Source organism: Hypanus sabinus, chromosome 30, assembly GCF_030144855.1.
Source record: "Hypanus sabinus isolate sHypSab1 chromosome 30, sHypSab1.hap1, whole genome shotgun sequence".
NCBI classification, from domain to species: Eukaryota; Metazoa; Chordata; class Chondrichthyes; order Myliobatiformes; family Dasyatidae; genus Hypanus; species Hypanus sabinus.
In genome coordinates this window covers 8,791,411-8,935,589 of record NC_082735.1, presented here as the reverse complement: position 1 = coordinate 8,935,589, position 144,179 = coordinate 8,791,411, and the positions used below count along the sequence as shown (strand labels likewise).

Genomic DNA, 144,179 nt, shown 5'->3' with positions numbered 1-144,179 from the left:
ACTGTGGGAGGCGAGGGAGGAAATTGCTGAGCCTCTGGCGATGATCTTTGCATCATAAATGGGGACGGGGAGGTTCTGGAGGATTGGAGGGTTGCGGATGTTGTTCCCTTATTCAAGAAAGGGAGTAGAGATAGCCCAGGAAATTATAGACCAGTGAGTCTTACATCAGTAAGTTGATAGAGACAATCCTGAAAGTCAGGATTTATGAACATTTGGAGAGGCATAATATGATTTGGAATAGTCAGCGTGGGTTTGTCAAAGGCAGATCATGCCTTATGAGCCTGATTGAATTTCTTTCTTTCTTTTTCAATTTTTTTATTGATTTTCATATATACATATAAAAAAAACATAACATGAGTAAATTATGAATACAATAGACTTGAAATCACGTTGATAATAAGATAACAATATCCTATTAAACATCAGCAGAGAAAAAAAAATACCTTAATCAATCAAGTCCATATGATTATATATGAAAAAAAAACAAAAGTAACCATTAAAAGAGAAAAAAAAATTGAAAATATGTGAAAAAAAAGTATATATTAAGAAAAATAAAACACTAAACTAAACTAACATGGGCAATAATAATAGTTTACAAGTATATGATAGTGTCAAAAAACTCCAGAACTCCAGACCTGAACATGAATAAGCAGAAAGAAGGTCTGGAAAGGCCAAATTAATTCATATGAAAATGTCGAATAAACGGTCTCCAAGTTTCTTCAAATTTAATTGATGAGTCAAAAATAGTGCTTCTAATTTTTTCCAGGCTCAGATAAGAAATAGTTTGAGAAAGCCATTGAAACGTGGTAGGAGGATTTACTTCTTTCCAATTTTGTAATATAGACCTTCTGGCCATTAATGTTACAAAAGCAATCATTCGTCTGATTGAAGGGGAAAACTGATTACCATCTTTATTTGGTATGCCAAAAATTGCAGTAATAAAATGAGGTTGTAAATCTATATTCCAAATTGAGGAAATAGTAGTAAATATGTCCTTCCAGTAATTATGTAAAGTGGGACATGACCAAAACATATGGGTCAATGAGGCCACTTCTGAATGACATCTGTCACATTGAGGGTTAATATGAGAATAGAATCGAGCAAGTTTATCTTTAGACATATGAGCTCTATGTACAATTTTAAATTGTATTAAAGCATGTTTAGCACATATAGAAGAAGAATTAACCATTTGCAAAATTTTTTCCCATTTATCTGTTGATTTAGAGCCTGATTGAATTTCTTGAGGATGTGACTAAACACATTGATGAAGATAGAGCAGTAGATGTAGTGTAATGGATTTCAGCAAGATATTTGACAAGGTACCCTGTGCAAGGCTTGAGAAATTAGGAGACATGGGATCCAAGGGGACATTACTTTGTGAATCCAGAACTGGCTTGCCCACAGAAGGTTGTAGACGGGTCATATTCTGCATTAAGGTCAGTCACCAGTGGTGTGCCTCAGGGATCTGTTCTGGGACCCCTGCCCTTTGTGAGTTTTATAAATGTCCTGGATGAAGAAGTGGAGGGATGGGTTAGTAAACTTGCTGATGACACAAAGGTTGGGAGTAGTGTGGAGGGCTGTCAGAGCAGGACATTGATGGGATGCAAAACTGGGCTGAGAAGTGGCAGATGGAGTTCAACCCAGGTAAGTCTGAGGTTGTACATTCTGGTAGGTCAAATATGATGGCAGAATGTAGTATTAATGGTAAGACTCGTAGCAGTGTGGAGGATCAGAGGGATCTTGGGTTCCGAGTCCATAGGACACTCAAAGCTGCTGTGCAGGTTGAATCTGTGGTTAAGAAATCATCTGGAGCATTGGCCTTCATCAATTATACAACTGAGTTTAGGAGCCGAGAGGTAATGTTGCAGCTATATAGGACCCTGGTCAGACCCCACTTGGAGTACTGTGCTCAGTTCTGGATGGTCAAACCATAGAGAGGGTGCAGAGGAGATTTACAAGAATGTTGCTTGGATTGGGGAGCATGCCTTATGAGAATAGGTTGAGTGAAATTGGCCTTTTTTCCTTGGAGCGACAGAGAATGAGAAGTGACCTGACAGAGGTGTAAAAGATGATGAGAGGTATTGATTGTATGGATAGTCAGAGGATTTTTCCGAGGCTGGAATGGCTAACATGAGAGGGCACATTTTTAATGTGCTTGTAAGTAGGTACAGAGGAGATGGTCAGGGGTAAGTTTTTTATGCAGAGAGTGGCGAGTGCGTTAGGTGGGCTGCCGGCGATGGTGGTGGGGGGCAGATACAATAGGGTCTTTTAAGAGACTCCTGGACAGGTATGTGGAGTTCAGAAAAATAGAGGGCTATGGGTAACCCTAGGTAATTTATAAGGTTGGAACATGTTCAGCACAAGAGGTACAAAGGAATATAAGAACCCTTGTGAGACGGGTAATGGGTGGACTGACTAATGTGGTCTGTCCATTAACAGCTGAGATCCATTTTAAATCTTGATTTTCAGTTTTTAATAATGAATCGGATATTGCTAATTTGGTCCCTCATGTTCCTTAGTCTAACCACAATGAACTTAAATAATATTAGCAAATTTTAGAGTTTAGATCTCTCAAGAGATTTAAAATGCTGGCAGCTGCTAGCCCAGATAAACAGGTTTGAAATGATATTATTAAGATGATCATTGATGTCTTAACACACCTCTATTCACCTTGGGTCCAGTCTGGCAAGGTACCTGCTATTATTAAGAACTGCTGCACAGCCTTTGTTCTCAAGCTGAACAACCCAATTAAGTTGAAAGCATTGATAATTGGGTTCAATGACAAAGCATCCTGATGGGTTGTATCACTTTGAGACTGACACAGATGATCTCATCCAGTTCTGTCATGGATACAACACACATCGAGCACACCGACAAAAAGCGAAGTCTTAAGGAATGCGACGTCCATCATCAAGGGCCCCCAACCATTCAGACTGTGCTGGAACCAGTGAGAATGCATCAGGAACCTGAAGACCCACACTTCAAAGTTCAACAGCAACTTCTTCCCCACTGCCATCAGATTCTTGAACAGACCTGAAAAATCCTAATTCTACTTCAGGCTTTAACTTCCACTGTCATTGTAGCATTTTTATTGTGTCATTAACAGCATTTAGTAATTAGGCAAAACTAATCACATCTACAATTCAGCAATACTGCGACCGCTCTGATCAGTTTTCACTAAAATGGACACTTTTTTGTTCTTTATTGATGTATAAATTGTGTGTAATTTATGTGTTTTATGAATGCTTTTTATATGATGCTATATGCTCTGATGCTGCATCAAAATATTTTCCTTTCATTCTATCTACGTATACGTGGCCTTTTGTGTCAAACAAAAACTCCACTTTAACTTTGAGATTCAGGGATGGAGGCCTTGGAACATTCTGAACTGTTCAGACTGTTATTAAGAATCACGTGTGTATTTTATAGACTAGAGATGACCATATTTGCTATTCTGTCCGATTTGCAGGTGTCAGCTCGGAGGCTCATTTTGCCAGGTCTATGAACCCTATCTTGCTACATTGCCTGTCAGAGAAATTCCTTCTACAGTGGATCCATTGGTAAGGGGACCAATGTTACTCCCCCACCCCCAATACCTGGTGAAGCAGGGTGCTTGACAAGTTGCCCCTTCAAACTCTGGTGAGTTTTGCACAACTTGTAGTTAGATTCAGTATATTATGTTCTTTAAACTGTCTAATTTTAATCAATGCTAAGATAAACATACCACAATATGAATAATATACCTGATCACACCTGGTCTGAACAAGACTGAACAATTTTGAAAGATTCGAATACACAATTTTGTTCAAAATAAGAATTCATGCACTTTAAGACCTTATCTATATTAGAAGATTCTGTGAAACATTATTCGGCATTATCTCAATGTAAATGTAATAGTTAATAAGACTCAGAATACAAAGACGTCCCTTTAGAAAAGGGATAACAGGGGTGAATTCACCTCCACAGAAGACTGTGAAGGCCAGTCACTGGGTATATTAAAAGCAAATGTTGATGGGATCTTGATTAGGAAGGGTGTCAAAGGGGAGAAGGTGAGAAAGATCATGGAGTTGAGAGTGAAAATAAATCATCCATGATGAAATGGAAGAGCCGACTTGATTGGCCAAATGGCCTAATTCTGCTCCTATGTCTTATGGTTTAGTCACCCCACATTTGTGAAGTTACTGAGTTTTAACAGGTCACATCAATAACCTCTCACAGAAATCAAAAACCAGAAACTGCAGATACTGCGAACTTGAAATAAAGACACAAGGCTGGATCTACTTGTTCTTCCAAATACAGTATTCTGGTTTTATTTCAGATTCACTGCATCTGCATAGTTTTATACTTTGGGAACATTTTGGGATAATTCTCGTAATGTTGAAATATTCTTCTTTTATTTCCATTTATTTCATTTTGGGGAGAGTTCTTCCTTCTGTTCCTCTTTTCTAACTAAGTCTACGATCTCAAAATGTCCAATACTGAAGAAAGAAATTTTTCACCCACCCGTGAGGAAACGCAGTCCAATCAGGCTGATTGACCTGATCAAGAGAGGTCTCCGGTTGGAGAGTGCTGCAAATGGCTTCAGATCCTGGAGATTGGCTTCATTTCCACCAGAACACAAAGAATTCTAAGACCCTGGAAAATGGAGAAACATTGGATCCATACATATCTTTGAATATAATCAGTCTGTGGATCAGGCAGGCAGGGTAAATAGCAGACCATAACCTGGAGAGGAACAATCGGTTCTGTGTTGCTCAGACTTAACTGCAAGGTAGGAAAATCAGTATGGAATGAGTTTTCAGTGAGTGGACCGAGGTCGAGTATGGGAGTGCTGTATTGGGATTGGAAGGATATCATCAGTGATAATTTGCCTGGAGCAGAGGCGATAAGTCTGTGTCACACGGGTTTGCCTATAACGGTGGGCAAATCTCCACAGAGACTATGGAAACCTCTGGAGGAAGTTGCTACTAAATACTATGTTAAAGTTGGGGGTGGGGGGTAAAAGGTAAAATGATCAGACTAAAAAATGATCAGGATGCATAGTGGAGCTAGTCTCTTGGCGACTGTTCCACGTGCTGTCCCTAGTTCAGGCTTGTAGCATTAAAAAGCCCAAGTAGAAACAAAGGTGTAAAATCCCCAGACAAAAGTAACGTAACAAGAATGTACGGCAAGACACTGAGGAGGAGTGGTTTGAATTACTGGAAGAGTTGTTTAAGATACAAAGGAATATGAATGATGAGAAAAACACGAATGACGGTCTGCCGGTTAAGGATGAAAAGCACTGTATATTTTTGGCTGTGGTGGCCAATTAAGGGAGGAAAATGGATCGATGGGGAAACGACACAGATGAGGAGATGGAGCAGGACATAGCCTGGATCTTAATCCCCAGGTATCAAAGAACCAAAAACGTTGTATCCAAGTCTTGAGAACACTCTTGTAGTCAGCTTTACTTACAACAACCCTCTACTACCTGAGGAACCCATAGATATTCAGTGTGAGACCTAAAGCTCTGACACAGTTCCGTAGATGTGTAGAGGAGTGTGTATTGACAGGCTGCATGATGGCCTGGTATGGAAATATGGAACGGGAATGTGGAATTTGAATGGAATATCCTACAAACAGTAGCGGATTCGATCCAGTACATCATAGCTAAAGCGCTCCCTACCATTGAGCTCGTATATGGCCTCGTAGAAAAGCAGCATCATCAGAGGTACCAACCAACCAGGTCATGCTCTCGTCTCACTGCTGCCATCAGGTATAAGAGCCTCAGGACTCACACCACCAGCTTCAAGAACAGTTCCTACCCATCAATCATCAGACTCTTGAACACGAGGGAAAAAAGAAACACTCAATTTCCCCGTCATTGAAATGTTCCTACAACCAATGATCTTACTTCAAGGACTCTTGATCTCATCATCTCACATTCTTCCTATTTATTGCTGAGTGTATGAAATAAATCTGAAAGGGCAAAGTGGTGTTCATTTAAGAAGCTGAGTGAATCAGACAGCAGAAGAGAGGGAGAAAGGGGAGGGAGGGAGTGAGGGGAGAGGAGAGAGAGAGAGAACGAGAGAGTGTAAGAGGGATTCTCTTCAAAGGTTAAAACATGTTCATATTTTCTACATACAGATTTGGAGTTGTAGATTTACTTTGAAAGAGCTCTTTCATTTCAAATGTAATCTATATGTCTCATAAAATGTAAAAGGGGCTTCAGTTTAAATCATGCTTTGGGCCATTGATAATTACTATTTTACTTATAACATCAGCCCTGATCCCCTCACACAGAGCATACAGCCATGCAGCTGATTTCCATGGTCAAAATAAAATGATTGCTCAGTCAGCCCCATTGTTGAGTGATGTTGCAGCAACAACCTTCCACTCAATGTCAGTAAGACCAAAGAACTGATTGTGGACTGCAGAAAGGGTAGGATGAGGGAACACACACCAGTCCTCAAAGAGAGATCATGTGGAAACAGTGAGGAATTTCAAGTTCCTGGATGTCTGCATCCCTGAGGATCTTCCCTGGAACTGTCAGATCATTGCAACTACAAAGAAGGCTTGACATTCTCTATTATTACATATTGCATTGTCCTGCTGCTGCAAAGACTACAAATTTCTTGACATATGCCGGTGATATTAAACCTGATTCTGCTGAATGCACTGATCAGATAGAGTTGGACTACTGGGGTGAGTCAGAGTAGAGTCCATTGCAAAACTGTACATGGAACAGCATGGGAAGAGGCCTAGGAGATATTCCGATAGTACTTCCAATACAGGGTGGGTGTTAGTCCATGTGAGAGGCTGTATCCTAGATAGGGAAGCTTTCCCCTGAATTGACTCCTCACAGGTGGCTGAGTTAGTAGCCCTGATACAAGCTTTGGAATTGAGACCAGACTAAAGAGTAAATATCTACACAAGTAGTCACTTTGTTTCTGGGACAGTACCATCTACATGCTGGTGTGGGCTGGAAGGATATTCATGACTAACAGTAGAGCAGAGGTGAAGAACGGAGACAAGATACAGCAACTTATCCAGGCAACGTTTTTACCGTCATATAAACCCTGTTTGTGATAAATGTAATTCTGAAGAAGCTTCTTTGACACATATGTTCTGGTCGTGCCCTCTGTTAAGAAAATATTGGAAAGATATTTTTGATATTATTTCAGCATTTCTGTGTGTTGATTTACAACCTCATCCTATCACTGCAATCTTTGGACTACCAGTGATAGACTCCAGTCATTTATCCTCATCAGCTTGTCATTTAATTGCTTTCGTGACAATAATAGCCAGAAGATCGATTTTATTTCAATGCATTTTCATACATTTCCCACACTGTATTCCATCTGTTAATTTTTTTGCCCATTCTTCCAATTTCTCTTTATCCTATTGCAATATTATTGCTTCCTCAGCATTACTTATGCCTCCACCTGTCTTCATATTGTCTGCAAACTTTGCCACAAAACCATCAATTCCATTATCCAAATCATTGACAAACAATGTGAAAAGTAGAGGTCCCAAAACTAACCCCTGAAGACAACCACAAGCCACTGGCAGCCAACCAGAAAAGTCTCCTTTTATTTCCACTCACTGACAGCTCTTCCTCTGTCCATGCCAGTGTCTTTCCTGTACCGCCATAGGATTTTATCTTGTTAAGCAGCCTCATGTGAGGCAACTTATCAAATGCCTTCTGAAAATCCAATTAAATGACATCCACTGCCTCTCCTTTGTCCACCCTCCCTATTACTTCTAACAGATTAGTTAGACAAGAATTCCCTTGACAGAAACCACACTAACCTTGACGTATTTTATCATTAGTGTCCAAGTACGCCAAAATGTCATCATTAAGAATAGACGACAATGTTTTCTCAACCACTGAGATTAGGCTAAGTGGCCCATAATTTCCTTTATTTGGCCATTCTCCATTCCTAAAGTGCGGAGTGAAATTTGCAATCTTCCTGTCCTCCAGGACCATGCCAAAATCAAGTGATTCTTGAAAGATCACGACTAATGCATCCGTTATCTCTTCAGTAACATTTCTGAGATCTCTGGGATATAATCCATCAGGTCCAGGTGACTTATCCATCTCAAGACCTTTGCATTTTCCTTGCCCTTTTTCCTTTGTGATAGCAAAGGCACTCGAGACTCATGGACCTCTGGGACACTGCTAGATCTTTCACAGGGAAGACTGATGCAAAGTACCCATTAAGTTCATCTGTCACTTCTCTGTCCACCATTACTACCTCAACAACATCATTTTCCAGTAGTCCAGTATCAGCTCTCACCTCCCTTTTACACTTTATATAACTGAAAAAATTTAGTATCCTGCTTTATATTATGGACAAGCTTGCCCTCATAATTCATCTTTTCCCTTATAGATTTTTGACTTGCCTTTTGTTGGATTTTAAAAGTTTCCCAATCATTCAACTTCCCCCTCACTCTTCCTTCCTTATATGCCCCTTCTTTGGCTTTTATGATGTCCATAACTTCCCTGTCAGCCTTGGTGGCTTAACCCTGCTATTTGAGAACTACCTCTGTGGAAATATCGATCCTGCGCTTTGTGAATTATTCTCAGGAACTTCAGCCAACTCTGCTCTGCCATCATCCCTGCCAGTATCCTCCTCCAATCCACCTGGGAAGCTCCTCTCATGCCTCTGTAATTCCACTTATTCCATTCTGATACCGATACATGTGACTTGTGCTTCTCCCTCTCCAATTGCAAAATAAATTCAGTCATATTATGACCACTGTTTCCTCAGGGTTTCTTTACATTAAGTTCCGGAATAGGATCTGGTTATTACACAACACCCAATCTAAGGTAGCTTTTCCCGGAGTAGATTCAAGCACAAGCTACACTAAAAAGCCATCTTGTAGGCATTGAACAAATTCTCTCATTTACATGCTTGAAGTCCCCCATTGGAATTGTGACTTTTCCCTCATTACATGTCTTATCCAGTTCTCTTTCCAGTCTCGACCCCACATCTTGGCTACTATTTGGAGGCCTGTATATGATTTCCATAATGTTAGTTTTTACCCTTGCAGTTTCTTAACTTCACCAACAAAGATTCAATATTCTCTGACCCTATACCACCTCTTTCTAAAGATGTAGTTCTATTTCTTACCAACAGAGCCACATTACTGCCTATGCCTTCCTGCTTGTCCTTTCACTACAAAGTAGATCTTTTGATGTTAAGCCCTCAACTATGTCCTTCCTTTCTTTGAGTCATGACTCAGTGATGTCCACAGTGTCATACTGACCAAACTATAATTGCACCACAGGTTCGTCCACTTTATTCTGAACGCGCACACATTTAAATACAGCAACTCCAGTCCTGCATGCTTTGCCTTTTGAATTTTGTCTCTGGGGTACAATTTAACTCTTTGCTCTGTCTGCATCTGTACTTAATCATTGGCTTGTCCTTCCTTACATTCATATTACTATTTACTACATCTACTTGTACAGCTGTAGTAAACCTACCCACAAGAATATTGATCCCCTCGGATTCAAGTGCAACCCATCCCTTTTGTGCAGGTCACACCTGACAGAGAAGAGGACCCAATTATCCTGAAATCTGAATTCCTGACCCTTGCTCTAATCTGTCAGCCACCTCTTTTGCCCTTATTAGGGAGAGAGAGGGTCTGTGGTATGTTGAATTTGCGGGTGAGCGAGTAGTTTTTGGGGTACTACAAGTCTGTGCCCTTTATGATGCTTTCCTGCACACTTGTGTTCTCAGTGGAGGGTGCTGATGTTTTTGCTGCGGTGGGGGTGGGTGGAAGGGTCGTTGCTTTGCGTGTGCTTTGTGTGTGGGAGGGACTTTGAGGTTCTAACGTTTTAATTGTCACTCATTCTGTGGGGGAACTCCTGTATTTCGTAGATGTTTGTGAAGTAAAAGAATTTGAGGATGCATATTGTATACATTTTCCTGACATTAAATGTGGCCATTGAATATACTTATTGATACCCATTGAAGAAGGATGAGACTTTTGTAACTCCAAACTGTGTTTATTTAAAGGAGCCAACTGGGACAAGATAAAGACACTGCTCACAGGTTAAGGTGTACAAAAGTAAAACCGCCTTTGCGCCCTCTCTACAGGACAGACAGCCTCAGATGTTTGACTTCATGATTGGAAGGAGTGACAACGATGAGGATCTCAGACAACTTGTGGCTTCAGAAACATCTTCCATTGCATCCCCTCCATACTGACTGAAAAATGCTGGTAAAGAGTGGACATAAGAGAACAAACATATCAGCAACATTGCAAGGGAAGATGAGATATTATTAAAGAACTGAAAATTGAAAAGGCTTGGAATTGGGGATTGAATGATAACATTCACCCTTGTGTTAGAATTACATCTCTGTGTTAGTGCTAGTACGCTTAGTGGTATTGGCAGCTCCTTTAGTTATGTTTTGCTGTTACAATATAGAATCAATCGGTTCGGGTCATTCTTATTGAAAAGGAGTGACAATGGTGGTTGAACTAAACATGAGTTTGGGACAATGAAGGGGAAGATCTATGTGATGTAAACCATACTAGAGGTTGCATAAATTGAGGGTAAACTAGACATTCACACCAAGACATTCCATGTTAGAACCGTACATCTGTCTCTATTTAGTCCAGTGGTGCAATTGTCACCCATTTGTCGTGCTGCTGTTGGCTTTTGAAGTTACTTTACTTTATTGTCACCAAACAATTGATACTAGAGCATTCAATCATCACAGTGATATTTGATTCTGCGCTTCGCGCTCCCTGAAGTACAAATCAAGGTAAATATAATAAAAATTTAAATTATAAATCATAATTAGAAAATAGAAAATGGAAAGTAAGGTAATACAAGTCAGGTCCGGATACTTGGAAGGTACGGCCCAGATCCGGGTCAGGATCCGTTCAGCAGTCTTATCACAGTTGGAAAGAAGCCGTTCCCAAATCTGGCCGTACGAATCTTCATGCTCCTGAACCTTCTCCCGGAGGGAAGAGGGACAAAAAGTGTGTTGGCTGAGTGGGTCGTGTCCTTGATTATCCTGGCAGCACTGCTCCGACAGCGTGCGGTGTAAAGTGAGTCTGAGGATGGAAGATTGGTTTGTGTGATGTGCTGGGCTATGTTCATGATCTTCTGCAGCTTCCTCCGGTCTTGGACAGGACAACTTCCATACCAGGTTGTGATGCACCCTAGAAGAATGCTTTCTACGGTGCATCTATAAAAATTAGCGAGGGTTTTGGGGGACAGGCCAAATTTCTTCAGCTTTCTCAGGATGTTTTCACCATTTTGATGATGTGATGAAACTGATCTCCACCAAATAAACACCAGTAACATCTCCTGGTTCTGCACTGGTACATAATGATATCACCTCGGTACTATAATCCAAGACAATGATATTTATGATATATTCCTCTCCTATCAGTTTCATTTTTCTGCAGCCCTTAATCTTTCCCACCCTGCTGGCTTCATCTTTCACAATCCAGCTAGCCTCTTTCTCCTCCCCCAACATATTTATTCTGGCATCTTCCGCCTTCTTTTTCAGTCCTGAAAAAGAGTCTTGGCCTGAAACAACAACTGTTAATTCGTTTCCATAGACGCTGCCTGACCTGCTGAGTTCCTCCCGATATTTTGTGTGTGTTTAATGATATTCTTGTGTTGGTTTATGTTGAAGAAGAGCCGTGGGGGATCCAGCATCATGAAAACCTTGCCTGGGCTGCTGTTGTTGGCCATCATCGGGCAGAATGCAGTGCAAATGTTCATTTTATTATCAAAGAACGTACAGAGAGTACAACTCTGAGATTTGTCTTCTCCAGATAGCCATGAAATACAGAAAAACCATAAAAAACATCCAAACCCCCCCCACACGAAAAAGAGAAACAAGAATACTCACAAGCCCCAAACCCCCAAATCCTCCGTCACACAGAAACTATTGCCACACAGATAAGAATATTTTCTGAATGAATGAAGTTAGGACTTAACTCCCCAATTTAAAAGCTGCATCACAAATAGCAATTAGTCCCTTGGATCACAGAGAAAAGTATATCAGAAATTAGGTAAAAAACACATCTTTTGAAACGTCACTCAACAATATGGAAAAGGCTCAACCTGAGAAGGCGCATTAATATTTAAAATATATTGCTACAGCGTAGAACTAACACTGACAATAGAAGCAGGAGACCTCACTGCTCAGGAGGGGGACAAAATGATAGCTTGGAGGAATTGGAAGAGACAGTTTTAAGAATCCTGTATCTCAAACTATGTTATGTCTAAATTTAGAAAAAATTAGAAGTGGTGTTTTTGATATTTCTATTAAATTTGAAAAGATATGGAAACCATTTATTCAATATTTTCATATGATGTAATATGACCCTGTTCCAGGCCTATTTGTTTTTCCAGTTTTGATTTTATATATGTTGAGAGGATCGGAGTTGACGACACTGATGACTTCGTATTTTTGTGAGATATTATAAACAGCCCTTTTTTTTCTTTTCCCATTTTTTCTTTTTTGTTCTTTTTCCTTATTAGTTACTAGATTATTAGATTCGTTTTTTTGCATAATTTTTTCTCTTTTTTTCTTTTTTCTGTTTTTTTTATATATTATGATATACCTAGGTTTGCCTTGTTTATTTGTATACTGTATTGTCTATGATTTGGGAATACCCATTTATACTGTAATCATTGCTTATATATTCTTTCATGTTCAGTTGAAATGTGTATGTTTGTAATCCCATTATCTATGTACCAATTTTATTTTGTTGATATTAATAATAATAATAGAGATTGATAAAGAATCCTGTAAATGCATCAACAGTTAGTGAGATTAGTGGCATTGATCACAATTCTTCATTTTAATCATCTTCACTGACTGGAAGTTCTAGCTCAGAGTATCCTCTAAGGAAGGCTGAAATGTTTCATCTACACACACTGATCAATGAAGAAAGGAAAGGTGGAGAGAAGTCTCTAGTTGGTTGCAGCACCTGGAGAACTGGCTTCATTTCTATCACATCACGTAAGATTGAAAGGAAGTGGTAAACGGAGAACTTGATGGGGCTAAGTATTAACATAAAAGCAACTCTTTTGAAATATTTTGTGTAGGGAAGGGAGTTCTTTTGCTTAATAACAAAAGTATATTATTATTTTCAGTTGTGATCTCTTTACATCGACTCACTGAATCAGTGAACCCAGTGTTTCATGCAGCCTCACTGTCAGGGAGATAGACTTCCATCAATATTGTAGAGTCCCAGGACCTGAGTCGTGCCAGACCTATACTGATGATACCATGGCATCAGTGTCAGATTTACAAGTTTGTTATTGAAATTCATTAAATCATTCACTATCCAGTTGAATGGGACAGCACTTTGAGGTTTCCAATATTACTTTGAAATAAGGGAGTCATAGCATCAGTGTAATGATATCACAGCATTTGTGACCCAGGTTCAGTCCGCCACTGTCTGTTTGGAGTTTGTATATTCTCTCCATGACCGTGTGGGTTTCTTCACACAGTCCTAAGTAGTATGGGTTAGTTGGTTAATTGGGCAGTGAGGGGCTTTGGAACAAAAGGGCGTGTTATCTCTAAATAACTAGAAATAAAAATTAAGTCTTTTCTCTCAAATTCAACAACTATTCTCTATACCAGCTGTCCAACGTGATCACTGAGTATCAGAAGGATAAGAAATACTTTTACACAAATTTATTATGTTAAAAAATTGGGCACATACACGGTCATCAAAAATACAGCAGTGCTAAGTATGAACACGATGATGATGGAAGGCAGGGACGGCTATTGTTGATGTTTTGTAAAGATAGTAAGTAAAGTGAGAAAGCGTTGAGGTTCAATTTTGTGGAATGAAGGAAAGTAACACCAAGAAATTATTCTGCACAGCAGTGGCTTTGGAGAGTAATCACTGGAGTTCTTGAGATATACCTGTGGAACAAGTTCAAACAAATATTTGGCAGCGGAAAAGTTGTGGATGTTAAATATTTGAAAGAGTTTTGTGATGGAGTAAGAACAGATAACTTATCGATATTGATTAAATTTGATACAAAAATGTTGCTGGATAGTGTTAATTTAGGTTACTTGAGTTATATGGTTTGAGTCTTTGTGCTGCCCCTTCTGAGATGTTTTCAGTGTCAGAAGTTTAGTCATGTAGCAGCCGTCTGTAACAGTAAAAAGTGGTTTACTAGATATGGTGGAGAACATGATTATGGTAATTGTGGAGATGGCATTATGCTAAGATCTAGCAACTGCAGAGGAGAAGATAGCTCTGCTTGTGCAGTGTGTCCTGTATATAAGAAAGCTGTGGAAGTGTAGTATTTTCAGGTGGAATTGGGCATGCCAGACTCAGTAGTTCTGTCTGCAGAAAGTACAGAAGACATGTCAATGGGACCTATCAATATCCATTAAATAGATGGATTAAAGACAGTGTAAACTGCATGATGGGATTTGCTGATTAATAACTGTGATGTATCTGCTGATTTATGTGAAACTAGATTTCCTGGTCATTTGGTTTTGGAGGATATCAAGCTGAGTAATAATACCTTCTGCTCTGTATTCAACTCAGTAGTTAAGGAATCAATTCCCAGATCGTTGGGAAATTATAAAAGGAGAGATGCCCCCGGTCGATGGATAAATGTAAAAGAGTTGGGGAGGAATGGAATAAACCCTTTAGGAAATTTAGGCAGTGTTACTCCTATTCATCTTGCATACAATGTAAAACAGCTGAAGCTACAGTTAGAAAAGTAATGCAAAGGGCAAAGAAAATATATCACAGAATGTATTGTCATAGCGTTACGAAAGAGAATCCAGGTAGGGGAAGTTTGTGGTAAGATACAGAAAACTGAGGCGAGTTAGAAGACTTGATGCAATACCAGTTTTGTGCGGTGGGGAGAAGTTTGCAGTTACTTACTCTGAAAAAGCAGAGTTATTAGAAAAACATATGTCAGTGTACATAGTTCAGTCAATTTTAAAAAAGAAGAAAGGTCCTAGAAGAAATCATTTTGGCAAACACCCTAATCATGTACTTCTGTGTTCGGCTTCATTGTCGATCTTGACATCTATTAAAACAGACAGTGCAAATTGTAGCCCAGATGTTCTTCGTGAGATTGGATAACACCTGTTGGGCTTCAGGGTCTAGACCTGTGTATACATTTCATATGTTTCATGCCCATATTGTGGTTGAAGGAAATGAATTGGCAGACATTCTTGCCAAGCAATCACTTAAAATTAAGGATATAAAATTCAATGGTGCCTTTGCATCAGGGGAGATAAAACCATAATTAAAAAGTCTGTTCAACGACTGTGACAACAAAGTTGCGATAAGGCAAAGAAAGGAAGGTATTTATATAAAATTCAGAACATGGTGAAAACCTAACTTGTAAAATGTGAAAATGCATTTTGATAAGTTGTAGACTATTATGTAAATAGGGAGAAGGTTCAAACATCAGAGGTGCAGAGGGACTTGGGAGTCCTCGTGAAAGATTCCCAGAAAGTTAATTTACAGGTTGAGTCTGTGGTAAAGAAGGCAAATGCAATGTTCACATTTATTTCAAGGGGAATAGAATATAATTCTGAGAAAATGCTGAGGCTTTATAAGACGCTAGTCAGGCTGCACTTTAACTTAAATAAAATCTGAGTAATGTTCTGCTACAAATTGCGGTGGAGGCCAAGTCTGTGGATGTATTTAAGGCGGAAATTGATAGTTTCTTGAATAATCAGCACATCAAAGGATATGGTAAGAAGACAGGTGCATGGGGTTGAGAGGGATCCAGGATCAACCATGATGGAATGGTGGAGCAGACTCGATGGGCGAATTGGCCTAATTCTGCTCCTATGTCTAATGGTCTTATTTTCCTCATCTCCTTTGATTCAGAATTCTTCCACTTGGTGTTGCGAATTCCATCCCTGACTCACCTCAGTTATTGGGTCTCCTGGCAATCTCGTGGAGCGATTCATCATTAGCTCAAATGGTGTCAATCCAGTTTCATCTCTCAGCATTGCCGTTAAACACATTGATATCAGCAGTAATAAAAGCCACTGTCCCTACTAGATTCCTACACGGCTCTTGCAAGCACCCCTGCTAGGGTTTGGTTTATGCTCCACCAATCTCAAGCTCTGTAGGTGACAGGAAATGTAGGACTTTCATTTGACTCCCATTTCCAGTAAAATGTGTTCCGTTGTCAAAGACAATCTGTACTGCCATACTCCACATGGGGATAATCTCATTCACTGATATTTCTGCAAGTCCTGGGTAACTCATTTACCTGGATAAGTTGCTGTATCTTGTCTCCGTTCTTCACCTTTGCCCCACTGTTAGTCACGAATATCCTTCCAGCCCACACCAGCATGTAGATGGTACTGTCCCAGAAACAAAGTGACTACCTGTGTAGATATTTAGTCTTTAGTCTGGTCTCAATTCCAAAGCTTGTATCAGGGCTACTAATTCAGCCACCTGTGAGGAGTCAATTCAGGGGAAAGCTTCCTTATCTAGGATACAGCCTCTCACATGGACTAACACCCACCCTGTATTGGAAGTACTATCGGAATATCTCCTAGGCCTCTTCCCATGCTGTTCCATGTACAGTTTTGCAATGGACTCTACTCTGACTCACCCCAGTAGTCCAACTCTATCTGATCAGTGCATTCAGCAGAATCAGGTTTAATATCACTGGCATATGTCAAGAAATTTGGAGTCTTTGCAGCAGCAGGACAATGCAATATGTAATAATAGCAGATAACATGAATTCGAGTAAGTATATATACAAAATAGATAAATTAAAATAGTACTGCAAAAATAAAAATTAACCAAGGTAGTGATGCAGTGTTCACGGGTTCAACGTCCATTCAGAAATGGAATGGCAGAGGGGAAGACGCTGTTCCTGAATCACTGAGTGAATGCCTTTCGGTCCCTGTACCTCCATGCTGACGGTAGCAATGAGAACAGTGCGTGTCCTGGGTGATGGGTCCTTTTTAAGACACTGCTGTTTGATGGTGCCCTGGTTACTACAGAGGCTGGTGTGCATGATGGAGTTGACTGTTTACAAATCTCTACAGTACCACCGTCCCACCTCATACTAGAAGGTGATGCAGCCAGTTAGAATGCCCCCCGTGACACATCTGTAGAAATTTCCAAGTGTCTTTCAAGATATACCAACTCTCCTTAAATTTCTAATGAAATATAGCCACTGGCATGCCTTCTTTGTAGTTGCTTTGTAATGATGGGTCCAGGAGAAGATGTTGACATGCAGCAACTTGAAATTGCTCTCTCTTTCCACATGATCTCTCTTTGAGGACTGGTGTGTGTTCCCTCATCCTACCCTTTCTGCAGTCCACAATCAGTTCTTTGGTCTTACTGACATTGAGTGGAAGGTTGTTGCTGCAACATCACTCAACAATGGGGCTGACTGAGCAATCATTTTACTTTGACCATGGAAATCAGCTGCATGGCTGTGCGCTCTGTGTGAGGGGATCAGGGCTGATGTTATAAGTAAAATAGTAATTATCAATGGACCGAACCATGATTTAAACTGAAGCCCCTTTTACATTTTATGAGACATACAAATTACATTTGAAAAAAACAAGTCTTTAAAAACAGATCTAAAATTCCGAATCTGTATGTAGAAAATCTGAATAACTTGTTTTAAACTTTTATGTGAATATCTCTCTATCCTGCTCTCTCTCCCCTCTCTCCCTCCTCCCTTCTCTCTCTCTCTCACTCTTCCACTAACACTATCTCTCTCTATCTCCCTTGCACGCTCCCCCTTTGGTTTCCACGCGCTCCCAGATTCACTCAGCTTCTTAAAGGAAGACTACTTTTCCCTTTCAGATTTATTTCATATACAGAGGCTCTTATACCTTCCACCTGATGGCAGCATCGAGAAGAGAGCATGACCCAGGTGGCTGGTATCTCTGATGATGCTTTTCTTTGAGGCTATGTAGATGAGATCAGTGATAGGGAGGACTTTACTATGATGTAGTGGAGAAAATCTGCTACTCATTGTAGGACAATTGTTCAATGGCCATGTTCCAGTTTCGTGTTTCCACACCAGGCCATGATGCAGTCAGTCATGGATAGCAGTAGAAGGATCAGTCCGAGTCAGCATGGATTTATGAAGGGAAAATCATGCTTGACCGATCTTCTGGAGTTTTTTGAGGATGTAGCTACGGAAATGGACAAGGGAGAGCCAGTGGATGTAGTGTACCTGGACTTCCAGAAAGCTTTTGATAAAGCCCCGCATAGGAGATTAGTGGACAAAATTAGGGCACATGGTATTGGGGGCAAAGTACTGACATGGATTGAAAATTAGCTGGCTGACAGGAAACAAAGAGTAGCGATTAACGGGTCCATTTTGGAATGGCAGGCTGTGACCAGTGGGGTACCGCAAGGTTTGGTGCTGGGACAGCAGCTGTTTACAATATACATTAATGATTTAGATGAAGGGATTAAAAGTAACATTAGCAAATTTGCAGATGGCACAAAGCTGGATGGCAGTGTGAAATGTCAGGAGGATGTTATGAGAATGCAGGGTGACTTGGACAGGTTGGATGAATGGGCAAATGTATGGCAGATGCAGTTTAATGTGGATAAATGTGAGGTTATCCACTTTGGTGGCAAGAACAGGAAGGCAGATTACTATCTAAATGGAGTCAAGTTAGGAAAAGGGGAAGTACAACGAGATCTAGGTGTTCTTGTACATCAGTCAATGAAAGCAAGCATGCAGGTACAGCAGGCAGTGAAGAAAGCTAATGGCATGCTGGCCTTTATAACAAGAGGAATTGAGTATAGGAGTAAAGAGGTCCTTCTGCAGCTGTACAGGGCCCTGGTGAGACCCCACCTGGAGTACTGTATGCAGTTTTTGTCTCCAAATTTGAGGAAGGACATTCTTGCTATTGAGGGAGTGCAGCGTAGGTTCACAAGATTAATTCCCGGAATGGCGGGACTGTCATATGTTGAAAGATTGGAGCGACTGGGCTTGTATACACTGGAATTTAGAAGGATGAGAGGGGATCTGATTGAAACATATAAGATTATTAAGGGATTGGACACACTGGAGGCAGGAACCATGTTCCCACTGATGGGTGAGTCCAGAACTAGAGGCCACAGTTTAAGAATAAGGGGTAGGCCATTTAGAACAGAGTTGAGGAAAAACTTTTTCACCCAGAGAGTAGTGGATATGTGGAATGCTCTGCCCCAGAAGGCAGTGGAGGCCAAGTCTCTGGATGCATTCAAGAGATAGTTAGATAGAGCTCTTATAGATAGCGGGCTCAAGGGATATGGGGAGAGGGCAGGAACGGGATACTGATTGTGGATTAGCCATGATCACAGTGAATGGCGGTGCTGGCATGAAGGGCCGAATGGCCTACTCCTGCACCTATTGTCTATTGTCAGTCAATACACACTCCGCCACACGTCTATAGAGCTGTGTCAGAGTTTTCGATGTCATTCCAATATCCACAGGTGGGAGAGGGTTGCTGGAAGTAAAGCTGATTGGCAGAGTGTTCTGCAGAAGTTTGTCTCATCAAACCTCGGATATAATTTGGTTTTGGTTCTTTGATGTTTGGGGATTAAAGTCTAGGTTACGTCCTACTCCATCTCCTCATTTTGTCATCGATCCCTCTTCTTCCCTTAATGTGGCCACCACAACGAAAAATGTACAGTGTTTTTGATCGTGAATCTGCAGACCTTCATTCACGTTCCTTTAACAGTTCACAACCCTTTGTATCTTAAACAACTCTTCCAGTAATTCAAACCACTCCTCCTCAGTGACTTGCCGTACATACTTACCGGGTTACATTTTACATCTCTCTTCCTATTACGGCTTTTTAATCCTATAAGCCCTGCCTCGGGACAGAACAGACGCCAAGAGACTATCTCCACGGTGCATCCTGATCTCTTCCAAGTCTGCTCATTTCACTTCCTAAACCTTCCCCACCAACTTCATCATTGTATTTACTGGCAAATTCCTCCGGAGATTTCCACAATGTCTGACATCTCTGTGGAGATTTGCCTACCCTGAAAGGTAAATCCGTGCAACGCAGATTTATCGCCTCTTCTCCAGGCAAATTCTCAATGACGACATCCTTCCAATCCCGATACGGCCACCCCTCCCCGACGCCTCACACATGTTGTACCGACTTTCCTACCGTGAAGGTAAGTCTGTGTAACGCAGAAGTGCTGGTTCCTCTCCGGGTTACGGCCTGCCATTTGCTGCAGCTTCCCAGATCTACCGACTGGCCGTCTTTCGGAGGAACTCGGCAGGTCAGACAGACCCTATAGAGGGGATGCTGATGAAAGGTCTCGGCCCGAAACGACGACTGTTTATTCCACTCCCTATTTGCTGCCTGCCCTGCAGAGGCCCTCTACCATTTTGTGTGTGTCCCACTGGATTTCCAGCATCTGCGCAATTTCTTGTGTCGCTTGCGGGCCACGGCGCGACTCCTTCGGCTTTGCGTCTCGGAGAGCGCCTCAGCCGAGTAAACTTTCTCTTTATTACAAGCTGACGTTCACAGGGCTGACAATGCTCCCGGGTCGGTAATTTTCATTATTCTTATATTGTTGCATATCTACTCACCCCGCCCCCTTCCCGCACGCAGCACAATCCCTGCGCCGAAAGCGCTTGTTGTAGATGGAGAGAGTCGCGTCCTTCACTCCAGCATCTGATTCTATGTCAGCAGTATGGCTTTCACAATATGTACAAACAAGGTGGCGAGCTTCCTGATGTTTTATAAAGGCTAATTCACTTCAGCTCACAGTTTATGAATCGAGCCGTCACAGACTGTTTCGCTGCCTGCTCCCAGGTCCTGTACCTCACCCCTCCAATCTCTGTCTCTGCTGGGCCAGCAACCAGAAGTTCACTATTCCCAACATGAATTCACTGTCCACCCATACAATAGGCAACTAAATCTGACATTGAAAGCATAACTGGCGGTGGCGAACTCGGAAACGGCAGCTCGATCTCCAGACAGTGAGGCCGCATAAACACTGGGTTCATAGTGGCGTAAGGAAACAGATTACAACAATAGTGGTATGATGCTTCTATTATTAAACAGTAACATTTTATTGGAACCACTAAAACTCATAAAATACTAATAACTAGTTATAATATTGAAAAATTTGCATGCGTCCACTGTTTCTCCATTTCCCAGGTTCTGGGGATTTTATGAATTCTGGTGGAAATGAAGCCGGCTTTCCAGGTGCTGAACCCGTACACAGCGCACTCCAGCCGGAGGCTTCTGTTGGTCATACCGTTCCTGATCGGTGTGCGTTTCTTCACGGGTGGGTGAAATATTTCTCTCTTCCGTTTTCCGAAACTAGCTTCACTGACAGTTGATGTTGAACTGAATCCTATTTCTTCCCTCCGGCCTTCATTTTTCTCCGAGCTGAACATGGTTTCCAGAATATAGGAGCCTGTTTCTGATGTTGAGGAGTCTTCGTCAGACCAGCCCTCTGCCAGTTCTTCAGCTTGTATGGCCACACGCAAAGGCGTTCTTATTTCGTCTCCAGCTGGTGGAGCGGTGAGATGTGGTGTGCTACTAGGACCAGGTTGCTCTGAATCTTCGCTCAGAGAGCTGGATTCCTCACGGTGGCCATTTGTTGCGCTGGTTCTTTCAGCAGCTTGAAAGCCGTTTCTCAGACGCCGGATTCCCGCAGGAGTCACCAAGAAAGTCACCCAAAGTCTTGAAAACATGGTCTTGATCGTTCGAGCTCAATGTTAATAATGCTGTCTGAGCGCGGAAACTGGATTTGTTGCTGCCAGGTATTGCGTGTCATTGTGATGAAGTTCAGATCAGCAATGGTTACCATGGTGAAACCTGCAAAACAACTGGTCGAACCAAATGACTAAGTACGTTCCGGTATTCTGTTCAATCCCAACATGGCGCTGCCGGTATGACGACGACCATATTTGAGCACAGTGATTAATGGGGTCATTTTGTGTGTGCGCTGGTGATGCAAAGCTGCAATCCCTGAACTGGAAATAAAAGAAGAGTGTTTCAAAGTTTCCTGGATCACCCCAAAGTGTGTACAACGTATAAAACTATGCAGATGCAGTGAATCTGAAATAAAATCAGAATATCTGAAACAGCCAGCAGCTCTCCTCATGTATTTTCATTTCAGATTTGCAGCATCTGCAGTTTTTGGTGTTTGATTTCTTAGAGAGATTACTGATGTCACCTGGTTAGTTTGGCCTAATTATGAAATAATGTTAATGCACAATTAAAATGTGACAATGGCAGCAGAAGTTGAGGGAAGCCCAGCCTGAGGTTAAATTAAGGATTTTTCATCTGTTCAAACATCTGATGGCAGTGGGCAAGTAGCTGATGTTGCACTTTGAAGTGTGGGTCTTCAGGTTCCTGTACACCCTGCCTGATGGTTGCAGCACAGTCTGAATGGTTGGGGGTCCTTAATGACAGATGTCACTTTCCTCAAGACATTGCTGAGTGTTGTACCCATGACAGAAGTGGCTGAGATCATCTCTGTCAGTCTCAAAGTGTTCCTGTGCATTGGAGTTACAACAGACCATGATACAACCTTTTAGTTTGTAATGTAAATGATCATCTGAATAATATTTTATCTGGGCTGGTGACTGTCATCATTTTAAACCTGTTAAGAGATCTAAACTGGAAAATTTGCTGATATTATTCAAGTTAATTGTTGTTAGAGTATTGTCAGGTGTACAGGGTACAGACACAAACTTAGTTTTGCATGCAATGCATACAGATCATTTCATCACTTCAGTGCAGTGGAAAACAATAGCAGAAAGCAGAGTAAGTGCTCTGTTATGTTGCTTCCTACTGCCAATATCCATATTATTGAGTAGTGTCAGAAAATCAGTCAATACTGCTTGAGACAACAAGCAAAAACCGTCAATAAAATCATCATTCAAATTACGTTCATTCACCCCAGCCACCTTTTTGAGCTGAGGTTACACATGGTAGCCTCAACTACATCAATGTTGTTGAGGGCACCAGTGTCATTGATAATAACTAGCCCATCTTGTCTGCCCTGATCTTGTTGAGAAAACAACAATTTCCCCAGTATGTACTGATTCATCAGCACCTTTGATTCGACCTACGATATTGGTGTAATCAATAAAGCTGAATATGGCATTAGAGCTGTGCATAGCCAGTCATAGGGATAAAACGAGTAGAAGCAGGGGACGAAACACAGACTTGTGGTACAGTTGTGCTGATGGAGATCATGGGACAGACATTGTTGCCAATCTGAACTGACCTTGGGTCTGCAAGTGAGAGAATCCAGGATCCAATCGCATAAGGAGGTACAGAGGCTAAAGTAAGCTTATTGGTTAGTTTAGTGAGGGTGATGGCATTGAATACCGAACTATCATCGATAAAGTGGATTTTTGCTGTCCATTTGTTCCAAAGGTGAGTGAAGAGCAGGTTCCCACTCTCTTCTTTGGCACAGGGATAATTGAAGCCTGTTTGAAGCAGGTGGGTACCATACACTGCCAAAGTAAGAGGTTAAAGATCTCAGAGAACACACTAGCCAGTTGATCAACACAGGTCTTTAGCATTTGACCACCTTCAAAGCATGTGCCTTTCAACCCTGGGAAACAGTTACCCCCTGTCCACATTAACAATGCTTCTCGTAATCTTGTAAATCCCTATCAGATCTCTCCTCAGCCGCTGATGCTGCAGAGAAACCACCCAGGTTCATCCAGCCTCATGTGATAGAACATGCCCTTTAAAGCAGGCAGCCACCAGGTAAATCTGTTCAGCACCCTCTCCAAAGCCTCACATCCTTCCAATTAGCGATTTCTGCACCAAGGTGCAAACTGCACTCTGTCTATACCTCTCAACAAGTTCATTTTCTGGTGTTATTATCATTTAACCATACATGAATGCAGCTACATGACCCAGAGTTAAGGTGTAAACGACATTACCAACAGCACACTGCACGTAACATGTAGCAAATGTGACACATACTGATGATTTCAGAAAAAAGAACAGTCACAATGGGAAATCATGTCACCCAAGAAGCTGAGTGTCCAGCTTGTTCTTCCATTGGGCAAACACTGGAGGGCAGCACCGAGCAAACTCTGGAGGCAGTGTCTTGCACACTTCTATCATGTCACCTCTGTACCTCCTTTGCTCCAAGGACAAAAACCACAGTTCGTTCAATATATTCTGGCTAGCAATCAGTGCTAAAGGTGCAGCAAGCTCTTCCCTTAATTCCTGTAGTAACATGTGTTATCTCCTATTTTACACGAGTGATTAATCTATCCAAATGTTTTTCAAAAGCTCCAACACATCCTCATTTCTGACCTCAACTTATTTCAGCACGTTAGCCTGTTCCACAGATTCATCAAAGTCTCTCCCACTGGTCAATACTGAAATAAAGTATCTAGAACCCATTGGAAATGCTCTCTAAACAACCTCCATATTTCTGTTGCACTTTTCCAAGGTAATCTTTGAGGAAATAACAGATAGGATAGACAAAGGAGAGTCAATGTGTGTTGTTTACATGGATTTTCAGAAGGCCTTTAACAAGGTAGCACACATGAGGCAGCTTTACAAGATAAGAACCCATGGTATTACAGAAAATATACTAGATGGGTAGAAGATATGTCTTTTAATTGCAAAGAATCCTTTATTTATAAACAATCTAATATTTATCAATGCAGAATATTCCAAACATTTTCAGAGCACAAATTTAAACCGATTTCCCTTCCCAGAGTGAATGTACTTTTTGAAACCATAACACTTGGCCTACCAAAAAATTATTCTTGTTTGAAATGCAACCCTTGTTAACGAGGAACAGGGACAGGCAGTCAGCTGACAAATGGTGACACATCTTACAGGTGTCAAAATGGTTGTTGTGACGTGTCTAGTGCGGTAGTGTAGTGGGTAGTGCTTGTCGCTCTCACTTTCAGCTGCCACCACTGGCTTGCTGTTTTGCCAAAAGGAGAGCTGAATGTATAAGTCTCTCCCTGACAGTACACAGCCTCTCCAACAGTAAGCCTCACATAGTACCTCCTCACTGGCAACACACAGAATCTGAGTTCCTTTCCGATTTAGGCTGAACTACAGAGGGCGGGGAGAAGGTCTGGTTCCCTCACACATAGCATGCAGGCCCACTGGAGTGTGGACGTACCTTGCTGCTCATGAACCAGATCTCCACCTGTGGGTAAATAGCCCCAATACCTTGTGGGCAGCCACGGGAGAGACAAAGGCTATTGGAGTAAACCCAGATAGAAAAACCAGAGTGGAGCCCCTAAGGCAGATGGACGTACTACCGGCAGCACCTGCAGTCAAGCTGGTGCGAAGCGTATTGCTTCATAAGCTTTTCTGGTGAGGCCGAGAGGGGGATCTTGACGACTGGGCAATTCAGAATCTCCATACCTTCCACCCAGGCTTGTAATCCTGATCATCGTCACCCATTGTCCTTCGAGACAGATGGATGCCAACACTTAGAGAACATAACGTTGGTCATCCAGTACTGACAACATTAGTTGAGTGGTGGGAGCATTGTATTTGTATTTGTAAACTCTTCAGTTTGGAAATGACTGGGCACAAAACTTTGGGTTGTTTAATGTGGATCAAAGTCCAAGTGTAGCCCTTTCTGTCACTTCTCCAGAGTTTTTCCATTCCCAGTTTTACTTTTGTTTTTCCATCAGGCTTGACATCCATTGAAATAGACATTTCAAATTGTAGGCCAGGCGTTCTTCTTGAGATTGGATAACATCTGGTGTGGCTGCAGGATCTAGACCCATGTATACATTTCATACGGTTTCTTGCCCATATTGTGGTTGAAGGAAATGAGTTGGCAGATATTCTTGCTAAGGAATCATTTGAAATTAAGGATAATAATGGAGTGGTGCCTTTGCATAAGGGGGAGATGAAAGCCATAATTAAAAATTCTGTTCAATGACTTTGGCAACAAAGTTGGGAAGGCAGATATTTATATAAAATCTAGAGGATGGTGGAAACTCAACTTGTAAATGTGTATAAAAGGAGAGAAGACATTATATTTACATGTTTACATATTGGATATTGTTACGTACCCTATAACTGGGTCACTTACCAGCAAAGATAGAGAGATCTGTTGAAGTCTGATGGTACTATTTTTAACAGTATTTATTGATAAAAATACACAAAATAATATCAATGCAAACATACAGATAATATACGTCATCAATACTAAATCTAAAAGCGCGGGTCTAATAATAATCAATAAGAAATAGCTCTATCGTTGTCTAGGGGATAATATATTGTCCAATGGAAATATAAAAGTCACTTTAGTTCATTCAAGTTGCAGCTTTCTGGTTTGAGAGAAAGACAGGTTAAAACTTGCCCAGTCCTTTTATGATGTCAATCCTCCGAGAGTCGTTGGGAGTTGATTTCCCCATTGTTAGCTTAAAAACCGTTCTTCCGTGGTCAAGGCACACCGATTCCGGGGCAAATGGAAACGGACGCACGTGGTCTTCCCACCGGCTTTTGCTATTACGGGATCACTAGCGCTTCTTCTGGTGCGTCTGAGGGGCTGTTCCCACAGACCCTCTTTTACACACAGGGTCTCAATCAGGTAGGGATGATGCAATCCCTCCACCAACCAGCCCACTTTGCTTGAGGGCTTCCACGTAGCACAGTATTTTAATACACAATTCCATTGTCTCCAAGAGACAATGGCCGTTTCCTGTAGCTTTATATCGCCGGAGGGGTCAAAACATTCCAAACGTCTCTCTCTCATTTCCTGGGTCTCCTGAACTGACTCAATAGTGATCTTGTGATTCTCACAAAGGAGGGGGCTACCCCGCACCTTTCGGCCCCTCAGATCTGTGGTACATTCATAACAATATACTCAGTAGGATAATTCCCTGTTCAGAATTAACATGCATGATACTGGCATCTGTGCAGAGTATACTCATACAAAGGAAACATCTTACTGCTAAATTGAGACTGACAGAATTTAACATGGAAAGTTTGTTCAGATTTACTGCCGTCGTAATGTATATAAATACGTACTTGACTTTCTGAAACGTAGTAGACTTTTTGATGTTGTTTGAGTTTTATTGGTGGGGGGAATTTAGTGGGTAAACTTCCTGTCTCTGCTCCACACTCCAACTCATTAGTTGGCAGTTATGCACCATATGTTGGTCCACCAAGTGTCACTAAATGTTACAAGATGAAGAAGAAGCAAAAGAAGAGAATTTATCAGAGCATGACAGGTTGTGGGCTCTTTGAGGGGGGGAATTCTGACCCACAGTTGCCTGGCAACAGTGATCATTGCAGTTTTCAGAGAGTGCTGCCAACTGGGCACAAAGTTTGTTCTTTCAATTCTCCCAGTACACTGGAAGGAGAAGTGAAGAATTGTCAATGTCTCCAGTGTTCAGCCTGCTCACACCCATTCATTGTGGTCGCACACCTTTTCCTTTTGTGGTTATTACCTGTACTGGATTCCCAAAGTGATGTTCTGTTAATGATCTGGGAGCAGAGCGTCAGGCAGAGAGATTCAAGATTCAAGATCGTTTAGTCATTCTTCAGTACACAAATGTAAAGGAGAACGAAATGATTGTTACTCTGGATCTGATGTTTTATAAAGCATGAGGAACACAATAAAAATAAAATAAAGATAAAAACAAACCCATAAAAGACAATATACTAGTAACTGTTATATACATAGACATATATGTATGTACCTAAAGTGCCACTGGGTTTTCTCATTGGGTTGGGTGGGTTAATGTGTGGAGGTGTTTATTAGGAGAGTAACTGTTTTTGAATCCAGTGGTCCTGGCATAAGTGCTGCGTAGCCTTTTTCCTGATGGTGGTTGGACAAACGGTTCATAAGAAGGGTGTGTGGGATCCTTCATGATATTGCTGGTCTTCTTGCAGCACCTTTCTGTGTATAAGTTTGTCCTTCATGGCAGGTACACCTTCTCTCTCATGACCATTAGGGGCCTCATACAGTCTTTCCAGGTGAGGCTCCAGTGTGCCTCCAGTACATCAGTGAGATCCAACATAGATTGGGAGACTGCTTTGCCAAACACTAATGCTCCATCTGCCAGAAAAAGCTAGAGTTCCCAGTGGCCACCATTTCAATTCTACATCCTATTCCCATATGTCAGTCGATAGACTCCACACCTCTCACAATGAGGCCACACTCAGGCTGAAGGAGCGACACTTCATTTTCCACCTGGGTAGCCTCCAGCCTGATGGTAACAACATTGATGTCTTCAAATTGACTGCCTTCGCCATTCTGCATTTGGGTTTTCCTCTCTCACCTTATCTCCTGACCTGCCAGTCACCTCCCTCTACCTTTCTTCCATGGCCTTCTACCATCTCCAATCAGATTCCCCCTTCTCCAGCCCTTTATCTTTCACCCAAACACTTCCCAGCTCTTTGCTTCACTCTTCCCTCTCCCCAGTTTCATTATTGAATCTTTTTATTGATTTTCAGTAAAAAAATATACAAATCACAGAAGTTCAGCAAACATAATGCAAAGGGCATATAAACAGCAATAAATAAAAGTACATATTGTCAAAATCAAATAGGTATAATGTTACGCTGTTATACAGTATAATCAGAAAACAGAGCCACAACTCCTCTTAACAGATAGTAAAAAAAATTGGAAAATTTTATTTATATAAGGGAAAAAACCCTGCTAAACTAAATAAGAACAAAAAAAAGAGAAATAAAAAAAGGAAGGAAAAGAAAGATTGGGCAGTCCATGTGAGGAAAAAAAATTTTAAAAAAAGGAAGAAGAAAGAACATCCTTCCAGTCACCTCCGAACCTTCACGGATAAGGGAGGGAGGGAGGGAAGGAAGGAAGGAAGGAAGGAAGGAAGGAAGGAAGGAAGGAAGGAGGGAAGGAGGGAAGGAGGGAAGGAAGGAAGGAAGGAAGGAAGGAAGGAAGGAAGGAAGGAAGGAAGGAAGGAAGGAAGGAAGGAAGGAAGGAAAGAAAAAAAGAAAGAAAAATAAATAAAATCATATGAAAATATTGAATAAAGGGTCGCCAAACTTGCTCAGAATTAAAAGATGTCCCCTCCCCAGTTTCACCTATCATCTGCTACCTTGTACTTCTCTCATCCCTGCTTCTTACTCTGACTTCTCATCTTTCTCCCCAGTCCTGCTGAAGGGTATCGGCCTGAAACATTGACTGTTTATTCTTTTGCATAGACGCTGCCTGGCCTGCTGAGTTCCTCCAGCATTTTTACGTGTGGCTTGGATTTCCAGCATCTACAGATTTTCTCGACCAAGCTCTCCAAAGCACTTGTAATAACCTACCAGCCCATTTTTGTATAAAACTGAAGCAGAAGAGTATACCCTAAGAGAATTGATGCACATTTAAAGGCAAAGGTTGGTCCCGCCAAATATTGATTTAATTTGGTGTTTAACTGTTTACTGCCCTTTATAGTATTTTTTGATGTTGAAGTATTTTTCATTTAATTATTTTTGATTTACATATTTTTTTCATTTACATATTTTTACAAGTCTACTGGAAAAAAGAGATCTCATATCTGAGGGTGAGCACAGAGGCACGAAAAATGGGAGCCTTGAAGACTTTAAGGAAATTGTATTTTTAGGCAGTTAACTGATATATGGTAAGCAGGCTCAATTATAACGGTTTATGCATAGCAGTTTTTATAAGTTCAAACAGTGTATATTATAGATATGTGTGTCTATAAGAATGCATACTATGTCCCATGCATTTTGTTACACTGTAGTATCAGACACTGATTACTGTCTTCAGTTGGTAACTTGCAGATTAACGATCACTCAGGAGTTCAGATGTACAGGTGTACAAGCCTTTATTCAGTTGATACAGGTGGGTAGAGAGGGCTTTGAGGGTCTCTCTGTATCCCGGTAAACACTGATGTAAACATACAAATAAAGGCAAAGATGATGATTGTCTGTGTAGATGCCAGTGTGAACAAACAATGTCACTGAAGGGCAGGTAAACAGCTTGGCCGACTCCACTTGTCCTTCATGATCAACATGGAAATCATCATAACTCAACATACCATGTCACCAAAACTGATGTGCATGTTGAAACCTATCCATAGGTATCAAAGCTATCTCAGTTTTATTGCCGCCTTTACCGAGTATAACCTAAACACACACCCTTTCAGTGCCAGTCCAAACTTGCCATCAAATGTACTGGCAAGGACAATGCTGCTGCTATCTGGGAATATCAGCTCTCAGGCATCTCCCATTGGACCCTGACCCACTACCAAACACTGGTTTGCATCTTACAGTCATTAATCTTGCATTGACAGTGTAGCCATGCAGTTCCCCAAACCTGCACAGGCCAATTCTAACTGTTTCCCAAGATCCCCAAATAGGATTGTCCTATTCACAATCTGTCCTTCACCCTCAGAACTTATTTTTCCCTTATCATCCCAAACAGCATCTCCCACAGCCATCTGAAATGCACTCCCACCCACCTTGTCAGTCTGTTTGCTCTAATGACTCAATTCTGTTTCTAATTCCATTGTATCTTTTCTGATATCCAAAAGTAGTTCCTCCGAGATGCCCTTTTTTGCTGAATGGTGGGTATTGCTTCACATCCTCCACACTCCCCAAGATTAGGTGGTCACTTTGCAGAACTCTTCTGTTTATTCTCTAGGGGAAACTTGAGCTTCAGATGGTCATGGTCATTCTCCATACCACTCCTTCCCTGATCTTTCTCTTTGACTGTCTAACCTATCCAGCGACGGCCTATCTGGAGATGAGAAACAGGATCTCATCTTCCAACTGGACACACTGCAGTCTTCATGAATCAATACTGAATCCAACGGTATCAGATAACTGCCTTTTAGTTGCATTAGAGCCATCCAGTTCTGATACAAGCTGAAACATTACCTGTTTCTCTCTCCACAGCACCGCCAGACATTCTGGCTATTTCCAATATTCACTTTTGTTTCAGATTTCCAGTAACTCCTGTGTGTGGCATCACACAGTTCCAGCATGTTCTTTTTCTCTCTGTACCCATTCATCGATTACCCAGACATAACTGAAAAGAATTTTGTTCCCCAGAGAACCTAGGTCTCTACCCAGTCATAGACATTCTCTTTCCATGCATCACTACAGCTTAAACCAACATGTTTTCTCACTTTTCCCAGTTCTGATGTCCAGAATTACCAAAAACACAATTTCTCTTTTCACAGATGCTGCTGGGTTTTTCCAGTGTTTTATGTCATTTAGATTTCCATTATTTGAAGATTTTTCTTCAATTTCATCCATCTATCTCACCTTCCTTTATCATTTCATTCAGTTTTCTGGTTTTCAATGTTTTAACAGAGTTGACATTCAGCTATATCTGGAGTGTAAATACTGAACTATTTGAGTTTGGTCAGATGTTACATTATGCCTTGTGGTTAGGCTACATGAATCACTCCAGTGAGGTGGTTAAGAGTGAACTGTGAGTGTGTTTGGACTGTCACTCTAGTAAAAGGAGGGAGGTTTTCAAATCTGTGGCTAGAACAAGATTTGCAAGGTGTAAGGGTTGATATTTTTTGATGAAGATTCAGCTAATATGCTTGAATAATGTCTGCCCCAAAAGATAGCCATGCTGGTTGCATATAACGTTCATGATTTTATTGATGGTGTTTTGACCTTAGGCCTAGGCAGTAGTGACAGAATTTAAACCCAGGGTTTAAATGAAATTGATATTTTATTGAACAATAAAGATATTGGCATAGGGAAGCAATGTAAGGTAACACTTGCTCTGCATCCTGCTGTTCCTTTCACTTGCAGTGCCTCAATACACTGATGTGATTAAATGATTGTATATAGGCAGCTACACGTCCCACCTCCCCAAGATAGATGACCCATTTAAACTGAAAGCATTGATAACTGGGGCAATGACCATTCCTAGTTCTTCCCCTTTGCCATGAGTTTCTTTAACCAATCTCAAAATTGCTAATTCTACTTTAGACTATATTTTGCACAACATGCACTGTCATTTTAATATCTTAGTTGTGTGATGAACAGTTTAACAAGTTCATGACCATGATTATGTGTTCTGCCTGAATGGTTTTTGTCTTGTAAAAATTATATGTAACTTACCTTTTGTTTTTTTTCTTGCTCGAGTGCTGCCTATCTGATACCATGTGCTGTGATGCTGGTGCAAGTATTTTTCCCATTTTATCTGAGCACCATGTACTTGTGCATATGACAATAAACTCCACTTTGGCCTTGAGATTCCGGATGCCAGACCTAGAAGTTTCTGAACTGGAAACACACATTCCTCTTCTGTTTTGAAGAAATACAAGTGGTTTTAGGGACATTATTCTTCTTTCGGTCAGATTTGCTGGAGTCATTTCTGAGGAGTCTCCAGCCGAGCGTGTGAGGCATGTCTGTCAGAGATGATGCTTCTACTCTGTCTCCATTTAGGAAGGGTCACAATGTTAACCCTGATGCCTGGTGAAGCAGGGATTTCGACAAGCTGCCTTTTTCTTTAAGCTTTAATTTTATTGCTGTGTCTCTTGTTGTTATACTGTGTTGTCTCACTTCAGGCACAAGGGCAGCTTCTACCCTGCTGTTATAAGACTATTAAAAAGCTCCCTAGGATGATAAGATGGAATCTTCACCTCGCACTCTACTTTATTATAACCTTGCATCTTGTTTATTTATCTGTACTGCATTTTCTCTATAGCTGTTACATTTTATTCTGCATTTTGTTATTGTTTTACCTTGTACTACTGCAAAGCATAGTGCAATGATTTGATCTTTATTACAGTTGGTAAGACAGACTTTTCATGGAACTTTGACATACAATTAATCAGTACCAGTACCAAATATATACAGAAGATATCAGCTCAGATGGCATGAGTTTAGATCGAGTCATGAAAATTTAATACTGTTCTATTCCTCCTGGGTTAAACACAACAAAGTCCCAGATGACATAATTTGCAGCTCTGTTCTTATGAGAATTTCATAATCCAACTGATTTACAAGACATTGATAACTGAAGGCCAGTAACAGAGTTGCATTTTGTTCATAGCTTTTGAAAACTTTTTGCTAGATTGATAGATATAGCCAGAACAATACTATTTTAAATATTCATTAATGTCAGCTAGATTTGTTGTTGTTTTGAAAATCAATCTCACTTAACTTCGTGGGTCATAAGTCTATAATTAAAATTTAAGATTACATGGATTGTTTACAAACATTTTAATGACCAACACAGACATGTCTTTCAAGCTGAGCAATACAACTGAAAGTGAAAGAAGAATGGGCAACATTCAGATTAATCAGCATGACTCACTTTACGTTTATTCAAAAGAGTGAAGAATATTTTATTATTTTCCTTGCATAAGGGTGGATGGCCCACAAGGGCAACACCAAACTTTTTCAGGTGAAAAATATTTTAATTGCAGATTATTGCCTGAAAATTAGAGGTTCAAAGAATAACTTTCTTTGTAACACCACAAACTGGTATCACTAACTACTTTAGCTAGGTTAGCTTTATTAGGAACTGTAAAGTTTTACATGTTCCAAATTGTTATTTGAAGGCACGGGTTAACGATACCCAAGTAAGAAGTCCAGATTCCCATTCTGATAAATCTAGTTTAAAAATACCCCCACCCCTTTGAGGAAAGTGATGGACTACATGCAACTGTAGGCTTCGTAAATTAGTAAAGAGGAGACTTTTTTTTAAAAGCTAGATTTGTTTCAGGACAAATTTTAGTTGTGGCCCCAAGCAATTGAGGTAATGATTTTTTTTAAAATGATTTTAGTATCTAATACTTTGTGTGTAAAATGTCACCTTGCCCTAACATGGAAAAGGCTTGTAGCCAATAGGACCTTGTGCCATAGTGGCAGGTAATGTGCAGGTCAAAAGGTGCTCTTGCTTCTGTGACATAAAGCCTCTCAATAGGAATCAACAGATTTTAAGGAGTCCAGAGATCAGCAGAAGGCTATTTGACTTAAACTTTGTTTCTACCTCCACAGATGCTGCCTGACCTGCAGAGTATTCTCAGCATTTTCTGTTTCTAATTCACACCACGAAGCAGTCCTGACATGCTATGCGTGGGCACAGCAGCCACGACTCCTTGTAACTCAGTGCATGAGGATAAGATACAGGACAGGAGCTCACCAATTGCTGGAATAGTTCTGTGTTATGTTTAGTGAGAACAGGAAATGGTCTGTGATAACACTCGTTTGAATGTCAACTATACCAGTAAGAAATAAAACCATTCAAATGATTGGAGAAGCAGCAGAGACCTGCAACTTCCAGTAATTCCCTCCCTCTCCTTTCCCCCATCCTAGTTTCACTCTGCCTCCTCCTCCAGCTATCACCTCTCATGATTCTGCCTTCTTCTACTACACATAGTGCTTTCCCCTTACATTCCTTCTTCACCTTTCCTGCCTATCCCCTCCCCCACCCCTTGATATTTCCCCATTTTGTAGCATATGGAGTAAGTCGCATTTCTAGCAGCTCTCTCTTTTAATATATTTTATATCCCACTGACAGATCCCTTTTAGCTTTGATGATTTATTACTTCTACTGAAGGATTTATGACTTAATTACAATGGCCGAGAAAAGTCATTCTGGTATTGAACTGAGACGCAGCAAGACTTTTTCTGAAACGGAGCAAATGGAACAAACCAAGAAAACGGAGGAATCTGTTACATTAGCAGGAATATTTTCTTCAATATAAGACATGAAATCGGAATTCAGTTCGCTTAATATTAAAATTGATAAGCTGGCCGGTTCAAACGGGAAGCTTGAAAAAGCTATTTCTACGATTCAAGACTCTTTGAAAAACTTGGACTCTCAACTTCAAACATGTCAGCAGACTACAATTCGAATTGAGAATGAGCATGATCTATTCAAGCAAACTATTAAAGATCAAGGAATGAAGATATCTTCGATGGAAAAGAAAATCAATGAAATTACCTCGGAACTATCTAAAACAAAGAAAAGAATGGTTGATTTAGATAATAGAGGGCATCAGAGGAATCTGCGTATTCTGGGACTGCCTGAAAATACTGAAGCTGGTGATCTGGTAAAATTCTTCTCAGATATGTTGTACTCACCTTTCAATGAGACCCTCAAAGCTAGACCCTTAATTGACAAAGCCCACAGAATTCCATTTTCTCAGCGTTCATCCAAATTACGTCCTCAACTTTCTTTGAATCATTATACAATTAAAGAAGCTATTCTTCAAGAAGCCAGAAAGAAGCAGAAATTAATCCTGAATTCAACACAGATTCGTATAGTCGAAGACTATCCTCCTGAAATCTTTGCGGAAAGAAAGAAATATCGAGAAGTTATGAGTGAAATGTATAAATTAGATTTAAACCCCTCCCTTTGCTTTCCAGCAAAGCTGATAATTTTTCCTGAAAAATCTCAGTCACGGAGAATCTACTCTCCTTAGGAGGGATGGGAATATATAAGAAATCTTAGAAGTTAAGGCTACTGAATAAAATATTAAGTTATTCCGATTACTCAATAGGCAATTTTGAAGTATTTGCTATATGAGTTGTTTATGGATCTTCTGAGTTAAGTACATTCTATACCTTTTCATTCTTCGGTATGGGATGTGGCTGATTTAATTTTTTTTACCTTATTAATAATTAGTGCATATATAACTGTTTTGTAGGGATCCTTTATAGTATTGTATTTTGATGGTCCGTGTAGGACATGTTGCATATTAATCTTTAAAATTTTTTTTATTTGTTTCAATACTTATAGTTTTAGGTCTGTTAAATATATACTCATTTATTTTTATTTTTCGAGAGAAAGAATATTGTTTGTAATATTATTTGCTCTGATTTATTCTTTTTTTGAATATGTGTTAAAGCTACTTTAGCTGATTCTAAGATGGCCATTGCTGATTATGTTTTTATTAATGTTAGACATAACATTATAGTAGTTGAATTCTGTTTGTGCCTTTTATTATGGCTAATTTCCATGGGAATTTTGCTTTATTTTTATTATACAGAGCTGCAAGATGGAGAACAAGGTTAAAGGTTATTAGTTAGCATGGGACCAGCCTATCGGTTCCTTAATTCTTACCTTTTGGGAGGCGAGAGGGGGGAGGGGTCTATTAGAGTAGTTTCTTTTCTTGATTGGGCAGTTCTTTTGATGGATTTCTCTTTCGTAAATGCGTCACTCCTTCTGGTTGTACCTGCACCTTTAGGTTTAATCTGTAGTTGCGTAACATTTCTTTTATATAATATTAAATTCAATATTAAACATGGATGTTAATAAAATCAATATAATATCTTGGAATTGGAACGGTGTCAATCACCCCAATAAGCATAAAAAGATATTTAAATTAAAAACACTTAATGCATATTATTTTTCCGCAAGAAAATCATATACGAAAACAGGATGAGGACAGGTTTTTCCGCTTCTGGAAAGGGGTTCTGTTCCTTGCTCAGCCTCTTGTCAAACAAGTGAACAATGGAGTTCAGGTTGGCCCATGATTTAATCCAGAGAACAAGGGGCCCACTTTGGTTTAATTAAACTCAGCATTCACCTGGCCTCATAGACGTAAATGAAAATCATCACGTGCGGCTAATGTCAATTAGAGGTAAAAGTGACTGACAGACGGCTATGGAGCTCTTCTGTTAAACCTGGAAGGATATGATGCTGCCAAGTAGCTACAGGCCTTTTGCTCTCACTTCTTTGCTATTTAAAATGGAGAAAGTGATAGTAATTAGGCTGATGTTCATTTTTGAAGAGAGACAATTACTTAGTCGCCATCAATGTGGGCTTCGGAAAGGGAGGTGTACACATTTCCCTTCTACTACTGGGAAATGACTCGGATAGAGAGGCTTTTGATTAAACTCAGTAACCTTGGTATTGGTGGATATTTGGATTTTTTTGTTTGCCAGTCATTCAGATTGAGGGTGGAGGAGGATGTGTCATATTTTCTGTTCTTTTGCAGTTTTCTTTCTGGGCCACTTGATCTGAAACTTCATCACAGTGACACTGATGTGCACGCAATACCTGGCAGCAACAATTCCCGTTTCCACACTGAGACGCAGCAGTATCACGACTGAGATCTAGCGATCAAGACCATGTTTTGATTACCTTGGTTCACATTCATGACAACTCGTGCGGGAATCTGGCGCCTGAGAAACCGCTGTCAAGCTGCTGAGAAAACCAGCGCAGCAAATGGCCACCGTGAGCAATCCTCTGAGCTCCTCCAACGGCAATTCATCCTTCAGAGAATGAAGAAAATGAAGCTGCAGATGAAATAACAATGCCTTTGGGTGTGGCCGTACCAGCCAAAGAACTGGTAGAGGGCGAGAACATCTTGGGAGCTGGTCTGAAAAAGACTCATCAATATCACACAGACTCCTATCCTCTGGGAACCATGTTCAGCTGGGAGAAAAATGAAAGCTGGAGGGAAGTAACAGGGTTCAGTACGTCAGCAGTAACTGTCAGTGACACTAGTTTGAGGGATCCACCATTTGACAGTGAGAAAAGTGGTTTTGGGGACAGTTCTTCCCACAGCTCCTCTTCACTGACTGAGTCTTTGGTCCCATAACGTCTAATACGGAAAAGAGACATTTTTTGCCCACTTGTGCTGAAACAAAAACCAATCAGGGAAGGAATGGTCAACAGAAGTCTCTATTTGGAATGTGCTGCATATGGGTTCGACACCTGGAGAACTGGCTTCACTTCAAACAGAGCACACAGAAGTCCAAGCAACTGGGTAATGGAGAAACTGTGGCTGCATACACATTTTTGATGTAAAAATTTTTGTAGTATCTTTTGTTATTAAAAGGAAATGGTATTTTTAATAATAAAAGCATATTAACTTTTACTTTGCTGCAATCTCATTCAATACACCCCTTTACACCAATGGACCCAGAGTTTAATGCAGCTGCACAGTAGACGGAGATCGAATTCCATGCGGTTGGTGGAGCGCAAACCATACCCTAGCAGGGGATCTGGCAAGTCATACAAGAAACTGGTAGGGAGAGTGGATTTGGATTTTATTATTGTTGATATCGATGTGTTTAAGGGCAATGCTGAGAGATAAAACTGGATTGATGCCACTTGAGTTAACGATGGGTTGCAGTATGTAATTGCCAGGAGACCCAGTTACTGAGCTGAGTCAGGGTTGCAATTGGAACAGCAGGGGAAAGAATATTTAGTTAAGTGAGGTGAGAAAAATGTCAAACAGGAAACTACCAATCTAAAACCAATGTAAGATGAAGACACTGCTCACAGATTCAGGTGTACAAAACGGAATGCTCCAGAACTGGGCAAATTGGACCAGGTCAGACCCTAGCTATTCTAGAGCACAAAGATGATACAGTATTAAACATTCCTGGTCAGGATTCAGTTGGATACACAGCAGGAATATCAACGTTGAAGGATTAACTGAGCATATCATGACTCTCAGGTAAAGTTAGGCAAGTGATAGCGCAGGGTAAGAGATATTGTGAGATGAGCAGGACAGGAGAAAAGACAACACATGTACTCTCTAAGGAGGTATGGTTTCTGATAGCTTATGAGGAAATGACCAGCTAGCCAACACATCCTCCAAACAAAAAAGGAACATGTGCACTTGTTGTGATGGAAAATAACTGGTTCTTTGAGTCTCAACAGTAGAGGCCTGGACACACACAGTTTTAATAATAAGGAATTTATTTACAACGGGAAGTTGGGTCAACACAAGCAACTACAATACACAGGAAGCGATGTGGGGACAGGGTACAGTTACACATACAAAGAAGGGAAAAGCACTACAACAGCTATTCCTCTTGACCTTGGATAGCTGCGGCTCCCTTACCAGGACAAACGATAGACCTTCCCAAACATAAATCAATGCACTTACCTTCAATGAGGTGGTCTGTAAGAGAGACCGATCCAGGGACAAGTCTCACCTTTTATAGCATGGGGCTGGGCGAGATAATCCAGTTGAGGTGACCAATAATTTAGGTGTGCATTGATTAGTTGGGAGGGACCAAATGTTGATTGGCATGTCGTGTGTCCTCCGACCAGCCAGGTGGCAGTGCGTCTGTCACGTGGCCGGTATCTCTGGATACAGTGCTCTGTTTTCTCTCCATGGCGACTTTCCTATGTACATGGTACTTTGTTATGGTTAAATGGGCATCGAACCCCAAGTTTCTCATGGTTCCTAAGGGGAATACATCATTGGAATAATACTGCAAATCCCTCAATAGCTTTGAAAGAAGATTGTTGCTGTATACCAAGTTCACAATATCAGGCAATAAAAGCATTGACATGGACTGCAGTGCATGATGCTCCAAACCACACAGTAATAATTGAGGCTGTAGCAGACCAGGCTATTAACTTGCTGATCGAAGGACTTCGCACACCAATTTCAATCAGACCGAGGACACTGGCAGTTCCACGGATAGGAACATCTCAGATGCTTGACTTCATGACTGGAAGGAGTGACAATGTTGATCCATTGGTGCAACCTTCACCCAGTTGTCGTGCAGTTTGATTTTCCAGTTTTCGCCCTAATGTTGCTATGATGAAACTGATGTCCATCCAGTAAATAGCAGCAACATCTCTGGTTCTTGCACTTGGACACAGTAACATCACTTCTCAGTATGACAAACCAAGACAATAATATTCGTAAGTTGGTTAACGTTGCTGATGGCTTTTGGGGGAATCCAGAATGTGTTTTTTTTTATTTAAATACAGCATGATAATAGGCTCTTCCTGCTCAGAGAACCTTTGCTATCCATGTGACCACTTAACGTACTAAGCTGTCCATCTTTCATATGTGGAAGGAAACCCATGCTGTCACAGGGAAACATGCAAACTCCTTACAGACAGTGGTGGAACTTAACTCGGGTTGCTGGGACTGCAATGACATAAGACTAACTACTATGCTACGGTGTTGTGCTCTGAAACCTTTCTCAATCTGCTGCAAGGACCAATTCATTATGAGGCAGAATGGAGCTCAATGAATGAAGATAGGGCAGAATATTGTCTCCAAGTCCTGCACCACTCCACCAAATGTAAATAATCCCTGGCAGAGCAGAGAACACAACATTGGAGATGAGGTGAAAACACCTCCTGAAGTGGCAGTACCACCCGGGACATGGCAGAAGGCCAGTCGGAGAAAGACTGGACATTTAAATATATTGCCACAGTGCAGAATTCTGGCAAATGGGAGAAGCAGGAGACCAGTCTGACCAGGAATAGTGTGCATCCGCAAGCAAAGTGGCAGCTTGGAGGTACTGGAAGGGACAGGTTTCAGTTCAGTGCTTCTATTCTCACAACAGTCAGTGAGATTAGTGGCACTGAGGCAGTTTTCACTTTACTCATCTCCACTCACTCAAAAGTACCAGGTCACCGAGTTTTCCTGTATGGCAGTCTGAACGATTGCAGATATTAGATTACAGGATTTGAAGAAATGAATCAACAAAGTTAAAGAAGATGGTGCCAGTGAGTAACACTACCAAAGGCAACATTCTCAAGACAAAGCAATTACTTTCACTTTTTTTACTTCAACTTTTAATTTCAAATATGGTTCTTCTACTGTAACCTACATTCTGATGGTGTGACTTGGGGCCAATGTGGCACTTCACTGTGTCAGTGTTCCATGAGACTGCAACCAAAGTGTATGGCATGGAGGCCAGGAAATGGGGCGTGAGCCCATGATCAACCCCATCTCTGATTAAAGCATCAAGGAAGATTGAAATTATCAAGGTGGGTGTGGAATGAGAGCGAGTGCTCACCTCCGTCTACCAGCCACTTGCTCGCAGCTGCCAGAGGAGGTGTCTGTGTGTGGCAGTCTCTTGGTCGTTGCTCCTGAGGGAAGGTCCTTGTATTTGAGTGATCTCTCTCCCTTGATGCTGTCAGTGGATAGTGCTGGAGAAATTTGTATCACGGCAGATTGTAGATTCAGGTTTATGATGTGTTCCAGTTTCTAGTTCTGGTTCTGTTGCCAACAAACGATTCCCCGGGTGACATCATCCAGATAGTCAATTATTTCACTTTTTCTATGCCTTCTACTTATTCTTTTTATCCTAATTGTGTATTGGAAACATTTGCAGCTTTTGACTTACAGTTTGCAGTTCAATCGAGTGTTCCAGCATGCTGCTCTCACCAAGAAAATTCCACAAGAGGACCACGAGCACGATCTGCCTCGAGCAGAAGACTGGAGCCAGGGCACAAGGCTATGTTTGATTCCATTTCGCGCTGATCAAAGAGTTGAAGATTGAAACATCAAGGTGCATGTGGAGGAGGTAGGGTCAGTGGTCATGCTTCACAGAAGGATTGAGTTCGATCTGTCATTCTGCCTGATGCTAACAGAGGATGTTTTTGAAATTCTGGGACTGATGTGATTATTGGTGTAGACCGTAGTTCATAGGGTCTCAAGTTTTTAGTGGTTGCTTTTTTGTTGCCATTTTCCAACTGTTAGTTTTAGTGCGAGGGAGGAGTTGCGTGGTTTGGGGTTTGCAAGATTTGTTTCTCTTTTTCATTTGGTAGGGGGTTAGTGGTAGAATGTCTTTTCTATCAACAACCTTCATGGTGTCTCTGTATTTCATTGCTTTCTGTATTTTTATGGCTGTTTGGAGAAGACAAATCTCAAGAATTGTATTTGGCAAACTTAGTTTGATTTTAAAATGAAACTTTGAACCATTAAAAAGATTTTCTGAAGAGAAGGAAATTCTGTTTCTTAATAATAAAAACATTTAATTCCTTTGTTTACTCTTTACATATACTCCTTTAAACTAATTAACTCACTGCCTAATGTAGCCTCACTGCATGTGGAGATTGAGATCTGTCAATATTGCAGTCTGTGGACCATGTCCTGCCAGACTTGATCTGTTCTGACACACACCATTGCTGATGATATTATGCTACTGCTGTCAAATTTGCATGCCTGTTATCAAGGTTAGTCATGGTATTCTCATGGTGGGACAGCTTTGAGGTTTTCAATATTACTTTGAAATATTAGTCATTGCTTACAAGTTCAACAATCACTGCATCTGGTGATCATTGAAAAGTTAAAGAATAAAGAATAATTTATCCTTAAATTACAACATTAAACATCTTGCTGTTGCAAGGACATGGCGGTGGAACAAACCCAAGTGCTGAACACGGGCGCGGAGGCCGAGGAGGGAGACGCTGCCATCATAGCAAGTGTGGGAAGGGTTCCAAGGGGGGTTGTACCCAGCGTCTTGGTCTTGGTCGATAATTCAGGAACAAGGACAGACTTAGAACTGATAGTCCTAAACACCATGGAGTGAGGTTACTCATACACGAATCGACCAACGAACTGGCACTTTCTAGTAGTGGTCACAGGACTCTTATACTGTGCTGTTTGATGGAATTATTGGAACCTGGGAATAGACTGGGAACTGATGAGGTGTTAAAGGCCCAATTCCTGAGTAAGACAGCCAGGTGCCAGAAGAGACCCTGACACTTGCTGAAATCTGGTCATTGTAATGTTAGAATCTCTATTCTAGAACAATACTTCTGATGCTATTTAGTCCACTGGTGCAATCTTCATCCACTTGTCATACTGTTATTTGCTTTTGCAGTTTTTACCATATTGATGACGTGGTGAAAGTGACATCTGCCCAATAAAAAGCAGCAACATCTCCGGTTTCTGCACTTGGACACAATGACATCCTTCTGAGTATTACAAACCAAGCAGCATAACCCGGCTTTGCATCCACTCATCACCAGATCGTTGTTTCAGCCAGTGTGGTAATTCACATTCCCTGCCGCTTAGGACTGTGTACTTCGGTACCGAGTTTTTCCTGAGTAACTCTGTCTCTCAGTGTTAAGATATGTTTTGCCTGCTGCCTGCCTTTCCGTTCATTCCCTGGTTTGCCATTCAGCTCCAGCAACACTCCATGTCAAGTTCCGCCTGCCTTTCTGTTCATTCCACAGCTTGTCGTTCAACTCCAGCAACGCTCCGTGTCAAGATAAGTTTTGCCTGCCTCCTGCCTTTCCGTTCATTCCCTGGTTTGCCATTCAGCTCCAGCAACGCTCCGTGTCAAGATAAGTTTTGCCTGCCTCCTGCCTTTCCGTTCATTCCCTGGTTTGCCATTCAGCTCCAGCAACGCTCCGTGTCAAGTTCCGCCTGCCTTTCTGTTCATTCCACAGCTTGTCGTTCAGCTCCAGCAACGCTCCGTGTCAAGATAAGTTTTGCCTGCCTCCTGCCTTTCCGTTCACCCTCCTATTTGCCGTACAGCTCCAGCCACGCTTACGCCCTCGTCTGCATCCTAACTCTCTCTGTGCCAGTGTCTTTTGCGTTTGGGTTCACCTGTTGTTTGTAACAGTACGATCTGTTATTTCTTGCTGATTGATAATTGAGTTCGCTCAGATCGGGGTTCCATTAATCAGAACATCACAACTTTCCTGTTTGGTTGAACTCCAAATCATACCGATCCTAGATGTATGTTGTTTATGAAAGGTGACATTCTCATCACTGAGTCACAAGGCTGCTAGCAGCACTAGCTAAGGAACCAAGTTTGTATAAGAACCGTGTGGTGGCTTTGAGTAGAGATTTCATATGCTGTTTTAGAATTAAGCGGATTGTGTGTTTAATCCTGTGTTTAGTGTTGGGGACAGTAATTAAGGTACTTCATTATGTACAACACAAATAATTCTTGTGTTCTACACAGGGTGGATATCCAAAGCTCTGATGAACTTATAAGAGTGCTGAGTTCTGTAAAAGTATTGGGGAAAGTTATGCTGGTGGTTTGATCAATCAGCAGGTAAGGGTGTCACATCAGTCCAGATTAGCAGTGACATAACTGAAGTCGTGCTGCCTGTTAGGACAGGGACACCTGGAGAGGCGGAGTCATGGGCAGTCCACTTTTTGGAGAAGTGGGGCATGTAGCTGAGAGTGAAGATGTTAAAGACAAATTGTATGTAGCTGAGAGTGAAAACTTTAAAGTTGTTCTCGCTTCAGCAAAATGAGGTGAAGAATTTGATGTGTAAAGTCCAATGGATCCTTCACCTGATGGAAATTCCGAGCTGGTTTCAGCAATTACATCACATGGCCCATTCGAACCAGCACCTCTCCAAAGCAGACGACCACACACAGAAGTGATGTCGGAGACCTCAAGATACCCCAGAAGCTTCCCCGGAGCGACCACCGTAGAACCTCGTTGGTGGCTATCCATAGCTGCCAGAAGTGAGGTCTCCACCGCTGAGCTCAGAAATTGAGCCCGGGGCTTGGCTGGAGCAGAGGCCTTCGCAATGGTGACTCAGTTCACGGACTTGTTTCAGCCGGCAGCCCGGCCCTCTGGGATTAAGTGCCGGCTTCGGGGCCCAACCCAACTGACAGCCTGGGCCCCCGACAGTTGGAAGTGGCAGCGGAGTTTCCCCCATCACTCGGCCCGACGACGCGACCTGCCGATCGATCCCCACATGATGCGTCCACCAACCTCAGAGCTGCCAACAACACACTGCATCGATGGAAATCTGGAAAGATGCACAAGTTACCGAGGGACCATGGGAAAAGAGCTGGGCCGCTGTCAGATTGAAGCGGAGGGGCTTTAGGATCCCTCTGCCCACCATCCTACTAGTTAATGTGCAAGCCATAGAGAACAAGGTGGATGATCTGAAAGAGACTCACCTGCTGCAGGGAGATGCAGAACTGCTGTGTATTGTTTCAGAGACCTGGCTTTTCCCTTCCACCCCCAACTGTGCCATCCGACCTGAGGGATTTTTGATCCATCAGATGGACCGCACAGCGTCTTCGGGCAAGATGAAGGAAGATGGAGTCTGCCTACTGATCAACACTGTGTGGTGCTCGGACACAGTGTCACTGACAAGCTCCTGCACTCCGGACCTGGAACATCCGTCGGTGAAGTTACATCCCTATTATCTGCCAGGGGAATTCACCTCGGTAATACTGACAGTGGTCTACATTCCCCCCAAGGACATGGAGTGTGCTGTGAATACACTGTATGCCAACATCAGAGAACTTGAGACCAGGTATCCGGAGGCTTTGCTCATTACAGCCGGGGACTTTAACCAGGCCAACCTCAGAACAGTGCTGCCAAAGTTATACCAACATGTCTCCTGCTCCACTAGAGGCTCGAATATACTTGACCACTGCAACACAGCAGTCAAGGATGCCTACCATTCCGTCCAATGACCTTACTTCGGAAAATCGGACCATCAGGCCGTACTCCTCCTCCCGGCTGACAAACAGAAACTGAAGCGGGAGGTCACAGTGTCAAAAGTGGTGTCGCGTTGGACAGAGGAAACGGATGAGGTCCTCCGTGACCGCTTTGAATCGGTGGACTGGTTAGTATTTAAGAACTCGGCAGCTAACCTCGATGAGTATGCCTCAGCTGTCACGGACTTTATCTGGAAATGCACAGAGGACTCTGTGTCTCGCAAGACGATCCAAGTATTCCCTAACTGGAAACCTTGGATGAATTATGAGGTCCAGTCTCTTTTGAAGGTTAGAGCTGCGGCTTTTAGGTCTAGTGATACCAGTCGCTACATGGAATCCAGGCGTGAACTCTGGAAAGCCATTAAGGGCGCCAAGAGGCAATATCGAGCCAAGTTGGAAGCCCAGGCTAACCAGAGGGATGCCAGTAGACTATGGCAGGGTCTAAATGAGATCACTGGGTGCAAAGAAAAGGCTGGGAATATCAATAACTGTAGTGCTTCTCTTCCTGACAAACTTAACATATTCTACACAAGATTCGAACAGAAGAGGAGCGTCCTGCCCGCTCTGGATGAGCCGGACCTGGTGACATCAAGATTCATCGTCACAGAGGATGACGTTAGAAGAGCCTTCCTGAAGATAAATCCAAGGAAGGCGACAGGCTAAGATGGCATCCCAGGACTGGTTCTCTGGGCCTGTGCAAGTGAGCTAGCTGGAGTGTTTGCTGACATCTTCAACTGCTCCCTGCTTCAGTCTAAGATCCCCTCATGTTTTAAGAAGGCAACGATAATCCCGGTGCCGAAGAAAAGCAAGGTGGCATGCCTGAATGACTACTGACCTGTAGCTCTAACATCAATTGCTATGAAGTGCTTCGAGCAATTGGTTATGGCACATATCAACCATAACCTACCGGTCAACCTCAACACTTTGCAATTCGCCTACCGGAGCAACAGGTCAACGGCAGATGCCATCTCTCTGGCACTACATTCCTCCTTAGAACACCTGGAGAATAAAGACACATATGTAAGGCTCCTCTTCATCGACTACAGCTCTGCCTTTAATACCATCATTCCAAATAAACTGATCCTAAACTCTGGAACCTGGGTCTTAGCATTCAGATCTGCAGCTGGATCTTCAACTTCCTCACAGACAGGACCCAGGCTGTAAAGATAGGGGACAAGCTCTCCTCTACAATCACTCTGAGCACTGGTGCCCCACGAGGCTGTGTACTCAGCCCCCTGCTGTACTCACTGTACACCCATGATTGTGTAGCCAAGTTTCCATCAAACTCAATATATTGTAGGCCGCATCTTGGGTAATGATGAGTCTGAGTACAGAGAGGAAATTAAGAACCTGGTGGCATGGTGTGAAGACAATAACCTATCCCTCAACATCAGCAAGACGAAGGAATTGGATGTTGACTTCAGAAGGAGTAGCGGACCGCATGACCCCATCTACATCGGTGGTGTGCGGGTGGAACAGGTCAAAATCTTTAAGTTCCTCGGTGTGAATATCACAATATCACCTGACTTGGTCTAACCAAGCAGAGTCCACTGCCAAGAAGGCCCACCAGCACCTTTACTTCCTGAGAAAGCTGAAGAAATTTAGCCTGTCCCCTAAAACCCTCACTAATTTTTATAGGTGCACTGTAGAAACCATTCTTCTAGGGTGCATCACAACCCGGTATGGAAGTTGTCCTGTCCAAGACTGGAAGAAGCTGCAGAAGATCGTGAACACAGCCCAGCACATCACACAAACCAATTTTCCATCCTTGGACTCACTTTACACCACACGCTGTCGGAGCAGTGCTGCCAGGATAATCAAGGATAAGTCACACCCAGCTAACACACTTTTTGTCCCACTTCTCATGAGTTTCAACATCATGTGCACATTTAGACTGGTTTAACTGTAGTGGGCCCTTTTGCTTTTTTCTTTCTCTTAATAACTGTTTGATGAAGCTGAAATTAGTAAATATACTTTCATTATAATTTTATGTTGTGTACAATCTGTTGCTGACCGCTAACAGTATTTACACAATATTCACTCAAATTGGGGTTCATTTATCAGAACATCTCAACTTTCCTCTTTGGTTCAACCACAAATCATACCGACCCTGTTTATATGCTTATACCTTGTTTATGGGAGATGGCTTCTACCCGGGTTGCAAGGCTGTTAGTGAAGCTAGCTAACAAGCCAAATTTGCATAAGAACTCGCTGAGAGGTTACAATGTCCCTTCTGATATGGTTTGCTATTTTATTTCTAGCCACTAGATGTCACTGCTTACTTTTAAGTTTGTTGTTTTCTACTTACTACTGCGTTGCTAAGAGATTGACCTTTAACATGAGGTCAGCCATTTTGTTTGATAATTACTCATGTATTTTATTCGCTATTAGTCAGAAGTACATTGTAGAGTCAAAGATATTTTAATCAATAATTGAATCCATCTCTCATGAGGATACCTAGAAGCATTGACTTATTGCTCAGCTCCTTGCATGCTGTCACGTGTCTGAATAAAACCACCTTCAAACTGTGCCAGGACAGTTTACCTATAAGAAAACGAGGGAAACTTGTGCAAGGGCAGTATAGTAAAAAGACTCTCTCTATGGTGATCCATCCACGGTAGATAAGATACTGATTCTGCAAGCTCCTGCATGACAGAAAGTTAACATGTCAGCAAAGGAGAAGAAAAGCTTTGAAACCACGCCAGTGTGTTCATTAGGGTCATCTAGATTATCTAGACAGTCTAGTAGATAAGCAGCAAACATGGTGGCACTGGAAACCTGTGCAAGGGCAGAAGCTGCACTAGTCAGGGCAAGAATTGCAGAGAAATTGATGCTTAAGTAAGACAGGCTGAATTAAAAGTAGAGGAGACTCACCTGCAAGCTACCTTTGCGGCCCTGCAGCATGAAAGCGGCAGATTCGGATTTAGCTGAGGCCAAAGTCATTGAGGTGGGCATGAAGCAGCTAGCTGAGAATGATGTCTGAGCAAACCTACCATGTCACCTGAAGGGACTAAAAAGCATGTTCAAGATCAGTCTGCTAATGCCCACCCATTCAAGACTGAAGGGGGGTGGCTCCTTTTCCTCACAATGACACCCCACAACTTGATACCTCTAACCCAAATGGGACAGCTCAGACTTCAGGACAGAGATTTCCTCCCTCACATGCTTGTACCCACACTGAACAGGCAGCAATGACCAGCCACCGACTTCCCATAGATGTGAAAGAGATGTGCAGCCAAGGTAGACTCCAAGGCTCACATGCACCATGGCATAACACAGATGGAGATACTGCTTAAGAGGCACCACACACCCACTGGGTCCTGCGACAGCTAGCTAGACTTGGCAAATTTGACAATAAGCCATATTCTCCAATGCCACCGAATACCTCTATTTCAAGCCTAGTGAAAAACTCAGTCGGCTGGTGAAGTGGTTTAGACCTGAGTCGCTGAGCATACAATAAGGAGGTCAGTTCACATCAATCACCCCAGTGCTGCTCTTAGTTGAGTCTGGCAAAGACTGGAAATCTGCCATGGATCCGCTGAGGCAATAGACACTGCTCTCTTCAACAAACTAGAGAACCGCCCCAAGATTTTTAGCAGGGATCCCCAACAGCTCTGAGAACTAGGAGACCTGTTATTGGAATTGGAGGCAGCCAAATCAAAAGCTACTTCCCTAGACAGTGCACGAGGCATTAATCCCATCTTGGAGAAACTTCCCCTTTAGGCTACGGGGGAAATTGATACCACAGGGAAACGGATACCAATGGGAAAATTGAGTCAGCTTCCCACCCTTCTCCTTCTTTTCTAGTTTCATCTGGGCTGAAGCAAAAGTGAGGAATGACCCCAGCTTCATCATGACCACCTCTATCTAACACAACCTAAATCAGAGAAATTTTCTAAGAAACCTATTACTGAGGTAGACAAATCTGTCCAAAAAGAATGATTCTATAATGTCAGAAGATCCTAACAAATAGTGCCTTCTCCATCGAAAACCATACCACACTCTCCCTCAAAGTGCAGAGGCTTCAGGGTCATGGAAACCTCATCTCAGCTGCTGCAGTTGACTGTTGTGAGGTAGAATGGAGCTCTCTGAATGAAGATAGGACAGGTCTACCTGGTTTAAGAACTGCGCCACTCATGAGAATTAACCCCTGGAGCACAGTGAAAATGAAATCGGAGACGAGGTAAAAACACATCTTTTCAAGCACAACTCAAGGATATGGAGGAGGCTCAACCTGAGAAGTCATTAATATTTAAAATATATTGCTACAGTACAGAACTAACACAAATGGGAGAAGCAGGAGACCTTTCTGCCCAGGAGGGAGACAAAGCGATAGCTCGGATGAACTGAAAGAACCAGGTACCTAATCAACAGTCAGTGAGGTCAGTGGCATTGAGGACAATTCTCCATTTTATTCATCCTCACTGACAGTCGGAAATTTTTCATCCACACATACTGAAACATGGCCCACTGACGAAAGGAAAGGTATACAGAGGTCTCCATTTTGTTTCAGCACCTGGAGAATTGACGTCATTTCTACCAGCTCACAGAAGAGTGAAAGAAACTGGGAAATGGAGTAACTGATGGTGCTTGACTGTTAACTTAAAAACAGCTGTTCTGTAGTAGATTGTGAAAGTTTTCTGAAGAAGTAAATTCTGTTGCTTAGTAATAAAAGCATATAACATTGTGTTCTGTTGTAATCTCCTTACATACACTCCTTAAAACCAATGAACCCAGTATTTAATGTAGACTGACTGTATATGGAAATTCTGTTCCATCAATATTGCAGAGTCTGAGGATCAGTGTCTTGCCAGACCTATTCTGATATGACACACACACACCATTGCCGACTACATCATGGTATCGGTATCAGATTTATATGTGAATTATATATTCACCATCCAGTCAAATGGGACCATCCTTTCAGGTTTTCCATTCAGCTTTGAAATCAGGGAGTCAGCAGTTATTACAGCGTCTGCAACCCAGCTTCAATTGCGTCACTGTAAGGGAGTTTGTATGTTCTCCCTGTGACCACGTGGGTGCTCCAGTTTCCTCTCATGTTCCAAAGAGGCAAGGTCCAGTAGTTTAGTTGATCACGAGTGTTAGTTGTTTACATGAGTATGGGGGGCTTTGGGCCAGCTGTACATGGTGATCATTGAGTATCGGAAAGATAAGGTATACTTTTACACACAATTAAAATATTAAAAAATTGTACTCACAGATGGTCCTCAAATTCATGGCAGTGCTGCATATGACATGAACAAAACATCGATACAATGTTCATCCAGTTGTTGTGCTTTTGTATTTTTCTTTGCAGGTTTCACCATGGTAACCACCTTTGATGTTAAACTACATCACATTATGAAAATGATGCCCATCCAGTAAATAGCAGCAACTACTGTGGTTTCTGCATTCAGACACAGTAGTACCAGTTCAGAGTATTATCAACCAGGGCAATGATATTCTGAAGTTGGTTTCCATTCACGAAGGTGCTGGGGGCAGTAATTCAAGTTCAGATCCTCTCTCAATATGTCAGGAAGAAGACCTGTAGAGCAGATGGCTGTTGTGAGTGGGAATCAAGCACTCTGAATGAAAACTGGACAAAAGAAAGTGGTACAAGTACTGCACCGTACCACGCCACTCCAAATATCATATCCACTCCACGAGACAAAACAGGTGCAGGCAACGATGGAGTAAGTGCCTATCTACTATGCAGAAGATACACAGCAGCAAATAAAGCATGGCACACAAATCAATTCTCCAGAATTACATCTGACAAAATCAATAGAAATTTGAGACAAAAGCTGAGAATTAAGACTTCCCCAGAGGCCTCATTGAGGACTTTCCCTGGTACTGTGAAAATTGAAATATCTGGTGTTATTTAAGCAATCAAAATTGAGATTGAAACTAAGATTCTTTTCTTGTCTAAAACAGCAAACAGAGAGAAAAAAAACTGTAAGGAGAGCAGTGAAGAGTCATCACTGTGATAGATATTAACTCTCCAGGACCCAACAGCGTTTTGCTGACATCAGCCTTCCAGCACAGCAGCCTGGCCTTCCCACTGATCAAACAGTTGCTTTTGACTAGATTAAACCAATGTTCCTTGCTCAGCCTCTTGTCAAACAAGTGAACAATGGAGTTCAGGTTGGCCCATGATTTAATCCAGAGAACAAGGGGCCCACTTTGGTTTAATTAAACTCAGCATTCACCTGGCCTCATAGACGTAAATGAAAATCATCACGTGCGGCTAATGTCAATTAGAGGCAAAAGTGACTGACAGACGGCTATGGAGCTCTTCTGTTAAACCTGGAAGGATATGATGCTGCCAAGTAGCTACAGGCCTACTGCTCTCACTTCTTTGCTATTTAAAATGGAGAAAATGATAGTAATTAGGCTGATGTTCATTTTTGAAGAGAGACAATTACTTAGTCGCCATCAATGTGGGCTTCGGAAAGGGAGGTGTACACATTTCCCTTCTACTACTGGGAAATGACTCGGATAGAGAGGCTTTTGATTAAACTCAGTAACCGTGGTATTGGTGGATATTTGGATTTTTTTGTTTGCCAGTCATTCAGATTGAGGGTGGAGGAGGATGTGTCATATTTTCTGTTCTTTTGCAGTTTTCTTTCTGGGCCACTTGATCTGAAACTTCATCACAGTGACACTGATGTGCACGTAATACCTGGCAGCAACAATTCCCGTTTCCACACTGAGACGCAGCAGTATCACGACTGAGATCTAGCGATCAAGACCATGTTTTGATTACCTTGGTTCACATTCATGACAACTCGTGCGGGAATCTGGCGCCTGAGAAACCGCTGTCAAGCTGCTGAGAAAACCAGCGCAGCAAATGGCCACCGTGAGCAATCCTCTGAGCTCCTCCAACGGCAATTCATCCTTCAGAGAATGAAGAAAATGAAGCTGCAGATGAAATAACAATGCCGTACCAGCCAAAGAACTGGTAGAGGGCGAGAACATCTTGGGAGCTGTTCTGAAAAAGACTCATCAATATCACAGACTCCTATCCTCTGGGAACCATGTTCAGCTGGGAGAAAAATGAAAGCTGGAGGGAAGTAACAGGGTTCAGTACGTCAGCAGTAACTGTCAGTGACACTAGTTTGAGGGATCCACCATCTGACAGTGAGAAAAGTGGTTTTGGGGACAGTTCTTCCCACAGCTCCTCTTCACTGACTGAGTCTTTGGTCCCATAACGTCTAATACGGAAAAGAGACATTTTTTGCCCACTTGTGCTGAAACAAAAACCAATCAGGGAAGGAATGGTCAACAGAAGTCTCTATTTGGAATGTGCTGCATATGGGTTCGACACCTGGAGAACTGGCTTCACTTCAAACAGAGCACACAGAAGTCCAAGCAACTGGGTAATGGAGAAACTGTGGCTGCATACACATTTTTGATGTAAAAATTTTTGTAGTATCTTTTGTTATTAAAAGGAAATGGTATTTTTAATAATAAAAGCATATTAACTTTTACTTTGCTGCAATCTCATTCAATACACCCCTTTACACCAATGGACCCAGAGTTTAATGCAGCTGCACAGTAGACGGAGATCGAATTCCATGCGGTTGGTGGAGCGCAAACCATACCCTAGCAGGGGATCTGGCAAGTCATACAAGAAACTGGTAGGGAGAGTGGATTTGGATTTTATTATTGTTGATATCGATGTGTTTAAGGGCAATGCTGAGAGATAAAACTGGATTGATGCCACTTGAGTTAACGATAGGTTGCAGTATGTAATTGCCAGGAGACCCAGTTACTGAGCTGAGTCAGGGTTGCAATTGGAACAGCAGGAGAAAGAATATTTAGTTAAGTGAGGTGAGAAAAATGTCAAACAGGAAACTACCAATCTAAAACCAATGTAAGATGAAGACACTGCTCACAGATTCAGGTGTACAAAATGGAATGCTCCAGAACTGGGCAAATTAGACCAGGTCAGACCCTATCTATTCTAGAGCACAAAGATGATACAGTATTAAACATTCCTGGTCAGGATTCAGTTGGATACACAGCAGGAATATCAACATTGAAGGATTAACTGAGCATATCAAGACTCTCAGGTAAAGTTAGGCAAGTGATAGCGCAGGGTAAGAGATATTGTGAGATGAGCAGGACAGGAGAAAAGACAACACATGTACTCTCTAAGGAGGTATGGTTTCTGATAGCTTATGAGGAAATGACCAGCTAGCCAACACATCCTCCAAACAAAAAAGGAACATGTGTGCTCTGTGTTTTCTGCATGGCGACTTTCCTATGTGCATGGTACTTTGTTATGGTTAAATGGGCATCGAACCCCAAGTTTCTCATGGTTCCTAAGGGGAATACATCATTGGAATAATACTGCAAATCCCTCAACAGCTTTGAAAGAAGATAACAATCTTCTACACCAAGTTCACAATATCAGGCAATAAAAGCATTGACATGGACTGCAGTGCATGATAGACAATAGGTGCAGAAGTAGACCACTCGGCCCTTCAAGCCTGCACCGCCATTTTGAGATCATGGCTGATCATCTACTATCAATACCCGGTTCCTGCCTTGTCCCCATATCCCTTGATTCCCCTATCCATAAGATAACTATCTAGCTCCTTCTTGAAAGCATCCAGAGAACTGGCCTCCACTACCTTCCGAGGCAGGCCCACACAACTCTCTGGGAGAAGAAGTCTTTCCTTAACTCTGTCCTAAATGACCTACCCCTTATTCTCAAACCTTGCCCTCTGGTACTGGACTCTCCCAGCATCTGGAATGTATTTCCTGCCTCTATCTCGTCCAATCCCTTAATAATCTTATGTGTTTCAATCAGATCCCCTCTCAATGCTCCAAACCACACAGTAATAATTGATGGGAAACACAAAGCAGTGAGAGCTCACTTGTGTCATCAACACGGAGCCCTCTGGACTTGTCGGGAGGAGGAATGGACACAGTAGAATCCAGCTGTAGATTTACCCATTACAATGACTGGCTTCTTATAGTTGATGTTAACCCTAATGACTCTTTCATTGTGTTGTATGCCCAGGGAAAAAAAATAATGTAACAACACTGCCTACGTCCTACACCAGAGGCGGATTGAGGCTGTAGCAGACCAGGCTATAACTTGCTGATCGACGGACTTCGCAAACCAATTTCAATCAGACCGAGGACACTGGCAGTTCCACATTTAGGAACACCTTAGATGCTTGACTTCATGACTGGAAGGAGTGACAATGTTGATCCATTGGTGCAACCTTCACCAAGTTGTCGCGCTGCTTTTTGATTTTCCAGTTTTCCCCCTATTGTTGCTATGATGAAACTGATGTCCACCCAGTAAATAGCAGCAACATCTCTGGTTCTTGCACTTGGACACAGTAACATCACTTCTCAGTATGACAAACCAAGACAATGATATTCGTAAGTTGGTTAATGTTGCTGATGGCATTTGGGAGAATCCAGAATGTTTTTTTTTTATTTAAATACAGCACGATAACAGGCTCTTCCTGCTCAAAGAACCTTTGCTATCCATGTGACCACTTAACGTACGAAGCTGTCCATCTTTCATACGTGGAAGGAAACCCATGCTGTCACAGGGAAACATGCAAACTCCTTACAGACAGTGGTGGAACTGAACTCGGGTTGCTGGGACTGCAATGATATAAGACTAACTACTATGCTACGGTGTTGTGCTCTGAAACCTTTCTCAATCTGCTGCAAGGACCAATTCATTATGAGGCAGAATGGAGCTCTCTGAATGAAGATAGGGCAGAATATTGTCTCCAAGTCCTGCACCACTCCACCAAATGTAAATAATCCCTGGCAGAGCAGAGAACACAATATTGGAGATGAGGTGAAAACATCTCCTGAAGTGGCAGTACCACCCGGGACATGGCAGAAGGCCAGTCGGAGAAAGACTTGACATTTAAATATATTGCCACAGTGCAGAATTCTGGCAAATGGGAGAAGCAGGAGACCAGTCTGACCAGGAATAGTAGACAATTTGATTTTTTGTTCTTTTGCAGATTTTTCCTGTTTTGGAATTGGACGCCCTTGGAGTGTGATTAGTCCAATATTGTTTAATCTGATGATTAATGATATTTTTGGTGTTGCGCCTGGCTTTGATTTAGCTTTATATGCTGATGTTTGGACTCTGTGGAAAAGGGGTCATAATATTGCCTATGTGGTAAGGTTTTGTGCAAATAACATTATCAGCAGTGGAAGAATGGTCTTTGGACAGGTTTAAAATTTTGTTTCAAAGTCAAAATATATGTTTTTTTCTCAAAAGCATAGTGTGGATTATATTCACCTTACTCTGTATGGGTGCTTGCTGTCTAGGGTTCCAGTGTTTAAATATTTGTGGCTATGCCTGGATGCGAGATGACTTAGAGAACACATATGAAGTTTTCTTGATGATAAATGTACACAGGTCATTAACATCATGCTCTGTGTGGCTGGCTTCTAAGGGTGTTTTATTGACCATTCATCGCACTTTAATATGCTCTTGTTTGTATTATGGTTGTGATTTATAGGGAGGCAGCTCATTCTGTTTTCTATAGATTGTATGTTCTACGGACCAGCGCACTTAGAATCTGTACAGCAGCATTCCAGATGGCAGCTAGAGATGTACTGCAGGATTAACTAGGTGGGGTGTCTCTTGACCCATGGAGAGAAAATTTGAGCCTTACATCCTAAGTTGGGGAGGGGGTGTCCCATTTTGATGTATTCTGTTTTAATAGATTGTGGGGAAAATACTAGCAGACTTGGTAAATGTTTTGGGTAGATAATTAGGGAATACATGCCACAGTACGGACTTGAGTATTTCAGGATTATCCCAACTGTGACCTGGCCAGGAGTTCCACTGTGGAAATAGATTTGATGCTACTGGAGGATAGACTGGGTCCTGTGGGAGGTGAGAGGATGTCTAGTCAGTTACCACAGTATTGTATTTCCTTTTTACCTATCTTTATAGATGGCTCTAAGAATCCAGTTAGTAACTGGTTGGGCTCCAAGATATTTATCCTCTGGTTTAACGCTGAGGAGGGGAAAAGGCTGACAGATGGACTGTCTGCCTATACAGCAGAATTTGTGGGCATTATCATTAGTCTAAAATGGGTTGAACAAGTTAAGCCAAATAGAAACAGACTCTGCCTCATTACTGCAGAATTTGGAACCGAAGTGTTGAAGGAAACCTGATCTGTTGATGGAAGTGTATTATCTATGTTCTGGAGAGTGCGCAAATAGTACTATAGTTTTGTGAGTTACCTGCACATGTGGGTGCATTGGGTAAAGAAAGTGCAGATGTTATAGCAAAACATGCATTTATTAAGTCTGAAATAGCTATTATAGTTAATATGGGGAAAGTATGCAACCAAATCTTGCATTAGGTTGGGGGACATTGGGAAATGATCATGGTGCGCCACAGATATTCATTGGAACCTAAACAATTAGGAATTGGTTGTTGACTTCAGAAGGAGTAGCGGACCGCACAACCCCATCTACATTGGTGGTGCACAGGTGGAACAGGTCAAAAGCTTTAAGTTCCTTGTGGTGGATATCACAAATGACCTGACTTGGTCTAACCAAGCAGAATCCACTGCCAAGAAGGCCTTTACTTCCTGAGAAAGCTGAAGAGATTTGGACGTACAAAAAAGCTGGATGAACTCAGCAGGTTGGGCAGCATCTGTTGAAAGAAGCAGTCAACGTTTTGGGTCGAAACCCTTCATCAGGACTAAAGAAAGGGGGCAGGGGCCCTATAAAGAAGGTGGGGAGAGGGTGTAAAACCAATCAGAGGAAAGATCAAGGGGTGGGGGAGGGGAAGCAGGGAGGTGATAGGCAGGAGAGGTGAAGAGGGAAAGCACTATGGGTAGTACAAGAAGGCAGAGTCATGAGAGGTGATAGGCAGCTAGAAGAGGAGACAGAGTAGAGGTTGGATGGGGAAGGGAGAGGGAGGGAATTACCGGAAGTTGGAGAATTCGATGTTCATATCAAGGGGCTGGAGACTACCCAGATGGTAAATGAGATGTTGTTCCTCCAACCGAAGTTTGGCCTCAAAATGGCAGTAGAGGAGGCCATGTATGGACATATCTGAATGGGAATGAGAGGGAGAGTTGAAGTGAGTGGCAACTGGGAGATCCTGTCTGTTGTGGCGGACGGAGCAGAGGTGCTCGATGAAGCGGTCCCCCAATCTGCGTCAGGTCTTGCCGATGTAGAGGAGGCCGCACCGGGAGCACTGGATGCAATAGGTTACCCCAACAAAAGAGATTTGGCCTATCCCCTAAAACCCTCACTAATTTTTATAGATGCAGTGTAGAAACCATTCTTCTAGGGTGCATCACAACCTGGTATGGAAGTTGTCCTGTCCAAGACTGGAAGAAGCTGCAGAAGATAGTGAACATAGCCCAGCACATCACTCAAAACCAATCTTCCATCCTTGGACTCACTTTACACCGCACGCTGTCGGAGCAGTGCTGCCAGGATAATCAAGGACATGACCCACCCAGCCAACACATTTTTTTGTCCCTCTTCCCTCCAGGAGAAGGTTCAGGAGCTTGAAAATTCGTATGGCCAGATTTGGGAACAACTTCTTTCCAACTGTGATAAGACTGCTGAACGGATCCTGACCTGGATCTGGGCCGTACCTTCCAAATATCCGGACCTGACTTGCACTACCTTACTTTCCCTTTTCTAATTATGATTTATTATTTAAATTTTTATTATACTTACTTCGATTTGTACTTCAGGGAGCGCGAAGCACAGAATCAAATATCGCTGTGATGATTGTACGCTCTAGTATAAATTGTTTGATGACAATAAGGTCAAGTAAATTATTCGGTAGATCTGGGGCGCCTAGTTTGCAGGATATTCTGGAACCTGAGTTAAGTCATGTAGGGCCCTGGTGAACATTTTAATTAAAACAGAATTGGGATGCAAACAGGATTTGATCCTTGTCATGCCTTCATTCTCCATTACAGTAGGTGGCAGTAATGCACCTCCCCATTAGCACAAAAGATGACTGTTCAGATTTAGGCCGTCTCTGGACTCTGTCTGGAATCTGATATAAGAAAGGAACAGGTTGATATTGGAGTGGATTATGATATGCTGTGGAAGGAGAGACTGTTGATTACTGTTGTTACATACCCTGTGGGTGTCTTGTGAACATGATGTAATGGTCTTGTGATGGTGGGGTGAGGTAATTTTCCTGCCAGTGTGAGGTCACGTGATGTAATTTTCCTGCAGGTGAGAGGTCACGTGATGGCATGTTCCAACAGGTATGTAAGGGAAAACACCTGTTGTCATGCGGTTTGTTCGTTAGTTAGTTTTGCTGAGTATTCATCTCATGACATCTCATTGTAAAGTGGGGTTTTACTTTCTATTTTAAGATGCCAAGGTTGTTGCTGGCAGTTTCGCCAATCGCTGCCTGTTTTTGTTTGTTGCACCTTTCTTTTACCTTTACAGTCTAGTATTGGAGAGTGAAGACCTTACCAAAGTACAGGAACCAGAAGGATTGAGTAAAGTTGTTATCATTCGGTGATTTTATAAAGGATAGACCTTATTGAACCTCCGTTCAGGAATCTGAGATAACCCCTGCAAGATCAGGAAGTGTTCACCTTCCAGCAAAAAGGTCAGTTCCTTTAAGCTGTTTTATTAAAGATGAAATAGTGGCATATCTAGATAGCAGTGATAGGATTGGGCAGAGCCAGCATGGATTTACCAAGGGCAAATCATGCTTGACTAATCTATTGGAGTTTTTCGAGGATGTAACCAGGAAGTTAGACGGGGGAGATCCAGTGGATGTAGTGTACCTCAGAAGGCATTTGATAAGGTCCCACATAGGAGATTGGTGGGTAAAATCAGAGCTCATGGCATTGGGGGGAAGATATTGACATGGAAAGAAAACTGGTTGGCAGATAGAAAGCAAAGGGTAACGGTGAATGGGTGTTTCTCGGAATGGCAGGTGGTGACTAGTGGGGTGCCGCAAGGCTTGGTATTGGGAGCTGTTTACGATTTACATCAACGATTCAGATGAAGGCATTGAGAATAACATCAGCAAGTTTGCTCATGATACTAAGCTGAGTGGCAGTGTGACATGATGAGGATGTTAGGAGAATTCAGGGTGACTTGGATAGGTTGAGTGAGTGGGCAGATACTTGGCAGATGACGTTTAATGTGAATAAGTGTGAGGTTATCCACTTTGGGAGTAAGAACAGGAAGGCAGATTATTATCTGAATGGTGTAGAGTTAGGTAAGGGAGAAATACAAAGAGATCTAGGAGTCCTTGTTCATCAGTCACTGAAGGCGCAGCAGGCATTGAAGAAGGCTAATGGAATGTTGGCCTTTATTACAAAGGGAATCCTTTTGCATTTGTACAGGGCCCTGGTGAGACCACACCTGGAGTATTGTGTACAGTTTTCGTCTCCAGGGTTAAGTAAGGACATCCTGGCTATAGAGGAAGTGCAGCGTAGATTCACGAGGTTAATTCCTGGGATGTCCGGACTGTCTTACGCAGAGAGGTTAGAGAGACTGGGCTTGTACACATTGGAATTAAGAAGATTGAGAGGGGATCTGATTGCAACATATAAGATTATTAAGGGATTGGACAAGATAGAAGCAGGAAATATGTTCCAGATGCTGGGAGAGTCCAGTACCAGAGGGCATGGTTTGAGAATAAGGGGTAGGTCATTTAGGACAGAGTTAAGGAAAAACTTCTTCTCCCAGAGAGTTGTGGGGGTCTGGAATGCACTGCCTCGGAAGAGGCCAATTCTCTGGATGCTTTCAAGAAGGAGCTAGATAGTTATCTTATGGATAGGGGAATCAAAGGATATGGGGACAAGGCAGGAACCGGGTATCGATAGTAGATGATCAGCCATGATCTCAGAATGGCGGTGCAGGCTCAAAGGGCCGAATGGTCTACTTCTGCAACTATTGTCTTATTTCCTTTGTTGTGAATCTTTTGGACAAGGCATCTTTTGGCTGGGATCAACAGTAACGTCACGTCTTCGAAGAAATCAGTTTTCAGGGAAGTCTCTCCTTACTGACTATATAAATCACTTGGACTTTCGAATTTACCACTATAAGAACTATTCCAGAGTTTGGCTGTTTGTTAAATTGCCATATAGTAGTTAACTTCCGGTTAGGTTAGTCATTTCACTTTTGTTGAACAGAGTTTAATAAATGTCATGTTTGTTTATAAAACCTGACTCAATTCTATATTCATTGTTGCCCATCACTTAACACTGTGAAGTCTTGGGATTGGTGGACAAATATATAATAAGTTTAAAGATTTTTTTGTTTCGGAGGACCATACTGGCCAGGATGGGTAAGGAGCATTCTAAGGTTTATTCTAGATAATGGTACTCCAGAACGACATGTTTGTAGCCCTGTCCTGATCAATTACACTAAGTTATATTTTTTCTGAAGTTGATCCTGACATTTCTAAGTCCTTGTATGCTGATGATAGAGCTGTTTGAAAAAGAGGCAGGAATCTAAAATATGTAATTAATAAGCTTCAGGCTGCTGCACAGAGAGTAATGGGGCGAGCAGGGAGGTTTACATTTTCAGTAACAAAAGCTCAGGTTATTTGCTTTAGTAAATGGATCAACAGGCCAACTGTTGACCTTCGACTGTAAGGACAGATATTGGAACAGGTGTCAGTGATTAGGTTTCTTGGTATGTGAATGGTTGTGAAACGTGCATGGCCACATCATGTCAATAAAATACTTGGCAGATGTAAGGCTGTCCTTCAGTGTTTGGTGGAATACGGTTGGGGGGCTAACAGGGTATTAAAGATTACTTTGTAATATGCAGTGATTAGAGCAGACAGATTATGGCTGTGTTTCATATGGGTCTACTGCCCCGACTTCTCAAATCACTGGATGTTATTCAAGCCCAGGTTTTATGTCTGTGTTGTGGTGCAGTTGGGGCTTCAGTTTCTGCTCTGCAGACAGAAATGGGTCAGATGCCACCTGCATTTGTGAAGATTGCAGATGGCTAGGAATTACTGGGTGCCACTCAGTGGTCATGAGAATGATCATCCAATTAAGAATGTACTGCAAGATTGTTGGGAACATCAAGATTGCAAGATTTGCAACTTCTGGATGGGAAGGAAATGATCGGGCAGAGAACGTGGATCTGTCTAATATGACCTATCATCCCAGTGTGGCTTTATCCATTATTCCTCCCTGGCTATCTCCTTTACCTGGAGTAGATTTGCTTTTGGGAGAAAGCTGATTCACCAGGTCTCATTGCTACATAGAAATCAAACACCCATCAGAGCCAGACACTAAGGAATGGAATGAAGCAAATGACAAATTAATGGTTTTTGGCAGAAGATATGTCCTGAAGCAGAGAATAATATCAGAGGCTTCTCCTGACGTAGGCAGCATCAAGAATGACACTGTTGTCCTGGTGGTGAGGCAGGCATTATAATGGGTGTTGTGGAGCTTCTCACCTCACATGCTGAGGAACCTACAACTGAAGACATTTCATTTAAGTGGTAATGGACAATTTAAACCATTAATCTCTGCACCAGTTCAGTGCTTAGTACATCAACAAAAATTGAAGAAATATAGATTCTGGAAACCTATTATAAATGGAAAACACTGGTGGGAAAATAGTAGGCCAGGTGACATCTGTAGAAAGAGAAACAAAGTTAATGTTTCAGATCAGAGACAAAACCTCTCCAACCTGAAAAGCTAGCATTTATAAAACAGATGCAGGCTGATCTATCACACCTACATCAGCTGACCAACAGCAATACAGCCACCTTCCTTATCTGACTCATACACTTAAAATGTAGACCCTTTGCTTTCCAAGATATAGTATCTTACGCATTTAAACCAACATTTTGGTGCCATTTTGTTTTTACATTAGGTTAATAACAATCTTACTGTCAGGTACAAAGCAATTTTTCTACATAAAAGAATTGAAAGCAATATCCCATTATATGAAGTTTTGCCTAGAAGATGCTGAAGGGAGAAAAGCACATCTAACTTGTGTTCAGACATTTCTATTGAATATGATTCTGCCTTATTGTACATTAGTGCACCCCAGATCACAGAACTCTCTATGCAAGTAGGTCCCTTATTTGCTGCTGGTACTTGGCCAACTTTGTAAATTCAAAACTTCAAGTTAATGGCTATATACAAGAGAAAACAGGATTTTTTTTTTGCTGGGCTTGGTCCATCTAATTCTACTGTCTCTCCATAATGCCCCATTTCCTCCATCATCTCTAATTTCAATATTCTACCATAATTGGATTCACCCAACCATGGCAAAGTTATTGTATTTATACGCTCTCCAAAGCACTGCAATTTCTCTACACCAGCCCTAACTTTATAGGACGATTTCCATGTCTGATGTTGGAGTTGCAAATACACTTTATCACTTTTTCAATCCTACTCCAAAGACGAAAAATCTAAATCTGCAGATGCTGCAAATCTGATAACTGCAGAAAATGCTGGGAAAACTCAAGGCAGGCAGCAATTCTGATAAAAGAAACAGTTAACATAATGAACGGAAAGTCTAACAATTTCTATCTCCACAGATCCTGCACGAACTGCCACATTTTTCCAACATTTTCTTCAAATTTGTAACTTCAGATTCCACCCACCCACCAGCCAGCTAAAGAGTAGATGCAAATTGCAGTATCTATCCACGTTCCATCACCCCTCTCCAGTGCATAATTTTACAGAGGTCCTACTGAACACCCATTTTATGTATTGCCTGTGTACAAGCAAGTGTTTGGGAGGCTAGTGGGATGGATTAACTGGCTGTTGTGGAGCTGCAGGAATCTTCTGCCACGTGGGAACTCTTTACCCAGCTGCATTTCTGAATTGTGAACAGCTTGGGTTATGAACAGTACAGTTATATCCTCCAGTGTCACGTTCCTCCTGAAGTCCTGTGCAACATCTACACACTATCTTAACCACTGGATCACTAAATGGTGGTGAATCTGTGGAATTCTCTGCCACAGGTAACAGTTGAGGCAGGTTCATTGGCTATATTTAAGAGGAAGTTAGATATGGCCCTTGTGGCTAAAGGGATCGGGGGTATGGAGAGAAAGTAGGTACAGGTTTTTGAGTTGGATGATCAGCCATGATCATACTGAATGGCGGTGCAGGCTTGAAGGGCCGAATGGCCTACTCCTGCACCTATTTTCTAGGTTTCAATGTTTCTAAAGATCCACCATTTTCTTCAGACATGATTAATTTTTCAAAAGTTTTGTTCTGGCCTTGTTTCTGACTGAGATATAACTTTGTTCTGAAAGGTCAATGGCATTGGGCTAAATGCTGTTACCAATCTCATGCACTGATGGCTCTATCTCTGCATCAGCTTTAAAGGTGTCCCTGTCTCTTTCCACCTATAAAACTGTATTTGACAAGAGGATGTCAGTGATTAAAAACAAGGGATAAATCTGAAGTAACGCCACTTTGAGGCTGTACAATACAGAGTTCAGGAGCTCACTTCACGTAATGTATCAGTTGAGACAGCTCTAAATCCAGGCAGGCGATGGATAGTGCCAGATCCAGCTCAGGGAATTCCTCTGGCTCTGTTTGCAAACCTGAAAGATAAATGAGACAGTTACAAGCACTTTCACATTATTAACTCTTGATCAACAAAATAATTTTGCTGTAAAGCAGCTGGAAGTGAGTTTGTTCTAGATCTAATGTCTACATTAATCCTTTCCCAGAATTCAACTTTCAAATACCCAATGCAGATCAGCATTTACATTGAAAGATCAGCCTGCACAGCTGGTGGTCTAGATTATCATCTAACATTTATGTTAATAACTTAGATTTTGGGAATGCAGCACAATTTCAAAATTTGAGGATTGTGATTTGAATTAATATCAGGATATAATGGGGAACATAAAAAAATGTTTGTTAAGTGCACAAAAATAAATCAATTTCAAATAATTTTGATCAGAAGAACACTGAACAATAATACTTCATGCTACTGAGTCTGATGCACCAATGACTTATTGTTTCCAACTTCTAGCACCATTTGCTTGCAAAATGTTTCTTCACTTTCCAAAAATTCTGGCTCCAAGTTCTAAACTTATCTTCCAAATTCCTGGGAAATCAGCCTAGATTTTGTAGCATTTTTATTCAACTCAACCGATGGAACCGAGACATTATCCTGTCCATGGCCAAATATCCTTCTCTCAGTGAGCTATCCAGAACTACTCACAGTACTCCAGGTGCAGTCTGAGCAGAGGCAAGTATAGCTGTATTTTAACCACTCTTGAAAAAATTCTTAACTATAATATATTCTCTGCAGGGTAGCTAGAAATGAATGAATGGCTCAAGCTTCAATGAGCCTAGGAAGCCACATGGCCCACATACTGCTGGCTAACCATTAATGTTTAACGCTAATGGAAGATTTATTACACCAGGGCAACACAGCCGAAGGATTCAATCATACAATCCAATACCCTTACTCCTATGGCTACAAAGGTCAGTTGTCAGCTTAAGGTGCATTAACACAAATATTAGTGAAAAAGGGTGGTACTATAGTGTAGCAGTTAGCTCAACTGCTTTGAATCACCAGCAAACACCACTTGAGATTCCATTCCCAATGCTGACTATAAGGAATGTGCATGTTTTCCTCCTGGTGGACCCATTCCCTCCCGCATTGCAAAGACACATAGTTATCGGGTTAGTAGGTTGTCAGCATGCTTTGTTGACACTGGAACCACACCCTCGATGATTTTTTTTTGACGCAAATGATGTATTTCACTGTATGTTTCGATGCCTTTGTTACAAATATGTGAACCTAATACATAAAGCTAACTAAGATGATTTTAAGAGCCAATCAAAAAGACCTAAAAGGTCCTCCTGTGAGAGAACAGAACTACCAAGGCAATTACAGTCGGCCCTCCTTATCCGCAAGGGATTGGTTCCGGGACCCCTCGCGGATACCAAAATTCGTGGATGCTCAAGTCTCTTATTCAACCTGTCTCGATGCGGTGGACCTTAAGACCCAGCGGAGCCCAAGACCTTATTTAACCTGGCTCAGTGAGGTGGACGTTAGGACCCAGCGGCAGAGATTGGAATCCACAGTGTTTCTGTTCACGATAATGATTGAAAATAAAGTGGAAATAATAAAGCGATTGGAAAGAGGTGAAACGCCATCAGTCATTGGAAAAGCGTTAGGCTATGTCGGTCAATGATCGGAACAATTTTAAAGGATAAAGTGAGAAAGGCTGAGCCCCGATGAAAGCTACAATTGTTACTAAGCAACACAGTGAATTTTGGGTTGTTGATCCTCCACATCAACCCGGCACAGCAGAGAGCGCACTCGATAGCGATCTGTCACTAGATCGAACTTGGGAACTTCCCAAGCCCAGCGCTGAAACATACATTCTTAAGTGTTTTATATGCAGAGAAAGGTAAAATATGTACTATATACGAATGCAAATGTTTGACTGACGCTAAATAATACCAGATGTACCTGTTAGTAAGAGAACTTCCAATCTTTTTCGATACCGATCCGCGATAACCCACGCACATCTTCCCATATACTTTAAATCATCTCTAGATTACTTATAATACCTAATACAATGTAAATGCAATGTAAGCTAGTTGTTATACTGCATTGTTTAGGGAATAATGAAAAGAAAAAAAGTCTGTACATGCTCAAACAACAAGTGCTGGAACAGCACTTCCGGGTTTTTGCGATTCGTGGATAAGGAGGGCTGACTGTATATTAATTTCCATGCTCTCCTGTAAGCAGATCCAAAGCCCTGGGCAGTTGAAGATGTCTTTGTAATAAGAGGAAGAATATTAGTGTCCCACAGTGATTGGTCTAAACATAAGTTCATCAGCACATTACATTGAGATCGCAGCTATTATTCACAAGGTTTAATAAAGTGTCGCTTACACCAAAGTCAACACTGAGAAAATAAACCAGATTTTTTATTTTGAAAGAAAGTACTTTTTCTGATTCTTGACGTGGTTTCAAACAAATTCTCTCAATTCCGCATTCATTGTAGAATCCATTTTTTTTGATGTAATTATAACCAATGTCTTGCAGTTTCAAAAAAGGGAGTCCAATTAACATTCACAGGATTTGTTCATGAAATCAGACTTAGCAAGCTGGGGCTCATCAACTGCAGAGAATACTCATTAAGCACACATATATATTTAGAGAACTGGACAGGTGGATACAGAGCAAAAGTCTTCACCGGTTGAAGAGACTAGAACATGCGATCAGTTTAAAGATGTGGTACAAGTCATTGAGGACTCAATGAGAAGTTTCTTCACTCAGTGAGTCTTGGCAAGTCTCCATCTGGTGGATAAATTCCTGAATATTAGAGGAATCAAGGATATGACAGGAAAATGTTGTTGAAGTAGGAAAATGTTGTTGAAGTAGGAAAAAAAACAGCCACGTGGATGTGACTGGATCTATCCTGCTCCCATTTCTATATTATGGCATTACTTAGAGGAGCAGCTGCAAAGTTTGACAATATTCAGCTATTTCATATTCAAATTAAAGATTGAAAAGTACATATGCAGTATACATTATTCAGATTTATCTTCCCACAGCCATAAAAAAGCAAACCATGGAGAGAAAAAACCCTCCACGCAAGTTGAGCAAATGGAAAGGTGGGAAAACACAAGCGAAAAACACAGAAAACATCAAACCAGAAAGTCAATGAAACAGTCCAGAAATGTGCAGCTTCAGATTCATTCAGTTCAATCTAGCGCTGTGTGTGTGTGTGTGTGTGTGTGTGTGTGTGTGAGAGAGAGAGAGCGCGCGCGCTCTGAACACACTCTCTCCTGCTCTCATCCTCGTTGATTTCAATCTTGATGCTTTATTGGGCAAGAAATGGAGTCAATCATGGACCCATGATTGGTCTCTAGGATTCCAGGCCTCGAGTCTGCAAACATCGCTTGAAACCTCACTAATTTCCCTCAGAGACAGCAAAGTTGCTGATCGCTCATCAGCCCGAAAACACACCACTAAACTGTAGATCCCAGGCTCCAATAGTAGCTGAATCACTTAATAGCCAGCATTACTAAAATGTGTAACAATGATCACTGTTACAAGTTAACTACTAAATGAACAAAAAAAATTGTCAAAAGCACAAGCAACCATTGCAAAATAGTTGAGAGATCCACGGGGAAATAGTATTGGGGAGAGTAAGTGGATGAGAGAGAGGGACTGAATGATTGAAAAGATAAAGATTACATTGGTTTTATTTGCCACATACACATCAAAACATAGTGAAATGTATTGTTTGCATCAAATCAAATCAGTGAGGATTGTGCAGGGCAGCCTGCAAATATCAGCATGCTTCCAGCACCAACATACTGTATCTCTAAATAATAGTATGCTCACAATTCACTATCCCTTATTGTCTGTGGGAGATATCTGAGATCCAAACAAGCTCCTTACAGACAACAGTGGAAACAGCTGGCATTCCAACTGCTATGCTGCTTTGCTGCCTCTTGCTTACACTCCTTGGTTCAAGCAATAGATTGGATGATTGCATTCACTTCCTTAGTATCATGGCTATTCTATGACTAACTTCAGAATCAAAGTGTTGTGTGGGGTACGGAAAGGAAGAGATAATTAGCAACTTAGGAAAAATAAGTTGTTTGAATGAATAATTACTTAGTTACAAAGGGTTAAATTAAAATGAAGTAGAAACACCACAGAATAAAGGGAAGGAGCTAAAGATTGTATTTGTTTCATCCACCTGAGGCCAATGTTCTCAGTGGCAAAGATTATTGGGTTTCCGAAGTGCTGTCAAGATGCCTGAGCTAATGCAAGTGGTAGTAAAGAACAGGAGAATAGGACTTCAGTCATATGTACAAGTGAAGAGGATGAACATTTTGGAGTTGGATGGAGTGCTAAGTACGCCACTGTATCTTGGGAGATTCTAGAGCCATAACAGCTGAGTGCTTCCTGGTTAATGTGGGCTGATGGGCTTGGTTCTGTATCTCTATCATTGAATGACAGATGGAGAGAAATTCCCTTACACCTTTGACTTCTGCTTTGTGGCAAGTCAAGAAGTGGTCCACCTGCAGGATACCTAGTTTCTGAACCATATTCATAGACAGAATATTTATATGGATTTTCAACTTGAGTTTATAGTCAATGCTGACTAGCCAGATGAGAGAATGTGACGCAAATGCCCTAAAATGTAAAAGGAATATGATTATATTTTTGTTGATGCCCATTGCCAGGTAACTGTGTGGAATGTATGTTGCTTGTCACATTATCAGTCTAGGTCAGGGGTTCCCAACCTGATGTCCATGGATCCTTCAGTTAATGGTTGGGGTCCATGGCATAAAAAAGATTTGGAATCCCTGGTCTTGCTGCACACCTAAGTTTTAAATGGAATTGAACAAAGTGCCATCAACAAATGCCCTGATTCCAACAAATGAAAGGAGAAGGTTATTTATATGATCTAGGGCAATATATTGTAGTTGAATTCCAACTGAGAGAGACACAACTCCAACCAATGCAAGCAGTGGATGCTCACTTACTCGATTTACCTTGATGTCACTCTCACTTCAAGAGCTGATCCATGCCTAGAACAAGGCTGCAGTCTAGAGGAGTAACTGTCAGAATAAGACTAACTAATGGTGGTGTTTGATGCAATCTTTCCAACAATGTCTAGGGATTGATAGTTATTAGCCATTCTGAATTCCTGGACAGCAGCTTGGACGTATTGTTGGGTTAACTCTGTGGCTGTATTAGAAATTGCTCATTCTGCGCTCTAGTCTTCAAATTTATAGCCAGGCTGCTGGCCTCAATCTTTGCTATTTTGTGCTCCCAGCTATTTCTTGTCACCATGTAGAGGGGACTTAACTGGCTAAAACTGAAATGCTGGTGAATCACAAACAAAATAGATCCTCTTACCATTTCTGGCTAACGATACTTGCCAGTCCTTCTCGCTGGCATATAAGAATTCACACAATGAAGATCAAGAATGGGCATGTTCTTGAAGCTGCTTCCGAGGATTGCAGAATTTTGACTGACAGCTTAATCGTATCTAATGTAAGCTGCCTTTGTAGGTCAACCTTTTTAGATGGTACCTTGTTCTAACACTGCTCCTTTATCCATTTCTCATTGATCTCCTACCTTGATGGTAATGGTGAAGGAAGGGATGTGTCAGGTGGTAGATTGTGGCAGAATTGAAGTTTGGTGCTGTTGATTGCCCAGATTCAAGTATGAACTTTCTTCCTTCAAGTTTGTTCGCTGCCTGCCTCAACTTGGTGCTAGCTCTATGATTCAGAACCTTCACTGGTGGTGGTATAGAACTCATCTTGGTGACCATATAATTCACCTTGCATAGATTCCTTGCTTTGATCTTGATGAAATACTCAATATGGTGTTCAATCTGTAAGAGTATCTTGGGTGAGGAAGCAAGCTTGCCTGTCCTTATTTGACCTGATAGCAAAGATAGGTCTCTCAAACCTGACACAAAACATTGTCTAGCAGACAGCAGTGATGGTGCTGAAACTATACAAGGCACCTCAAAGCACTAGAAAGATACCAACTTTCCAATACCATCTCTACAGGGTCTTCCAAGTTCTCTGGAAGGATAAACAAAGAGAAGTCAGTGCCTTGTCACAAATTTCTAATCCTTACATGTACTGTGGTGGGTACTTCATTAATATACCCAACATTACATTCCTGACATAAGACACCATTCCGAGTTCTATCAGGAGAACAGCTCAATAAGCAGACAGAAGAATAAAAAAATTAGCTCAACGTCTCCTCGAAGAATGCAACATCCCCAGACTCTTGGGTCCTTAACTGCTCGAGATGGAGATGGAAAAATTCTGGATGGTGAACACGCAGAAAGAATTCTGGATTGGGAGTAAATATTAGGAATCACAAACAATCAAACTATCTTATCTGTGGAAGTGTGTGGTTTGCACAAGAAGATCATAGTGCGAGCTCCTCAATCCATAAAACCAGAGTGGAAGTAGCCATCCTTAACCATGAAGATCGCTCAAGAACAAGAGATAATGGGATACCCCCTGACACCTGTATGTGGTCGTGCTGTTGTCACTGGTGAATCTGAGACACTAGTGGGATTGTACATATCCAGAAATTGTGATGGGGTTTGGGGAGAGCTGTGCCAATGACACAGCTGACTGGGTCTACAACCCTCTGCAGCCTCTTGCAACTCTACTGCGTTAGAGCCTCTATACCAGTCTGTATGGCAACTAGTCTGAATTCGCAACCAATGTACATTTGTAGAAGTCTTTAAGTTCAAAGTAAATTTACTATCAAAATACATATATGTCACTACATACATCCCTGAGATTTGTTTTCTTGCAGGCGTACTCAGTAAATCCAGAAACATAATGAAAGACAGCATCTAACAGGAGAGACAAACAACCAATGTGCAAAAAAACCCCCAAACTGTGCAATAATAAAAGGGAAAAATAAATAATAATAAATAAGTAAGCAATAAATAGAGAAAATGGCATGAAGATTCCTTGAAAGGGAGTCCAGTGTTCAATGATAGCATGAGTGAAATTGATCGAAGTTACCTCCATCGGTTCAAGAACCTGATGGTTGACAGGCAATAACTCTCCTTGAATCTGGTTATGTAGGGCCTGAGGCTTCTGTGTACTTTCTCCCTGGTGGCAAGAGCATGTTTTGCTGATACAGGTTTCCCCCGCTATCTGAAGGCAGAGCGTTCCTACGAAACGGTTCGTAAGCCGGAATGTCATAAAGTGAATAAGCAATTACTATTTATTAATATGGGAGAAAATTTGACAGCGTTCCCAGACCCAAAAAATAACCTACAATATCATGCCAAATAACTAATAAAATCTAAAATAACAGTAACATATAGTAAAAGCAGGAATAATATGATAAATACACAGCCTATATGAAGCAGAAATACTTTTCTGCAATCATTACAGCACTGTCTAGCGTAGCAAAAATCTCACTACTTAGCACTACTAGCATAGTGGAAGCACCCCCTCCAGTAACCTTTAACCTATGAAGCTGCCAAATCATACCAAATAACACATAAAAATACACAGCCTATATAAAGTAGAAATAATGTATGGACAGTGTAGTTGCAGTTACCGGAGTCAGAAAGACAGCCAGTACACTGATGATGGTGTGTTAGGCTGAGTCGTCACAGGTTGGGGAGCTCGGCAATTTTTTCCAATAAATTGCAGTTTCATCACATTAAACGCTTGCTGTTATGTATCAAGCTCACTATCTCCAAATACCGTAGATTTCGGACTACAGAGCGCACCTGATTAAAAGCCGCACTCTCTAATTTTAGAAAGAAAATCAATTTTGTACTTGTACAAGCCGCACCGGATTTTAAGCCGCAGGTGTCCCACGTTGTGAGATATTTACACAGAAAGATATTACACATGAGGATTTTTTAACTTTTAATTAAATCCGTATGGTAACATAAACAAATATATATTGCAAATGCTTTTTTTCGAACAGTGCCTGTAACACAGCTACTTTTAAATATACATACGTATCGCTAACACACAAATTACGTTGCGTATACTTTTTTACTGAACAGTGCACGAACAACATTCCAATATCTCCTAACGACTGGTAAAAAAAATATATATACTGCAGCCTACCAGGAAAAGTTATTGATCGCCTTCTTCATCTTCCTCCTGCGCACTAAAACCATCAAAGTCCTTCAGTGTCCGAATTGAATAAAACCTAAGGATCTCGTCACTCACTTCAGTCTCTTCGTTGTCGCTCTCACTTGAGCGCACGCGGTCCTCTTCATCACGCAGCAGTTCAGCCTTTCGAAACCCGCTGGTGATGGTGGAAGTTGTGACACCGCTCCACGCATTTAGGATCCACTGGCAGACTTCAAGTTAAAGATGCTCTTCGCATGCGTCCTGTTTTGGTAAAGGATTTCTCGCCGCTCGTCATCCAAGCCTCCCACTCAACGCCCGGTTCACGCTGATGTCTAGTGGCTGCAAATACTTCGTGGTGCCCCCAGGAATCACAGCTGGAATTGAGTTGGTACTCTTGATGGCAGCTTTCACTGAACTTTCATTGTCAGCCGCTTAAAAAATCACCATCAGTGGAAGCTTTAGTCAGAACACAAGTAAAATGTGTTCTCTCATGGCCACTTGTTTTCAGTGTGATGGACGAGTCACCTTTTTTATTAACAGTCCGAGTGAGAGGCAGGTCAAACGTCAAAGGTATTTCATCCATATTTATGATATCATCTGGCCCGATGGAATTCTCCGCTATCTTTGTTTGAGTGAATGTGCGGAAGTTAGCAAGTTGTTCCTCGTGGTCGGGAGGGAGCTGCTGACACAGAGTCGTACGTACCCTGACGGACAGGCCTTTTCGTCTCATAAATCCACGATGGCCCACCTCTAAAATCTTTGATTTTCATTTTGGTGGCGATTGCTTTAGCCTTCAGTCTGATCTGCACGGTGGAAACACCGCGGCCGCCTGCTCTCTGTGTGTTAACCCAGTCTTCAAGAAAGTTTTCAAGTTCGGGCCATCTGCTATGATTACCTCTGAAAGCTTTAGTTGTCTTTTTGCATTGACTCAGTTCTTCACGCTGGCGTCTCCACCATCTCAACATCGATTTATTTATGCCAAGATTATGTGCAGCAGCTCGATTTCCTTCTTCAACCACCAGATTGATCGCCTTTAACTTAAAAGCTGCATCATATGCTTTTCTTCGAGTGTTTTCCATGTTGATGAGGGTGAGTACAAATAACTGATTTACAATAATTTAATTGTGAAAGTGCGCTTGATTTATCGTACAATTTCATTGGACCTCTGTGAACTACTCATCAATTTTATTGGTCTACTGTTACGAGGCAAAATGTTTTTGGTGGCATGAAAAAAAAAACATGCATTAGCCGCACCGTAGTATAGGCTGCAGTGTTCAACGCGTGGGAAAAAAGTAGTGGCTTATAGTCCGGAATTTACAGTAGTTGTAACCTCAAATTATTTTGGTACAGTTTACAAATGTGTGCTGGGTCCATCAATACATACTTTCCCCGTGAACAATAATCTGGATAATTTCTAGCAGCTTCCCTCCCACAAGATTAGAACTAGCTTGATGTGATTGTTTTTGTACTTGTACCTAATTAAACGATGCCATAATATAATGAATTCTCTGTCACCATCCCATGCCTGATGATTAATTACAAAGCTATGTCCAACGCAAATACTTCCTCCACCCTTCCCTTAGAAGGTCAGTGTAAATTCTATTTTGACTTTGTTATCTACTGGTTCAAAAAAGAACCACCAGCCATTTTAAAAGTCCCTATCAGTATAACCTTAACAACATCAACCTTTCTTTTCCATCTTTTTAATAAAGGATATGCTGATAAAAGTTAATTATTACCCTTGCCTTGTGTTTTGAAAAAAGATCGACGTGGAATAGAATCTATATTCTGCCTGGTATCTGGCATCTTCCAGATACTAGTCCCACTTAGATCTAACCAATGCCAGTTGGTATGAAAACAACTTTCAAACAGTTGTGTCCCAAATGTCCCTGCTGTTGCGAACATGCCATATGAGAATAAGCACAGCAGTCAATCAATACGTTGTCTTTGGCCCATCATCCAAGCTCCACTGGTACAATCCAAAACTTGATCCTTTCAGATTTCTCAAAGGCAAATATTGCCAGAATCCAGTAAACCAGCCTGTATTTACTCTTCAAAATTATAGGACTTGGAGCACATTATGTAGGTAGTAATTATAATGCCTAATATATACAAGATTGGTTGCAGACAAATCCTGTATTCTGTTCCAACACTACATGTTGTGATTGTTCTCATGGCTGCTCATTAGAATTAGCCATTATGATCACTATTCTGCCTTTCCAATCTGTGCTAATCTTTAAGACATTGTTCCCTCTCCCTGACTGTTATAAGCCTAATAAATTAATTAATTTGGATAAACATGTCATTGTTTTTTTTATTTAATTCAGTTGTTATGCATGGAAATTGACTCTGACTTCCTGATAAAGCAGATTAAAGTATATCAGTCGACCTGTAGATAGAGCATTTAATTCTAATGTGTTAACCCATTTTCCTTTTTAAAAATTGCAATTAACAAACCCTTGTAGAAATTCATCTTCCATCTTACTGATTTTTCATGATATTGATTTCCATCTCTGCATTCTGCTCAAAATATCACAATTAAAGCAACCTTTACTGTCCTCTGAATTTTCAATGCTTCTGAATCTAGAATCACTATCTAATTTGAAAGTCTCACTTGCCACATGATCCTTGGAGTATCATCATCTTTGGAAGGAATTCTAGATGTCATGACAGAACTCTTACTCTGACTTCTCAATTCTTTTTCCCAGTCCTGATGAAGGGTCTCAGTCTGAAACATCAATCTACAGATGCTGGAAATCTATGCAACTGTTAATTCATCCAGAAATTCGATCTAAAGCCTCAATAATGAATGTCCTGCAATTAACAAATGATTTGGCCATTTGTTAATTTAGGTCAATTATCTTTAGGTCAATTATCCTTTGAAAGACAAATCTTTTGAACTAAATCTTTTGCAGAATGGTCAGAGAACTCTGATTATTAAGTAAGCCATTCAATAACAGGTCTTCTTTTGAGGAAAATAAAAACAAAGATGCAATGCTGATGCTTTGTAAGGCACTGGCAAGGCTCAGTTGGAGTTATGTGAGCAAATTTAGGCCCCCTATCTAAGAAAGGATGTGCTGACATTGGGGAGGGTTCTGAGGAGGTTCACAAGAATGATTCTGGGATTGGAAAGCTTATCATATGAGGACCGATTAATGGATCTCCGCCTGTACTTGCTGGAATTTTGAGGAGGGAATCTCACTGAAATCTATTGAAGACTTAGATAGCATAGATGTGGAAAGGGTATTTCCTATAGTGGCAGATTATAGGACCAGAGGACACAGCCTCAGAATAACAGAATGTCCATTTAGAAGGGAGCTGAGGACCAAAGGGTAGTGAATCTGTGGAATTTGTTACCACTGACTGTTATTAGACAAAAGGTTACAAGGTTTATTTAAGGTGGAGGTTGATAGGGTCTTGATTAGTCAGGTGTGAGAGGTTATGAGAAAGCAGGAGAATGGGGTTGAGGGAAATGGACTAACCACGATGAAATGGCAGAACACATTCGTCAGGCTGAAGGACAACAATTCTGCTATGACTCAGGTCTTAGGATAATGCCCTGATGGTGGCATCAAGTCCCAAGACCAAGGGGAGACTTGTTTATCAGACAAGATGTTTCTGAATCAAGGAACACTTGATGGAAACAAATTGAAATAGGAAATTTAAGATGACAGAATTGGGAACAGATTAATTTCAGGGGGAATATAAAAGAACTGCAAAGTTGATTTCATAAAAGTTTAGATATCTTGTAGGAAAGGGCATAAGAAATATTATTTTTAAATAGTAAACTGGATACTGATGGGGATTAGATAACTCAACTAAATGGTTGCATGCCAGGGGAGTTCATGCAAAAAATGCAGATTATAAATGCTGTAGTTCAAAGTGCATGTGGTATCAAAGTATTCATACAGTACGCAACCTTGAGATTCATCTTCTTGCAAACAGTAACAAAACAAAGAAAGGTCGCAGAATCCGTTAAAAGAAAAACCCCACACAACAAAGCCATCAGATACGAAAAAAGAGCAAATCACGGCAACAGCAAACAATCACACACAAAACACTCAACATCAAACCCCAAAAGTGAGTCCAAAGCCACAAGCCACTAAGGTGAGTAAAGCCAGTCCAGAAGCCAACGGCTGTGGCCACAGCCACTGAGTCGAGTCAATTCACTGCTGTGTTGATGACTGCAGATCTCGATCAAATAGCAAAAAATAATAAAGTACATTCAGCGCTGAGGACATTAAGCATCAAATTGCAGCTGAGAGTGAGTCCACAGCCACAAGGCTCCAAAGTGATCAAACCCTGCAGAGGGATGCAAAGCTCCAGCACCTTCTACCAGCTGCAGCAAGAGGGAAATCGGTCAAACATAGGCAGACAGCACTGAAAACCTGTTTATTTTCCACTCTTGACCTCATCGATTTAGCTTTACTTTAATCAGCACGGAATAATGGGAGCCAACCACAGGTTTGTATTCTTTTCCACAGTAGTTGCTCATTTGTCCCGTTGGGTGCAGTCTTTCATTGATTCTGTTGTTTACTGGATTACTGAATATGTCTGCAAGAAAGTGAATGCAATCATATCATGCAAATAATAAGACATTCAGCAACATTAAACATCAAACCACAGCCAAAAATGAGCTGCTGATTTCTGTTGAGATGATACCCTTTGACTTGCATGTTCAACTGCTGTCTCATTACCAGATGAGTGAATGGCTGATATGTATAACAGTGACCATACCAAGCATTCCTTTTGAGGCGTTGATGCAGTGAAGAAGCTTTCCCATTGACCTGTGGAGGTGAGAGACACCCTGATGGTAGGTTGCCTCCCAGGCGCCAGGGTCAGGAATGCTTCAAATTGTGTCCAAAGCATTCTAAAGGGGGAGGGTAAACAACCAGAAATCATGGCACATATTGGTACCAAAGACATAGTTAGGAAAAGGGAGGTGGCCTTGAAGAGAGAACATAGGGAGTTTGGCAGAAAGATGCAAAGCAGGACCTCCTGGTTACTAATCTCTGGATTGTTGCCTGTGCCACATGTCATTGAGAGAAGAATAGGATGACTTGGCAAGTGCAGAGGCAGGGATTCAGATTTGTTGGAGAGGGTGACGCGCATCTGTAACTATGTGTCGTGGCAACCCTCTGTTGGAGAGGTTTAACTAATTTGGCAGGCGAATGGGAACTGGAGTGATAAGGCTGAGCATGGGGCAGTTGGTAATTACGGTGGCTGGAGCTTAGGATGATGGTGACTCTTTGCTTGCATCTTTGGAAACAACTCTATTTCTACCTTTAATATCTTTTTTCTTCCTTTTCAGGGTTCTTTTGAAGACCCCAACCTAGAGTTACATACTGACTTCAGTTATCTGCAAGAATGGGACCCACTCGCAGGGCCTCACAACCAGCCATTTTTCGATATGCCAAGGATGCAGCCTAGAAGTCTAACACACCTTCAAGGTGCTAGATTTTTGTGGCTCTAGAGGCAGGCGGATTTGAGGTCAGTGCCACTGCACAAAACTGGTGTGTCATGGAAGATCAAAAGCAGCGAGCTGGCTGCGGGCCCAGAGACACAAGATCTTTGGGCACCGAGCTCGGAAAAAGCGACACGAGACTTTTAACACCATGGATCGGCGAGTTGTTTTATGTCATGTCTCCCCACTTGCTGTGAAACAGGGACACATCCTTTTTTCTTATTAGGAGAAGACAGAGGACCTCTGATATGTCGAATCACCAGGTAAATGAGTAGCCTTTGGGATTCTGTAAGCCTGTCATCATTGATGCTTTGCTGCACGCTTGAGTGCTTGGTGGAGGGTGCAAATGCATTTTTGCTGGTGGTGGAGGGGGTCGTCATGGGGAGGGTGTAGCTTCAGGGTTCTAACAAGTAACTGTCATTCATTCTTTGGGGCACTCCTCTGTTCTCATCGATGTTTGCGAAAAAGAATTTCAGGATGCATATTGTATACATTTCTCGGACTTTAAATTGAAACTACTGAACTAGTGTATACTCAGGCTGTAAGGACTGATGATGGGGCAAAATTGCAGTCAGTGTGATAAAGTATAACAGGCCAGATCAAAAATGGGGATGGATACAGGACTGAAGGTGTTATACTTGAAGGTATGCTGAATATAGAAAAGGTAGATTAACTTGTCGTGCTGTCAAGGCCGATTTATACTTCTGCGTAGCAGCCTTTGCCATCGCAAGTGGCCTACGCTGATGTGAGCATTTATACTTGTGCGTTGATGTGTCTGCGTCACTCTGCAATTCACCGCCAAAACAGTTGGCAGTGGTGTTTCTATGCCACTGTGTTGAGTTTCTTCATGTTAAAACTCAACACGAAGAAACTCAAACTTCAAACAATGGCGACCGAAAAGGATGGTGGATTTTCTGTGCTTGTCCGGCCACTGAGGGACATGGACGAGGAAATGCATTTCAAATATTTTCGGATGTCGGCAGGTAGATTTGACGATTTGGTTCATCGTCTCCAACCATTTATTTTGCATCAGTGTATGCACAATATACTCAAAGAGTGGCAATCACCATGCGAGTTTTAGCTTCAGGTGGAAGTCAACAGGCTAGCTACAAACTGGTGTCAAGTACAGTGTCCTGCATAATTTCGGAGGTCTGTAAAGCTTTATGGAAAGCATTACAGCCAGAGTTCCTTCCCTGCCCTTCAGTCGCCCAATGGGAAGCTATTGCAACGTAGGAGGAAATGCAATGCTATCAAGCGGACCAATCAGTTGTTGCAAATTGCATTCCTGCGACGCAGTTACAGATGCGCGTCAGGCTACGGCGTGGGGTACACAGCTACGCCATACCTACGGTGTAGGTTTGACGCATAAGTATAAATATCCAATGATACACTATGTATCAATAGCGCAGGCAGGCAGAAGGGGTGGAATGGTTCTGCTGGCTAAAAAAACGAGAAACCAAATTCTTAGAAAGTGTTGACAGGGGATCAGAAGATGTAGAATCCTTGTGGGCAGAGTTAAGAAACTACAAGGGTAAAAAGACCCAGGTCTCTGAACAGTAGCTAAGATGTGGGGTACAAATGACAATGCAAGATGGAAAAGGTTTACAAAAAGATGCAACAATCATGGGGGATTTCAATGTCCAGGTAGAATGGGAAAATCGGGTTGGTGTTGGATGTCGAGAGAGAATTTCGAGAATGCCAATGAGATGGCTTTTTGGAACAGTACTAGAGAAATGGCAGTTTTGCATTGGTGTTATGTAATGTCCCATATTTTGTATGGAGCTTGAAGTAACCCTTTGGAGACAATGATCATAAATGATTCCGTGTTATTTGCTCATATTTTGCTCTTTGCACAATTTGTCCTTCTTTTAACGCATTGTGTGTTTGATGTTTTCTTTCAACGGGTTCCATGGTGTTGCTTTGTTTTGTGGCTTTCTGTGTGAAGTCAAATCTCAGGGTTGTATACTGCATATTTTTTTAACTTTGAACTTGATAGAATACTCCTTGCAGTTTGAGAAGCTAAAATCTGATTTCAGTATTGCAGTGGAGTAGAAGTGGTAGAGGCAGGTTCGGTATTGTAAAATTGGATAGGTATATTGACAGGAAAGGAATGGAGGATTATGGGGTGAGTGCAGGTTGGTGGGACTAGGTGAGTGTAAGCGTTCAGCACGGACTAGAAGGGCTGAGATAGCCTGTTTCCATGCTATAATTGTTATATGGTTATATATAGTGTGGACGGGGTAACAAAGATTTCTAGGAATGCTGTCATGACGTGCTGGAACAGGTGGCGGCATTTCATTGTTTTCCTGAACGCAACCCCCCCACACAACCTAACAATTTCAGAACAGACGGCGAGACTAAAGCCAGAGGAGTTAGAAATGTACTCACCAAATACTTTGACCCATAACTTACTGAATAAATAAGTATACTCACTTTGCCGTTTCTGTACTTGCTTGTGTGAATGTGGTTTACATATTTATGCAAGTTCTTTTCTGACAATAGATGTGTAACAGCCTAATGTAACATTACATGTAAATACAGGATAACAGTGATGCAGACATGTTTTATACATTTAACAAGGTGCTTTATTAATGCAAAAGAGTTGGTCAGTTTTGCAACGTTCATCAGCCGGGTCATACTGTCATGAACTCCCTGTCCATTACCTCCATACGCTCCAGTACCTGTTTTTTTTGTTTTAAGTCCTCCCGCGTGACAGCCAACAGCTGTCCGTCATTTGTCAACTTCATTTTAAGTTTCTCTAGTTTATAACTGCACAAACGCACACTTTCACTGCGAGATTTGAAACCAAACATGTTGCTTGTTTTCTGTAGATGTGTCCTGCACATGCCCAGTAGGAGATTTGCCCAAATACCCATTTTAATGTGGACGTAGGTATTTTCAAAAACACTTAGTGTGGATGCCTATCGTTTTTACTTGAAACAGGCGTTTTCAAAATTATCCGGTCTAGTGTGCACATAGCCTCAGCGTCTGAGGCTTCTCGCTTAAGTGTCCAACAATAATTTGCCAGCATTGATGGATTCCAGTTGACCGCAATGTCCTGTTGAAACCTTTCACCATGCTCGTCACTAACAGCACCAAGATTTGCAGGGAAGAAGTCTAAATGGGAATGCAGAAAATGAATCTTTAGTGATACGTTGTATTTCATGCTTTTATATGCTTGAAGCACGCTTTCAACCAGCTGCATGTAGTTTGGTGATCTGTAGATGGAGAGAAAATTTTCAACAACTTCCTTGAATGCCTTCCATGTGATTTCTACAATCTCACTTCAAATTGCCTGTCATTGATGACCTGTTTGATTTGTGGACCAACAAAAACACTTTCCTTAATCTTGGCATCAGTTATTCTGGGAAGCATCTGACTCAAATATCAAAATCCTTCACAGAAGTTTTTGTGTCTGGTGATAGCAAATTCTATCCTTACAGCCCTGAACCCAATAATTACTGAAACCTGTCCTGCCATGCAGTAGCCGTGCTGCCTAAGAAGATAGGAAACTTCCCAGCTTACATTGTAGGCAATATTTTAATTGACTTGAATTACGAATTGAAATAATAAACATAAGTGATTTCAAAAAATGGTGCGTAATAGGGAAATTTCATGGTGATTTTCATGATCAGTAGCTCAAAATTTGTAAGATACACCTAAAGGTATTCAGAAAGCAAAATCTTTGTTGTCCAGTGTTATGGGTTTTGAGCACAATGCGCTAAATGTGCATTCTTTAAACCAAGCATCAACATATCAATGTAGTTATACAGAAGGCTAGAAGGTGGCTATACTTTATTAGGAGTTAAATATACTCAAAAACTTCCATAGCTGTACTGTGGAGAGCATTCTGACAGGCGACATCACTGTCTGGTATAAAGGGCTACAGCACAGGACCAAAAAGAAGCTGCAGAAGGTTGTAAATCTAGTCAACTCCATCTTGGGTACTAGCCTACAAAGTACCCAGGATATCTTCAGGGAGCGGTGTCTCAGAAAGGCAGCGTCCATTATTAAGGACCTCCAGCACCCAGGGCATGCCCTTTTCTCACTGTTACCATCAGGCAGAAGTTACGGAAGCCTGAAACCACACACTCAGCAATAGAGGTACAGCTTCTTCCCCCTGCCATCCAATTCCTAAATGGACGTTTAAGCTTTGTACACTATCTCACTTTTTTAAAAATATGCAGTATTTGTTTTTGCACATTTAAAAAAAATCTTTTCGATATCTGTAATTGATTTGTTTGTTTTTATTATTTCCCTGCTAGATTATGTATTGCATTGAACTGCTGCTGCTAAGTTAACAAGCTTCACGTCACATGCTGATAATAAACCTGATTCTGACTTACTGTGGTAACATAATTAATGCACAAGGACTATACAAATGTGCTAAGAAAATATAAACAGTGGTTGATACCCCAAGGCTACAAGGCATGACATAGTTGTGGTCCTTTTTAGGATTTGTCAACTATTTTAACAGGTTCCTGCCAAACCTGGCTACTGTTCTTGAACTCATTACTACACATTGTGAAGAACTGGCCACGCACAAAGCAGCATGAGATGGCTTTCAAAAATGTAAAGGAAATGGTGACATCAGACACTGTACTGACACATCATGATCCACATCGCCCAGTGAAACTTGCCTGTGCCACCTCACCTTATGGTTTAGGTGCAGTCATACCACGTAAGTGATGGAAATGAACACCCCATAGAATTTGCATCATGTTCCCTTATTGCTGCAGAGAAAAAATTATGCAGATTGACAAGAGGCCTTGAGTCTGGTTTGGGGCAAACATGTTTCAAGCAAAATTCCCTCTAATTTGTAATGACCAGTGTGCACAAAAATCTTGTACTGAGTAGTCCGTTGCTTAGTGACAACCTGTGCACACTGAATTTTATAGGTAACTTGCCCTGGACGGTGGTTGCCTTAAGTGGGGATTGAGAGTTGTTATACTACCCATGCTGAGAAGAGCTACATACTAGTTAGTTAAACGTGGCCAAAATGCAAGTGTTGGCTTGAAGATATCATGGAATTTTCCAGACCCTTCCTTTCTGGTCACTAATTACTTGGTAGCAGTGGCTGCGACATGACACGATAAGCAAAGGCTTTGGGCCTACTCCCGGGTATCTGAGGGCTCAATCTCGGTTTAGAATGTTGTTGTTCGCTTCAGTTGTTTGCATGATTTGTTTTATTTTCCCTCATGCATCAGGTGCCGATATCATCTGGAGAGGACACGTCAATCAGTTGAAGAGAGCAGAGTCCGTTGTTAAGAGAAGAAAAGCGGCCATAGCTGTCATAGTTCATGAGCCAGGACCCCAAATTTGGGCCACCGGTACCATGTGGGGGGAATAATTCTTATTGTGATTTTTGGCAAGGTATACACCCCTAGTGCTAGAAAATATGTGATAGCATTGCAGCTGTGGTAGCTTTCTGTGTGTTATCACTTGATTTCTAACTCAATGCTTTTCGAAACTATACATAGCACAGAATAAAGCTTTCTACTTCAAACTGATGGTTCTCTATATCGACGCTTTGTCTTTGAAAATTGGTGGGAATGTATGTTTTTCAGGAAAATTGTTAATATTAGCATCTCTACAAATGTCATCTATTACTGGCAGTGACAACACAGTGACTATATATTACATAAGATGTACTTCTGATTTCATGTTCTGTATCAGTTATTTCTTGTATATCACCATTTGCATATTCTCATACCTCCATACAGGATCAACTAGAGCAGCTTCTTGTTGGACTGCTCACTGAATCCAAAACTCAAACAGAGGGTCACCACTCTGGTTCAGTCAGTTAGTCAGGACATAATATATGCTGTGACATGTGGTCAACATAAACCACCAAACACTGACGGGTAACACTGAGCTCATCCAAACACTGAACAGGCTTGGGCATGGGGTATCTTACTCCCAACCAGAGAGTTGTACTTCCAGCCTCCATTTAGCCTCATGTCTTCACCAATCTTGCATGGGACAATATCAACAGAGATGAGGAAGCTCTCACTGGAAAGGGTATATCACATAGAGTCATGGCATAGTGGTACAGGGCAATGAACTGAAGCAGAGATCAGTCACCACTGAGGATAAAGAACTGGAAGTATATGTAGCAGGTGCACGTGTGGGCCCACAGACTCACCCAACCAGGGAACACTGAGTTCAGGAAACCAAGAAAGCTGCTCGTCTTGCCTGCGAGAATCTGGTGAGGACAATTGCAAGGCAAACAGATCCAGAGAATCAGACAATCCCAAGATGGACTGGTTTTAATATCAGCACCAGGGGAAGAGACGTTGGCTGTCCACTCTATCTATTCCTCTTAATATCTTGTATACTTCTATCATGTTTCCTCTCACCCTCCTCCTCTCCAAAGAGTAAAGCCCTGGCTCTCTTAATCTCTGATTATGTATTCCAATGCTTCCACATCCTTCCAATAGTGAGGTGACCACAACTGGACACAATACTCCAAGTGTGGCCTAACCAGAGTTTTATAGAGACTGCATCATTACCTCACGACTCTTAAACTCTACCCCTCAACTTATGAAAGCTTCAGAAGTTCTTATGTCCAACAGTAGTTGAACAATCTGCTGCAAAGTCCACTCTTAGCTGAACTGATAACCCTGTGGACAGACTTTCTGGATCACCTCCATCACAATAATGCAGAGCTAGATATCATACATTGACACAGTAGAGAACATAGTACTTGGGCTTCTGCGCGTCTCTCATGAGGGAGACTAGAGGTTGCACCTCCATTTTATAAGAACCATGATCCCATGGTGTTTTGCCTATGATAAGATGAATTATGCCAGGTATCTGTCCCCTTACTTTGCTCTGATGATGAACCTCCCAGAGAAGAGTCCTTCTGTGTATGAGGCCTTCAAGTCAAGCCAAATCTCACTGCAGCTGTCAAGTAAAAATCCCTTTGGGCAGATCCCTGTGGACCAGGCTATTGAAGCTACAGTGAACAAACCACAGACTCCAGGAGGCACATCACGGTTCAGCCTGAACGCTGGAGTTATCAAGCGTTACTACGTAACAACTGAGCACTGCAGTACTTTCCTGGGACAGTTAAGAGAGATGGTGCAAGGCAACAAATCAGAGCTTTGTCACGCAGAGCTACAGCGGCCAAGAATCCAGAAAGATGAGGAAGCAGTTTCAGCAGTGGTTAGCCTCATACGCGAATGGGTCAGCCCATCTGCAGAGAAGCCGGAACTCACTAGCATCTCTATGGCAAATGCAGCCTCCAAGGACATTGCCTCTGACCTAATGAAGGCACATGAGATTGGTGAGCAATGCCATGTAACCTTCAAGGATGAGAGACTAGAGCAGGGGTCAGCAACCTTTACCACTGAAAGAGCCATTTGGACCCGTTTCCCACAGAAAAAAAAACACTGGGAGCCACAAAACCCGTTTGACATTTAAAATGAAATAACACTGCATACGTTTTTTTTTGCCTTTCTGCTATGTATAAACAAACTATAATGTGTTGCATTTATGAAATCGATGAACTCCTGCAGAGAAAACGAAATTACATTTCTGCATGCAACAAAAACATTTTGAACTCCGAAAAAAAAGACATTGGGTTGAAGGTTACTTTTAAGTAAAATACTCAATGTCTATTGGAGTCCTTCTTGTATTTATGAAAAACGCCGAACTTAAATTTTCCGCCAGCAGCAAACCAAAAATAACGTCAGCCAGCTGTTAACCTGAAAAATAAAAGGACTATTTCACTGAACAATGAAAAAATACGAATATACATAAAATAATAGGCAATTAAAATATCTATCATACTTGGTTAATGGGATTTCTGCTCCTGGATCTCAGCGCACAGCGTGCGTCTGCACATCAGGGCTGTATGATGTCACCTTCATCTTTATTCAGGATCGCAAGCCGTCATCTGTGAGGCATGCGCGATGTTTGTTTTTAATAAAGTTCATGTTGGAGAACACCTGCTCACATACATATGTGGATCCAAAGATCGACAGGACTCCAAGCGCATACTTTTCAATGTTTACATAAATGTCGGGGATAGCATTCCATGTTTCGAACACAAGTTTGTCCGGTTTTGGGAGGTTTTCAATATCACTCCATTTGTGATTCTGAGCAAGAACGGCCTTCTGACGAGCAACATCTTCAAAGTCTGCTGTCAAGCGTCTCAACTTGGACACCCATATGTCTTTGTCGGCTATGTCGGCCAGTTCCATCTCAAGATCAGGTTGACTCACACCTGCCAATGCAGTCGTATTCAGTAGGGATGGATCGATGCTTAGGGGAGAGACCGGGAAGGATAATGTGTGTTTTTCCTCTCTGAACTCACAGAAGCGTTTCCCAAACGATGTTTGCATTGTGATGATTGCAGAATGTAAATACTCCGAATTTATCATGTCGTGACCTTGTTTGAACTCTCTCAAATTGGGGCAAGTGAGACAATGTGCCTTTCTGTAAATCTCTGGCAAGCACTGTCAACTTGCGCTCGAATGCCAAAACATCCTCCAACATGTGTAGGGCTGTACGTCCTTTCCCCTGAAGAGCTGTGTTCAGCATGTTCAGGTGCGCTGTCATGTCTACCATGAAGTGTAGCTTTTCTAGCCACTCTGGCTGTTCCAGCTCAGGAAAGGTGAGCCCTTTGCTGCCCAGGAAAGTTTTCACTTCTTCCAGACACGCGACAAAGTGTTTCAGTACCTCCCCTCTGGACAGCCACCGGACTTTGTTGTGCAGCAGAAGATCAGAATGTGCGCTTTCCAGCTCGTCCAGTAACAAATGGAATTGACGGTGATTTAAACTTTTTGCCATTATTTTATTGACAATCTGAATGACAACATCCATTACTTCTGTGCATTCCGGAGGAAATGTTTGAGCGCACAGTGCCTCTTGGTGCAAGATGCAGGGAAAAGTCAGCAGCTTTCTGCAGTAAAGCCACAAATTTTCCAAAGCCACAGGGAGCCGCAGCACAGAGATGAAAGAGCCGCGGGTTGCTGACCCCCTGACTAGAGGAAGACCCATCAGCAAAGAAATTCCATGACCCAATGAAAGCCAACAAGCTGAAAACATTGTGATATGTGTAAGAAGAGAGAAGTGAAATCAAATGGGAAGGCAATCATCTTGAAAGCAGACAGGTCTTTGTTTGGACGCAACATAGTGATGGCACAAGGGTGCAGTCTACGTATGGAGGATATCCTTTCTCATCCCCCTGGACCATTGCCCTGAGCCCTGTCCACACCAGAAGGGTTGTTGTGAAAGACAAATAAAGCTACTTTAGCCACTACCTTGCAGAAAAATGTAGCAGTAGAAAAGCAACGCCCAGGAAACTCTGCTACAGTGGTTGATGGAATGAACTTGGTCCAAAGAGTGAAAGGTGATCAAGTTACTTTCAGAGATGTTGCCACAATTCTGTGTAAGGCTCTGAGGGAAGGCAGTCAGAGTAGCAGAATAGATGTTGTGTTCGACACGTACAAGGAGAAGTCTTATCAAGAATAGTGAAAGATCTCTACGGGGTGAAGAGACTGGTCATGAGTTGCAAGATATCACACGCACACAGACGAGGAGGCAGTGGAGGAGCTTCCTGACCAAAGTCAGTAACAAAAATAGTCTCATTAGCCACAGTCCATGAATGCAGGAAGGCAGAGTACAGAGCAAAGTTACAGAAGATTCTGTATACAACTGTGAATGACAGATGTTACAGAATCACATCTCAAGACAGTGAGGTGTCAGCTCTTCAGTGTCAACAAGAAGGTGGCCACCTACCTCTCCATGCTGCCTATGCCACAAGAGAGATACCAATCTGTAGTGATCTGCTCAGAAGACATAGATGTCTTTAGCAGTTTGTGTCAAGATTGAGGCCCCATTGTTCCAAAAGTGTGGCACTAGAACCCATACAAGGCTCACAGACATCAGGAAGGTTGCTGTCACTGTTGGCACAGAGGTTTGTAAGTCTCTCATCGGGTTGCACACATACAGGATGTGACACTGTAAGCGCTTCTGCAGGCAAAGACTAGTGCCCTAAAACTTCTGACCAGCAACAGGGAAACTCAGGACATATTCTTAAGAGTTGGGTCAGGAATGGGACCTCCCCAGAACTGATGGACAAACTGGAGGCATTTACATGTCTCCTGTATGCCCCAAGAGCATTGGCCACGAAGGTCAATGAGCTCAGGTATCAACTTTTCTGTGCCCAAAAAAAAAGTGAAATCTAAAGTCATCAACTCCCACCATGCAGAGACTGCGTAACAAAACACGCACAGCGAGCCAACTACTAGGCTGGTATATGGAGATGTTTGGAGAAGGACCCAAACCCAAGCCCTGTTGGCAGAGGATGGAAGATGGAGAGAAAAGAGGAATCTGAACAGTTGGAGGTGCACTGGATGGAAGGCCAGCCAACACCTGATGCCGTCCTGGATCTACTGGCCTGTAACTGTCCAAAAAAATGTTCACTCCCAGGATGTATGTATGTTGCAAATGGCCTCAGGTGTACTGACATGTGTAGAGTGGCAGACTGAGAGAACCAGGAATCCACCTCAGAGGTGTGGAAAGTTCCGATGAAGACGTGGAAGACTTGGAAAATTATTATTATTAATAGGTTATGAAAGCACGGAAAGCAGTCTTTGATTAAATATGTTCATTTTACAACCAAATGGGGCCTAGGTTATGGTCGTGTGGAACCCCGCATTTGAATTATTGTACTGTAATTCTTTACTCTATGACAAAAGCTTAAGATTGGTTTGATTTGATACATATGGAAAATATCATGACATTGATAAAACTCCATAAATCTCTCCAAATGAGATCTTTTAACCTTTTGGGGGGGGGGGGGGGGGGGAGGGTAACATTTTCTGCTGTCCTGTAATTAATACAGAATATATACAAAAAGTGATTACTTATTTGAATTCCTGAATAGATTCTCTACAAATCTAGGTGATTATATGTGTCCTAGGGCTTTTATTTACTTCTCTGTAGCGGTGTGCTATATGAACTCCTCAACCTGGGCTGCTGTTTCCTGGTCGAGGGAGCTCACCACGTAGTAGTAACGTGTGTCCTCTGAGGTTATCTGCCGAACGTGGAATTGGGCTTCTGCTTGCTGGAACCATAGGTGAGGTCGCAGAGTCCAGAAGCTTGGCAGTTTCAACGAAACCGCATGAACAGATGCGGCGTCGTTCATCTCCGGTCCAAATATCGTTTGGGCCGTCGGGGTCACCAATTGTAGCGGTGTGCTACATGCAGCACTGAAATAACGACAGAGTCGGTAAACTGCAGTTAAAAAAAGATTTTATTCAAACTTCGTGGCCTCGCTTTAAAGCCTCCCTGATCCCACCCTCCCCAGACGTGGATGCTGTAGGAGGCACGTATTCACAGTCCTGTCCCACGCGTGGATGCTGTAGGGGGCACGTATTCACAGTCCTGTCCCACGCGTGGATGCTGTAGGGGGCACGTATTCACAGTCCCGCACGGGCTTTTCCCTTTGTTGGTGAAGCAGACCTGGCACCCTTTTGGGACTGGCCTTTATGCCGGTGCACTGGCTATTTGTGAGCCGGTTCAAGTGCGCTAGGAAGTGGGTCACCCCATCTCCAAAATAAAGAACAAATATTTTTATAAAAATGAAATTATTCACTCTACTGAAGTTGGGCACTGTAACTGGGAGTGCCACCAACGAGTTTTCAATGTTGAGGGATCACTGATGACAAAATACCACTAGGTTGAATATATATGTTGTACTTTATATTGGCCACTTTTCAGAAATGCTTATTTTAGGGTAGTGTTATAAAATGCACGATAGCACACAAAACTACCACTGGTGCAATGCTATCACGTATTTTCTAACTCTAGAGATGTATACCTTGCTAAAAATCACTAAGAGCATTATTCCCCTCAGATGGTACTGACCAAACCTACTGGTTCACGGACTATCAGAACCACTTCCAGTAGTCCCAGAGTCAACTCCTACAACCAACGTAAAGACGACCCCTGAACCTGATATTGTTTCATGGCCACAAGTGTCATCTGCCAAGTAGAGAGATCCCACTTGTCAGGAATAGTGTTTATCCTACAAAACCCCCCACAGTGATTAAATCTCTAGGCCTGAATGGGACAACTTAAAATTACTATCATATGGATGTCTGAATATAGTAGAGACGCATTCTGCATTGAGTTTAAAGTATGTTGTGTATTTAATATTTCAGTAAATTTTGAATGATACAATAATTAAGCATTCGTGTTTGCTGAAATAACTCATTGGGGGTTGTTATAACGTGAATTGCATATGTCACACGTTAGCATTTGACACACGGGCATCTGGTTTAAAGTAAGCACAAAATTAGACATGATTTACTGGACTCCTGTGTCTTCCTTTGAATCAGTTTAATGTTTTGAAATTACCAAACATAATGTTGGCAGCGAGGAACTGCACACAGGAGTTTAAAAGAATGAGGGGGAATCTCACTGAAACTTAATGAATATTGAAAGGCCTAGCTAGAATGGATGTGGAGAGGATGTTTCCTATAATGAGGGATTCTAGGACCACAGGGTGCACAGACTCAGAGGGACATCCATTTACAACAGAGATGAAGAAAAACTTCTTCAGCCAGATGATGGTGAATGTGTGGAATTCATCGCCACAGATAGTTATGCAGGTCAAGGCACTGGGTATAAAGTTGGAGGCTGACACCTTCTTGATTAATCAGGACATCAAAGGTTATGGTGAAAAGGCAGGCAAATGGGGTTGAGAGGGGTAATAAATCAGCAGTGATAGAATGGCAGGGCAGAAGCAAATGGCCTAGTTCTGCTCCTATGTCTTATAGTTTAAGAAAGTGATGCAGAAGTAGATGTCAGAATCTGGAGATATAAAATTTACTGGAACACTTTAGCAGTTCAAGCAGCAACTGTGGGAGAGAAGGAATTAATGTTGACAATTAGAACCATAGAACATTACAGCACAGAAACTGGCCTTTTGGCTCTTCTTGGCTGTGCCAAACCATTTTTCTGCCTAGTCCCACTGACCTGCACCTGGACCATATCCCTCCCACTGTTCTGTTCCCTCCCATCAAAGCTGCTTGACCTATTGTTTCTTCAGCAGACTGCTCCTCATTTGAACTGAAATGCTCACACGTGCAACATATGAACATCACTCCACACCCAGCACTAAGTTTAACTTATTTAGATTTCAGTATCTATTCCACTAAATATACTTTTTCACGACTATGATTAGTGCATCTTCAACCTGTAACTTCCCTTTGGGATTTGTGCTTTTGAACCATCTGCAAGACCTAGCGTTTTTGGTGGTATCCTGAAGGATTCAGTGACCTGCACTGTTGAGAAATGCAGGTATGGCCACGAAGGCCTTTGCTGGAGCAGACTCGGGGCTGGGTTGAAGTGGCGGGGCCCGGGCCCAAGAGCTAACAGCAAACTGAATTTTAGCTGAGGCAGGTTAAAAAAAATTAAGGTATTGGGGTCGACGACAAATGATGAACCGTTGTTCAGCTCATTACTCTGTGAGACTTAGCGCTAAATGGACTGCAGCCATCCACAACAGACTCAGTGCTCAACTACCTTCATGGCTATGGACTCATTTTCCATGATTCTGTAGTTCACACTCAGTGTATTATTTGTTTACTTTTTAAAGATTGCATGATTTGTTCTTTTCTTCATACATTGGATGCTTCACTGACTTTGTTGTGTGGATTTTTTTTCACGCATTCTAGTTTCTTTGTCTTGTGGCTGCCTGCAAGAAAATGAATCTCAAGGTCTTATTTGGCATACATACTTCGATAATATATGCCACCTTATACTTTTAACTTATATGCCACCTAAGCCTTGACATAAGCAAAACTTTCCACAGTAACTCTCAGAATGAATTAATTGAATTACAGTGTTCCAACTCAAAAAGCCACATGAATAGGAAATGAACATTGTTGCAAACTCTGTGGCACATCAACGAACAGCATGTGTATCAAACTTTATAAGTTGCTGCTTGTTTGTGCTGACATTCTAGAATGGTAGGGGTGGATCCTGCATCACTGAATGCAAACAGATAACAGCTAGAAATTATCATGTGACATTGCGAGGCTCAACTCAGAAAGGTACAAATCACAACTTTTCCCCAAAGAGCCTTGTTTTGAAAAGGTCAAAATAAGTAACAATTGCAGCTATTGAAATCAATTCAACCTTGAATTATACAAGGGGTGATGGATAAGTTCATGGCCTAAGGTAGGAGTCAATTTTAGAAAATCTACATTTACATAGTCCCCTCCTACATTTACACATTTAGTCCAGTGGTCAAGGAGCATATGGATCTTGGACCTCCAGAAAATGTCCACAGCAAGGGTGATTGATAAGTTCATGGCCTATGGTAGAAAGAGATGTTATTAACTTCAAATTTTTGCATAAAATCACTGAGTTGAACTGCATATGCATGTAACAAGAGCTGTATAACTCATTGCATTCTATCTTAGGCCACGAACTTATCAATCACCCCTCGTAGTTACATCAGCCAAATTGCTGAAATACCATGGCAAAATTTGCTGTACAATTTTTTCTCTGCATCTTTTTTCACCCACTAAAAAGTTACCTTCCACTACTGGCCACTGGAGTAGTTCCAGATAAGTGCACATCAAATGTTATTGCTTTGTTCAAGAAAGGGAGTAGGGATAACCCTGGGAATTATAGACCTGTGAGTCTTACCTTAGTGATGGGCAAATTACTGTAGACAAACTGTAGCGACAGGACTTGCGAGTATTTGCAGAAGCACTGTGTGATCAGGGGTAGTCAGGATAGGTTTGTGAGAAGCAGGTCATGCTTCAAAAGCCTGAATATATTGAGGATGTGGCAAATGACATTCATGAAGGTAGAGCAGTGGATGTGGTGTATATGTAATGTTATAAAATCTCTAGTTTGGTAACATCTGAAGTACTGCATACAATTCTGATGGCCTCACTTGCCGAAGGTGCAGAAGAGCTTTTCCAGGATGTTGCTGCTGCCTGGTTTAGGAGGCATGTACTATCATGAGAGGCTGGACAAACTTGGGTTGTTTTCTTTGGAGTAGCAGAGGCTGAAGGGAGATCTGATAGCTTATAAGTGGCATAGATAAGAATAAGAGAAGATAGGGAGCATCTGTTTCCCAGGATAGAAATGTCAAAATACCAGAGGGCATAAATTGAAGGTGAGAGAGGGAAAGATCAAAAGGGGATGCGAGGAACAAGTTATTTTACTCCGAGAGTGGTGGATGCCTGGGATGCATTGTCTGGTATGGTGGTAGAGATAAATACATTAGAGATTGTTAAGAGGCACAGAAAGGCACATAGATGTGAGGAAAATGGACAGATATGGGCATTGTGTAGGTGGGACAGATTACTTTTTTGGGTGTTTTGATTTACTTTCCAGCTGGTTTGTTCCAATGTTGTACTGTTCTAGGTTCTGTGTCCTATTTGATAAAGGATCCCCATGGTGTGCTTATTCTGAAAGTCAGTAGGCACTGGATCCCAGGAAAATTGGTTGTGTGGATTCAGAATCGGTTTGCTCATAGAAGGCAGATAGTGGTAGTGAATGGAGAGTATTCTGCTTGGAGCTCAGTGACCAATAGTGTTCTGTTCAATGACCCCCGCTCTTCCTGATTTTTGTAAATTACTTGGGTGTGGAAGTGATAGGGTGGGTTGGTAGGTTTGCAGATGGCATAAAGGATGGTGGAATTGTGGGTAGAATTATAAAACAGCACAGCACTGCAACAGGCCCTTCAGCCCATCTAGTCAGTACCAAACCTTGCAAACTGCCTAGACCCATCAATTTGCACTTGGACTAGTCCTACCATCCATATTCCTATCCAAACTACCCCAAAACGTTGAAATCGAACTCACATGCACCACTTGCACCGTCAGCTCGCTCCTCCCTTGCATGACCCTCAGAGTGAAGAAGCTTCACCTCTGATTCCCCTTAAACTTTTCATCTTTTACCCATAACACACAACCTAGTTTTAGACACACCCAATCTCAGTGGAAAAACACTGCTTGCACATACCCTATCTATACCCCTTATAAAAAAAAGCCATTTGTTATCCCATAACAGCTTTATAGACAGTATTACAATATTTTACTGCACTAATCTAAATTCACTCAATTCTATAAAGACAGCGTATTATCAAAACACTGAAATCAAAAATGTTCATCTTTTCGCTTCTCATTTGAAGAAAGAGTACAGTCAGCGGAAGATTGGTTCCGGGACCACCCACAGATACCAAAAGAGGCGGATACTTAAGTCCCTTATATAAAATGGCGTTGTAATTCCATATAACTTACGCACATCCTCCTATATACTTTAAATCATTTCTATATTACTTATATCTAATGCAATGTAAATACTATGAAAATAGCTGTTATACTGTGTTGTTTAGGTAATAATGACAAGAAATGTCTGTTCATGTTCAGTACAGACTGTAGCTCCTCTGGGAACGCTGATGCTGCCTCGGCATCAGCCGATCCCCATTCTCCCGTGATCTTTAAGTTCTTGACATTGCTAGCTAGCCATCCCTTACTAGCTTTAAACTCCTTCCTCTCGCTCACAAGTAGCAAACGAACCAGACGCAAGGCGAACAATGCTCAAACAAGGAGTAATCATTTCCAGATTACAGTACTTATAATACCTAATACAATGGAAATGTTGTGTAAGTAGTTGTTACACTGTATTGTTCAGGGAATAAGGACGCTTTGGAGGAGGCTCAATAATACTAAAGTCAGGATCTGTGGAGGTTGAGGAGCACTTTGGCAAGTGATATGCCACTTTTCAAAAGATCTAAGATTTCTACTTTCTCGTCGAGAGATAGCACTTTACACTTACTCTTAGCCTTTGAGGAATTGCTCTGACCACTGAATTGCTATTGGGAACCATTTTTCCACAGAAGCAAAGCAGCGACCGAATGAGAAGCCAGGCAAACAATGCTCAAACGAGTGCGGGAGAGAGAACTTACGGGTTTTCCCGATCCGCAGCTGGTTGAATGAGAGCATGCGGAACCCATGGGTAAGGAGGGCCGACCATACAAGATTTATCCCTTAAATAAGTCTGACTGGATCTCACTGTTTTCTTGGAAGTTAATACAGACAAAATACAGCAGTACAAAGAACAATTTTTATTTAGTTATACAGTACAATAACAGGCCCTTCCAGCCCAAGCCTACACTACATAATTATACATGTGACCAAGTAAACAACTATCCCATGTCTTTGGAATATGGGAGCATTCAACATCAACTGCCTACAAAAGTCCTATCTAGTTTGATATCATCTTTAGCAAATTAGAACTCCAAGGAATCTCCACATCCTCCACTTGCTGGAAGGCAGATTAATCTTTCTAAATACTTGCAACATGCCACTCCAATTGATTGTGATCTTTCTAGCATAATACGATTTTCCCCATACACTGTTGATCTCAGGACAGAAAACATCCTTACAAAATCAAAGCATTTCTTGCCTCATTGTTCTGTTGTAGAATAATCAGAACATACATTACTGAAGAAAAATATCTCACCAGATAAGTTAAATCTTATGTATCTAAACTTTTTGCAAAAATGGAAACATTACTATTTTCAGCAATCTACTGAGACTATGATAAATGATCCTGCAACAGTAACTTTCTCAGAAGTTTACACATTTGTTACAGCAATAATCAAATAAGTCTCCAACCACCTAGGCTTGGTCATCTTTAAGATAAAAAGGTCACAGAAATCACACATTATTGTCACAGTTTAATAAAAAACAGTATCCATAATTCAGACGTCCCAGGATACTACATAGTAATTAAATAACCCAAATGCAAAAGTTTAAATACTGATTAGGCAATTTCTGCTACTTTGTTGCAGGCTTCAAAGGACTGAGAATTCTATTTTTTTCTCCAAAAAACTAACAAACTTTTAGAGGTAGAATGCATGTAAAGTGTTGTCTAAACCAAGACTAATCTTTTCAAATTTACCAATAAATGTAAGAAAGGTTTGTGGAAAAAAGGTGGAGATTCAACTTCACGAGTAAGTAGGAAAGAAAACTGAAATAACCGATGTACGTGGTCTTCAAATGTAACCTCACTCAGGTTGGGTAGCAACTTTTCACTAGAAAAAGGGCAGTTGTATCAAGGCTGTTTCCATTGCAGCATGGTACATTCCCCTCAGCCCACGAACTGTTACATTTTAACCTATCAATCTAACCCTTCCCTCCTAAATAGATCTCCATTCTTCTATCATCCATGTGCCCAAGAGTCTCTTAAATGTTCCTAATGTATCTGACTCCACCACCATCAGTGGCAGTTAACTCCATAAAACCACTGGATAAAAATAAAATACCTTTGGCATCCCTTGTTACTTTACTCCAATTACTTTAAAATTATATCCCCTCTTATTGGCCATTTCCACCATGGGAAAAAGTCTTGACTATCCACTCAATATATGCCTCTTATCACTTTGTACTTCTCTAACAAGTCACCTTTCATCTAAGACCATTATAACAGACTATTTGTAAAACTGAATAAAACTAAAAGTTGAGCTTTAGAGTGACAGCCTTTTCCAAAATCAAATAAAAGCAGAAATAATGTAACCTCATCATGAACATCACTACTGTGCCCGTTCCCAATACCTTTCAACTTCCCATAGCCAAAATAGACCTGACCACCATTAATCTCATCACAGGAATTGAAAGATTCACACCCCTTAATTTTAGTCTTAAATTGGAAACCCTTTATTCTGAAGTACAACTTCAGTTCTACATTTGCCCAGGAGAGGAAAAGCCTTCATTGTATTTACCTATCAAGTTCCCCTTGAATCCAATGGTCATTGAGTCATAACTCAAATTCGAGTGTCCTTCCTTGCAAAGTAATCCCTTCATCCCAAGAAACAATGTAGCAAATCTTTACTGAACTGCTAAGTATATCCCACCCTAAAACTGCACACAGATGTGGTCTTATCAAAATTCGTGTCGGCGAGTGGCCTAGTGGATAAGACATCTGAAGGTCACTGGTTCGAGCCTCAGCTGAGGCAGCGTGTTGTGTCCTTGAGCAAGGCACTTTAACAACACATTGCTCTGCGATGACACCATTGTCAAGCTGCTTGGGTCCTAGTGCCCTTCCCTTGGACAACATTGGTGGCGTAGAGAGGGGTAGGCTTGTAGCTTGGGCAACTGCCCATACAACCCTGCCCAGGCCTGCGCCCTGGAAACCTTCCAAGACGCAAATCCATGGTCTCACGAGACTAACGGATGCCCATATATTATCAAAATTCTAAATTCCTGAAACATTCTATATCCTAAACACAAGGAAATCTGCAGATGCTGGAAATTCAAGTAACACACACAAAATGCTGGTGGAACGCAGCAGACCAGGCAGCATCTATAGGAAGAAGGGTCTCGGCCCGAAACGTCGTGAGTGCTTCTTCCTATAGATGCTGCCTGGCCTGCTGTGTTCCACCAGCATTTTGTGTGTGTTGATTCTATATCCTATTTCCTTCCTTGATTGATAACTTTGCATACAGATAAAACACATGAGAACATCCACAACCCCGTGTACAGCAGCATCTTGCACTTTCTCTGCTTAATGTTTTGTCTTGTCTTTACTCCTTAAAGTGGTTAGACATGATGCCTACTGGGTCCAAAACTATCGAACTTTACACTTGGTCCTTCTTACATCTTGCATTCCTACCTGATATCAAAGCTTGGCCACACATGTCTCTATAAGACATTAATTCAGATGAAGTGTCAATCACTCTCAACTTGCCAACCTCAAAATGAGCCACTTACTGTAAAACTGCCAAACAGGCAGCCCTTTATGATCAGTGTCAATGGTTACCTCCAGCCACTATGAGCGCTCCTGGTGCATTTTAAACATAAAACTTAATTATCTTGATTATCAAAACAAATTTAAAGTAAGGTGATCTTTACTTGTTTACTATGCAATAAATGAATCCAAACAATTTCACAATAACATGTGTTACACTTATTGCTTTGTCCCAATTTAAGTTGTGTTAGATTTGCAGTTTTCTTGCTCGGTTAGACTTTCCCAAAAGATGAAGTATTTATTCCAAAATGTTTCATTATCACTGTGATCACTTCTAATAAAACCCAAGGTTTTGGCACATCAGGTCTCTAGATCCATTAGTTTCATTTCTCTGATTACGGCCATGGTTCAATTTTGCTTTCAGCTTTTCTACTATAAGGGGACCTTTAGTGTCTATATTGTAAATGCAAAAGTTTCTCCAATTCTCTTCCATTTCCATATTCCTCATTCTTCAGTCTCATCCTCTAAGCTGACGCTCCACTTTTATTTTGTAGATCTCACTGCCTATTAACCTTTCTTGCACAATTACCATGTCCTTTACTTTGTTTGCTGATCTAATGTTTTTGCAGCATTTTGTTTTCCTAATTATACCCAAGCTAAACTTGAGCTTGAGAAAGGTGGTCTGTCCTTGCCTATTGTTTTTTTAAAATATTTTTTGAAGCGTCTGCCACTCTGAATTTATTGTGTTTTACTTCTGTTTTCCCACTACAGCTACCATCCACTGTAACAAAATGCTTTGAGAGGTTGGTGATGAAACATATCAACTCCTGCCTGAGGAGCAACTTGGATCTGCTCCAGTTTGCCTAATGTCACAAGTCAACAGCAGATGACATTTTATTGGCTCCTCGCTCTAACCTGGAACGGCTGGACAGTAAAGGTGCATGCATCAGGATGTTCTTCACTGACTACAGCTTTGCATTCAATACAATCATCCCCTCAAAACTAATCAATAAGCTCCAAGACCTGGGCCTCAATAACTTTTTGTGCAGCTGGGTCCTCAATGTCGTCACTTCAGCCAGTTCGGACTGGCAACATCTCTTCCACTATCGCCATCAGCACAGGTGCACCACAAGGCTGTGTACTTAGTCCCCTGCTCTGCTCGCTTTGTATTTATGACTGAGGCTAACACAGCTCAATTGCCAAATTTATGTTTGCTGACAACTCCGCTGTCATTGGCCAAACAAACCAAAGGTGGTGGCAAATCAGCATATAGGAAGGAGAGGGAAAATATGGCTGAGTTGTGTCATAACAACATCTCACTCAAATGTCAGCAAGACCAAGGAACTGATTATTGATTACAGGAGGAGACTGGAGGTCTATGAGCTAGTCCTCATCAGGGGATCAGAGATGCAGAGGGTCAGCAACTTTAATTTCCTTGGGATTATCATTTCAGAGGATCTGTCCTATTATCTAGCATATAAATGCCATTACAAAGAAAGCACAGCAGTACTCTGCTTTGTTAGAAGTTTGCAAAGATTCAGCATGTCATCTATAACTTTGGCAAACATCTCTAATTGTGCGGTGGAGAGTATATTGATTGGTTACAACATGGCCTGGTATGGAAACACCAATGTCCTTGTACAGAAAAGCCTACAAGTAGTAGTAGATACAGCCAGCAGGTCGTGGGTAAACCTCCCTCCCCCAGCCACCGAGCACATCAGCGTTGAACGTTGTCGCAGGAAAACAGCATCCATCAGGCCATGTTCCTTTCTCGCTGCTGCCATCAGGAAGTACATGACCTTCAGGAACAACGCCACCAGTCAGGAACAGTTATTACCGCTCAACCATCAGGCTCTTGAACCTGAGGGGATAACTTCAATCACTCCAACCATGAACTGTACCCACAACCTATGTACTCACTTTCAAGGTCTCTTCGTTTTGTTCTCGATATTTAGTTTATTTTGTTTTATTTCTTTCTATATTTTCAGTTTGTTGTCTTTTTCACATTGGTTGCTTGACCATCTTGTTAAGTATGTTCTTTCAATGATTCTATTGTGTATCTTTGTATTTACTGTGGCCATCCAAAAGAAAATGAATTTCATGGTTATGTCACCATATACATGTAATATACTTTGAACTACAGCTCTGAGCCAATGAGTTAGTGTAATTAATACAAAGGAAAAATGATCGACCACAAAATATTGTGTCATCCAGAAGAATTTCATTCTAAATAAATCTGAGGTACCTAGATAAATACGAGCAAATGCAGCTTAAGGTAGTTTGTCTATACAGTAGACATCTCTTCCAGAAGTACATATTTTCCAGCAACCAGTCTGAGGCGAAGTAAGGGAGTTTTCATAACTCGGATTCATCAGTGACTAGGGCACTAAAGACTGGTCTTTAATAGAACAGCATGAAAATATACATTTATACATACCCAACAAGCCTTCTCAAGTTTCCATGGATGCAGAATTCAGCAGGGCTTTCTACCCCGTGCCTGTGAAAGGAACAAAAACACGTAAATATTCCGTAGTTTGGGAATAGACATGGGTGAACATCTGAGTACTTCCATGCACACTAGATTTACATCACACAAGGGCAGCATGCAACTCAAGCTTTTACAAATAGTAACAAACTTCAAATTTAAAGATTGGAAAATAGATAAAGTAAAAAATTAGTCTTAAAATTGACAATATCTAATGCATTTTATTACTGCTTGAGGACAAAAATCAAATTTTCTTTTAAAGTTTTACCTGCACTGATCTACATTTTGTGTGCTTTGTTTCAGGTTTTAATTTAAAGCATTCAGCGTTTAGCAAGAGTTGCATTACATTCATGTTATGATGGGCAAATTTAGACTCTTTAATCAAGACAGGGTTAAAACAGAACAAGTTTATCACTAGTTAACACTAATTAGAAATTTATTTGCCTATTTTCCTATTTTAATGTTTGGAAGTTTACATTTTTTAACAATTTATAACTATAATAGTTACCAAGAAAGGTTGTATATACACATCAGTGCCTTAAAATTAGAGATTTAGCATTACGGTTACCTTGTGCATTTTGCGAGGTGGTTAAGGTTTAGTCATCCGTCCTGCGATATATTCCTTTAAAAAAATCAGCCATCATCTTTCATTTCATCATAAAGACATTGAGCCATGTAAACTGACTGGGATTGCCGAGACTTAGTCACATTAACACTGAAAATTGCAAATACATTTTAAAATTCAGTATAGAAAGACATTAACTTTTTTTGTAGTCATTAACCTCGTGCATTTTTTTTTGTTTGGTGTTTGTTAACTGTGACATCGGTTATTAGACTCCAAACACTGCAGTGCTCAGGACCCCTGTTTGGCATAATATCAAACGTAAGATTTTAACGGTGTTAGTCACAAAATAGAATCTACAAGGAATATTTTGTCTTTTAACAGTTTATGGTGAAACAGTGGTCTTACCTCTATCTTCTTTATGTTTTGTTCACATAAAATGCAGGCATAAAAAGTCCGCTATGTTTATTTTAACAGATGAAACCATTTGTGTGTTTATTTCACCGTTTCTGTACATATTAACCAAAATACATGCAACAGGTTTAAACTGTTTTCTTTTAACTTTCAACTCAATCCAAGGACTTTAACCAAACTATTTTTTGTTGGTAAAATAAAATCATTAGAACACCAAGGTCTTTAAATTTAGTGAAAGTGTTTATTGTACTGCAGGAAAAAGTTTTTATTTCTAAGGAAAAGAGGGAATCCGATTTAGTTCTATACAAAAGAATTGAACTTTATTGACAAACTGTTGCAACTGTGTCTGACAAATGTTTAGCTACCTATTTAGGCAGGCTCACACAGGAGTGTAATGCATGTTTATGACCAGGCACAGATTAAAGATAACAGACAATTGTGGTTATAAACTTCCAACTACACACACACTCAATTTTAGCTGCAGTGTCCCTTTTTACATTAGCAGAAAGACCCACTCAAAAATCGCCATAAGCATAGAGAAGGGAAATGGAAAAAATCGTATGATGAATTGGGAATGAAATGAAGAAAATCCAAGAGCTTCCAAAATTATTTCTTGACATGATGAACGATAAATTTAGGTAAATGTTCAACTCCAAGTTACTAAAAACGCCTGAATATAAAGATCCCAGCTACCCAAATTCTTGAAACACTTTTATACAAAAAGATACCCTCCATGAAATGCAAGTTGCTACAGATCCAATGAACATTGCTTCAACATAAAAATCCTGAAGCGCATGACTGTAATCTATCCACAAGTACACAAATAAATATAATGGTGTCAAAAGTCCTTCGATTTTTTTTCCTTTGACATCACTAATGTTCAGAATATACTGCGGAAATATGCATTCTGCCTCAGGTAACCCAAGTTCATGGAAGATCAATAGGGGAAAAGACAGTCAAATTCACCACAAGCTGAAACTACAGCAGTTTTTGCAAGGGTTCCTGGCAGGCTGACAATTACATTGTTGAAGATGCCCACCTAATAACCCAAATTTCAATACAATGCTAAGGAACCTAACAGCCAAGAGAGCAAACACTGGGAGTTAAATGGCTGTCGTAGACTGTCCATTTGAGAATAATTTTCAATTTGGAGTATACAGTAATGCACTTTCCATAATTCAAATCAACCCATATTGATAAAACAAAATTATGTTCTATTCCAGATGCCAAGCTGGCACTTGTATGGAACAATCCGATTAATAATGAGAAAGGACAGCAACCAAGCTTTCTGCAAGCTGGAAGCAAATTTGTTAAAGAATATTTACATTGACAATGTATTTCTCTTCCACCAGAAGTGAAAACGTTGCCTTGGGCAATTCTAATGGATCACCAACATGTAAATCTTGGTAGGGTCTTTTGAAAAATTAAACACACACAAATTAAATGTACACAACATCCCTTTATAAAAATCCTTAAGATTTGCTTTCTGGTTAAACTAGTCTTTATCTGATATTGAAACACTACTTAGGTTTAAAACAATAGACTAATACAAGCCTCAAACACTAAGGATAGTACCAAAGAGACTGGCGAAGCTTCATTAAAATGAATAATTCTGTAAAGAGGCAGAGGGTGAATGGAATGTGGCGAAGATTTGATTTAACACGTTTGAAATGCAGCTCATTTAATCCAATGGGATTCTGCAACTCCAAAGATCATTTAAAACATTGTCTGAACTGAATCAAAAATGTCCAGGTAAACAAGCCTTAATATACCTACAGAGCAGAATGAAATTCAAATGGCAAATAAAGGCCATCTTTACACATACATGTAAATTGACAGGTGTGCCAACAATATAAAAACAAAAGCAAAGCATTCTAATCATTTGGGTTCAGCTAGAACTCATCGCCTGCTAATTTACTGAAACAATCATGCCAGAGTTGCACTATCATAGGTTTTAATTATCTAGACATGTACATAAATCAGTCCACCCAGTAAAATTTCCAGAGTAGAAAACAAACGGACTATTACTTGTCTCACAGCTGATAACAAGATGGTGACCACAGAAGATTGAAGCAATTTATAAGGACGCACACAAGGTTGGTTGGAGGCTGGCCTTAGTATCGCCCGTAAGGATGTTCTCTGTACATTCCCTTCAGTGGCCTTGCTGGTGCCTTCCTGCTTGTTCGTCCTGCATTCCATTCCTCCTGACCTGTAAATATATTAATATTTACATTAGAAAGCTGGCACCAAATGTGCAAAACATCCAAATTCACTACAACCTGGTGCTGTACTACTTGTAACCTCACTGCCCTTGGAAAACATCACAGTCGACCAGTCAGCAACAATTCTGACATTCAACAGCATTTCAAAGTCAGGTAGTTAATGAGTGAATTCAGGAGTTAACGTCAATGAAGATGGTGAGATGATAATATAATCTCTAGAATAATCCATTTTCTGAAGTGCAAAAGGAGCCTGAGAGACAATGTGACTATGATATCTCAAATGCCAAATTCCAAACATGAAACACAAAACATTTTCTGGCTGAATTAGTAAACTGCCCTACTATAACAAAAGGCCAGCAAATAACCGAGGAAGGGGAACAGATGCACATGACCAAACACAATGGAAATCAAGAACTTATTTATGCATGGAAAGAAATGACCAGTTAAATAAAACTTTAAGATGACATTTACTTATTTCTTGTGAAAATTCTCAAGTTGTGATACAGACCTTAAGGTAATCACAGCTGAATGATTCTAGAGTATACACTATATTTCCATCAATCTAATCTTATTTTAACCATGAACAGGATTTCTGAACATGACTACATTTTATCAAGGCAAGCAGGAGCTGTAAATGGCAAGCCAGAAATAGAATGAAGCAGAGGAAAAAGAGCAGTTCGTCAACTTGATTTTAATGTCTGAAAGTTTGTGAACATTTTGAAGTTTGAAAACATTTGTGGATTGATGAGAATGATGTCAAAAAGCTCCATTTACTTCATTTATTATGATGTAATGTGGCCATAATGGGTCACATATCAACATCCATCAATTATATAATTTAATGCAGCAAGACAGAACAAACTTGTTCATTTTTACCTTAAAAACATTTTAATCTAGCACTGGATCAGCAATCAAAAGATACAATGAAATTCACTCACCATAATCATCATATGCATCCTGTACTTCACCATGTCCATAGTCAAAATATTCAGCATCACTGTAAATAGAATGCCAAATGTCACCAGATAATGTATTGAGGCTTTCAACGCAGAAAACAAAGTACTTTGGCACTGGTTCCATATTACAATCTTGATATTATCAAATAACGTTCTGGCTTGTTTCTGAAAACACTGACCACAAGCTTACTTAATCCAGATTCAAAACTTGACACACTGTACATTTAATGCCAACCACATGGAGGATGAACAGCTACAAACATGATTACAAGATAAAGTTATGCTTTTAATCCTAAAAAATCAAAACATCTGAACATTTTCTAACAAAATATGAAATCTGTGCTGTCAATGTACCTTAACAATTATTTTTTAAATGCCTGAATTGTGGATAAACTGTGCACAAACTTTGGCAAAATAAAATACATTGAAGTATTTCTGGGCAACAAGTATAGTGCAGGTATGGCAAGGTAGTCAGAGACATGAATCACTAAAAACATGAGGAACAAGAATGACGATGCATTACTAAGAACTAAAAATCACCTAATTTTCCAAAAGACAAGTCATTAAAAAGCTGTCAAATCCTTTGTAAAATGTAATGCTTACAGGAAACAGTGGATTCAAAGTATTCCACACTACTGTGATTCAAGAACATGGATCACTAATGTAGAACAAAGCACCAAACAACTTTTTGAGAGAACCATGTGAACATTTCAATCGGCAGAAGTGGGATTATACCTTTCAGTCAGTTTTTGGAAATCTAATATCAATATAACAGAAATGCAGTTAAAGTGACAACACATGTACCTCAGGCTAACATGCATTAACCAATCCATATGAGAGAGAGAAAATAATCATGGGCCGTGGCTTGGAAAGACCACTCATTTCACTGTTATACCAAACCACATACTAATTGAATTGAAATATCCTCATGAGCTGATCTATTAAATTTATCAGCAGTCAATTCCACTTACCTCTGGGCTTGATCATAATAGTTTTCGTAATTATCATAATTTTGCTCCGAATAGCCATCATCATAGCCCTGCAATGTTTAGAAACAAATTGGATTATTCAGTCTTATTAAAAACTACTTTAATTATAATTGTGAAGAATAATTATCACTCTCTTCAGAGAAATATATAACAGCAAATTTACATCACAACAGGTTATTTTTAAAACTATCTGCAATAATCTTGCATAGAGCGGTAGTACTGTGCAAAAGTCTCAGGAACTTGAAGAAAATAATTCTGTAAAATAAAGATGCTTTCAAAAATGAAAAGTTTCTAAATATCACAAAAATTACTATAAAGAGCAGTAAACAGTACAAAAACTAAATCAAATCAATATTAGGTGTGATCACCCTTTGCCTTTAAAACTGCATCAATTAGTAATTTGTTGAAGCTGCCACAGTTCTGCAGACTTTGGCTGTCTCACTTGCTTCTGTCTCTTCAGGTAACCCCAGACAGCCTCAATGAGGTTGAGATCAGGGCTCTGTGAAGGCCATACTATATGTTACAGAACTCCTAGCTCTTCTTTTTACTGAATATAGTTCTTTATGACCGTGGCTGTGTGCTTGGGATCATTGTCCTGCTGCATAATGAAGTTGGGACCAATCACGTGCCTCTCTAATGGTATTAAGTAATGGATAAGAATCTGCTTGAACTTCTCAGCATTGAGGATTCCATTAATTCTGACCAGATCATCAACTCCATTGGCAGACATGCAGTCCCAATGCAGGGAACATCCCCTGTACTTCACCTTTGGCTATAGACACTCATCCATGTAGTGCTCTCCAGCTGTTCTACACACAAACAGCTTCCTACCTCAGCCAAAAAATTTCAAAATTTAACTCGGCAATCCAGTGCCTTTGCTGCCAGTTTTCAGCACCCCCGTCCCAGTTTTTGTGAATTGATGAGTCTCTTGCTTTGTTTCCACTTGAGGTATAGCTTTTTGGCAGCAACTCTTCCATGAAGACCAATTCTGACAAGACTTCTCCAGACTGCAGAAGGGTGTACTTGGGTTCCAGTGGTTTCTGAGAGTTCAGAACTGATTGCAGTGCTGGACTTCTTGCTTAGAAGAGATATTGATTTGATATATCACTCATCTGCTGCACTCAGCTTCCGTGGCAAGCCATTGTGTCTGGTCCTCAATCTTGTCTGTTTCTTTGTGTATACTCAAAAGAGCTTGAACAGCTCACCTTGAAACTCCCGCCTGCCGCAAAACTTCTGCTTAAAGGAGACCTTTCTTGTTGCTATGGTCACTCATGTTATGGTGTAAGAAATGATAATTTGTCACGTCTACCATGCATTCGCCTTTTAGTTTGTCCTGAACCAGTTTGATTCCTTCTTTACTCACTCCAGTTCATTAATTTAGTTCATTAATCCAGTTCATTCAACTCATTATGTCATTGATCATTAGCACCTGTTTGTTATCTTTGTTTAAACATGAACTGAATTATATACCTACAATGATCACATGTTTTTATTTGAAAAGTGGTCAATTACTTGATAGTTACCTTCTTTAACAAAATTCAAAAAATTCTCTTGTTGTTTTGGCAAATGAATGTTTACAAATCTAAAATTTGCTCCTTTGCACTGACACACCAATGTAGAAGACAAAAAAAATCTAAAACACTATTTATATAAAATAATCTAGGGTGCCTAAGACTTTGGCACAGTTCTGTATTTACATCATGCAAGGGAAATGAAACCCTAGCACAACTGAACAGGACTACATAATGCACCTAAGCAGGGAAGCAAATGCTCCAGGGAAGGACAACATATAAAATACAAAACAGAGAGATCAGTGGGGCCATAACTAATGCATTCACCTCTGGTCAATATATGACACGAAGCATGAAAAACATTAAGGTGCACAGAATATTTAACTGAAGACATTGCCAAAGCTAAAGAAATTGACACAAACAAAATACTTCAGCTCAGAAAAATCTCTTTTCTACTTTGGAACAACACAAGGGAAAGTGCAAACAGGTGCATAAAATTGAGATGTCTCAGCAGAGTAAACAGGTAGAACCAACTTCCCCAAACAAAAAAGTCAATTATCAGATGGAACAGGAAAACCTTTTCCATCCAACTACAAACAGTATCTCAGTATCTGGAACTTTACACTTCAGAAGGGTAGTGAAAGCAGCAACATGTTGATTGATACAGGTACTGTGTATCATAACTACAAGCTATCCTAACCAACTCTATCTAAAGTACCATCTTGCAGATATTAATGGTGGAGAACCCAAGAATTATGGCATTGATTTATATTACTAAATAATTTATACACTAGCTTTAGGCTTTCTGTCTACATAAATACATTCTTCTACAATCAGATGGCAGGCCGTGGTTCACTGTAGGTATTCAAGCAATCCAAAGCAATTACTAGATAACATCAGGCTCAAAAACCTGCCACAAACAATGTCTGCTCTAATTAACCTCAGCATGAAGTCTACATTATAACAGACTGGTTTACTTTAAGGACAATAAAAACAGACTCTGATTCAAGCATATATCAACAGTTCTTCCTGGGATTTACAACTTTCAGCACTAGTTAGCCTTTCAATTCTGTGTAGCTCATCCCATATCAACCATGCTGTACTTTACAGGAAAATATATAATCCCATTATTACATACACGGAGAAGAGAAAAAGACCTAATACAATGAGAATTTGAGACACAGGCTGTATTGTTTTACAAGAGCTTGCATGGCTCATTCCTAGTACGTGTTTATGGCTTATGACTTAAAATACTAGACGTACAAAGATCAGACCTGCAGTTGGCAAAAAGAGATTTAACCATCAATACATACAGTCTTGCCAGTTAAGAGGAGAAATATGAGATGATGCATTTGGGGACAGCAGAGGTGGGGGGGGGGGGGGGGGCTTAACAATGGAAGGAAAAACTGAAATGGGAAGAACAAAGAAATGTTGCAGTTTGCCATGGGATGCTCTCCTTTATGAAGTACAAGAGCATAGAGGATATACTAGATAAGTCAATTATTGTTGGGCTACAGTTTAATTACTTTACAGGAAAGAAGTGATTATATTGAAGAGGACACCAGGGAAGCAATCAACAGAAATTGATGGGCCTGGAAATTAGTAGCTACAAGGATTAAAAAGGCTTATGTTTCTTTATTAAAGAGAAGTCTGAGGGGAGGTCACTGAGGCATACAAACTCGAGGGACATAGATAAACTACATAGGAACGACCTAATTTAACATAGGGGTAAAAAAACACCCAGCATGGAACTAACAAAGTTCAAAGTAAATTTACTGTCAAAGTATTTGTCACCATATACAACCCTGAGATTTATTTTCTTGTAGGCACACACATTAAATCCATATGAGAATGATAACCGTAATAGAATCAATGAAAGTCTGCATCAACTCGGCACTCAACCAGTGTGCAAAAGACAACAAACTGCAAATACAAAAACAAATAATAAAAAATAAACATGCAATAAATATCAAGAACATGAGAAAGTCCTTGAAAGTGAGCCCATAGGTTGTGGGAATATTTCAGTGATGGGACAAGTGAAGTTATCCCCACTTAATCTTTCAACTATAGTGGAAGGACGAATTTCAGTTTCTTTGGAGGGCAGCAGTGATCTAGAATTCTGCATTAAAAAGCATTAGCTTCCATCATGCCCAGAAATATGTGCCACTGCACTTGAAGATTTGTGACCTGCATAAGGAGGGGTAAGTAGATAGGATAGCACATTCGACCAGCACAGGCCAATAGCATCCCACTGTACCTGAAGTTTTGTGCTTCCATGATAAGTAAACTATATTTGAGAAGGCAAATCTTTTTGCTGCATTACAGGAACAATGTGATGCCCTTGAAGAGGGTACAAAAGTAGTTTCCCAGGACATTAGCAGGACATGAGAGTATTAGCTATAATTGGAGGTTGGACAAATTAAATAATAGCATCAGAGGCTGAGGAGTGTCCTGACATTAATATATCATGGATAGGGTGGATGCAGTCTTTTTACCCAAGACAAAAATGTCACACACTAGTTGCACAGCTCTCGGGTGGGGGGGGGGGGGGGGGAGGTTAAAAGAGATGTATTTAGCGAACTTTCTTCCTTTCGCATGCAGAGATTGGTAGGTGTCTAAAGAGCACTTCTAAGCAAATGTGGTAAAAGGGTATGATACTAACACAATTAATAGGCATTTAAACAAACATCTGAACAGATGAGAAACAGACCATGTGCAGGCAGATGTGTTGCTTAAATTGGCATCATTCCTGTGCTATTCTATGTGAATGGTTAACATCACCCATCACTAACTACTACTAAAAATGTGTTCCAACAGCATACAGTCTAAATTTCAATGCAGCAAATTTGGGACACTTACATATTCATCATAACTCTCTTGAGCAGGTGGCGGGTGCAGTGGCTGTCTATACACTGCAGGTGTCCCTCGAGTACGAAGCGCTGGAGCACCCCTCTGTGCTGGTGTGGCACCACGCCCACTTGTCACTTCCCTGCGGCCTCCTGGTGCTCCTCTCACTGCTACTCCACGTGTCATTGCACCTCGCGGCCCATACTGTGGGGAGGGTGGAGGTGGAGCGACACCACGGCCCCTAGGAAGAAGCAGACTGCTCTTAAATAGATCAGCCAGCTGCTGAAATGGTGCAAAGTAAATCCCTTAACTACCAGCCTAAATAAACAAGCCTCCCCACTCTCATCAACAGAATCCATTAGAAATACTGGCAAAGGCTTTGGCCACAACTGTGTCTACAAGCTTTGTGACACAAATCTGGAAAATCCCAGGAGATTCTATAGCAACATTAAGAGTTAAGGAGTGACTAGAAAGAGAGTACGTCCTTAGAGATCAACAGAGCTGTTTACGTCTTAACACGGCTAAGAGATCAACAGAGCTGTTTACGTCTTAACACGGCTAGATTATTTAATGAATATTTCTTCGTGTTTACTGAACAGAAAATCATCGTTGCTCATGAGAGAAGGGAAATAAATGGAGATGTTTTGAAGAAACCAGGTGGAGGTTTTTGCAGCTTTACTGCACACTAAGCTGGAAAAATCCCCAGGGCCAGACCAAGTGCATCCTCAGACTTCATGGGAGATCTGAGGCCCTTGAGAAGATACTTGCTTCATCATTAGCCATTGGATGAAGTTACTGAAGACAGGAAATTGGCTAATGTTATTCTACTGTTTAAAAAGGGCAGTGAGTACAAACCAGGGAACTTACAAGCTGGTCCACATGATATCAATAGAGTGGAAGATACTGCCGGGAGTTCCGAGGGACAGAGTCTGATTAGGAAGTTTGTGGGAAGTTGTACTTGATGAATCCTTAAGTTACTCTTGAAGGTACCAATAAGATAAATGAAGGCAGTGAATGCTGTCTATTTGGGCTTTAGGAAAGACTATAACAAGGTACATATGATAGGTTTAGGCTAGGCCCCATGAATCTCCTGGGATTTTCCGGATTTGTGTCACAAAGCTCGTAGACACAGCTGTGCCCAAAGCCTATGCCAGTATTTCTAATGGATTCTGTTGATGAGAGTGGGGAGCATAGAAGGATGAGGAGAGATTTGATAGAGGTATATAAAATTATGATGAGTAAAGATAGAGTGAATGCAAGCAGGCTTTTTCCACTGAGGCTAGGGGAGAAAAAAAAACAAGAGGACATGGGTAAAGGGGAAAATTTTTAAAGGGAACATGGGGGAGGGGGGGCTTCACACAAAGTGGTGAAAGTGTGGAATGAGCTGCCAGATGAAGTGGTAAATGCAGGCTCACTTTTAACATTTACAGGTACATGGATGAGAGTTGTATGGAGGGATATGGTCCAGGTGCAAGTCAGTGGGACTGGGCAGAAAAATTGTACCAGCACAGCCAAGGTCCAAAAGGCCTGTTTCTGTGCTGTAATGTTCTATGGTTCTTTGAAATTCTGGGAGAACTAGTTAGGTGGAATTAATTAGTTAAGGACTTCATATAGATATAAATCTCTATATAAAGGGTAGGATGTTTATTGAAGATAAACAATTTAATTTTTCCAGGTAAGCCTGAGGTATGCATGCCTACAGAAGGGAGGAAACGTGTAAATGTTTAAAAAGGTAATTTCTGAGAAGATGCAACAATGACAGCCCCATGAAGATGGGAATGGTGAAAGTGACATATTTAGCATGTATGAAAGGAAACCAGAAAGATTATGCGATCAGGTGTGAACGTGTTCAACAACTGAGATGCTTTAAAATAACCCACACTAAGAGCAGAAGGGAAATAAATGTTTACAATGAATGAGGCAGCCCTACTGAACTATTACATCCCTAGCAATGACTTTCAGCACACTATAGATCTTTTTACCTTGCAAGCGGTACAGGTGGAGCGCCTCTGGCACGTACACCTCTCCCACGGGATGTATCCTGTCCACCATTCAAGTACGCCAGCTCAGTTAGCTGCTCTTGCCTTATTTCATCATTGTAGTCCTGTTAACATGATTACAGATCCGTGACGTAAGCAAATATTACACTGCTTCAACATCGGCCTGCATAACTCAAGTTCTGTCAATTCCTCCTAATTACCTCAGTTCTGTCCAACAAATCAAGTACAATATTTTATGATCTCCACCAGGTCTGCGTTTCTTTGGCTGGACTGGGGCCATGTACTTCCCCTGACACGAATGTGACCTGTGTTACTTACTTAACTTTATTGTCACCAATTGATACTAGAGCGTACAATCATCACAGCGATATTTCATTCTGCGCTTCGCGCTCCCTTAAGTATAAATCAAATTAAATATAATAAAAATTTAAATTATAAATCATAACTAGAAAATAGAAAAGGGAGAGTAAGGTAGTGCAAGTCAGGTCCAGATATTTGGAAGGTATGGCCCAGATCCAGGTCAGGATCCATTCAGCAGTCTTATCACAGTTGGAAAGAAGCTGTTCCCAAATCTGGCCGTACCAATCTTCATGCTCCTGAACTTTCTCCCAGAGGGAAGACGGATAAAAGGTGGTTGGCTGGGTGGGTCGTGTCCTTGATTATCCTGGCAGCACTGCTCCGACAGCATGCAGTATAAAGTGAGTCTGAGGATGGAAGATTGATTTGTGTGATGTGCTGGGCTACGTTCACGATCTTCTGCAGCTTCTTCCGGTCTTGGACAGGACAACTTCCATACCAGGTTGTGATGCACCCTAGAAGAATGCTTTCTATGCTGCACCTATAAAAATTAGTGAGAGTTTTAGGGAACAGGCCAAATTTCTTCAGCTTTCTCAGGAAGTAAAGGCGCTGGTGGGCCTTCTTGGCAGTGGATTCTGCTTGGTTAGGCCAGGTCAGGTCATTTGTGATATTCACCCCAAGGAACTTAAAGCTTTTGACCTGTTCCACTTGCGCACCACCGATGTAGATCGGGTTGTGCGGTCCACTACTCCTTCTGAAGTCAACAACCAATTCCTTCGTCTTGCTGACGTTGAGGGACCATGTCTTCTGCTGTCTTCGCACCATGCCACCAGGTTCTTAATTTCCTCTCTGTACTCAGACTCATCATTACCCAAGGTCGATAGTCATTCAGGCATGTCACCTCGCTTTTCTTCAGCACCAAGATTATCGTTGCCTTCTTAAAACACGAGGGGATCTTAGACTGAAGCAGGGAGCAGCTGAAGATGTCAGCAAACACTCCAGCTAGCTCGCTTGCACAGGCCTGGAGAACCCATCCTGGGATGCCATCTGGGCCCGTCGCCTTCCTTGGATTTATCTTCAGGAAGACTCTTCTAACGTCAGAACTGCTTATGCTCACCAATAAAAAATGTCTCTAGCACCAGCTCTAGAACATCCTGCATGTTTACATTCAACGTTAAAAACGCTATAGGAAATTCACATAAGGAAAACAATGGTATGTCAGAATGCTGACAACCTAATTCTTGATGGAAATCAAATTGTTTTAAATTTCTCAGTGCAGCAAACAAAAATGTATCCCTTTCAAAACAACAAGCACCTGAGACTAAATAGTTCATCACTAAATCATTCAGTGTAAGGTATCCAAAATACATAGTGCACACAACCTCTAGACTATACCATCACCCTGACAAATACAAGCAATGCTTCGGCTTGAATAATCTTTTGATTGACAAATAAAATCTTCAAGTTACATAAGGTACTAAGTTCTTATCATGAAAAGTTATTTCCTGCATTGTTGACAGCACTGAACCAAAATATGTTACTTGGCATGTCTTCTCCCCATAACAAGAACACCCACAACATACAATATACTCCCATCTATATAGCATCCAAGAGGAACCAACAAAGATGGAAGCATCTTCCAGACACAGAGTAATCCTACAAACAAACAACAGGGAATCTATTCTTCAGTAAATGTTAACCCCAGGCATAAAATCAAGAGAACAAATGGTGTTACTGTGTTTACTTGTATTCTGATCAACCTAGAAGAACTAAGTCAAATAGTATATGCCAGTGAATTTAATTTCCAACATACCAACACAACAAATAATCAAATCTAATGGCAGTGGCAGCCATTCAGGTATTTATGTTGTATTTAACTTTGAGATAAATTCATTTTGGTCAAAGACTTCAGTCAAAAATAGTCTAAAGAAAAATCATGATCAATAAGACTGGTTTCAAACACTTTTGATTTTTAAAAAAAAATGGAAATAATTATAGCAATCCAGGCTAATTAAAAAAGACTAAATGAAAAGAGGCAAATTTGCTTAACTTTGAAGGTTAGAGCATGAAGTGGCACATTTCAGCAATGGCACTAATTCAGCAAGGTGGCATTCAATATGGACTGACAACTGTTCCGGCTTCACTTTACTATCATGTTTTACAATATATTACTATTAATTTTAACTACTTTTCAGATTGGCAGATCACCAAACAATAGACCTTCCTGTAATAAAATCCATTTTAACTCAGGTTATTACTTTTCTCTTGACTTTTTCTCCATCCACTCATATTATTGTACCAACATGTTGCTATCTTATGATATTACTTCTCACTTCATTCACTGCAAACAGGTAGGGCCCACTGACACACTTTAATATGTGTAGCAGGATCTGCATCTTTCTGAGCAGGCACCTAGTTTCACCTCACTTACTCTATGGGTCTTCGTCGTCATTAGAGTAAATTCAGAGAACCATAGCACATCTAAAATGATTTTGCAAAAGGTTAAACTTTTCAATTTGTACGATTTTCAGATCAAAGAACCTTTCAACTCCTAGCTTGAGACCAGATCCCATGCCTCCTTCTGCCAGAGCGAGACCTGGAGCCAAGATTCATTAGTAGATTTCTTTATACTGACCCCAACTCACACTGCACTACTGTCCTCAAAACTCTGCCAACTGGCAATACCAGGTGTAGCTGATATATCTCCATGGACACTAACTATGTACACTTTCATGCTAATAAAAGTTAAAGCACAACTTCATCTTGACTCATCATTTGTCTGAGAATTGAATTGAATAAATAATATGAAAATAGATTTCTCTCATTTTGTATAATTTAAAGAGTGAAAAATGTTTGTGTATAAAGACAGATTTAAACCTCTCCCTCCAAATAATTTAATCACTGTTCAAAAATTCCATTTGATGACACATAGTGCATTCAAATGTAGAAATTCTTCACTTGGGGAGGTTCTATCTCAGTCAACAATTCACCATAAAGTTGTTAAATTTATGATGTGATTCATCCCAGTTAATCACCTTTACATTTATTGATCAACTCTCAATACAGTCGTTCATCCAAAAACAAAAAAATTAATGTAACTGAAAAAAATTGTATACAGCCCAGATTTAAGTTATACAACACTAGTAACACCCACTTCTGCCCCCAATCCACCAAAAGATCTTCATGGTTATTAATCTAAAAGTAACTGACATCTTAACTTTCTTTGGCTGCCAGCAACAGAACACAAAGGTTAACAGAAGTAAAAAGTCAGCCAACGATCTCGTATTTCACCGATGTAGCACTCATTCATTTTACACCCTGAGACAGACAGCAATGAGATAAAGCAGAAGCACAAAACTCAGATGGAAATAGCACTCACAGGTATGAGGAATTTTTTCAGCTCCTCCATTGCATGGTACATTCGGGAATAGGCTTCAGTTGGAGGTGCAAAGACTTCAACAAGAACATGGAGATCACTGTTCAAGTGTGCATACTTAGCTTCACCTCCTTTACGGAGCTCGTCTTCCTGGAATGAGAAAAAATTCTCATGAGAATAAAAACAAGCATGATAGATGATGATAACACTAAGTATGATAGCACAATCATTAACTGCCAAATGACTACATTCAAAGCTATCAAATTGTAGTACAAAAGAAGTGGCACAAAGGATCTTGTATTAAAATGGACACGTATATTGATACTCATCTACCCTTCGATACTCTTCAGCTTAATTCAAGGAAGGAAACCGCCAAATTCAATATTGTTTCCACAAATTATGTAATGATCAAAAACACTGCATAAACTCAAAAGATGTTCTCCTTCCCACCCTGCTTTCATAGCAAAAGACAATTTTAAATGTCCACAGTAGCAGGAGAACAAAGATGCGTGCTTAGCCCTCTGACCTCTCTCCATTCATGACTGCGTGGCTAGGCAGAGCTCAAAGATCATATATGAAATCACACTTGATACAATCTCAGGGAACAAAGAGGCAGTGTGCAGAGTGGAGCTAGCTCAGCCAGTTGAATGGTGTCCCAACGTCTACCTTGCATTCAATGCTACCAAAACCAAGTAACTGATTGCAAGTTTCAGGAAGGGCAAGTCAGAACACACACCAATCCTTACTGAAGTGTTAGCAGTGGAAAGGGTGAGCAGCTTTAAGTACCTGACTGTCAACATCTCAACATCTATCTTGGCTCAACACATTGATGCAATAATGAAGGCAGCAGACCAGCAACTACACTGCATTAGGAGATTTGATATGTCACCAAGGACTTCAGGAAATTTCTACAGTTGTACGGTGGAGAGCATTGTAATGGGTTGCATCACTCCCTGTTATGAAGACACCACAACATATCAGTGATAGTAAACCTGATTCTGATACTGGTATTCTTTAAATAGCAACAGGTGCAATGCAAGATACAAAAATTGATGGTCTGCAAAATCTTAACACTTCACTCTATCTTACATCAAATGACTTAAGCATCTGAGAGGTTTAAACAGACTATTACAGTTAAAACAATGGTAGTGTTCCAGCACAGAAATGAACTTGAAGCTATATTTCCTGTTTCAGGTTCCATTGTTTATACAGAAAGCAAGCTTTGCATTCAAATGCCATCCCAACAAGCTTAATCAATTTCTCTCAGGTATTCTTACCTTGGCCTTATCTCTCATTGAACCTTTCCCAAGGATGGACATTTTAGTGCCAGTGTCCTCTTGTAAACGCTTCAAAGAATTTCCTCTTGGTCCAAGCAGTTTCCCTACAAAGTTGAACTGTAGAAATACTAAGTATTAATATAAAACTTACATAAAAATGACTAGGCTTCAAACATACTCACGCAAAGTACTTTAGTTAATCGAATTATTACTGTCACAAGTACTGAGGTACAGTGAAAAACTTGTGTGCCATCCATACAATGTATAGGCTGATATCAACACAAATCCATGTAGTCGATAAACAATTTTTAATTATCTACGTGAAGCAAAGGTCAATTGTTCTCTCCATCTGTTGTCCTGGTCAAAACTTGGTATCCCTGAATACAAAGAGGAACTGTCCAGATACACTATCTTCTATCCAACAACCTCAATTCAACATTACTACAATAATGATAATGGAGAGATTGAGAAAACTAATTTAGTCATTCATAGGAATAAACAGGTACATGTATCAAGACTTTTGAATGTATTAATATTGTGGGAGCTCATTCAGATGCCCAGTGTTTGAAATTGGCACCAACCCAAGGTGCAAACTACTAAATAAACTTACCAACGATATGATAAGTAATCCAAACCCAACTGTGCCAACACCAAAGCTGCTACAATCAAGCTACAACACCAACATCTCATTAAAAATAGAAAATGGCCTTTTTATAACTTGTCCACTAGCAAGGCAAACCAAATATGGGCAATAACTCAACTATCAGGTTTTTGAACCAGAGAGGATAAATTCACTTAACTTCACTCGCCCCATCAATCGTTCCCACAACCTATGGTCTCACTCTTAAGAACTCTGCAACCCATGACCAATATTTATTACTTATTTATATCATCTCTTTTCTTTCGTACTTGCACAGTTTATTGCTTTTTCCACATTGGTTGTTTAAGCATCCTGTTGAGTGGGTCTTCACTGCCCGCAAGAAAACCAATCTCAGGGTTGCATGTGGTGACATATTGCTATTTTGATAATATTTTTACTTTGAACTTCCTCTACAACCTACTTGTGATTAAGAAAATAATTAAGATACTTGCCCATGCTGGTAAATAATACTTAAAAACAATCTAGCTTCAGCTGAAGAGCCACCTGGTTCCAGATATTGCAGCCTGATCCAAAAGCACTCATCATTACTGATATCCAGAGAAAGCTTAGAGAGACCATCTTCAGTTACTGTTAAGGTTCTGACCAATAGCATTAAGAACATGCTCTAGTAACTCAAATCAATATGACTTGACGTATCATGCCAGTGCCCCAAGCCCAATCACTATTGTTGTGGAGAAATAGCAACGGATGTAGTGGGAACAATTACTGACAATAGCCCACATTCAATTGAATTTACAATTCCTCCAGTGATGCCCTTTTACACCTGGGTAACTTTCAGTTTGGGATTCATTAGGTAATGATCTTCAGGAAAATCCCAACACCCCTTTTAATGAGGATCAGCATCCTAGGAAATCAGCGTCAGTACCCTGGAGGTCACAATCAACATCAGCACACATGCCACATAAATACAGTAACTATGGAAGCTCTGTGACTCACTCATCATCACATTCCCAAAACCCTTCTGATAAGAAATAAATTAGAAGCATATGAAAATTTAGCCTGAATGTTGACAGCTCTAAGAGGCAACTTCACACATTCAGAGTAAAACAACCCCAAGTAATAGTATCAAGGCAGCAATTATGAACAACAGATGCTGGACTTGACTATACCTACAAGGTATATCCCATGAAAATAATAAATTTTAATTTTCATCTCGCATCCCCTACATAGGGCTTGAAGTTAAACATGGATAATTAATTTTCCAATTTTCCAATTCTAAAGTACCTGCTCATTTCTCTTGTCACTGCAATCTGTCCTCATAAAGTTAGTGAACATAACTTACTCTGAAATGAACAATAGCAGATAGGTGTACAACACTGCAATTTCCAAAGGTTTGATACAAAGCAGATTACATTTCATTGCTCAACAATGGAGGCAGAACCCTTAACTGCAATAAACACTATCCTCCCCTAATCCAAACCCTGAAAACTATTCAAATTTCGAAGTGTAGTCAACTAAAAGACATGCAACCCAAGAAAAACCTCGCACTTTTGGAAACTGTGCAACTGGTATCAGGCATCGCTCAGAAAGCTTGATGTTCTTCTGTGTCAGAATATCAAGAAATCTTTTCTCGTCTTCCTTTTTCTCTCCTTTTTGAATCTTTTCAATTTCTGTAAATTAAAAATACAAAATAATTAGGTTTTCTGCTGAATTCATGACCATGAAAGTGATGGAAATCCTCACTGGAAAACAGACAGAGGGAAACAGCCTTCAGTTTGTATTTTGTTATTCTATAAACCCACTAACTCTTTCAATCTGCAAGCACCAAGAGGGATGAGTCAGGGTATGGATGTTTGTAGACAGTAATATGAAACAAAGTCTAGCAATATAAAGGAACATTTAATAAGGCTCAAGCAATGTGGAAGGAGAAATTACTCTGTTGTGGCCAAAACAGCCCTTCAAAAGAAAGGTATTGCACATTTAGGACATGAAGTTTCCAGACACCATCTCTTTTGTCTCTCATCTGCAAAGCAGAAGGCAGTGGCATGCAAATGTTTTGGCACCCCAGTCAAAATTTCTGTTCCTGTGAAGTTAAGTGAGTAAAAGATGACCTGATTTCTACAAGGCATAAAGCTAAAGATGACACATTTCTTTAATATTTTAAGCAAAATTACTTTTTATTTCCATCTTTTACAGTTTCAAAATAGCAAAAAGAAAGGAAAAGGGTCCAAGCAAAAGTGTGGGCACCCTGCATGATCAGTACTTAGTAACACCCCCTTTGGCAAGTATCAAAGCTTATAAACACTTCCTGTAACCAGCTAAGAGTCTTTCAATTCTTGTTTGGAGGATTTTTGCCCATTCTTCCTTGCAAAAGGCTTCTAGTTCTGAGAGATTCTTGGGCCATCTTGCATGCACTGCTCTTTTGAGGTCTATCCACAAATTTTCGATGATGTTTAGGTCAGGGGACTGCGAGGGCCATGGCAAAACCTTCTGCTTGTGCCTCTTGAGGTGGTCCATTGTGGATTTTGTGGTGAGTTTAGGATCATTATCCTGTTGTAGAAGCCATCCTCTTTTCATCTTCAGCTTTTTTTTCCAGTGTGATGTTTGCTTCCAGAATTTAATTGAATTCATTCTTCCCTCTACCAGTGAAACGTTCCCCATGCCACTGGCTGCAACACAAGCCCAAAGCATGATCAGTCCATCCCCGTGCTTAACAGTTGGAGAGGTGTTCTTTTCATGAAATTCTGCACCCTTTTTTCTCCAAACATTTGCTCATTGTGGCCAAAAAGTTCTATTTTAACTTCATCAGTCCACAGGACTTGTTTCCAAAATGCATCAGGCTTGTTTAGATGTTCCTTTGAATACTTACTCCTGACATCCCCTCTGTAACTACTTCCTAGCACCTTAAATCTATGCCCCCTTGTGTTAGCCATTTCAGCCCTGGGAAAAAGCCTTTGGCTATCCACACAATCAATGCCTCAATCTTTCTTGTAGGTAGGTTTGCAGTTTTAGTCACAATACTCCAAATTAGGCCTCACCAACATTTTACACAACTTAACATACCTTTTCCTGTACACAAAACGTTTAAATTTATTACTATTTTTAACAGCAATCTACCATATAGCAGCACCCAAATCTTGGGGAAAGGGAGTAAACACATTTTAATATCATAATGGTTTTATTTTGCACTTAACTTTGTGATCAGTAGTATTCATTATTGGATCAACACAAGTCACTTAACTCAATACTCAGCAGCTTTAAATTCTTGGGTGTAAGCATATTGGATGATGTGTCCTGGGCCCAGCATATAAATATAACCATAAAGAAAGCATGCCAGTGTTATTTTCTCAGGCCTGTCACTGCAGGTCTGGTACTGCAATTTGAATGCAGGAATTAAAGAAGCTGCAGGGAGTCACCAACTCAGCCCAAGACATAATGAATGCATCCTTTCCTCCTTTAATTGTATCTAAAGGAGGCACTTCCATCCAAAAGAGCCAGGGCATGCCTCAAAGTGCCACGCCACCATGCTCAAGATCAGCTATACCCCTTCAATCATTTGGTTTTCCAACCAATTAGCAAAACACTAATCACTACAGTTTAGCAAACTTCTGAGTGCTTTGAACTAAAATGGGACTTTTGTTTTAAATAGGCGTTCATGCCGAACTACATTAGGTTTAATTTGTGGTTTTCATGCCAACGATAGCGTAGCGGTTAACTCAGGACATCGGAGTTCAATTCTGGCAAGCTCGTGTACCTTCCTTCCCGTGGTCAGGCCAAAATTAAATCAGGTTACTGCGTGGCACAACTCAAAGGGCCTATAGCACGCTGTTATTTCTAAATAATTCATTGCAAGTGTTGCACAACCTGCTGATTTCTCTAATATTTTGTAAGTTGGGACTAATGGGGCAGGCCAAATGAAAACCAGAAATCATTCTGTGAACGATGTTTAAGTGAGACCCAGCGATGACTTTTCTGCAATAAGTTCCCTATCCATATCCTAATAATCGAAGCAGATTTTACTAGAACACGAACAGTAAGCGATCACCCACTCAAAGCAACAAGGAGCTGGAAAAGTTACAAATCAGAAGTAACACACACAAAATGCTGGAGGAACTCAACAGGCCAGGCAGCATCTATGGAAAAAGAAATGTTTCGGGCCAAGACCCTTCATCGGGACTAGAGGGAAAAAAAGATGAGGAGTCAGAGTAAGATGGCAGGTAAGTTACAAAGCAAGTTATAGGACATTCTTGGATTGATGAGACCCAAGGGCTACCGGTCAGCAGAGACTAGGGGAGGAGTCCGTCTACCCTCCACCCTAAGGCAAAAGGATAAGAACCTCTGCCCACAGGTCGTAAAACTCTCCTACAATGACAAGTCGGGCAGCCGAACTACCACCACCTGTCGCGCTCCCTACAGACAGCACCAGCTGCGCCAAACGAGATGGACAGTCGAGCCCGGAGGGGAGGGGGGGGAAGAGAGGGGCCGGTCGGGGGACTTGGTGGGGAGTAGGTCGAAGGGATTCTGCGGGGGAAGGGAGAAGAGGGGCGCCCGGGGGTGGGGGGGAAGGGAGAAGAGGGGCGCCCGGGGGTGGGGGGGAAGGGAGAAGAGGGGCGCCCGGGGGTGGGGGGGAAGGGAGAAGAGGGGCGCCCGGGGGTGGGGGGGAAGGGAGAAGAGGGGCGCCCGGGGGTGGGGGGGAAGGGAGAAGAGGGGCGCCCGGGGGTGGGGGGGAAGGGAGAAGAGGGGCGCCCGGGGGTGGGGGGGAAGGGAGAAGAGGGGCGCCCGGGGGTGGGGGGGAAGGGAGAAGAGGGGCGCCCGGGGGTGGGGGGGAAGGGAGAAGAGGGGCGCCCGGGGGTGGGGGGGAAGGAAGAAGAGGGGCGCCCGGGGGTGGGGGGGAAGGGAGAAGAGGGGCGCCCGGGGGTGGGGGGGAAGGGAGAAGAGGGGCGCCCGGGGGTGGGGGGGAAGGGAGAAGAGGGGCGCCCGGGGGTGGGGGGGAAGGGAGAAGAGGGGCGCCCGGGGGTGGGGGGGAAGGGAGAAGAGGGGCGCCCGGGGGTGGGGGGAAGGGAGAAGAGGGGCGCCCGGGGGTGGGGGGGGGAGGGAGAAGAGGGGCGCCCGGGGGTGGGGGGAAGGGAGAAGAGGGGCGCCCGGGGGTGGGGGGGAAGGGAGAAGAGGGGCGCCCGGGGGTGGGGGGGAAGGGAGAAGAGGGGCGCCCGGGGGTGGGGGGGAAGGGAGAAGAGGGGCGCCCGGGGGTGGGGGGGAAGGGAGAAGAGGGGCGCCCGGGGGTGGGGGGGAAGGGAGAAGAGGGGCGCCCGGGGGTGGGGGGGAAGGGAGAAGAGGGGCGCCCGGGGGTGGGGGGAAGGGAGAAGAGGGGCGCCCGGGGGTGGGGGGAAGGGAGAAGAGGGGCGCCCAGGGGTGGGGGAAGGGAGAAGAGGGGCGCCCAGGGGTGGGGGGAAGGGAGAAGAGGGGCGCCCAGGGGTGGGGGAAGGGAGAAGAGGGGCGCCCGGGGGAGGGGCCTCTCGCACGTGCTACTTCCTTTGTTCTCCGCCGCGCCGTTGGCCCTCGTCTCCGGCAGCCTCGGGCCTTCCCAAGAGACACCTTACAATCCAGATGCTCCTGAGGAGCCCCAGGTTTGCCCACCCTCTCCCCCTGGGATGAGAGAGGCAAGGGAAGTCGAATGCTGGATAGAAAGGGCGCGCAGGCCGCCATTCGGGCCTACATGGTAGGCCCAGTGGGTTAGAACACCCGCGCCGAACCACCGCCTTCCTCATCCTCACTTCTACGCGCGGGCAGACGACCCACCTGCCGACAACAGCCGAGAACCGTGCACGAAAGAGGGATCTAGGCTGTCCCTCTCCGCCATCAGTTCGGGTAAGTATTTATCCTCCGCCATGTCGTCTTAGTCCGCGCTCGTTACCTCACGGTGCACACTGACGTCCGACTTAGACTTGGCCCCACCCATATGGCGTCACAGCCCGCCCCTTCGCTGAGCACTATTGGATGTAGATCTTGTCCATCAAGAAATCCCACGTCTCAATTCGCCAAGCAACTGTCAATTGAGCAAATTGACAACATCACCTCCGATCCTGGAACTAACGAACCTTATAGGTCAGAATAACCATCAATCATCTACAGCCTGAATCGTTATTTGACTATCAAAATTGCGCATTCCAATTGGCTAATATGCACTTCAATCAAGAGTTCGTGAAATGATTCCGCCTTCGATCTATATTACTATTCCCCACTGATTTTGTCTTTTTTCGGTACTCCGCTCAGTGGAAATGAGAATCTGAAGTGAAGGGACGATTCTTGCAAACCAAGTGAAATAGAAGGTGTCGGATCAGCCTTCGTCACAAGACGATGGCGCTTCTGGCCAGGACATGCGGGCAGGGACTGTGCAAGGCCTCGCTGATCCCTTCACTCTCCCCCCGTCGGTGCCTGCGTTGCCTTCTCTGATTACTAACGGAAAACTGCCACTTCATCCGCTTCCATCACCTTCCACGTCAGTAGTCTTACGGGTGAAGATGCCCTCTCTGGCGGCGTTCACTTTGTTCATAATTCTCCAGCCGTCGAGATGAGGCCACTCGCAGGTCGATGGAGCCATACCTTATCTTCCTGCCTGCCGGCGTGAACATTCAACTCACAGACCTCCGTTGATACCCCTGCCGCCCCTCCCCCTTACCCCATCCCTATCTATAATTTTAGTCTGGTTCTCTCTTCCCCCGCCCGCCCTACCTTTCTTTCTCTCTTATTTCCCATGTTTCTCCACCTTCCCCCCCCCCAGTTCTCTACTTCATCCTTTTCCCCCCCACTTCTTATCCCCCCTCCACCATCCCATGTTACTTCACTTCTGATGAAGGGTTTCGGCCCGAAACGTCGTCACTACCTCCTCCCATAGATGCTGTCTGGCCTGCTGAGTTCTGCCAGCATTTTGTGTTTTTATTTATTTACAGCATCTGCAGATTCACTCGTGTATACCAACCTTTACTGTTTTTAGGACAACAGTCTGGTTACTGCCCTCTTTCCATTTCCAGTCCCATCGAAGGGTCTAGGCCCCAAAAGTTGACTGTCCATTTCCATCCCAAAATGTTGCCTGACCATTCTTCCAGTGTTTCTGTATGTTGTTGACTGTTTCTTTAAAGTGTAAATTAATAGAAGGCCCTCGACCCTGAAACCATCTTCACACTGAACCGAGGTTCCCAACCCATCTTATGCCATGGACCTAATGCTTTTTAACAGAAAAATAAAACAAGACCTGGAAAGTATGAGGGCACAGAGTTTCCTCCATGTACCCCAGATTTCCCTCGCATTCCAGTTAGGTTTAGTAAATTATGGGACCCCAGAAACATGACCACACTTGCAGGCTGTCCCACCACAATCTTTGGACTCTTGCACATTCATGCAAACAATTCTCTTCACAGTTCTTTCAATGTATACGTGACAAATAAAACAATGCAAAACAGGCCTCTGCTTTCTTTGTCCAAGCAAGCTCTGTGCAAATGCGTCTGGGCCACGTGAGCCATCCATACCCCTTTTGACCTCTTTCTGTTTGCTCTGTCAACTCGTACTGTTTGAGAAATTGCTCAAATGCACAACTCGGACATCTCGGACTTCAACGTAAAGAGAGCTTTGTTCACCCTATTGTAGGGAGTGGATCCACTATCAGTGGGTTTCAAACTCAGAGAGCACACGTACAACTCAATTGCAAAAGCAAAGTCTGTTGGACTCCCTTGTGAATTACAAAAAAATAAGCTAGGTTCACACGCAGTTCGCTTGTGATAAGCTCTACCCATAGCAACAGTTGAAATTTAAAAATATGTTATTAACAAAGACTGTTTGTCTCATATCCTTGAGGCTAATTCTTACAAGATAATCCACTGCAAATTCTAAGAATTGTTGCTGCTAAAAGCCAAGGCCATATCTATAACAAACTAAACTGCAAACGTTTTCCATATTCAAAATGCCTTTAGATAGATACTTTATTGATTCCAAGGAAAATTACAATGTCACAGTAGCATTACAAGTGCACAGGTATTAACATTAGAAGAGAAGTAGAAAGAAAAAAAATGTTGCCACAGTCTAACAGGAGGGGGTCATCACTTCCCCAGCTATAGGTTGACTCATAGAGCCTAATGGCCAAGGGGTAAGAATGACCCTTCGAAGCTGCACTATTGTCTTAGTTTGTTACTAAAAGTGCTCCTCTGTTCAGCCAAGAGAGGGTGAGAAACATTGTTCAGAATTGCCAGGATTTTCTGTAGGGTCCTTTGTTCTACCACTGCCTCCGTGTGCCTAGTTTAACTCCTACAACAGAGCCAGTCCTTCTAATCAGTCTGTCAAATTCTTTAACTCATTTTTTTTTCCTCATGTAGCTTAACAATTCTTTCTCCTCAATTGTTCCCCAGTTACTGTCCCGTTTCCAACATCTGAAACATCATATTGGCCTTTGTTAGTCCCTGCCAATCGCTGCTCATTTTTAACCACTTTTTCCTTTTTAAGGTTCTTCAATATAAATGTTGGATAGAGTGTAGAAATATTTCATTATGTCACTGGGGTGATGATATTTACAATCCATGGACGTTCAGTGGTCACATTAGATAATTTATTAGGGGGCATATTTTTAAGGTGAGAGTGGCCAGATTTAAAGGACCTGAGAGCCAACTATTTTGTGCAGAGGGTGTTCAGTATATGGAATGAACTGCAAAGTGTGGCTGAGACAAGTACAATCATATCACTTAAGAATCACTTGGACGGATACATGTAAGAGAGGAGCCTGGAGGGATCTGGGCCAAATTCAGGAAGTTGGGTCTAGCTGCTCCACAAGGATTGGTGGTGCAGACCAGCCTGTATTAGTGATGTACTGCTCTGACTCTAAGACCTTATCTTCTTTTACTGAGTCCCCTTTCTATGTAACTGTACTTCAATAAACTGTTTTTCTCCAATTCCATTATTCTTTCATCTCACATTGGATGTGAAATTTCTGTTCTATGAGCCTTCATCGAATGAGCAGCTTTGCTCTATCTTACCTGGGGATTTGAAAATGCTGCAATTTTAATTAGGTACTAAGCTGTTTGTTCACACAGGGCTGACTTCCATGTTCATTTTATACAGGTGCATGAGACTGAAGATGCTGGAAACTGGAGCACACATAAACTGCTGGAGAAACTCAGTGGGTCAGGCAACATCTGAGGGGGGGAATGAATGGCCAACATTTTCGGTCGAGACCCTCCATCTGATACAGGGTCTTGACCTGAAATTTTGTTTGCACATTTCCCTCCAGAGACGCTGTCTGGCCCACTGAGTTGCTCCAGCCAACATTATGGGCATGCTATGCTGGTGCCGGAATGTGTGGTGACATTTGCAGGTTGCTCCCAGCACATCCCCAGATTGTGTGGGCTGTTAGCGCAGACGATGCATTTCTCTGCAAATTCTGATATGCATGTGATAAATAAATCTGAATCTAATCTGCTGGCGTGTAATCTGTGCAAATTTTTATGATGTTCACAACATAGTTAAGGAGAGATTCAATTGTGTTTAATGTGACAATTTCTGTAGCAAGTCCACTTGTGCTGAGTAATCTGAATAAGTGTCCCATGTCACGTTGACTACAACCATTACAGACACTTAGCTGTTGATTTCTGAGTGAGGACGCAAACTAGTGTCACACCCAGGTAGGTTACTGTATTTCACAGACTGCAGAACACCTGCAGATGCTGGAAATCCAAAGCAACACACACACACACACACACACACACACACACACACACACTAAGTGCAGGAGGAACTCAGCAGGGCAGGCAGCTTCTATGTAAAAGAGTGAACAGTCGACTTTTCAGGCCGAGACCCTTCTTCAGATACCGTGCTTCCTTCCCTTCTCTAATATTCAGCAGAGTCTGGCCTCCTCACCTAAGTCCAATGGCGTGTGTGTGTGTGTGTGACTTGCAGATCGGGATGGCTTTGGGAAAAATAGTAGGACCAGGGCTCAGGTGGGGTTGGGTTTCAATTTGGTTCCTGAGATGCCATCTACACAATGTCTGATTAATCACTTGTCTCTCTGGCATTTGTTTTTACTTCCAGGGTGATCTTGTTTGCGGCATGGCATGGTGGATATGATTAAATATTACTGTTACAGTATGTCACAGCTGTACAATTATTAAAGATGCTTTAATGTGATTGTACAATCTCGCTGCGTAAAACCGATGGAAACAATGCCAATTGTAGCTGTCCTTCTCATCGGACTTCTGGAAGGAAATCTGGCTGCCAGTCCAAGCTACAAGTGCATTTTAAAAATGGAGTTTTCAACTCCCGGTACCGACTATATTGCTGGCAAATGTACAGTCTCTAGAAAATAAAATTGACGATCTCAGAGCTAAGTCAGTGTATCGGAGAGACATTAGGACAACATGCATCGTCTGCTTCATGGAATCCTGGTTAACCCCTTCCATAGTGGATACAGTGATTCAGATAATAGACAATAGACAGCACCGCCATTCACTGATCATGGCTGATCATACACAATCAGTACCCCGTTCCTGCCCTCTCCCCATATCCCTTGACCCTGCTATCTATAAGAGCTCTATCTAACTCTCTCTTGAAAGCATCCAGAGACTTGGCCTCCACTGCCTTCCGGGGCAGAGCATTCCACATATCCACCACTCTCTGGGTGAAAAAGTTTTTCCACATCTCTGTTCTAAATGGCCTACCCTTATTCTTAAACTGTGGCCTCTAGTTCTGGACTCACCCATCAGCGGGAACATGCTTCCTGCCTCCAGTGTGTCCAATCCCTTAATATAATAATCTTTTATGTTTCAATCAGATCCCCTCTCATGCTTCTAAATTCCAGTGTATACAAGCCCAGTCACTCCAATCTTTCAACATATGACAGTCCTGCCATTCCGGGAATTAACCTTGTGAACCTACGCTGCACTCCCTCAATAGCAAGAATGTCCCTCCTCAAATTTGGAGACCAAAACTGCATACAGTACTCCAGGTGGGGTCTCACCAGGGCCCTGTACAGCTGCAGAAGGACCTCTTTACTCCTATACTCAATTCCTCTTGTTATAAAAGCCAGCATGCCATTAGCTTTCTTCACTGCCTGCTGTACCTGCATGCTTGCTTTCATTGACTGATGTACAAGAACACCTAGATCTCGTTGTACTTCCCCTTTTCCTAACTTGACTCCATTTAGATAGTAATCTGCCTTCCTGTTCTTGCCACCAAAGTGGATAACCTCACATTTATCCACATTAAACTGCATCTGCCATACATTTGCCCACTCACCCAACCTGTCCAAGTCACCCTGCATTCTCATAACATCTTCCTGACATTTCACACTGCCACCCAGCTTTGTGTCATCTGCAAATTTGCTAATGTTATTTTTAATCCCTTCATCTAAATCATTAATGTATATTGTAAACAGCTGCGGTCCCAGCACCGAATCTTGTGGTACCCCGCTGGTCACAGCCTGCCATTCCAAAAGGGACCCGTTAATTGCTACTCTTTGTTTCCTGTCAGCCAGCCAATTTTCAATCCATATCAGTACTCTGCCCACAATACCATGTGCCCTAATTTTGCCCACTAATCTCCTATATGGGACTTTATCAAAAGCTTTCTGGAAGTCCAGGTACACTACATCCACTGGCTCTCCCTTGTCCATTTTCATAGTTACATCCTCAAAAAACTCCAGAAGATCAGCCAAGCATGATTTTCCCCTCATAAATCCATGCTGACTCGGACTGATCCTTCTACTGCTATCCAAATGTGTCGTAATTTCCTCTTTTATAATTGGCTCAGCATCTTTCCCACCACTGACGTCAGGCTAACCGGTCTATAATTCCCTGTTTTCTCTCTCCCTCCTTTCTTGAAAAGTGGGACAACATTAGCCACCCTCCAATCAGCAGGAACTGTTCCTGAATCTATAGAACATTGGAAAATGATTACCAATGCATCCACGATTTCTAGAGCCACCTCTTTAAGTACCCTGGGATGCAGACCATCAGGTCCCAGGGACTTATCAGCCTTCAGACTCAACAGTCTGTCCAACACCGTTTCTTGCCTAATATAAATTTCCTTCAGTTCATCCTTTACCCTAGTTCCTTTGGCCACTATTACATCTGGGAGATTGTTTGTGTCTTCCCTAGTGAAGACAGATTGACGGGTTCACTATACGCTGTCAGGATAAGATTGTCAAGCCGCTCAAAAGCAGAGGCGGAGGAATATGCCTCATGATCAACTCCTCTTGGTTCACTAATGTGTCAGTGTTGTCCCAGTTCTGCTCACCAGACCTGGAATTAAGTGCCATCCATTTTACCTGCCATGGGAGATTTCAGCGATCATTTCTGGAGTGGTGTACTTTCCACCTCAGACCAATGTCAAATAGGCTCTGGATGATCAGAGCAATGAGATCGACCCGTAGGAAACTGCACACCTTGAAGCCTTCACTATAGTTTTGGGGGATTTTTAACCAGGCCAACTTGAAAGAGTCACTAAATATTTGTCATGAACAAAACACTTGTAGTACCAAAGGAAACAACACACTGGACCATGGTTACACAACCATCAAGAAAGCCTGCTGTGCTATTCCACGCCCACATTTCAGAAAGTCTGGTCACCTGGCTGTACTACTCCCTGAGTATGGACAGAGACCGAAGACTGCAGCACCAGTAATGAGAACCAAGAGGGTATGGACAAGGGAAGCACAGAAGCGCTTGGAATCGGTGGACTGGACTGTATTCAGGGATTCATCTTTGAATTTGGATGAGTATGCTGCAGTTGTTACTGATTTCATTAAAACCTGTGTGGATGAGTGTGTGCCTACCAAGACTTGCTGTACATTCCCAAACCAAAAGCCATGGATGAACCAGATATATATGATGCGTCAACTGTGGCAGGGTTTGCAGGACATTACTACATACAGAGCGAAATCCAATAGCATGAATGGCAATGATACTTCACTACCAGATGAGCTCAATGCCTTCTATGCCTGCCTTGGAAGGGAGAATATAACTACAGCTGTGAAGATCCCTGCTGCACCCAGTGACCCTGTGATCTCTGTCTCGGAGACCTATGCCAGGCTGTCTTTTAGGAGGCAGAACCTTTTCATGATGACAGGCCCCTGTGGAATATCTGGTAAGGCTCTGAAAACTTGTGCCAACCAACTGGCCAGAGTATTCAAAGACATTTTCAACCTCTCACTGCTATGATCTGAAGTTGTACCAGTGTCGAAGAAGAGTCATGTGAGTTGCCTTAGTGACTATAAGCCAGTAACGCTCACATTTACGGTGATTAATGCTTTGAGAGGTTGCTCATGGTCAGAATCAGCTCCAGCCTCAGCAGGGACCTGGACCCCCTGCAATTTGCCTATTGCCACAGTAGATCGATGGCAGACGCAATCTCAATGGCTTTTCACATACCCTTAGATCACCTGGACAATACAAACACCTACATCAGGATGCTGTTCATTGACTGTAGCTCAGTGTTTAAGACCATCATTCCCACAGTCCTGATCAGTACACTACAGAACTCTGTACCTTCCTCTGCAATTGGATCCTTAACTTTCTAACTGGAGGACCACAATCTGTGTGGATAGGTGATATTTCCTCCTCACTGATGGTCAACACTGGAGCACCTTAGGGATGTGTGCTTAGCCCACTGCTCTACACTCTACATACCCATGACTGTGTGGCTAGGCATAGCTTCAATACCATATATAAATTTGCTGATGACACAGCCATTGTTGGCAGAATCTCAGATGGGGACCAGAGGGCGTACAGGAACAAGATATACCAGTTAGTTAAGGATTTCACAGCAACAACTTGGCACTCTTTCAGTGAGACCAAAGAGCTGATTGTGGTCTTCAGGAAGGGTAAGGTGAGGGGACACACACCAATCCTCATAGAGGGATCAGAAGTGGAGAGAGTGAGCAGTTACAAGCTCCTGGGTGTCAAGATCTCTAAAGATCTAACCTGATCCCAACATATTGATGCAGTTATAAAAAAGGCAAGACAGCAGCTATATTTCATTGGGAGTTTGAGGATGTTTGGTTTGTCATCTAAAACACTCGAAAACTTCTACAGATGTACTGTGGAGAGCATTCTGATAGGCTGCATCATTGTCTGGTATGGGGGGGGGTGTGTAATTACTACTGCATAGGATCAAAAGAAGCTACAGAAATTTCTAAAATTAGTTAGCTCCATCTTGGGTACCAGCCTTCATTGTATCCAAGACATCTTCAAGGAGCGGTGCTTCAGAAAGGCAGCATCCATTATTAAGGACCCAGGATATGTCCTCTTCTCATTATTACCATTATGAAGGAGATACGGGAGCCTGAAGGCGCACACTCAGTGTTCCGGAACAGCCTCTCCTCTGCCATCAGATTCTTAAATGGACATTGAACCCATAAACAGTACCTGACTTTTCTTTTGTAGTATTTTTAATTGAACTATTTAACATACATACTGTATATTTAATACATCTAATATATATTGTAATTGACTTATTTAGTTATTTTTTATATTCATTTTGTATCGCTGCTGCTAAGTTAATAAGTTTCATGACATACACCTGATTCTGCCCCTCAAATTTGTTTTGAATCTTTTCCTTCTCATCTTAAACTAATGCCCTCTAGGTCTTGATACCCTAACTCTGGTTTAAAAGAATGAGTGCATTCACTGTATCTATACCCTTCATGATTTTATGCACCTGTTCCTGTCCCTCTTTCAATCAAGTCTCTGTATTCTATGCTCTGAGTTCATCACCTTTACCCATAACAGTCCGAGCATTAAAATACACACACTTCAAACTATCCATCTCATTGTATCTATTACTTTGCTCCTGACTGTTTTTACTGACCCTGACATCTACCTTTCTCTCCAACCCTCCACTTCCTCACCCAGTGCTCTGGTTCCCATCCCCCGGTCAAACTAGTTTAAACCTTCGCGAGTAGCACTAGTGAACCTCCCAGCCAGGATATTGGTTTCCCTCCCATTTAGATGCAACCTCCCCCCCCTTGCACAGGTCCCCTCCGCCCCAGGAGAGGTTCCAATGATCCAAGCACCTGAAACCCAGCCCCTGCTCCAGTTTGTCAACCATTCATTCACCTGTACTCGTCATCCTATTCCTCCCTTGGGTAGCACATGGCACCAGAGATGACTATCGTGGAGGGTCTTGCTCTTTGATGTCTTTCCCAACTGTATTCTCACTGCTCAGGATCTCTTCTGTTTTTCTACCTATGTCATAGGTGTCAATACACACCACAACCTCCAGCTGCTCACCCTCCCCCTTGCGAATATTCTCAGTCGCTCTGAGAAATCCTGGACCCTAGCACCTGGGAGGCACACACCATGCTGGCTTCTCTTTCGCAGCTGCAGTCCATCTACCTGACTAGCAGGACTCCCATCACCATCCCTCTGCCTGACTTTGCCCTTCCTTGCAGAGCCCCAGAGCCAACCACAGTGCCTCTGGCCTGGGGCTGTTGCTGCACCCTGATAAAGCCTATTCCTGATAGGTCCCTTTAACCTTGTCCTTCATTCAGACAGCCAAACTGACCTCTTAGGGAATCAGGATTTCACATGGAACAATCTTTATAATTTACTCCTTTGTATCCAATACCATCTTGCAGACTCCTCTGCACTAGTTGGTTATTGCTTTGCTAAATCCCTCAATTCAATCTGCTGAGTCAACCCCTGAGCTTCCAGCTTCTTGTCAATTTAACTTCCCTTATGTTCCATCTGCCCCTCCAATGATGTCCATCATAAGCTCACAGGTCAACATCTCATTCCCTGGCCTATGTAGAATGTAGAACATAGAACATTGAACCACACAACACAGGGGCAGGTTCGCTCGGTGTGCTAAAACTATAATTATATCACTAACTAAACTAAAGTTCAAATAAAGTTTATTAACAGAGTACATACAACCCTGAGATTCCGTTTCCTGTGGGCATACTCACCAAATCTATAGGATAGTAACTGTAACAGGGTCAATGAAGGAGCGAGAGCATTGAAGTCAACAAACTGTTGAAATGCAACTATAAATAAATAGCAATAAATACTGAGAACATGAAATAACAAGATAATGAGTCCTTCAAGTGAGATCTTTGGTTGTGTGAACATCTCAGTAGATGAGAGTAGTTGTCCTCTTTTGTTCAAGAGCCTGATGACTGAGGGGTAGTAACTGTTCTTGAACCTGGTGGTGCAAGTCCTGAGGCTCTTGTATCTTCTGCCTGATGGCAACAGCAAGAAAAAAGCATGGCCTGGGTGATTAGCATCCCTTCTGCCTACACATTGGCCAGATTGCTCCATTCTCTGCACATTCATATGCCTTCCTAAGAGCCTCTTAATCACCTCTACTATATTTGCTCCACTACTACCCCCAGTGAATTCTAGATACTCACTACTCAATGCAAAAAACCTGTTCCCCAAACCTGCTTTGAACTTACCCTCTCTCAGCTTAAATGCATGCCCTCTGATATTAGACACTTCAATCCTGGGGTGTGGTGGGGGGTGGGGGGTAGTACCAGCTCTCTATTCTATCTACACTTCCTATAATATAAATTTCTATCAGGTCTCTCACTAAGCCTCTGGTGTTCCTGAGAAACCAATCCAAGTCTGTCTAACCTTTCCTAGTAGAACATGCCTCTAAACCAGGTAACATCCTGGTAAACCTCCACACCCTCTCCTAAGCCTCCATGTCCCTCCTGTGGAAGGGTAACCTGAAATAAATGCTCCGAAGACTTTCAACTTAATATTGAATCGAACAATTCAGGTTAGGCCTTTCTTTTCTCTCACATGACAGATAGGATGGTAACATCTTTCTTCACTTATCTGTCTGCACCATCTTTGAATAACTTGGTATCCGTAACTCTCTAGGGTAAGGTATACCAAACACTTACAACTCTGTGAGAAGAAACTTCTCATCTCAGTCCTAAGTCTTTGTCCTGAAACTATGCCACTCCATTCACCTTTCAGGGAAACACCCTCTCAGTACCTGCCCTAGGCTTCTTATTGGTTTTGAAGAGTTTGCCTCCGGCTTATTCTGGTCGACATTTCTTCACAGACAAATCCTTCATCTCGACAATCAATTTGGTGAACCTTTGATGTGTTGCCTAGATGGCAGGCACAGTATCTTCCTTCCTCAGATAACGAGATGGAAGCTGAGTGTGGTGTTCACATTGTTTAATCATTTTTGCCCAATACACTTGTAGCATCCATCACTGTTGCATTCCACCTTCCTAGTAGAGAAAAACCGACCCTCCTTTTGCTTACTTAATTATATTGATGTCAACTTTCTGTTTCTTCAGAGGACATTTGGATCTCTGAACACTAACATTTAACAACCTTGCACCACTTTCCAACATTCTGTATTTGAATTTTCTTACTGAAGTGCATAGCCTCACATTCCCCTTCGTGATTCTCCATTAGTCATCCTTTTTGCTTACTTAATTAAGTTGCCTCTTTGCAGATACTCATGATGTTTTTCCATCTTCCTATTTGCCTTTGTGTCTTTGGCAGAACTGGATTCCATATTCTAAGGCTGGACATAGCTGAGGCTCTCGCTAATCAGTGCTTGTCACCTTGAAAACTCTCTGTTTTATCTTAGCCAATCCTCTTTTCAGAACTACAATCAAACATCTGAAATAAATAAAACCAGGACCTGCTGGAGAGACTCAGCTGATCATGCTGGAAGTTTCCAGCATTTTCCATTCTTATTCCGCCTCCAATATCTTCTCTAAACCCCGTGAGCCTTTATCTTTTAATCTATTTGATGAATGCCTTTTAGATATCCATGTCCATTGCAACACCTTTATACCTCTGGCTACATACATCCCCCAAAGCACAATGTTCCTTTCATAAAATCACAATGACTCTGCATGCTGTTCTGTGCATAAAGTATCTTGCAACACTTTCCCAAGAACTGATAAAGAATGCTGGAACTAAAGCAGGCGACACTGTGAGGCGGAGGGAAAGAATGAGCATCATTTCAGATCAAAAACCTTTCATTACAATGGATATTAGATGAATTGACTGTAAATGCATTTCATCTTCCCTTCTCTCTCGTACAAGTTTTGTGTAGAAGCTGGATTCAACCTCACAGAAAATTACCTTGAATTTTTGACAGAAGAGATTCTGCAGATGCTGGGAATCGAGAGTAACACACACACAAAATGCTGGAGAAACTCAGTAGGCCAGGCAGCATCCATGTTTCGGACCGAGACCCTTAAGCAAGACGGGAAAGAAAGGGTGAAGAAACCAGAATAAGTAACTGTGGTAAGGGGAAGGAATACAAGCCAGAAGGTGATAGGTGAAGCCACGTAGGTGAGGGAGGGGATTAAAGTAAGAAGCTAGGAGGTGATAGATGGAAAATGAGAAAGAGGAATCTGATAGGAGAGGAAGGTGGACCAGGAGAGAATGGGAAGAATGAGGGGCAACTTGATAGGCAGGAGAGGAGAAGAGAAGTGGTAGGGGGGGGGGGGAGTTGCAGAATGGGGAATTGAAAAAGAAGGTGAGGAGGAAAGGTTCTTCATGGGAGAAAAGGAAGAATGAGAGTCACCGGGGGGAGATGATGGGCAGGTGAGAAGGAATTTTGAAGTGCTTTGTGGAGCGTTGTATATGGATACCAGGTGATCTTTCCGTGCTAATCCATGGAATGCCGTTGATTCTTGTTCTTTCAAAAACATACATTGATAGTGTTCACACATTCTGTTTTCAGCACGTCATTGCCATTCATGTGGCCTCCTGGGGCAATACAAACTTCCAATGTTAGAGAGACCTTTACCCCAGATTTAGCCCTTCGATGTCCAGAGGCAGAAGGAGTGGAGTGCAGTAATTCCCTGGCATATTGTTGAAATATGCAGACACCAGACAAGCTGTAGCATTTGGAAGGAGAGAACATACTAGGAACACAGGAAAAATCAGAGCACAGTAATTCTCAGTTACACGTAGGGCTGTGAGATGGTCAACACCAGGGTAAGATTGGGCAGTTGAACACTGTGGGCCAATCAGAAATTCAAACCCTGTGAACATGAGGGAACAGATGTAAAGATCTGCTTTCTGCTAAATTCAATCTACCTAATGCCCATTTCTTTAGATACCTTCAAATTAGACATTTCATTAATCCATTATCCAATTTTCCTGCGATGCCCAAGAAAAACGTTGTGGATCTGTTTCTTCCTATTAATCCATTGGGCAAAGGTTAATATCTTTTATTCGTGATAAATTAGTGACCCTAAGGGGTGCTCCCTTTGATAAAATTAGAACTGCTTGGGAGCATGATTTAAATATTTCTTCATCTAATGTGGTTCAGGACTCAATTCTCAAGGCAGTTAATTCAACCTCTCTATGTGCTCGCCACTGTCTTTTACAGTTTAAGGTTGTACATAGGGCTCACATGTCTAAAACTAAATTGTCCCGATTTTATCCTGACGTTAGTCCTGTTTGTGACAAGTGTAAAGGTGGCGAGGCTTCTCTTATCCATATGTACCGGGCCTGTCCTAGCCTAGAGAAATTTTGGAGAGAAGTTTTTTTTAACTTTGTCCCATATTCTTAATTGCCACTTAGAACCTAATCCTCTGATTGCTCTTTTTGGTACTTCGGCTGAGGCAGATATACATTTGAGTCTGACTAAACATTGAACATTATCTTTTGCCTCTCTTTTGGCTAGACTTAGGTGGAGAGATGTTGCCCCACCCACGCATGCTCAATGGCTTAATGATAGTATGTCCTGTTTAGACCCTAAAAAAATTCACTACTCACTTCTCAACTCGGACGTAAAGTTTCAAAAGGTGTGGGGATCTTTCTTTGAATACTTTCACAACTCCTCTTTAGAGTAAGTCTATTTTCTTTACGGTAATCCCTTACTTTCGGCTTTTTTTCTCTCTCTGTAAGTTCTATGGTTTTTTTTGTTTGAAATTTCACTTTAGTTTTGGTAGTAGGCATTACTATTTGGTGAGGTGTTGATCAGCCTTATTGCTTGGGGAAAGTAACTGTTTTTGAGTCTAGTAGTCTTGGCATGGATGCTATGTAGCCTCCTTCCCAATGGGACTGGGACAAACAGTTTACGAGCAGGGTGGGGTGAATCCTTCATGATACAGCTGGCCTTTTATAGGCATCTTTCTGTAATATGTCCTTGATGGTGGATTGGCTCATGCTGGTGATGTTCTGGGTAGTTTTGACCACCCGTTATGGTCTTCTACAGATGTCAGGAAATACAGAGAAGGCTTGACTGAAACGCTGAGCAGTGGATTCGATTCAATGGTGAATAATAAATTTAATAATAGACTGCAAAATAACAAACCACGAGGAGCCACAAAGCAAGAGAGAACAAATACTAAACACAGCAGGCAACGAGGTAACTAGAGGCTAGCAGTGACTGATTGAGGCCAGCTGTTTGAACGAGTCAACAAGGATTGTGGCCGAGAGCAGGGGTTAAATGGGCTGCTGGTGATGAGTTGGAAATGATTGGCAGGTGACACCTATTAGGTGGGTGGTGCCTGCATGTGCCGGTCTGACAGAAAGAAGTGACATAAAAACCTTGTGGGTAGAGTTAAAATACTGCAAGGGTATAAAGACATGAGATGTTTACAGTCCACTGAGTGGTAGTCAGAATGTGGGTAGCAAGTTACAATGGGAGATAGAAAAGGCAGGTACAATGGTCATGGGGATTTCAATATGCAGGTAGATTGGAAAAATCAGTTTGGTGCTGAATCCCAAGAAAAGTAATTTTTAGAAGGCCTATGAGATGGCTTTTTAGAGCAGGGGAATGGCAATTCTGTGATTGGGTGTTGAGTAAAGAACCAGGTTTGATTAGGGAGCTCAAGGTAAAGGTAAAGGAACTTTTAAGAAGCAGTGATCATGGTAGGATAGAATTCACCCTGCAGTTTGAGAAGGAGAAGCTAAAATCAGATGTATCAATATTACAGTGGAGTAAAGGGAAATACAGAGCATGAGATTGGATGGGATGAGGTGGATAGAGTTTCTAGGAGTAATTCAGAAGATCCAGAATTGGTTCATTCCAAAAGGAGGATGATACAACTGTGACTAACAAAGAAAGTAAAACACAGATAAAAATGAAAGAAAGGGCATAAATTAGTGTGAAGCTAGAGGATTGGGACACCTTAAAAACCAACAGAAGGCAACTAAAAAGCAGTAAAGAGAGAAAAGATTAAATATGAAGGTAAACTAGCAAATGATATAAAAATGATACCAGAACTTTTTTTCCCAGATGCTGGATATAAATAGTAAGAGAGGCAGAAGTGGGTGATGGACAGTCAGAAAATTACATTGGAGAGGAAGTCACGGGGGACTAAGAAATGAACTGAGTAAGTATTTTGCATCAGCCTTCACTGAGTAAGACACTAGTAATATGCCAGAAATTCAAGTGTCAGTGGGCAGAAGTCAGTGAAGTCATTTTTACTGAAGAGAAGGTGCTTGGGAAACTGAAAGGTCTGAGAAAAGATAGGTCTCCTGGACCAGTTGGATGACACCCCCGGATTCTGAAAGGGGTAGCAGAAGAGGTGAGTGATGATCTTTCATGAGTCACTGAATTCTGGAATGGTTCTAGAGGACTGGAATGTTGAAAATGTCACTCTTTAAAAATGGAGGAAGGCAAAAGAGAGGCCAGTTAACTCAACTTCAGTGATTGGCGAGCTGTTGGAGTCTATTATTAAGGGTGAGGGTTTGGGGTACTTGAAGGCACGTGATAAAATAGGCCAAAGTCAGCATGGTTTCTTTAGGAAAATCTTCCTTGACAAATCTGTTGGAAATCTTGGAGGGAATAACAGGCAGGTCAGACGAAGATGAATCAGTGGATGTTATTTACTTGGATTTTCAGAAGGCCTTTGATGAAGTACTGCACATGAGGCTGCTAAACAAGATAAACACCCCATGACATTGTAGGAAAGATACCAGAATGGTTAGAAGATTGTTTGACTATCTGAAGGCAAAGAGTGGGAATAAAGGAGCCTTTTCTGGTTGCCAGCTGGTGACTGGTGGTGTTCCACAGGGGCTGGTATTGGGTCAGTTACTTTTCACTCTGCCTGTTCCTCCATCTCTTTTGTGTGTTGCAGCAGATTTCCAGCACCTGCAGAATCTAGTATCTGCACTTTAACACCGATCGTCTTTACCAGGAACTGCCCCGGTGCAGTGTCCTTGCTGTGATGGCTTTGAGCTGATTCTCTGAGGCCTCTGGCATGCTGCTGTGTCCAGCTGAATTTGAATTTAACAATGAACGATCACAACCAATAGCAGACGCACTACAGTACATTTCCTGTCTGTTCGACTCTAGCTTTGTCTCTGTGAACAATCTCACAGCCCTCCAAGTGAAGGCAGAGTTGTGTGTCTGTCAGTACAGCGGAAGTCGGTGCCCAGAGCTGTGGGCAGGAAGCTCGCACCCGTGCAATCCTTCACGCATGCTACAGGAAGGGCCCATCCAAACCAGATCTCTCCAAACTTATCACACATGATTGGAGATGCTACTTCACTGTCACTTGCAGGCTTCTGTTTTCAGTCAATCACACATCCCTACTGCTGTGCGGCTGGCTCACAGCTGCTGAGTGTGCGGTGGAAATGGGTCCTGGTTCTGCCTCTCTGGGAGGTGATGTTGAAGCCGATGATCCAATCCTCGCCGAGACAGCAGGCAGCAGATAAGTTGAATCAACTTCTCAGGTTGGACCTTGAGAGGAGACACCTTTTCAGGAAGCAGATGGCATTGGAAGGGACTATTGATGGTCCAGAGCAGTAAGGCCAGTGTATTTGATTTCATGTAGTTGGATATTAGCAAAGCTTTAGAAAAGGTTGGTTAGAAAGTACAGTGGCATGGAATCCAAGTAAAACTGACAAATTAGACTGCAACTGCATAGGATAATTGTTGACAGGTGTATTTATGCCTAGGCTGTTACAAATGGGTGTCCAAAGGGTTAAATTCTTGGGCCTTTACTCCTAGTCATATATATTTATGATTGAGCAATGTAGGGCTTCCGATAGAGTATTGAACAAGAAGTGAATATCACCTCTGGCCACCAAGGCTGAGCAAGCTCTGAGACTGCCACCAAAATGATAAAGTTTACAGAATGCTGTGTGCTTGATGAGGGATGAGGAAAGCACTATACTGCAGAACGATAGGTGGTTTCATCATTTAGACTGAAAAGTGGTAAACGGGATTTAATGCGGAGAAGGCTGAGGGGATGTGGAGTCTGCACGTTCTCTCTCACTGTGCTCCAGTTTCTTCCAGGGGCTTCAGTTGTCTCCCACATCTCTACGGTGTTCACATTGGTAGGTTAGTGGATGCAACCGACACATTTCACTGTGTACAATGTTTTGATGTCGATGTGACATATAAAGCTCTTTTAATCTATTTGGTCATTGTAAAGGTGGACGTTGAAGGGGATATACGGAGAATTAAAAAAGAATGGGATTATGTGGGACTAGTGTAAATTGGTGTCTGATGGTCTACCCCAGTATGATTGTGTCTCTAACGTATTTGGCAGCCAGGGTGGGGGAAGGTGTAACTGGGACAGCAAAAATACAGTAAATGTCAGGAGACAGTGATGGGAAGATACAAATCTGTGACATCGTGAGTGTAGAGTCGCACTGTTCTGTCATTTATTTTGAAGCACTTTTTATCACCGTATTCACAGCTGAAAGAGGGTTGTGATCTTTTCCCCGGTCAGGCTCAATTCACTTCTTCCTCCCCACATCTTGTTCTCATCATTCAGGACTATGAAACCGGCTGTCCCAGTCACACACCTCAGTTCCAAAATAATGCTCCAGATCTACTTTTCTGTAATCAATGAGAGTGGAAGTGGGGAAGTGGTGTCACACACTGGTTTTGGTTCGTCTTTCCTGTGTCAGCTTTCATTTTGAAAAGCATCAGCCAGTGAAAGGAGAGCTGGAAAGCAGTTATTTAGGCAGGTGTGATATCCGTATTAACCCTGTAGTAACATGGCCAGTGTAAAATACAGAATCAGTCCGTTCAAGGTGAGAGCAGGAAGGGTGCTGTAAACGAGTGTGTAGAAGGGAGGCCAGCTCTGATCACTACGTTGGGATTATTATTTAACTAACGTATAGCAGGGAACCCTGCTTTAGTAGTGTCAGGTTGGTAACATAACTAGAGTGAATGTAATGGGGAATTCCACTCTGACCCTCATGTCAGGAATGTGATGGGACTGGGATTAGGGCTCATTAGACAATCCTGCAGAGCTCAGGATGTAGGGCCTACTGCCAGCCAAAGTTAACAGTGTGCAATAGTGAGTCCCATTCCGGCACACAGGGATTCTGAATGACACTGCAAGCCAATTCAGAGGCCCATTTACACAGAACATATCTTATTTCGACATGAAGGCACAAACATTCACCTCTGGTTTCAATTCTTATTACCACCAAACAAGAAGCAATAGTTGGTTTCCTTAATTAAGCTACAGCGATTGCTTCCTTGATGTTTTGCATTTGGTAAATTGCTCGAATTTATTAGTGCAGTCAGCTCTCCTCTTCCGCGGGGGATTGGTTCCGGAACACCCCCCCCCCCCCCCCCCACCCGCGGATACCAAAAAAAACGCGTATGCTCAAGTCCTTTAAATAAAATGGCGTAGTATTTGCATATAACCTACGCACATCCTCCTGTATACTTTAACTCACCTCTAGATTACTTATAATACCTAACACATTGCAGATGCTATGTAAATAGTTGCTATACTGTACAGTATTGTTTAGGGAATAATTACAAGGAAAAAAGTCTGTACACGAGACGTGAGGCGAACAATGCTCAAACAACGAGTGCTGGAGAGAGAACTTCCGGGTTTTCCCAATCCACGGTTGGTTGAATCCGTGCGTGCGGAACCCGCGGATAAGGAGGGCCGACTGTATTACCAGTCCAAGGGACTCTTTAATGGTATGTGCTTTTATCTAGAAAGCACAGCCAAAATTAAGCATTTAATAAATTCAATAAAACTTTAACAAAACGTGGTAAAGCTTCTGACCCACCTCTCACTACCAACATTAGTCCTGCCTACTGCATGGTGCTGAACCCACCCTGTTGCATTTACGGTTAGGCTAGTGGAAAGACCAGGCCCAGGCTTCCCCTGGAGCAACTAACGAATGAAAAATCAAATGTCAAACAGATTTGACTTTCCATCAGGGTACTTACTATGGAAACTAATGCAACAGCACTCCGTGGAGGCAGTCTGCGAATTTCCCCGGGAGTGCTCCTAGGATACTGGCACTCCCACAGACACGGCAGGGGGAGAACGGGTGAAGCCATTCACCTCCTGTGCTTTCTCTTCTCCTCCCCCAGAAGTGTTTGCAGAAGAAATGGCAGGTGTGGGGAGGAGGGGGGGAAGGTGGAGGTGATTGTGATAACAGAGTCCACAGGCCAGTAGGGTTCTGTCGGATAGCTTTGGAATCATGTGTTACAGAACCGTATGGAACAAGCTGCCAGAGAAGAAGTTGAGGCAGGTTCAGTAACTGGATAAGTGTGGATAGAATATAGAACAGTGATGTTATGCCAACCTTTTAACCCAATCCTTCCCTCCTACAAAGCTCTACATTTTTCTATCATCCACGTGCCTACCTAAGAGTTTCTTAAAAGTCTCTAATGTATCTGTCTGTACCACTACTACTGGCAGGGCGCCCCATGCACCAATCACTCTTTGTGCAAAATAACTTAGCTCTGACATCCCCCTATACTTACACCTCCAGTCACTCTAAAAATATGCTTCCTTGTATTAGCCATTTCCACCCTGGGAAAAAAGTCTCTGGCTATTCACTCAATCAATGTCTCTTAAAACCTTATAGAGATCTATAGAGTCATCTCGCATCTTACTCCGCTACCAAGAGAACTGCCCCGCTCAATCTTTCTTCATAAGGCCCACTCTCTAATCATGCAGCATCCTGGTAAATCTCCTCTGTACCCTCTCTAAGGCTTCCACATCCTTCCTTCAATGAGGTGACCGGAACTGAACACAATACTCTGAATGTCATTTACCCAGATTTTTATAGAGCTGAAACATTATCTCGCAGCTCTTAAACTCAATCCCTCCACGAATGAAGGCCAACACACTCTATCAGCTCGAGGGATCTATGGACATGGATAGTAAAGGTTTAAAGGGATATGGGCTAAATGTAGGTAAATAGGACCAGCTTAGGTGGGCACTTTGGTCAATGTGGCTGAATTGGTCTGATCTGTTTCTGTACTCTATGACCCTAACAAGAGACAAGAAGTGTTGAAGCATTTGAGTGCACATTATTAGAGACAGGAAGTGTTGAAGCATTCTGGTGCACATTAAAAATTCAGTAAAGGAATCGATTCAGTAAGTGCAGAGAAGACTGGCGAGTCAATTTGAGGATCAGCTGTAAATGTTGAGCAGAGCCAGATTAAAGCACTTGTGAAACAGAGAGAGAGAGAGATCTGCTGGGATGTACCTGCTAATTCAGTGACCCAGGAGAGATGTACATAAGACCATAAGACAAAGGAGCAGGAGTAGACCATTTGGCCCATCGAGTCTGCTTTGCCATTCATTCATGGCTGATCTATTTTTTTCCCTCTCTTTGTCCCCCGCTATTATTTCTCCAGCCTCATTTTCTAGTGGTGCTAAATCCACTCTCATCTCTTTCATTTTTTTACATACTTGAAAAAGATTTTTCCATCCACTTTGATATTATTTGCCAGCTTGCTTTCATGTTTCATCTTTTCTCTCCTAATGATTCTTTTAGTTGCTCTCTGTAGGTTTTTAAAAGCTTCCCAATCCTCTTTCTTCCCACTAATTTTCGTTTTGTTGCATGCCCTCTCTATTGCTTTTACATTAGCTTTGACTTCCCTTGTCAGCCACGGTTTTACTATTTTACCATATGAGTGTTTCTTTGCTTTTGGAATACAGCTATCATGCACCTTCCTCATTTTTATCAGAAACTCATAACATTGCTGCTCTGCTGACATCTCTGCCAGCATCTTCCAATTTACTTTGCCCAACTCCTCTCTCGTACCACTGTAATTTCCTTTACTCCTCTGAAATACAGCGTCACTTCACTTTACTCCTTTGAAATACAGTCAGACTTCACTTTCTCCCTATCAAATTTCAAGTTGAACTCAATCATATTGCAATCCAAAGGGTTCTTTAACCTTAAGCTCCCTAATCATGTTTGGTTCATTACCTAATACCCAATCCAGTACAGCTGATCACCCAGTGGGCTCAATGACAAACTGCTCTAAAAATCCATCTTGTAGGCATACCACAAACTCACTGTCTCGAGAACCATTACCAACCTGATTTTCCCATTCATCCTGCATGTTGAAATCTCCCATGACTATCATAACATTGCCCTTTTGACACGACTTCTCTATTCCCCGTTGTAATCTGTGGTCCAATGTTGGGGGGCCTGAATATAACTGCCATCAGAGTCCTTTTACTCTTGCAGTTTCTTAACTTAACCCACAAGTGATGTGAAGCCATTCCTTACCAGCAGAACCAAGCCACCCCTTCTACCTACCTTCCTATCCCTCTGATACAACGTATAACCTTAGACATTCAGCTCCCAACTACAACCATCCTTCACAATTCAGTGGTGGCTGTGGTGAACTACGTGTGCCTGTCTGGACACGCCCCTGCTGACTGCTCCTGTGGCTCCTCCCACAGGCCCCTGTATAAAGGCGATCGAGGCCTGATGCTCGGCCTCAGTCTCCAGGATGTAGTATGATGGTCACTCACTGCTGGTTCCTTCTTCCAGTCAATAAAAGCCGATATCTCGCCTTCACGTCTCAGAGTGAGTTATTGATGGTGCATCAGTGGCCACATCATACCTGACAATCTGTAATAGAGCAGTAAGATCTTATACTCTGTACATTTAGATATAACAC

General features: G+C 41.8%; 1 protein-coding gene and 1 long non-coding RNA gene across 9 annotated transcripts; one reads left to right on the top strand and one right to left on the bottom strand.

The window, feature by feature from the left end:
• Nucleotides 1-20,508: 20,508 nt before the first annotated feature.
• Nucleotides 20,509-36,965, top strand: LOC132383393 (uncharacterized). Of its 2 annotated transcripts, XR_009508657.1 has the most exons (5): nucleotides 20,509-20,995; nucleotides 21,117-21,246; nucleotides 29,106-29,285; nucleotides 29,421-29,530; nucleotides 36,833-36,965. It is a non-coding gene; the product is annotated as an uncharacterized LOC132383393 (long non-coding RNA). The 2 variants fall into 2 exon arrangements; XR_009508656.1 differs by lacking the exons at nucleotides 20,509-20,995; nucleotides 21,117-21,246 and having other exon boundaries at nucleotides 26,062-29,285.
• Nucleotides 36,966-50,450: 13,485 nt separating this feature from the next.
• Nucleotides 50,451-122,294, bottom strand: LOC132383391 (KH domain-containing, RNA-binding, signal transduction-associated protein 1-like). Of its 7 annotated transcripts, XR_009508652.1 has the most exons (12): nucleotides 122,142-122,294; nucleotides 117,894-118,015; nucleotides 115,745-115,861; nucleotides 114,471-114,617; nucleotides 110,777-110,898; nucleotides 108,807-109,050; nucleotides 104,419-104,486; nucleotides 103,430-103,488; nucleotides 102,298-102,478; nucleotides 99,246-99,305; nucleotides 51,798-63,575; nucleotides 50,451-50,576 (listed from the first exon to the last, which is right to left on the bottom strand). XR_009508652.1 is itself a non-coding variant. In XM_059954287.1 (9 exons), the coding sequence occupies exons 1-9, from the start codon at nucleotides 122,230-122,232 to the stop codon at nucleotides 102,384-102,386; spliced, it is 1,050 nt and encodes a 349-aa protein (XP_059810270.1). In that variant the 5' UTR covers nucleotides 122,233-122,294; the 3' UTR covers nucleotides 100,491-102,383. The 7 variants fall into 7 exon arrangements, 2 of the variants coding, with proteins under 2 accessions (XP_059810270.1, XP_059810271.1); XR_009508651.1 differs by lacking the exons at nucleotides 50,451-50,576; nucleotides 51,798-63,575 and adding an exon at nucleotides 79,659-80,194; XR_009508654.1 differs by lacking the exons at nucleotides 50,451-50,576; nucleotides 51,798-63,575 and adding an exon at nucleotides 94,170-98,879.
• Nucleotides 122,295-144,179: the final 21,885 nt, after the last annotated feature.

Coding starts and splice junctions, on each gene's coding strand:
- LOC132383391 (XM_059954287.1), bottom strand. CDS start 122,232: ATGGCGGAGGATAAATACTTACCCGAACTGATGGCGGAGAGGGACAGC. Junction 115,862..117,893: donor CAGTTGCACAGTTTCCAAAA/GTGCGAGGTTTT, acceptor GTATTTCTACAG/TTCAACTTTGTAGGGAAACT. Junction 109,036..110,776: donor CCACCTGTACCGCTTGCAAG/GTAAAAAGATCT, acceptor GCTTCTTCCTAG/GGGCCGTGGTGTCGCTCCAC.